The sequence below is a fragment of the Morchella sextelata genome, assembly GCF_020137385.1.
Source record: "Morchella sextelata strain SCLS chromosome Unknown scls_18, whole genome shotgun sequence".
NCBI classification, from domain to species: domain Eukaryota; kingdom Fungi; phylum Ascomycota; class Pezizomycetes; order Pezizales; family Morchellaceae; genus Morchella; species Morchella sextelata.
Genome location: NW_025408633.1, coordinates 1,131,766 through 1,252,414, shown reverse-complemented (window position 1 = coordinate 1,252,414; position 120,649 = coordinate 1,131,766). Strand labels below are relative to the sequence as shown.

The window sequence follows — 120,649 nt, the reverse complement described above, 5'->3', positions numbered from 1 at the left end:
TAAATTAGATTGAGGTGGACTGTAGAAACTGACGCCAAGACAGGACTGGGTTAATGCGCTAATAGTCATAATCTTGATTAAATCAGTTACGAAAAGTATTGCGAAAGGTTTTGGATCAGGTTTATGGAAACGAGCCCGTTAAATTATTAATACAGGTTTCCCTTCAAGGCTGATATATACTCTTACAAGCAGTACAGTGTTCCCGATCGAAATATCCTGCTGCTTTGTCCGCATGGGACGAGGCTATCATAGGGGCTGGAGCCTGAGTTAATTGCTATTATGTTTTCGGGGTTCAGACCGCCTAAGATGAAAAAATACAGCGGTTTTTGTTTGGCCTGTGGACTTAAAATGAGGTGCAGGAAGGAAGGGATGGTATAGGGTGTAGTCCACACCCAGCGTAGGCTCTATGAGGATATATCCAAGGAAAGAAGGCGGTGGTGGGTAATGGAGCTTTATATATGACTTGGATATGCCCAGCTACAAGTAGGGGGAGTAGATCCTTTAGTAAACCTGCAGCTATTCCAATATTCATTGCCTACACTGTGAATTAGTACGGCCGTATACGGCTGAAACTGCCTATTGAGTGCTGGGAATATATGAATATTAGGTTGAGCTATTCTGGACATGAAAGTGTAAAAGCTGAGTCTTTTTATATAAGCTGATTATGAAAGCTGATCCTGAGTTTAATTTTGTGTTAGTCAATCAGCATCAGCATACCAGAATATACTCTAGGTATCTACATGTACTGAGCGAGGGACGCATCGATCAGATCTCGTGATGGCGTAAAATCTGTGAATCACGAGACCCCCGGCATGCCCTAGCTAGTAATACCTACAGTGTCTGTACCTCCAACACTCACTCACTCAGGCACTCGGACACCTCATCAAACTGCCAACTCAGTCTGACAGCTCCACGGCACTAGCCAGGAAGCTGATCATGATACAGGGAGTACCTATTCCAGTCACTGAGTCCGTTCGGTGGCTACTAGTACTTTGTTAATATTCAGCAGCGAAATAACTGATCTGTTTAATTAGTAGCTTGAGTAATTATAACAAGTTTATCAATCAACATGTCGAGAATTCGAATGAAAACTTTTTCTTCGTCATAGCTCGAATCCAGACAAGCCAAAGTCATCGAGACAACTGGTTTTGTAATGCTCATCCCAGTTATCGCCGCAATTATCATCATCATTCTTCGACCACTAGTAACGAATCATCTCCACCATCCCATCGCATACTCACTATTTTCGTCTCCGAGATTGGCATGTTTGCTGGATCGGATATGCGCCGCTAGTAGAGTACTACTACTATGCGTCTCGCCGATAAACCAAGGCATGCCCCTCCATCGTCTTACACCCGGCGCCCCCACTAACACAGATCCAGCGCTCCCTCCCAGTCGACAAACTTGTACTTCTAATTTTGGGTTACGACGCATGCGCCGCGCCGGATGTGGCGCGGGGGTGAAAATGTGTCATGGACCTACATAACTGCGCTTGCTGCCTGCCTGTCGAGTAAGAGTACTTGCCGTCGGTTTAAAGTTTGGGACTAATTCCGTGGGTTAGGGGGGAGGACATCGCGCTAGTGGGAATCAGATCATTAGCCGAAGAGTTAGTTCACCTCATCTGTTTCTGTTCTGTGCTGTTCTGGACGTTTTCGGAATCGTTCTATGGTGGATGAGTTTTTTTGTTCTAGGGATCTCAGACTTTTTTTGGGGGCGAGCGTGGAAATCTACTCTGATGTCGCAAGTTCCTGAACACAGGGTTTTCAACACCTGGGAGAAAAAAAAACCTGTCGGTCCATGACACATTGGATTACCCCCTTAATTCCGCCACATTCCCCAATTACTTTACTCGGATACGTATTGATAGCTAGATATGCTGGCAATCCCGAGTTCTGGAATTAATGGCTGCTGATACAAGAAAAACTAAAACCGCGCAGCGAGTTAGTAGTCATGGAGGTGATACCTACCTCGCTGTCAGTTGTCATCATGGCCACCGGGAGCAGCAGGTTAGCCAAGCCAGACCAAGCCGGGATGAGGAAGGAAGTCAAAACAAGGTTTCGCCATCATGACTCCTCTCTCGACCAATTCGAGTTGTGCGCGGACCCAACAAACTCATTGCTCAGCCAGATTGGGGACCCGGGCAAGCGTCTGGCATCTGAAAGCAGATGTTCCTGTCCGTGGTGTGGTGGTGGTGGTGGTGGTGACGTGTGGCGCGAGCGTAATGTGGCAAATGAGAGGTGGACGCCCGGAAATGATCGTTGGACAGTTTCGGTTTTGGCTGATCGATGCGTTGTCCCATAGGGCCGTGAGGGAGGTCCTGGCTCTAGAGTACTAACTACGTGCTAGGTACATGATGTATGTAGGCTGTATGTTGTAGCTTTTTGCACTTTAGAGTGAGAGAGCTGTGAGTGAGTGAGTACGTGAGTGATAAGAATATCTCCTCGTGCTCACAGAACATCACTCGCCTCGCCTCGCCTCGGTACCGTGTCCACTTATTTAACATATCCAAAAGAAAAAAGATCCGGCTTCTAGAAGGATGCAAAAGAGGAACAGTAGGAGTAATGACATCCAGCACTGCCCTCTCCCCATGCTTTTATCTCAAGTTTTTCCGGCTTCCCTGGCATAAGCGAACGGCCCTCCTGACCAGTGACCACCCACCACCCACCACCCACCACCCTTCACAAGAGTCAGTTCTGAACGGGGCACGCGCACATACGTGACATGATGACTAATTATTTTATTTCATCCATCTCGATGTGTTGGCGCCACCATCCCTCCACCACTCACACCACTAGAATCGCGAGGCGGAGTAAAAAAAAAACTTGAATTGGGGGGAGGGGTCAAGACCCTTCTTTCTTGGGAGTCACCAATAGTCACCCGGGATAGTGGGTGGTAGATACCGGACAGCTACAAGCTGTAATCTCTCACTCGTGTAATTAACGGGTACGGGCGCGTATCTTCATGGTTACCGCTGCCTACCGTGCGTTCTCTGGCAACCCCCTCACCCCCCGTGTTTCGTTTCTAAGGTCCCGCTCTTGTACATCACTACTACCACCACCACCATCAACGATAAATGATCCCTGCACGATGCAAAATGGAGGTTTTAATATCTCACGCCTCAAAAGCACCTCTTTGCCCGCCCTCTCTTTTTCTTTCTCTCCAACCTCCTCAATTCCTCATCACACTTCTTTCTTCAATCAACCGGAGAAAATCTCAGAATAACTACTAGCAGATGCACTCATCCTCTTCACTAACTTCTTGCTCCTCCTCCTCCTCTCCCTACCACCACTACGACCACATCAGCCTTACGCCTTTTTCCACCTCTTTGCAATGCCATCGTCCCTCCTCCCATCCCCTCCCGCGTCCCCGACCCCGCAGTATCCACCACCTGGACAGCAGCAGCAGCAGCCGTCGCGCCGCAAGAGAGCAGCATTCAGTTCCGGTAGGGTTATCCCGTCGCTTCGCAGGCACGAAACAATGCTGTTTGGGGACCCGTTGAAGACTGTCCCATGCCAGAGCCAGGATAATTGTAGTTTTGAGAGCTTGAGTGGTAGTAGCACCAGTAGTGGGAGTGCCGATACCAGTCAAGACAGCATCAGAACTGAGGCATGTTGAAACAGGAGGAACAGTCCAGGCAGGTGGGGGGATGGGGGTTTCTCTGTGGTTTCATGGGGGCGCCTGGCGCTGGGTTTGGTCTTTGACTTTGGCTTTGGGGGAATGGACGGATGGATTGGGCATGGCAGGATATTGGAAAACATATTTGTGAACCGACTGGTCGGAGGGGGGCAAAAGAGCGTTCGCGATGCCTTCAACTTCTTTTATTTCTTTACCGTTGCGACCGTTGAATGTACCGATCATACAGTAACTACTTACCTATTCACGAATTGTTCTGTTACCACCATCAACTATCATCATCTACCAACTATCCATCCATCCATACGATATCCTCCTAGCTACGAGCAAGTCCCTCAACTCTCACGTCTACGACCTCACCAGCCTCGCCTCCCAGAGACAGGATTTTCCGGGCGGCGGCGTTGTGTGAGTGTGTGAGAATTATCTCCTCGGCCCGTCCGCCACACCAGTCGCGTTCTCCTGAGACTTTGGGTTCACGGTCGCGACGTGGCCAAAAAAGACGCGGAGTCACGCGGGGTGAAGGGAGAGGAGTCATCGTCGTCGCGTCGGCTTAAGTGGATTTTAAACCGTCCGTGCGTGGGGTGTGGTACGGTACGGGTGCTCTAGCCGAAGACGGTTAGCTGCCCCACTCCCACTGTCAGCAATTCAAAGAGCAGGATACGGGGGACGGGGGAGGGAGAGAGGCTTTATTTTATTGTTACTATTATTATTATTGTTTGGGTTAGGGATACGGGGGGATTGTTTTATTTCTTTTGGGCTTATTTGGATTAGTTTTGTTTCTTACGGGGTTTGCCGTGGTGGATGTTGTTGCGCTTTTACGTATTAATTTGGTTTTCTTCTTCTTTTGTAATCATTTGTTTTTAAATCTGTTTGGTTTATATAAGGGAATTTCTTTCTCACTTGTCTGGTGCTCTGGTGCTCGGTTTTGGTTGCGTAAGGTCTCTTTTTTAAATTTTCCTTCCGGGAGCTATTGTGTTTTTGGGGTTCCTTATTAATTCCTTTTTGCCGGTTGCGTGTACTATGTATTTCTACTACTACTATTATATTACTACTACCTACTACTACCACCTAGTACTATAGCTATCACACTTATACCTTTATCTTTACCCTTTATCTGGAAATCACCTTCGATATCAATCTCTTTCCTCTTCTAGAACCGTGCCACATTAACCCAAGACTGTGTCTCTAGTTACAGAATTGCCAACTAACACCCCACCGGTATCAGCCCACGACCCACTACCACGCACCGGTGGTAGCTTATAGAGCACGTAACTCGATCTGCGGGGTAGGAATATACTGCGGGCTCACGGAACACAATGAATCCTGAATCGAGATGGCTGTGGATCTCTTGGAAGGGGGGGGGGGGGGGGGGTCTTGTTTAATTACCAGGTGGATACTACGAGATGATGACCAGTCAGATATGTGGGCCCCCGCTACATACTCACTTGGTACACCCCCTAGAATAGCTAGGTTATACCTGAAACAAGTGTGTAATCGGCACACAGGGCGGGTTATTCCAGGGCTGTTGATGGGGCGGGTTTAAATAATGCCCGCTGGCTACGTAGCTAGGAGGCCGGCCGCATTTTCGATATGACATTGATCCGGACGGCGAATATATATGTGTATGGCCGAGAATCTCCTCGAATCAGATGCTGTTACATGTAGTTATTACCGGCCGGCCGGCCACAGGATGGCCTATGAGGGAGCTATTGTGTGGCCACGCCGGCAGTTTCACCCGCTGAAAAACATAATGGACAGCCTTGATCTTGATCGGACAAGGCCCGCATGCTGCCAAAGAGTCACCAGCCATGAATGTATGACGTGACACGGCCGGTGTCGGGTCACGGCGGAGGGCGCGTGTTTAGAACCCCCGGGCCCGGCCAGTGACCTTTATAAATTGCCATGGGGTACTTGTAGTACGTAGTACGTAGTGGCGGTGCCGTTTTGAATAGTGAGTATGGTGCGCCACAATAGCCCACTGTTTGGTGTGGGATTTACACCTGTGGTATGTTCTGCTTGGTGTAATTGCCTGTTTGGTTTGAGGGTTGTGACCTGGGGTCTCTTTTATGCATGAGATATCACTCGGAAGCCGTTAAGTGATTTGTGCCAAGGAGAAATGCGACAGCGACAACAACGAGGTTCTGTGATGTCCAGCTATTGAGGCGGCTGGAGAAAGGAAGAGAGACGTAGACGCTTACCCGGTAATGTGCATTTGAAGTATTGATATTGACGGGCGACGATAGATTATCATGTGTTGCATGGCCCACTTACTAACCATATCCAGGACCACAAACAGACCTTCCGCCGCTCGGGGGGAATATCTGGATATTCTGATAATAGGTTGACTAATCGTAGCTAGATGAAGTGTGTTGGAAATGATGGAGAGGGTATGGTGGTTTGTTGCGGAATTGGAGTCATTGATTATCACTCGATCTGGTGTTTCTTGGCGTTGAGATTGTGTTGGGTTCGAGTTGTGGATGGTTCTCTTGGTTACAATTGGATACATTCAGAGATACAATAGGAAGCATTGAGTTGGCGGGGTCGGAGGGCTCTCTCAGTCATTTTGTGACGATGTGAGTGATGACTCGAGGATGGTTTTGTATGTGTGAATTGGGGGTTGAATTCATGGCCTCTTTAAATCTCAAAAGATAGTCTCGAATTATATTTGATAAGACCAACTTAATCTCTAGCATCTTCCAGATTATTTTGATATCGTAAGGGGACGGTTGAATGTGATGGCGCTCGATTAATTGCAATTTCGAAAACATTACTTTTATTTAGGTTCCCTAAACCCGTTTGCTACGCGCGAGGGATATATACATGACTATTAACCCATAGGCAGCCCTGATCCTCAAATAGCTTAGAATAGATTTTTTCACTGTTCTTTGTTGTCTAGCAAGCCAATATCTCAGGTGCGGTTGAAGAGAACAGGTATGCATGTACAAGACCAGGCCGGCTAATAGGAAGACAATTGAATTGTGCTTATGGGTTTCTACCTAATCAACAAAAGAGCACGCCAGCAAATGTCAGGGGAACAGAGCTGGAAGGATCGGCGCAGCTGGACATAGAAAAGGTGAACGGTGAGCATTAGGGAGCAGGATGAGGACGACCAGTGTAAAAATCGGGTCTCGGAGGCCATACTGAGCCCTGGGATTGTCCTGGACTGGGAAGAGAACCGGCCCCAGTACTAACTATAGAGATGAATGGGGTCGAGAGTAGAGTAGCTACGTACTTGTAGTCAATAATCTAGATATTGGTTAGCATTAGTTAAGGAAAGGAGAGAGAGTTATAGTTATTACTACAAAAGAGAAAGATCATGTGGAGTAAAGTAGTTTTGCACTGGTATGCTGAACGTTTTCCCTATTTTTTCGGCGTTTCGACGGTGATAGGAGTTCGATCTAAACCTGCTTGAGCCCCAAGAATTTTTATTTCCACACCTATTAAAGCTTGATGTTCCGCTATCGTCGTCTCCTGCGAGCTAGTACGTATCTCGGCTAAAGACCGTTGCCACCGGCAATTACATATCCCTGTCATGAAAATAGTATATCGAGTGATTATTTGTGAAGGAAACTCAAGCCATTATGGCCGAGTGGTCTAAGGCGGCACATTTAAGTTTCTCATTTGAGAAAAAACCTGTGTTATCGAAAGATGCGTGCGTTCGAACCGCACTGATGGCAGATAATTATATCATTTTTTAAATTTTGTGATGCACTGCTCGTCAGATCCAAGTTTGCGAAAAAAAATCATTGCTGCTCAGTTGGTGGGGGAACTGGTGGGTGTATGAACAGTAGAGGGGTGTGAGGTGGCCAGTGGGGGAGATGCTGGGAATTGTTGGAATACTTGGCATTTGATAGGTTTGACTTTAATTGCAGGGATGCTTCTTTCCTAGTTCCAACCACTTCGTGATTCAAACAACATCGGTGTTTAGCACTACTACGCTACGAAGGAACTTGAAGGCACATCAGCATAGCGGAATACTATGAAGAATACTGTGTTAATAAGGACATACCAGCGTAATCATCTTTCCTTACCAAGCTTCATTCTTCGTGTGCGTATTCACCATCTCTTTCATTGAACCATCACTGACGTGACTGGAACATTGATAGTTTTCGCTACGATAATGTATAACTACTGCTTCATCAAGGGGATATGGAAGAGACAGTGGCAATTTCGTCACAGCGTGGGATGTGCTATTCTGGCCCATTATTAAAGGTCTATATTCCTTAATCGGTAGTGGATGGCTCCCATGGTGGGTGGATATGGAGGCTTTTGATAGCTAGGATAATTATAAGGCCGCCCCGGAAAGATCGGACGCCCATGAGTTTATGAGCGCAGTGTACTCAGGGGGTTAAGTCTGTTTCGCCTCGAGGACAAAGAGTCTAGCTCAATTATATCAATATAGAGACCAAATTCTAACTAAACTGGGGGGTCAGGGGCCCGGTACAGGTATCACATAAAGTCTTTAATAGTTTTGATTGAAGATATGAATTTCTTCATACCGTACGGCACAAGAAATTACTCGGTAAGTGGAATTCCAAAGAATATTTGAAGACTGGCATTACGCTCATTATTTTCATATACAATATTAACGTAAAACATTAAATTAGGAAACATGGATGAAGACATTTAACCCCATTGCCTCTTCCTGAGTCTTCCTTGTGTCGCGCCGACCTTGTTCTGCTCGAACTCCATCGCGTCTCTCTTGGCCAACATGGTGCCATCTGACTCCATGCAGTTGAAAAGCACGCAATCACCTAAATTGTGCGCCGCCATTCTACCCTCAAAGAATGCACCATGGAGATATCCTAATAGATTTAATCAGCATACCATTCGTTTCGTCAAATGGGAAAAGTAAAACCAGAACTCACCAAAGTACTTCCTGCTTGTGTGCTCTCCTGCAAAGAACAACCTCCTCTCTGTCTCCGCGTCTCCACCAACCGGGGCCCTCATATCATCCTGCTGCTTCACAGTAACACCCGCACCCCAATTGGTGAATGTGCCTCGAAACAGGGGATCGAGCGTCCACCTTGGGAAGGTAAAGTCAATTGGCTCTGGGACATTCTCGGCACCGTACATGTCCCGCAAGACAGCCACAAAGTCGGCTTGGACCTCTTCGTCCGTCTGCAGTTCCGCATGGTAGGCAGCGTCGGAGGTGAGGGTTGCAAAGATCGATTTGGATCCTTCGTAGAAACCGGGGGCATCAAGCGACTGCCAGACTGCGTAGTAACCACGCTCGTCGGCATCGGCATACAATGCAAACTCGGTGTCGTTCCAGAATTTAGTGGGGAACTTGGCGAAGATCTTCATGTAGGTTGCGAGATGGAAGTTGGCGATGGCATCCTGTTTCCAGTCAGGTAGCGCAGGTTCAAACACTACGTCGTCATGCTGAAGAACTCCCAATCTGATGATGTGTGTTAATTTTGGATCATTCTAGGGGATTCTTTATAGAGTTGACTTACGAGAAAGTGCAAAGCGCATACTCCGCGTTAACCGTTAATCCACTGGCCGTCTTTACCGTCACTCCGTCGCTTCTGTACTCGATGGTCTCCACAACCTCACCAAACAATACCTTATCCTGAAAATTAGGAATCTCATCACCATACTTGATGATCACCTGCTTGTAGCCACCCTGGTCAATCACCAAATGATTGTCGGAGTTACCAAACTCGATAAAAGTCTCATTATAAACCTCAATGGTACCGATAAAGCTGCTCTCCACAGGTGGCTCCGCTTGTTCCCAGTCGTGACTGAAGTACTCAGCGGCTCTCTCCTCAGGCGTCAATGGGTTCCACCCCGCAACCCTCAATCCCGCCTTCATGGACAAATCAGGGAGGCCCAACGCTTTACGTCTCCCAGCATCTGCGGAGGCTTTGATAAAGACCTCTTCCTCATACCTCGTGAGTGCCTGGGCAAGGCTGCCGGTCTCATCCTGCCAACCATCTTCGGTGAAGTAGTCAATGTTACTCCAGTTAGAGTATCGGTTGTTGATTCCGTACTTCTGAGCGAGTGTCCAGATGGGGTTCGTGCCCAGTCCTTCAACCCAGTTTGCGCCGAGCTCGATGTTAAGGTCACCAATCTTGCCCTGTTGCACACGGCCACCGAGTTCGTGACGAGCTTCAAGGACAAGAAAGTCGGTGATGTTGCGATCAATGGCTAGAGAGTGAGCCGCAGATACACCGGTCATTCCACCACCTAGAATTAGGACAGTGGTGTTGAGGACGCGCTCATCGCGGGGACGGAGGGCAAGAGTTGTGAGAGGGAGGAGTGATAGAGGGAGAAGGGAGAGGGGGAGGATAGAGCGGAAATGCATGATGGGTGATGAGGTGAGTGAGTCCGAGGCGTTGAGACTGACGCTGGGGAATGAAGTTCTCAGATGAGGAGGACTGTGGAGTATTATATAGAGGCTCAGAAGAACTACCAGTAGAGAGCAATTGAACCATTTAGGAATCGGATTGGACGATTGAATTGTTGCATAGTTCACCCCCAGGGTGCGCGAGATATCGTGCGAAAAGTTGCCATTGGTGCCACATAAGCGATGACAGAACTTCACTTCCTCAAAGAGTACTCTCCCGCCGCTCACTGTGCCGCTAGAGGAAATCTTCGGTATCCGCTGTGCCGTTGGGTTTCATGAGATTCGGGGCCTCACGATGAGGAATACAAGTTAGGTATGATACAACAGACAGTCTAAACTCCTTGCAGTTCAAGCATTGAATGACATAATGTTCTTAATCACTAGAATCAGGAACATAAAATCTTTTTAATTGGATTTACAATAGTCAAGACACATGTTGTGGTCTCAGTGTAACAGCGCGAGACTTGACAACGAATACCCAAGAAGTTTTGTTGTGCCTTAGAGACACCTCGGTGTCTATGGGATTTTCGGTGTTTAGCAAGGAATTAACGGCATAGGGTATGGATTGACGGCATAGGGCAGGGGGTTACCAAGAACCTCATGCATGATATGATGTGAACTGCCGAGTACTTGCTGCAGGAATAACTGGGGTAGAGTACCTTCGTACCTAAGCCTAGGCCCTTTCCAAAGACGAGAGAGGGATTTAGAGATACTTTAGTACCATTGTGCGTAGTATAACAATATTCGGCGCATGTTCTAAGAAGAGTAGGCTTAAGTGGTTTCATAACAACCTGAAGAATATCCCACTGAGCCGCTATTGTGATCGTTTTAAGAGAGAATACTTGTACAGCTTACCATTGCTTGGTAGTACTAAATCTCGATGCTGGGTACATGATTAGCGAAGATGCTTCCGGTGCTAAATCAGCCGAAATGCTCATGGAGTCACGTTGATAGTGACGTCCTGAATCAATTATTAGTAGCTGAATCCGAGACGCTCACAATGCAGAGTTGCGCGATTTCATGCCTGCATTACGGGGCCGGGAGTCCGACCACAAGAAGCTTAACACGATGAGTCTCCATGCACTCTCTACGTATGTAGTACATAGCACCTACACATCTACTCCACTCAAAGCTTTAAAGATTCAAATGGGATTATATTTTATTTTTCAAACCCAAAATTAATAAATGTGCCATTTGACGAGGAGAGATGGCGTGATCGAGGTTGCTGGTTGGAATACATACATACATAGAGTAAAGTATGTTGGGGGGTACTGTAGGTACCTGATACACTCTACTGATACACTCTACTCTAGAGTACTCACGACAGGCATGAAGTACCCGAATATGCAGCTGCAAGTTTTTGGTGTATTTTTGACTTCTACTCCAATGGAAATTGCAGATTAGGACGTGCATTTTCGGGTACTTATTACCTGCCGCGAGTAGTAGGGTAGTAGTACCAGGGGTGAGGCTCGGCAATCTGTGAACCGAATGCACCTGTTCACATAAAGTTAAGCTCACCCGGCCCAACTAGCTGGGCAGCGCATGTTATGCATGTGGGTACTCGACGCTAACCTGTGGTTACACAGATGGGCCATCCAGCCAGTCGGCTAACTTTTGTAGAGTGTTCAGCCCAGCTGCTGATCATCAAAGGAACAAAAGCCGGTCTCAGCCCCGATCGGTATGTATTAATTGTAGGAAATGCCTGATGAAGATCGCCTGTAAACCTGGTAAGAGTACCAAGACTCAAGAGTCTCTCGAGTAGAAGAATATATTTGCGTAGAGTTCCTAGAGTACAAGGTACTCTATTTAGAGTAAATGCACTCTACCGCCTGTTAAGATAATGTGCAATTATCATCCTCGTTTTTCTCCACTGGTAAGACACCAATTGATTCACGTACTGTACTCTACGTAGCCTCACCACATATGTTCTCTAGCTCGTGCCATGAAGTACAGCTGCTCCTAACTCCACCAGTTAGAGTGCATATTTATCGAGAGGGCCAACAAAAAAGCAGAACGATTATCACCTGGATCACCCCGGGCGGGTACCCAACCGATCCATAGCTTCAAGCGTCTGTTCCCCGATCGTCCTGAAAGTCAGCTTTCTTCTTTCGGTTTGCACTGGAACAAGTTAGCACCAGCCGAGAGATGCGATGCAGTGATTGGTCTTGGCACAAAAGAAGGCTCCGCGTTACTAATTCTTGGCGCAGACCACCAACATCCAATCGTTAACTAACTCGTACTAGACCACAAAGGGGTTGATTCGTTGTGCCTACCCCACTCAAAACAGGGCCTTTCTTGCAGGTACTAAAGAGTGCCTACTTTCGAGTAGGAGATATATATGTCATCAACAGATATATTACATCCCCCATCATCCCCTAGTACCAGCTGTAACTTCGACCTCTTGCGTGGCCAACACTGAGAAGAACCCTCGCGGCAGTCCATCTTGAAGAATGCAGATGGATTTTATCCATAGATTTATCAAACAAACCGTGAATAGGCAGGCTACTATCAAGGTTCCATGGCCACGTACCAGAAAATCCGTCAAAGGTATTCCGATAACCGTTTAGCTTGATAAGTGGGGTTGGAGATAGCCCAGTATCCTGACTGATAGCATTTGACATTGATATCGAGCGAGGAGATGGCGGATACATATACCGAGGCGAAATGAGTACAGAGAGCTCTGGAAGCGGAGAGAGGTAGGTTGTCAAGTGCAGTCAGATGAAGTATTAACAGCTGGCCACAAGGGATTTAGTGGGTCCAAGGAGTGATATATACGCTTGATTACCGGAACTAGAGGTTTGTCACGTTTCTTTAGTTATTCGGCTTCGCTTTATTGCCAGGAAGAAACCATATCTGACAGATACTTCAATTCCTTGAATATCTGAGCTTTTTGATTTATTAAACCGGTCGGAGTAATCATTTTATAGAAAGGATTGATGATTACATTTATCTGACAATATAAACAAAATTTATGATCGGCGGCATGGCATATTACGAAAGAAATCAAAACTGCAAGTGGCTTCTAACCATATGTCATTTTCCTCTCCCATCGAACACCTACAAAAGCTGCGATTATAACAACCGGCAATACGCTACCCAACTCGCCCAAGCCCGCCCATTCAGGCGAGATCCTAACAGCTACAAAACCTCCTCCAGCTGCGATCACTGCAAAGAAATTCCACAAAATTCCATAAGCAAAAGAAACCCAGATACATGTTCTCACTCGCCTACTCAGGTCCAAAAAACTGACGACACTGGTTAAGGATGTTGACAAGATGGCCACATCCGCAGCTGATATCGCAACCGAGGTCGAGTCAGACATAGACAGCCCAACGTCTGCTTGTTTTAGTGCTATAGCATCATTGGTCCCATCGCCAAGGAAAAGAACAATTGGGCGCTTTAGTACTGGTTCGTTTGTGTTGTCTTCTCGTGTTGGTTGTAGTTGAATTTGAAGCTTCTTGATTTCGGAGGATTTTTGTTCTGGAGAGCAGCCGGATCTGCAGTTTCCTTCTGGTATACCAAGGACCTTCGAGATCTTTGAGACAGCGTGTGTATGGTCCCCAGAGAAGATATAGGTTTCTATACATCTTCTATGAAGCTCTGCGATTACTTCTTGTGCTTCAGGGCGAATAGTATCTTCAAGCCCAAAGACAGCCTTGAGCTCCCCGTCGATGGAAAGCGCAAATACTGTCAACCCTTGCTGAACTACTTCTTTTACAATGTGATGCGCATCGCCATTATGAGAGCACCAAGAAGGCTGCCCGCCTCTTACGAGTTGGCCTTCGATTGTGGTTTCGAGTCCTTTCCCCACAACTGTCTCAACAGTGACATCCGGGTGCCCCAACGCTTTCGAAACACTTGTCGCTAATGCTTCGGAAACTGGATGCTTTTCTCCTTCGCACAGGGTCTTAACCAATGTCCGAATTTGATCTCCGACTTCAGCACTCCATCTAACTCCAGTGTACTCCTTCTCAAAAACAACTTTCAACTTTCCTGTTGTTAAGGTCCCCGTCTTGTCGAATACAACCTTGTTTGCCTTCAGCCCTCTTTCCACTGCGATGACATTTACAAATAAAAACCCGCACTTTCTCATTGCGACCCTACTGGCAAAAATCATGACCATGGGTACAGCAAGACCGATGGCACATGGACATGATACAGCCAGTGTTGCTACAGCAAAAGAAACCGCTTCCACCGCGCTATCAGACCACTCCTCGTTTCTGCCTAGCCTATTGACAAGAAGCCAGATAATGAACACCGCCAGAGAAACGAAAAGAACAGTCGGTGTCATGATGGCTGCAAATCTATCAGCCATCTCTTGCACTTTTGGCTTTTCCCCACCAGCTGATCGAACCATCCGTTTGATGACAGAAACTGTATTTTCGTGCATCAGTCTTGTAACTCGATATTTCAGTCTGCCGTTTACGACGTTGCTTCCGGCCATTACCAATCGACCGACCTGAACCTCTGCAGGAGCTGCTTCTCCTGTCAAGAGGCTTTCGTCTACTTCCGCCTCCCCCTCCACCACAACGCCATCAGTGGCAATAACACCGCCCTTGAAAACAACCAAGACATCCGCGTATTGAAGTAATTTCTCGTTAATCTCTCGAATGTTGTCGCCCTCCACCAAAAACACTCTCTTTGATCTCTCCCTTTGATGCTCGTCGCCAAGGGCCAAGACCCTATTCAACGCCCACATTCTCACCATCCCGGTGATCCACCTCCCTGCGAGAATCAATGCAACCAACAAACAACATGTCTCGAAGAATGGCTCCTTTCCAGTGGTTCCAAGTGTTCCGCTGATGGTATCAATCATGAAGATCGATACCGAAAACCCCCAGGCAGCGAGTGTAGCAACCAGGACGAGAACGTCCATATCGATTCTACTACCACCCGCTCCACCGTATATCATGGTTCGAAATGCGCTGATATATATCCGGTACGCTACTCCCATAACAACAGTTGCTAGAGGCAGTTGAATGGTATATTTAAGGGCCATTTCGATGTTTGGTAACGGTACCCAGGCCAGGATAAGGACGGGCACTGTCAACATTGCAGATACAAGTGTTATAATTCCCAAAAGCTTTAAATGCCTTCTTTCCGCTTCGGATGCGGCCGTATCTTCGTTTGGGATGTCGACTATGTTGGCATCAAATTTAACGTTGTTGTTGTTGATGTAGCACAACAAATCCCTAACCCCAACGATAGCTGGATCGTATCCAACCTCTAGTATAACCCGTCCGTTCTCGCGGCCGAGAATTCTCATTCTGCGGACCTCATCCATCTTCTCGATTCTCTCCGGCGATTCTTCATCGCATATTGTTATTCGGACCTTAGCTAGACCTGCATCCTCAATACATCCACTTCCCATGACTGCCACACGAAACCCTGTCTTCTTCCTCAATATTTCTACGATCTCATTCTCTCCTCTGAACTCGGGCCAGAAAGTCACCTCAGCCCTGTTGTTGAGAAAACTGACCTTGACACTAGCAGAAAGCACACAATTCATAGATTGTAGAACGTGAACAACTTTATCTGCGCATCCGGTACATGTCATTCCCGTTATAGTCAAAGAGAGAAACCACGGTATGAGGATACCAGACTTCCCAATGTTTACTATGTAATCCTCATCATCATCCTCGTCAACTTCTTCATCAATATCTGACGATGTAGAGCAGCAGTCGGGTCTCATGGCTTTGTGCCGACTATTACAGCATTGGCCAAGTGACGTTGATGAGGTTCTTGAGAGATTATGGTGAGACTTAGTGGACTGTAATCTTAATGAGGTGCAAGGACATTTCATTGTTGATGTTCCCGAGAGATTTGTTATCGTGAGACTATCCCATTCTGAACGATAGAGACATAAAGCACAAGTTGGAAGTTTTGCATGATTATGATGTAGATTGTGGCGGTCAGGATGGTTGTGGTGGGGTCGACGGCCGTTATGTCCATGATTGTGCTGATCATTGACCGAAACGGTTCTTTTTGTAGTTTCTGTTTCGGAGCAGTAACCTATTTCGGGGCTCGCATGAGAGTTCTTGTGGATATAAGCTGCATATTTCTCGAAACAGCTCTCTTTGAGACGATATATTTTTAGCTAACTAGAGAGTAGAAAGGGCACACATAAGAAGGATAGTGAGGGGGGTTAGTAATTACCATCACAAGAGCATATTCCTTCCTCTTCGGAACAACATCCATTACCCAGTTCACTTATCTCTTTCTCCAGCGAGGCCACCATTAACTGATTCGGAATATGGTGATTAATTTGGCCGAGATTTTTGTTCGAGAGTATCGTTTTGTCACAGCTTGGGCGCTGGGGATGAGCATTGGGCAGTAGTTGCAATGATGAATTATACCGGTCATGAGAAGGTGTTGGTGAGCGTTGGCTGAGATTTTGTTTATTTTGTTCGCAGGCAGGACCGGATTCGGGATCAGCCATTGAAAATAACTATTTCTTTGTGAACCACCGGAAAAGGATCTAAGCTGTGAGTTTGTCAGCCATGTTGTTACTGGGGGGAATAATGATCTGATAGTCACTTACAAATTCTGGTAGAGGGATTGAACCAGCTGGAATATTGAATTGATGCTAATCAGTGAAGTTACACAATGAAGCCTTAGTTGTCGAAACTAGATGTAGGAAGGGGGAGTATCGAAGCTAATATGCTGGTTTAGCCCACCGTACCGAGCAATATTCAATTATGGGCTGTATATGCAGACTTCTTCCTGAGTAAAAAGAGACCTAGGAGTATGAGCGCTTTACATCAAATCATCAAAGGTTCTAATTAACATTTGACCACTTACTGTAACCTGTAACTATCCGCGATTGCAGCATTCTGTAAGATCCTTTGCCGCCGCTAGTCAGGATCTTTCTTCCTAGATAGTTTAGCATCAGTCAGTTGCATATTTCAATGACTTTAAGAAATTCACATGCGAGTTGATATCTGTCTCGCTGGCGTCGTATTTTACCCTCGTACGATTGTTGGTCCAGGCGCCTGCCCTTGTCTTGAAATTATTACTGTGGACCAGCATGTACTGGTCTTGGAACGGGATTGAGCCGAACTGCGGTAGATAAGAGTGGTGGTGGGCTCAATTCTAGCCCTCTTTCAACCCCGTATTTCGGACCTTAGGAGTTGCAGATGAGTTAAAAGGAATATTCAATAATTACGAGGAAGAAGTATTCAACAGCTGATTTCTAACCTGACTACCCTCGCGCCAGCCTCTCCCCTCCTACTCTCCCTCTCCCTTATTCCAGCCTTTCTCCCAGCCTTTTCGAGGAAGAAAGGTATTGGGTGTAGCTAGCTGCATGCAACCGGATTCTCTCTTATTTTACTGAACGCAAGGGGTGGTGGCCGCATTCCGCAGAGAGGGATCGATCTAAGACAACGAGGAGATGAATCAGATGTAAACGTGCAAACATGGGCTCTATGCACAAACCTGCGGAACAGGGCCCGCGTAAAATATGAAATCTGCTGAGGGAGAATAAACAGGCGGCTAGGTACCTACCGAGCACATTGAATGGCCTTTTGGGTTCTGGTGTCACTCCGCGTCGGCCACGTACACAACAACAATTGATGAATGCCATTTGCCAGAGCTGAGCTTCGTTCAACTCGAGAGAAAGGAATAATAGTATACGAACGTATCTAGGTACACCTGCCGTTCTAGATTGAACAGCTGTACTTAATCAATTTCATCTGTTTGTTCTTCGGGTCTTCGCACGTACCTATGCGAGAACTTCATGTATCATCACGAGTCGGGGAAGCAACTTATGTTACCGCTGTACTATAACCCTACCCCAGATCATGTATCTATCCTCATCCAACATGGTTTCTGGGTTTCCTCTTTGCAACGTTTCCGTCTGATCTTAGTGATAACTATAAACGAGCGTCATATCTAATCCAAAGAAAGGTAGAACTTAATGCAGATAGCCAGAGTGATGTTAACAGGAATACTCTGGATAATGCTGTAATAAAGATTTATTCGAGTCTTCGGATGAATTGTCTATTCGAATATGTCGATCGATCCACCGCTAAGGGCTACATAGTAATTACGGAAAAGAGGATACATAGTATCGCATGTAAGTATCGCGTTGCATCTCGCGCTCGCTAAAAAGACACCTAACAGCATTTACTTCTACAATCTTAGCGAAATCTTGAATATAGTTCGATCTAGATCTGGATCTGCATAGCAGCGCCATCAGTAGCCGGACAAACAAATAAAAAAGTAGGTATATCATTGAAAACTGATTCTTGTTAAAACTCCTAGCAAACATTAATATGTTGACACAACGTAGCACCTCAATGTGTTGGCATTTTGGGCTGATTTGGAACCAAATAATCTACGTCGTGGGTTAACTTTGGACGTCCTAAATTATCGGTAGTGTGCAACAATCACAGATTTCGATCACTGCTCTACTACCGATACCCGCTTAATACACAAGAATTAAGTGTTCCTTTCACTTGTACAAGTTTAAATGAACGATACCTCCAAGTAAGCAAACATAACATAACGGAGGAGGGTACTGAGTAATTAACAAATTACTTATAATTATCTTCCCTACTTGCGGTGAAATTAAGTATTGTCCCAAATATTGCGCTGGCAACCATTTAACCCAGCCAAACTTGAGACCCTATAAAACCACAACCAATAGCTAAAACCAAGTGTATTAAAGTCATAGTCATTTCTATGCTCAAAACTAATTATCTCCTGCTTTAATTATCACGGTTATAGTGGTGGTTGTTAGGCCTAAGGAAATGGTGAGGTCGACGGTTTCTATCGCGAGAGTTAATTTCACCGCAAGTACATAGCTAGAGGTACTGTACCTACGGCTAGACGCGATGTCAAACGCTACCACCGTTTTACGGTCTGATTTTTCCATAGTCCAGAAGGAGAACGCGCCAATCTCGCTTGTATTGGAGCATATTCGTCACGTGAATAATTTCATATTGGTTTAACTTATCACTTGTGGAAACAAGCGCTTGATTAATTGATGCTCGATTAGGAGCGAGTGATAGAACATGAAACGGTGACCAGTGAACTTACATAACCCATGCTCGCCTACACCAAAGGTGTTAGTATACTACTCTAGCAAAACAATATTTCTTATTCTTATTACGTATAATTGACAATGTTGGTATCGGCGGAATAAATTTGTTCCGATTCCATCTTACGCCGCTTCAATCCGCATTAGTTGATTCTTTTGGTCGAAACATAGGGTTAGGGTTCTATTCAAACATTAAACGAGTGATATTTTGTGATGATGAGTGGGTTGTACAGGGGCCACCTAAGATGATAAGCGAGTAATCTATCGAGTCCACCCGGGTATATTCGGGCCTTTCCGCAAGAAATTTCATTTCTAAACTCGGAATGGAGTGTTTTAGCCACACCCGATTTTCAAATTTCGGGCTCAAATTTCTAGTTCTTAGCCCACCTGTGCTGCGCTGTACGGAAAGTGTTATCTCTCATTAAGTTGCATCTTGCACGCTAATGTTGAACAACTTTACAACTTTGCTTCGGTGCCGACAAGTATGTAGTGGCGAGTTTTCAAGACAATCGATGGGTATATGTATACCCAAAGTCAATCATTGTGGTAGATTACAAGTCTAATGCAAAGCCTTTGCAGAGAAACGTTACGTAGTAAGCGACTCTTAGACATCTCTTCGTCTTAGATAGTGACGATAGTTGACTTTATCTGTCTAGAAGCCTTTTTCCTCTAGTGAACCTAACCCTCACTCTCCGAGCCGTTTACCCCACAATTAGCCACCGGCTGTGACCCCCTCTTTCCCTTTTCTTGAGCCACCAAATCCTCCTCGTAGCTATAATTTTGTATATCAGATTGTGGGCATAGGTACAGGCAAAGGGATACCTAGACAGGCCGTCAAGCAAGGCGTCTTCCCCTTATCGGTAAATGTTTATGTGGCGCTAGATATTGTGGGGATGATTGTGCATGCTTGGTAACTAAGTTGTAGGGATCATGGCCGTCGTACTACTACTTGAGCCATTCCCGAACTTTATTTTGAAGAATGCATGAGCACATGAATTTAATCTACCCAGGAGACATCACGCGCTACACTAGCATCATCCCTGTCTACGATCGAAACCCAGCTGCCATGGCCAGTTTCATGGCATATGGCACGCGTAAATTACATAATATCGGGATTATCTGCCACTTTTCACTGATGCGATCTTTCAATTGTCTCGTAACCAGTCATCGCTGCAGGGGCTTGCGCACGCCTCACTTGCAAAAACCGACAAAGGCACATTCATGTAGTACCTTATCAGTTGATCACTATCTTGGTTGATGATCGTTCTAAGAGGAGTCTCTCTCCTATCCTCGTCCTAATGACACGCTTATGATACAACTCCTTGACTGTGGCAACGGGTAAAAAAATAAGCCTCCAATTACGATTTGCTGGCGGAGGAGGCTTATATAAGCATTTTGCGCCCAAAAAGGGTCACTTTAGCATTACCTTGGTGTAAGCCTCCAAATCGGGTAATGCTTGGCCCCAAATAAGGCATATATATGCCTTTACCTGCCCAAAAGCCTGATTTTAAGACAAATCTTAGGTTACATAATCATAATTAGAGGCAAAATAGGCATTATTTTGTGATATGTCTTAAACAGTACTTATTTGAGCTCAACGCTGATTGACTAGGAAGTATTATATGTAGGTAATCCTGATATAGGGTTTATCTACGAGAAATCCTAATTAGAAGGTAATCGCCAAGCTGGTAACTACAAAGCTGGGTAACTGTGGATGACTAAGCCGGTAGCTGAGCCGGATAACTCCCTAATCTACATATGGAGGCATTCGAATCCTGACTCATCTTTCCCCTAACGACGTACAATCTTCCACATATGATTTTGGTACGTTTCCTTCTACCTAGTATATCTACATACTAATCTTCATTTTAGCCCTTTAGCCTACGATACCCGTATTTTACTTTTTCCCTTAATTAACCCTGTCGCGTTGCATAGGGCTCGACGCTTTGCACTCAGCAGTGCAACTAGCCAGCGGTCAGGTCCTATCCCCCGCCAATAGGGGCGGGCATCATGGGGCTCTTCATGGGTTCCTGTCGTTCACGGTCGTTGGGGCCCTGAACGTTTCCCGACGTGTCAGGTTTGTGGTGTCAGCTTCGAGTCGATAGATAAGCGTTGTGAGCCTCTTACATGGGTACCGGGGTACTGGCTGCTTTCCTGGCGATTAGGAGGTCCCTCCTATCTATCAATCTCCTAATGTTAATGTTCACTAACCCCCAATACTGTGTCACTTCACCCCTTTTAGATCGTTGCCTAGTAATCGGACTTGCCCTCATACACTTCGTATGAGTACAGCGGCATCGTCGAGAGGTTAAATTTGCGCTGATGCAGTGGGCATCGCTTTCAGGTGAAACATGTTGAAGTTTAGTGCCTGCTCCATGATCCAGATTAGAATCTGTGTAGATAGCTGTAGTATATATTTTTGGGATATGGGGCTGTATTGCGGGATAATTAGGTATGTAATCTACGTACAATTAAACTCTAGATACCTATTAAGAGGTGCATATATATCTTGATATTCAAGCGCTCAGGTAAAAGTTATATTTTGACTGTACTACGCATCAAAACGGTGATATTACGTGAAATCGTATCGTGCGTATCAACAAGAAATAATATTTGAACCCTAACCCTACTATTAAGGCTCAAAAAATCGAAAAAAAGATATTTCAGCTTATAATTGGACGTGTACACTAGATTAGGGGTATCACGACAGAATATTGCTTTTTTAATCACATTTTATTGCTTTTTCCTAGACTATGGTCTTAACATCATGAATCGTAGGAAAATCAACACTTTTGAGATATCAGACATATCAGGGACATCAGAGGTAGTTATATCGTACATTTTAGTGGGTATTAGGGTGCGGATTCCGAGCTCAAACAGCACCACATGGGCCTTTTTTGCCTCGAGCTCTAATATTTCTTCCAGGCACAGGGGCAGTTGCATGGGTTGCGGCTTGAGCAACACCAGGCGAAATTGTCTTATTGGTGGTGGTGATAGGCATGGTAGTCGCAATACTAGGTGCGACTGCCCTAGGAGGTGTAATTGGTACAGCAGGCGGAATTGGTGCAGCACTCATAGCTGGTGCAGCACTCATAGCTGGTGCAGTAGGCAAATCTTGTGCAGGGGTAGGCACACGAGGAGTTTGCGCAATACCGGAAGTTGGTGCAATATTTGTAACAGAGCCATTTCAAGTATCTGGTATATGAGTACGTACAGGGCTCAGTTACATGCTGAGAGTGATTGTTAGAACCCAGTTGCACAGTGATATGCAAGTACTGGCAGTATCACGGCCCGACAGTCCCCACCTACCCTGCCGCTGAGAACGTTACAGGATCAAGTTATTCAGTGAAGGATCAGAATGGCTTCGGTTAGGTTGGATAAGTTAGGAAGGTGCTCGGAGGATACAGTAAGCGCTAAACGCTTCATGTTAGGGTGCTGGAAGAAGGATCGAGATCGTTTGTGGGATGTTATTATGTTCGCCTGTTAATTCCTCAGCTGCAGTTATGAGGGTTAGTCATCGGATTATTCTCTGGGGTTTATATTCAAACTTCGTTCTCACTATTTGTACTTTTCTTTCTTTCTTCTTTACGCAACGTCTTCATTATGTTTGTTAGTAAATTCTATTCTGTTTCGATTGGTACTCAGTCCGGTCCCCTGTCCTCATCCTAGAACGTATCCCGGATCCATCCTCGCCTCGGCACCTGCCTACATCTTTGTCATAAAACCCCGTCCCGTTAGATAGGTTCTGCTGATTTGCGCACCAAAATATGAGTGTGGTGCGCAATAGGAGTATGGAGTACATCAAAAAAGAAGTACTGTACAATTAGTAATAATGTAATACATGCTCTAGTATAATAATTGCTCTAGTATAATACGTGCTCTAGTGTAATACGTTCTGTAGTATAATATATATCCGAGTATAATACATACTCTAGTATAATACATATCCACCAATAATTATGCCGAGGTATTAATCGTTATTTAATAGAGAGGTATATATGAAATTAAATCTTGAATAACGCTTATTTTTATAAAATCTTATTTACCCGTAAGGCTAAGATAAAGTGTACTAATGTAAAAGAATACTTCGCGACTAAGGATTGTATAATCATTATTTTCAAAGATACTTTATATTGAAATAAAGGATCATACACCGCGTAAGCCTTTTGTGAACTAATACTTAATCGCTGGAGTTCGTCGTTGTAGACGGAGATTAGAATAAGCAATATACTACCAAAAACAGTAATATTTGCCTTATTTGAGTCTCCCCTAACGATTATTTTTTTACCGCTTCCTGCAGTCAAGTCTCTATGTGGCCCAATGCCAAGACACACGTGACAAGACCAACATATACACTTCTCGCTTGTACCTACAACTAGCGCTCTGCATACTCTCTCATAATAGACGGATACTAGGCTCGTCCCCAACCCGTCTACTTCCATGCTTCCAGGGACGTTGCTGCAAGTAACGGGCTGGGTACGAGACTAGACGGATACCACAATTCAGGTATGTGTACAGTGTACTTGTGTTTATTCCTGCTATATACAGCGATCGATGTGTTAGCTGCATGTATAGTTACCCTCGGTGTATACGTGTCCCGTTAGATTTTGCTGTTCGACTTTAGATATATCAAGCGAATCTAGTTCCAATATCAGATTAGGCTTTGTGGGGACCTGAAAGAAGAGTTGCATAAAATCCAGTGCTTATTGAGCAGATATAGTTCGCAGCGCTAGTATCGACTGAAAGAAAAGAACACTGACACAAAGTATGATTCAAGCGTACAGTAACATCACACAGATTTACCGTACATTGGTTGCAGACAAGACTCATGATATATCTTCTAGGGGCACCTCCTGAGCAAACTTTACGACCCAAAAAACATATAAAATCCCAGAAATGAACAAATGCAACGTTATGGCAAGCGATATTGACATAATAATTTCTCCTATCCCCTGAACACAACAATAGGATCATCGCCTGAATCTTGCTGAAGATATCTCTCTAGCATCACACTGGACTTTGGTGCTAGAGATTCTAACCATTTTAGCAGTCTATTTAAGAGCAAAAATGGAGATACAAACTTACTCGGAGGCTCGATAGGGCGTGCGGAGACTTCGTCTCCCTTTTGAGAAACGTCCTTGGTGGATTTGGAACCGGTGGATGCAACGAAGATAGGCTGGGGAGCTTTTGCGGGCGGCATGGATTTTTAAGGATAGTGTGCGGTGTTGGAATTTGTTGAATTTTCAATGTTTTGAGTGTATTCTTGACTGTGGGTTCTAATGAAAAATGGATACGCTCGTGGATTATTTATACCAACACTAGTAATATGATCCGTGATTTTATGACATCTAACACCCGGGACTAATCCGACCCGCGGCCGATAAGCACTACTATACTTCGTTCAAACTAGTAAAACAACTGATTCTCCTGCTGCATAGAATTCCCCACATATCTGAATCTCTCTTAATAAAAGCTAGGCTGCGATTCCGATACTGTCTGTACATACAGTCAGTTGGACATGTGCTCCGGCTGATGTTATTAGTTTTCATCAAGCCTGTTACAGCACGTACGTAGAAACACTTTGTGCCTTTAGAAAAACAGAGCTGTGCTGTAATATTTTTGAGGGAAACGATGAATCTTATTATATATTACGAACAGGGATCGTTGCCGGCCAGAGCAGAAGTTCTCGAGCCCCGGATCGCATTAAGTTCTCTCGGGGTCTTAACGTCGGTTAAGCTGGGTAAATGTTGTCGTGAATGCAAAAGAAAACTAAAACCAATTTATTACAAAACAGTGTAATACGCGAGCTCGTTTAAAAGATGTCGAGTCAGTATATGTATCCCTAATTGATCCGCCAGTACAGTATCCAACTATTACGTCGATAAGCTAAAGAATGCGTGCAAGATAAACGTTGAGGTTATGGCACCGCGCCGGCATGTCAAAAGTTCAATTGATCAGGCCTGCGTACTGCGTATTAATTCAAAGGTCGGAATTCTGTGTGGGGATTTGGTTGCAACCCTGTAATTAAAGAGCGAGTAGAGAGTATATAGAACCAGAAATATGGAATTTCCTAGATATAGAGGTCTCACGTTGTACTGGCGGATGCCATATAGATTAGATTAGAAAGACGACCATTGGACAAGCGGGGGCAGAAACATACATGTAGTCAAAAGGCGGGCGGGAAACAGGTGGCCAGAAGCGATGGATAATAGTTTAGATTTCGGCTACTTCTCATGTTCACTACTATCATCATAATTACATCGGTTCATCTCTATAATTTACAGATATTCACGTTTTCATCATTAGTTCGTTGAGAAGGATCGAGACATGAATACAAAGAGCAGCCAATAACGTGCATATGCCCAATAAGCCAATAAACTTAAAATCATTACGTGAATATAGTTATAACTACATGTAGATTAAGGGTGTGTTTTTGTGAAACTAAGACTTTGGGTGCTTTAGTGACGTAACCGTCGAGAAAAACCCCACCAAAGGTTTTGGGTAATTCTGCCTCCCTACTATCCCATGGTCCGTTAATGCTGACCCCCTATAATAGAGTAATTAAATTTGTATTGGATATAACAAGATCTGTTAGTAAAGCCACACAAAACTTGCTTTTTTCTGGGGGGTCAGCATTTCACTGACGGACGATCCAAGTCCAGCCTTTAAAACCCCTTAAATACCAACAACCAACACATGCACACCTAGATACTCTTAAAATTAATGGGAGATGCTTCAAAAGTACATAACTCTTTCAGCTCATAAAAAAAAACTCGTCTTTTGACCTTTTCAAAACTTTTCATTTTTTGACTTCTGGGACCCCCTAGCCGGAGGGCTGGGGACTCGTATGTTGGGGTTGGTCGCCGAAAGTCTCGCCTTGAATTCGTCTCATATAGCTAGTCTCAACGTATGAACGAGACTCATTGTGTCCTACAGGGAGTACCGGGTTGGATGTACGTGTGCGTGATGGACAACAAATCAATGATCCGTGGACAAGCATCATAAGGCATCACTCGATCCTATGAACAGTTATAGTTTGTGGCTATTGGCGGACCAGTCGCATAAAGTACGCCACCACAAAATATACATCTAGCGCCGTAATTTGGCTACCAGTTTAATGGAAATTTGTACAGATTGCAGTATGTACTTGTATACATGCATACAAACTCTTGGCACTGGTTGGGGCTAATTGCAAGGGTTTTTCGTGACGTTGTACTGTTGATGATCATAAGCTTTTGAGCGGAGGAAAAAATAAGTTCATTAATAATTTGAAACATAGAAAACAAGGTTATATGGTGCTTATCACAGAATCTTTGAATTGATTCGATCGTTGGTGGGGCCGGAGATGCATGACAAGTATACTTGTATACATATGTCTCCAAAGCTTACATGTGGCCACGATACCCCAGCTCGTAGCCCGTTCCTTCCGCTTAGGCCTTCCTAGCTGCAGTGTACTATATAACAAGGCCTAATGTTTCTAAGGCGCAACCGAACACAAGCCAGACAGTGTTTGCGGAAGATTTTCTATGCACGACCGCGGAAAATATGTCTAGAGTCTTATAAATAGCCATGAAAGGACTAGGGAGAGTCCCCAATCCCACTCTGGATTACATATAATTGACAATAGGAGACAAGTCCGTACGCGGTTCATGTATCCTATAACTACATGTAGCTGCCCCGCGGCCGGCCGGCCTCTTGGAGTGCCTTTTAATTCCAACCCATATATGACTCGTCAAACGCCCTCTCAAAAGTCGTTGTATAGGTACTAACATAATCCGTTTCAGCCACGGAGTCTTCGATCGATGATGAGTAATTATAAACTCATCGCTAGAATAATGCGTGCTGAAAGTTCAAAGGAGTGAGGGTACCAGCTCATGTACGGAGAGTAGTTACATAAGTATACGTATTTAACATATATAGATAACGCCATCATGGCTAGATCAGAGCCGGCTGAGCATGTACTTAGTATATTGATTTTTGTGGCCTAACGCTGTTTAAAAAACGTTCATCTAAACACTGGGATCACCAGCTGGCTGGTAGTGTTCTGAAGCAAACACAGATAGATTCGCCTTCACGAAAGGAGTGTAGAACCATAGACACATGTATCCATACATGTTAAAAACTTGTTAGCCGAAATTCGAAAATGAATCACGTGTCACATTTTGCTTCTTTCGCGGGGTCGACGTATTCTAGCTTCCAGCCGCAGACACCTGTAGGTAAGTAGATCAACAAACATGTATTTAATTCCTTACTCGCCTAAGATTGAGCAATTGAGAAGGTGTGACTGGATACCAAGTGCAGTAATATCTGGAAGCCATGCATGAAAATGATGCGCCTTGAAGATCTACCCTAGCTACCCAGGGTTATGCACACATATTGCACATAATGTGTAAGTGGACTTGTCCACTGTCCGAACATACAAATAGACCACTGGGTACACAAGACGTTGAAGTTGGCTTTTCAAGCCGGGATATTAGGGGGCATATATATTTCAAGACAAATAACCAAATACGGAAATTTCAACGTCTTGTGCGACCGGCCCCGTAGTTATATTCGAATTACTATATACGGTATATAGGTTATAACATCAATAAGTTCGTCCTGCAGCGCTGGGGCGCATTTCTATCGATCCAGTGTAGGAGCCAGAGAGTTTGCGATCGATGTAGACCTAGTACCTAGGCTATTCATGTACCGCTACACATAATCGAGAGTTTGCGGTCCTAGGTTCATCATTTCCAGGTACCGGTGAAAACTCTCGATTTGGAGACCTTAAATCTCCACCTAGGAAGGTAGAGCAGGATGATGAAAAAAACTTTTTAAAAACATTAGGATAAATTTCAGATTGTCATTAATAACTGCTTTCATTATGGGCTTAAAGTTAAGTATATTGAGGTGTGGATCCGGGGTCAACAAACATAAGGTCTCTCATCGGCCGTGGTTTAAATTATAAACGGTCTCTTCTGTTTTTGGACACAGCGCGCGACCTCAATTCAAACATCGGTCTGAATTGTAAACTCTCATGTTCAATTGATATGAGATCAAACGGGGAAGGGTCGGGAAAAGGTAAGGAAACTCCGGCCTGCCTGCCCGGAGTTTTCAGGAGTAGTTTTAGTTTCTTCTTGTCCTTACATTATTTGAATTTCATGAATTTGCGCATGTTGCCACCTTGACTGTACTGTACTTAGTCAATTGGGCGTAGCCAATATTATGGGTGTACAGCCGGCCTGGCAAGTATGTACGTTGAAAATGGTCTGAGAAGGCTTAAGGTAAGTAGGATATTTTCGACTGCAAGACTCAAAGATATGCCTAGAAATAGGTTCAATAACAACACCAAGGATCCCCCCTTTTACTGTATATAGAGTACGTACTTATGAAACCATGCAGGCCAAAGGATTATCGCCTGGTAGGCCGGGACCTGCTCAGAATCTGGTGCTCTACAGCCTTGGCAACTTTGGGCCGAAAATTACTGTTTGTGGGAGTTTCTTGTTGAAACCTCAACTGTATCATTACCCTATATAGCAAGGAAATCACCGAGTTTGTACAATATGCAGAGCACCAGATCCCGAGCATGTTTCGGCCCACCAGGCGATAAGCACATGAAAAGTTGCCTGTATTGTGCTTGTATTGTGTCACGCATTCATTTATCCCTGGTTTTATAGTCGTCCGCGATCCGGATGACAGCATGCATGCAACACCTATATAACTAGCTATGGCCACTTTGGTAGGTAGGCACAATATGATATACCCACCATAGCGGATCGATCGATCGCAGCAATAGCTAATCTCTCTATCACGTTGCATTAATTGGGTTTAAGTGCCTCGGATTGAATACCGTGAATACCACCCTATCATGTAGGTACAATACCGTGATTCTTAAGCGATGGTAATATATGGTACCTATATCTGGATCTACCCAGAGGGTAAATGTGCGAATTTGAGCTTATTGTATTTAAAACATCAGGCCGAATCAGAATTGGCACTCAAATTGCAAAACCTTTATGCATATGGGTGTCGTTCTAGGAAAACCGTCCGCACAGCCAAATCCTTATTCCGAAGAACCATACAACCGATAAGCTCCAAATTTACCTAAAGCTCAGAGAACCTTGGCGAGAGCCCAGAATTAATTTTTCGGTCATTGGTTCCATCAATTGGAGCCTGTAGAGTGCGGCAGCGAACTGATGAGGCCTTGTAGAGTTGCCACACAGGTACCTTTTGCTAGATCGACACCCATATAGTAATCGCGATATATGTACATACAATAAGAAGCGCGGAAAACATAATCCTTTCATGACCTATCACATATGCTAAAGACCGGCACAACTTTTAAAATTTAAGACTTGGTTTCATAAAGCCAGGTTTGAGCCGCTAGCTAGTGGTTCTAATTTCGGCTGACGGTTTAATGGATAGCTTAGAGAGACAAAGATGTGGGAAGCTTTGCCGAAGAACCTCATCAACTTGATCCTACGTTTTGTCAAGTGAACCGCTAGGCTTTTCTAGTCTTACTGGATATTACTGACCGGTAACACAGACGAAAGATACTTTCGAAAGAACTATGATCTTGTGGTATTGAATGATATATTGTACTTAATACCCATCTAGATATAAAACGTGCAAATCTTTTTGTCTGTTAAACCTTTCCCCGATGAACAGAGTTTTTGGATCCCGGAACCTTCTGTCTTTCCTGCAAACCGGTCGTCCTAGTGATTGAATTACTTGAGGAAAATTATTGTAGTCCATAAGGGGGATCGACTGATCTTTAATTGACACTAGCTGGTGCTTGTATAATAAATTCCTGCATAGCTGCGTCCCATATCTCATAGATCAGGCTTTCTGCCTCCGCTCTGGAGTATATTTGTGGTAGCGGTTAACTCTCCTGGCTCGGTTGTTGTGCCCGTCGTTGGTTGTAAAGGCTGCTAATCTTGATTTCATAATAGTTGTCACAAAGTCGGTCGAGTGATAGTTGGTGAACCTTAGGTGATCCAAGATCAGCCGCAGAGGCAACCGCTATTGGTAGTTATGGTGAGTACGAGCCGTCTCTCGACTCGTACTCGAGCTCCTGAGATATGAGTTATCTCGGACTTGTCAGGATGATAAGGAATCACAAAAGTTGAACTTCTCACAGGGACGAATGCATCTCATGAATTTCCCTCCATGCCAAGGCTACCACGCCAAGCCTGCCTTCGCCAACCCTAACGCGTTGGACCGGGAACCCTGTCAGACGCAGAAGCCGGTCGCCACTCCATCAACATCAACGAACCTCAACCCAGCGATAACGAACCTCAACTCAGCGACAACTAAATCATGATATATTCTTTATTTTACAATTAGATTTATAGGAAAGTATTTACAAGACTCCGCTCCCTTATTTAATAGTTTATCTAGATACTAATTGAGATATTGATAGGGCAATTGAGTGTGACCTGCTCCGCTACCTTCAATGGAATCGCTCCTGGAGATTTCGCTCGGCGCAGACGCATTTCTCGTCGCGGACACATTGGTAGATGATACAGTATCTGCCCGGTTGGATGAAGGTGCGGTTGGGCTCAGGTTAGGAAAGATTGGTGGGTAGAGTATGATGTTGGGGTTGCTTGCGGAAACTCTTGCATCAGGAGGCAGAGGAGGGAATGAAGGTGACGGAAGGTAAGGACTTTGATTCAGATGGACATTTGGTCTTTGGGATCCACTAAAGTATCTTGTAGGAGTTTGGTAGAAGGAGCTCGTTGCCAGACTACTTTGATATGCTTGAGGGACAGTGGGAGATATGATCGAAGGAGAATTGTACTGCATGTCTGCAGACCCGGTAGGAGTTCCGGGTTTTGATGAGATTGAGTTTGGCTTTCTTCTTTTGGCGGGTGGCTTGCTAATCTTCTGCTCCGCTTTGCGCTTGAGCTCTTGAGCTTCCTCCGCTGTCAATACTCTAGTTCTTGACAAAATCCGTTGATCCTGCGTACGCTTCTGCTTATTCGCATTCCTGAGTTGTGTGTTCACATCAATCAGAACTGACTTCGATGTATACTCCATCTCTGCAAATTTAGCAATCTTTCTAATGCGGTCCATAGTGGAATCTGATAGCTCATGTATCATCGGGTCATCTAATATGGATTTCAGTTGCGATTCCAAATCTTTTGGTTTCCGTGGAGTGATAGGAAGTGTTGGAGGTTTTGCGAGAGTGGTAGGAGATTCCGGGGGCGGTGTTTTTTCCTCAAAGTTTGGGAGTTTATTGAGTACTTTTGAAGGACAGAAGGGCACGATCCCGCACTCAACAAAGGAGTTCTTGATTGATCTTTGCACAAATGTTTTTGACCTCGCTGTCTGATAGAGCTGCAAAAACAAAGGTTTTCAGATACCTGTAATGCCCATTTGAACTCTATCATCAACCTCTTTCCCATAGTAGTGATTAAACGGTGAAAATAAGCCAACATCTAAAGGTTGTAAAAGATATGTTGAATGCGGTTGTAAACAGAGAGCGATTATTCTGTTCTTCAAACAGTACTCGATGAATTCCCACTGAACATGAGATTCGTGACCATCTAAAATTAAGAGCCGGTATTGTAATGGTGATGTAAGAATTTGGCGTGTAGGAATATCAAAACAACGCTCCAGCCAGACCCGACCCAACTCACTGTCCGTCCAACCCTTCGGAGAAGTCGCGAATAACCAGTCTTTAGGAACTTTATCACTGTCGGCATGCCAACCAACTTGATGATGTACCCCCTATATATAATAAGAGGAGGACACACAAATCCCGCAGCACTAACGCCTTCTAAAACTGTCACCAATTCCCGGTTTCCATCTTGAGTAACAAATCGATAGGACTTCTTCGAGGAATGAACGATAACTTTGGCAGACTGAGCATAACCAAGTAGGAAGCCTTTTTCGTCCATGTTGAATGTCCGGTCACTAGTAATATTATATTTTTCAACAACACTTTTCAAAAGCTCAAAGAATTCCCGAAGAATCTTTGGGTTGTTGTTCATCGCCCTTGACTGATCCAACTTACGGCTGTAAATCAAACTCAGGTCAGGATGCCTTCCAATAAACCGTTTGTACCAATTCTACCCCATTTTTGGTAACAAACTCGGGTCTACATCATCTCTTTTCCTTCTAATTAAATCCGCCATTGAGGCAAGCATATCCACCCTCAAAGGGTATCCCCAAGCATGATATTGAAGACACCATGTCACAAGTGTCTCCTCTTCCGTAGTAGTAAGAAGCTGCTGTGATGCATGAGCTCGCTTCTTTTCTGTTACTCTATTGAACCTCGTCCTAACAGCTTCCCGGCACACATTGTGCTCAGATGCGGCTTGTCTCAAGGAGGTTGATCGGCCTTCCCTATAGGAAGCAATAGCTTGTTGAATCAAAGATTCTGTATCATACGGGATAGGAATAGGATTTGGTTTATCGGTTCTAACAGAAGGCATTCTGAAAAAAATAAAGATCGGATAGTTGTAGCTGTCGCTAGGTATTGGTATAACTGACTCGCATCCGCTGCTCAGCTCTCAAGCTCCTACCTCACCCGCCTTCTCTTATATATTGATCACCTTTTCACAAATACTTTAAAGAATTTTCACAAGTTAAACACATTACAAAGCACGTTGCAAACTTTTTCTTTTCAATTTCTAACTATTGGTCGTGATGTTCTTCATAATAATTCTTCATTGCCGTTGTCCGTTGTCCGTCCCACGACGGTGGCGACCGGCTTCTGCGTCTGACAGGGTTCCCGGTCCAACGCGTTAAGCGCACCTAAACGACAGCCGAGCGCCGGCGGCCAAAATCCAAACACCCAAGTCTTTATAAACACTCTCCCTCCCCCTCTTCTTCCAAAAACATAAGGATCTCTCTGCCCCCTCTCGGGGTAGAGACGGTTGCCCTGGTCCGCCAGCTCGCTTCCGGCCCTCCCTGGAAAAGGGAGGGTACTACATCGGCTCCCTTGGCCCTCAACTTGAGGGGGGGTCGATGCCTGCCCCCATCCCTGATAAGGGGAGGGGTTTGTTGATAGATTTTTTTTGGGGGGCGTGTTCTTCCCGCCCTCTCTTCCCTTGATGGGAAGAGAGGGGAATAGGCTTTGATGGCCCCTCTCTTCCCCGACGGGGGAGGGGGGTGTAGATTTTTATATCCTCTCTTCCCTTGATGGGAAGAGAGGGTCGAACGATTTTTATGCCCCCTTCCTCCCTTGATGGGAGGAGGGGAGGTAGTTTTCTATGGCCCTCTCTTCCCTTAGTGGGAAGAGGGGAAGAGAGCATTGTCGGCCCCCCTCTTCCCTCGATGGGAAGAGAGGGGAAATAGTATTTTACGTCCCCTCTTTTCCCTTGATGGGAGGAGAGGGTAGACTTGTTTTTATAGCTCCCCTCTTCCCTTGATGGGAAGGGGGGGATCGTTTATTGTCGGCCCCTCTCTTCCCCCGGCGGGAAGCGAGGGGGAATAGTTTTTTATAACCTCCTCTTTTCTCTTGACGGGAAGAGAGGAGGTTATTCTTAATTCTTTTTAAATTCCTTTTTTTTTTTTTTTTTTTTTTTGCTTTTGGCCCTCTCTCCTTCAAAAGAAGGAGAGGGGGCTTTTTTGCGTCAAGTCGTTTTCCCTGCCCTCTCCTCTTCGTATGAAGAGGAGGGGGCTTTTTTGCGTTAGGTTGTCTCGCTCCGTTCTGTCCCTGTTAGGTCTTGGGTGCTACCGAGGGCCTGATAGGAGCAGATGGATCGGGTCGGCTTTGATGGGTGTGATCATGGATTATCACTCGGCTCGAAACGTGAGGACTGGGGACTCGAAAGGGTTTGGAGCGCTACGCAGTTCGTGAGTTTGGACCTACCCGTGAAGTAGTAGATCCGTTGCCGCGTTTGATTCGGATAGCTTCGAGGCGGGCTTGTAATGCGGTTGATCGTCCTGTGTTGGAGGTCTGACTTGTAGTAGGACTGAGACGTGACTGGGCCGCAAAAGTGGGTGACGCGGATGTCTTCTGCTGGACCCACAGGTGCGTACGAGTTATGGGCGCCGGTGCTGTCGGCGGTCTACCAAGAAGGTTTTCTGCAAACATTGGCTTGCATTTTCGGCGGGCGCCGTCTTAGCACGTCTTCAGATTGGGGTGGGTACATGTAGCTAGCATATATCCTTGAGTTTGGTTTAGTGCAAAGAACAAGTAACATTCGCTAAGCTATGTGTCTCTGACATGACTGGATGTTATTAAGCGGATTTAAGCGTAGCACGTTACACACAAATCTGGCCCGAGTGAGAATTTGTGATTCAATTACAGTGGGCTTTCCCTGGTGCACGCGGTCAGTACATCATAAACCAAGCACATTGGGAAATAAGCGCGAATATTCTAATTGACAAAAATTAAATAGATGGAAATGGGAGCGCAAGATCGCCCGCCAAGATGAGAATACCATACTGCTTCGATATTGAGTTGCCACAACCACAAGGTATTCTGAGCAGTTTAATTCCGGTCTTATCACATGGAAATGGGCTTGAATACAATTGCTTCTTGTGCCGCGTGAATAAAAAAAAAAAAAAAAAAAAAAAAGAGAAAATTAAAGGACGGACCGAGTGATATTGCATGATCCCAACCAGGCGTTAGCTTGATTTTTGCATGGCCTGGCGCGTGGCCCAAAGATACATGCTGAATCCCCTTCCGAGCTGGAAGTGAAATTCCATTATCGATATCTCAACTCAGGTGGAATAAACTAATGGAAATGCTTCTTAGGGACGACGAGGAAGATTACTGTTTAGAAAGAGAACATATATGCACGATGAAGGAAATAAGAATTAATGCGTATGTCGGACGTGACGACGGTATACCCGCCATACCCGGTCCTTTAAACCCGGGTACTGCTAAATGTGCTGGCGCTGGGACGGGTAGGTCGGGTGGCTAAGTGGAGTAGGTGGGGATGGGGGTATATATTCGTTTGGGTCGGATCGGGTGAGGCCTCGGTGTCAACCCGGGGACACTCACTGTAAGAGAATATGCGGGTTTTTGATCAGTTGGTCAATTTGCAGCCACGGACGAATAATGTAACCGGAGTTGGTATCGAATTCAGCTTTGCTACTTTGTATACGTGTTGATAGCTTTTGATCTTGCTACATGTTATCACGCATATGCCAGTAACGACATCAGTGAGGAGGAACGGCGCAATCCAAAAGTAATTATAAACAAAGATACAACCGAAAGTTGCACTTTTTAATTTGAAGTCATGTCATACCAGCACTACACGTAGCTAGCTAGAACGAATAAATGAAAATCGCGAATAACCCGCCAAAATTCCATGCGTAAAACGGACAAAAAAAAGCACAGAAATTATTTTAGTGAGAGCTCTCGACTGTCGTCGCAGCACCCTTCTCAGACTGCCCATCGTCATGGCCAGGTTTATTATTTTCAAGGTCGCCAACCTTTTCATCAAGTCTTGAGTTCACCTTTGCACTCTTCCATGCAGGGATACCCTTCCCGAAGAGATAGTCGATTTCCTCAAGAGTTTTTCCGGCGGTCTATTAAGTAGAAATTTCATGTTAGATCGGAGCTCGGGACAAATGAAGGATAACACTGAGTAACGAACCTCTGGGAACATGAAGAAACTGTGCGCGACACCGCAGAAGCAGAATACACCAAACATGATGTAAGTACGCCATTGGATGTTCTTAAACGCAGGTGGGACAAAGTATGCAAGCGCAAAGTTAAAAATCCAGTTGGCGGCAGTGGCGAGACCAACACCTTTGGCACGGTACTGAAGTGGGAAGATTTCAGAGATGAAGACCCACGCACACGGAGCCTGTTTTTCCGTATTAGCATGTTCGTTTCTAGTAACTTCATCCGTCTACAATTGCGTAGATACATACCCATGTCAATCCGTAGAATGCAACAAAAAGATAACTGCATGCGATAACACCTGTGGCATAGCTTCCTTCTACCTGCCATTTGATGTTGTAGTTATCGGCGACATTGGTGACCGAGTGACCTCCAGTCTTCATCAACCCAGCAACGGCGAAGTTGAGTGATCCCATTGCAATAGCACCGTAGATGAATAGTGGGCGACGACCAAGTCTATCGATGAAGAGGAGAGTGATGGCTGTTGTGACCAAGAAAATAACGTATTGGACAGATGACGAGACAAGGTTGATGTTACCAGTGAGACCCGCCATTTGGAAAACATATACGATGTAATACATCATGACGTTTCCTCCAAGAAGCTGTTGCCAGATCTGGGCGGCAAGCGCAGCACTAGAATCAAATAATCAGCTTTCGGTGCCAGTTTTCATATTGTAACCGAGATAAAACTTACGTAGTACGCCTCCACATGGTGGGTCCGAACAAACCCAGCCATGACATTGCTTTTCCTTGAGCAGCAATCTGTTGAGCTTCACGGACTTCTTCGTATTCAGCCTGAACGAGAGGATTGTTGATATCTCCGTTTCCATGAAGGAGCGCAAGAGTATCCAGAGCCTCTTCCCAGCGGTCCTTCGATGCATACCAACGTGGAGATTCCGGGAAAAAGAATAGTGCGCCGATAAGAATCAGGGCTGGAATTGCTTGAATACCCCAGGCTGTTCTGAATGCCGCAGGACCATCAATAAAGGTGCAACCGTATGAGATCAGGTACATAATTAAGATACCCCACTCGATTGCCCATTGTTGAATACCAACGACTCTACCACGAATGTTCTTGGGCGATAGCTCGGCAAGATAGACAGGAACCTGAGAAGACATAATACCAACTATATAAAGATTAACACATTAATCCTCGGAAGTGAGTGCGGGAGTATCGGGCACTAACCGGAAAGACCGTTGATCACACGTCCAGCGATCAAATGACCAACGTTTTGTGCGCTCAACGAAACGACAGACCCGACAATCCAGATTATTGCTGCAACAACGATGGCATATCGTCTCCCCATCATGTCGGAGAGATAACCAGCTCCCAAAGCACCAACAAAGGAACCGGCGGACATAGATGCAGTGATCTATCAGTATTTGTTAGCCAGCTAATCAATTAGTTAAGTGATTGGATTAGGCCTTACTCCTCCTTGAAGATTTGAATCTGGATGGTCAAAGTATTCCAGATACTGTTCTGCGCCAATCCATGCACTCATTGAACTAATATCAAAACCAAACAATGCACCGCCGATAGTGCCGAACGCGGCGAGCACTAGAGAACAAAAGCTGTCAGCATTCCGTTTTCCCTCTACTCACGATATAATATAGATGTGGCATAATACGAACCATAAATATTACTGATGCGATACATGATTGCGTATGTTTTTCTACCCTATGTTTTATACCAACGTATCCAAGGCTCAATATATATGAACCCGAATATCAGTTCTTTGCGGTCAAGAAAAGAAAAAGAGCTGGCTGACGAGAAGAATACGATCCGGGGGAGAACCAATGCCTTATAAAGATCACTGGGTACCGACTCGTGGAAGATCTCATGCCCCATTCAACTCTCGGGCAGCATCCGGGCCTCTTGGGACCTAGGTACACACATTGGTAGTTGACATTTGCCCAAAACCAGGGAAGTGTGAGAATGTTGAAACTCGTCTTTAGCCGAAAAACCTCAAGCTCAGGCTAAGTCCAGAAGCTTAGTATCCGCCACAACCGTTAAACGTTGGTCGCATGGATCGCACCTTAATCCCAGGGGTCTATGTGCCGAATTTACAAACACACACAGACAACAAACGTGGGGAATGCGGGTGCGGAACGCAATCTTTTTTGCAAGCGAGATGGGATCCTCCCTCCACATATTACTCCATACAGTATGTATGTAATTAATCGAGACCGATGGCTCCTCTTCGCCTTAAGCAAGCTCCTGAGGACGTCCATGGGCTGATTAGGCTATTCTCTGCGCCACCAAATTGACGCGGGGTCGCGATGATCGTTGCATCTTTTCGGTACATCAACACCGAATTGTCATGGATACTACGGAATAATTGCCTGATAACTGCTTGGATACTTGCTGAGCTCGGTGTTCTTGCAGCAGCAGAAGGCAGGATCTTGCCTTTGTGTGATGAGGGTTTTTCTCATAATAAAGAATGAGACGATCATAGTTTCATCAATTATTTTGACAGCTTATCTGTGTAGCTAGTAACACAAGGAGAGTGGACTTGTTCTATTGTTGAAAGCCTTCCGGTGGTGAGTCCGACCCGTAGGCTTGAAAATAGGGACTTTTTAAGAATGACGGAAAAACGAAAGTTGTGCCACCTCGCACTCAGATGCCTGGTCCTTCTTGCGTGTGGATTTGCTCCGTAGATTTCTCCGTTTGACCGGTATGTACGACCAATCGTACCTGTAAAACCCCTGCTAGGATGGTTTAGACAATCGCGATCATGCTTCATCTGTCGCTTAAGCCCCTTCCTATCCGACTTTATGGATTGAATAGAGGATCCAGTCTAGCCTGCCATACATGATTTCCTGTGAAAACTTCAGGATGGGAACATTATGCGCGACGTTCCATTATCATACGATAGATCTGTCCCTGATCTTTGATCGCGTGCGCAGGTAAATTTTTGATTGTAAGGTTAACCTTTCCCCAGAAGTTGCTAACCAAGAAGCCCCGTACTTGTCAGTTCTGCCCATGGGGAACCCCATAGTTCAAGGGTTAGACTAAATCTTTGTTAGAGGTTCCCCAGACAAGAGGCATGTGCCAGTGGTGGAGGCATTGTGGGGTAGGATTAACGCGCGCAGGGATTTCGCGGCTAATATCAAGTTTAGCATTTCTGGTTAGACCAGTTGCAATTAACAAACGAGTTTAGTTGTATATGTGACATCATTTATCGAGTCTCGGAGGTGCTGCATACTACTCAAGGACTTTATACCGAGTCCATGGCTTCTTAATCTTTGAAGGTCCCAAGACCCACAAGTGATAAAGCACAGCAGTAATTGTCGATGTCAGTCCTTAGAACCCTGTCGAGCTGTCCCATCGACCAGAAGTGCCAAAGAGAATCCCAACCAAGATGTTTGATGTTCTGCACAATTTCCAATTGCGTTGTGGGGAATGCTGACATTAGGTAAGTTTACGATTGCGTCTAGATGCTTGAATCGAAACTGTACCGGGTTGCTATCTGCATTCAAATTGGATTCTGTCAGCTGAGATGGTACAGCACCAAGCAACAACTTATTCCAGGTAGCCGGGAGCTAGCATACATGAGGTTGCCAATGGCTTCCCTGCATCTGGTATCGTAAAGGCCAAGATCTAAGCCATGTTAGCGTCGAATAAGAAAAAAATGAAAAGGGGTATGTAATCTTCAACAACGGCGCCGTACATTTGAATCCCCAAATATCGGGCGTATCCAGTTACTCGAAACAAAGCCATCTATAACGCCACCAACTGGGTAAATGGTTGAATGCGGGGAAAGCAAAAGTCTCAGTGAGATATCTCTTACCCAGCTGCAAGGTACGGTTCAATCGTGTCGGAGTTACAGTTGCCAGCGGCACTTCCTAGGGTGTCTGAATATATCGTAGACCATCGAGAGTACCCGGGGTAGTCGGTTTCTTAACTATATGTATTGGCTAAGAACAAAAGGTGGATTCTGGGGAGCGATGGAATCGAAAAAATACAGAAGGTTGCAATTGAGGTTGTGTTAATAGGGCTAGGTTTAAACATACCACGCTGTATCCTGCCACGCGTCCTCACACAATCTCACTCGACAGCCAAGACAAGGGCTGAGATTAAACAAAATTCCATATACATCGAGGAAATAGGCGCGCATCCACAACCAGGGGTGCTCCCGTAGGTTACCACTTTATTCTATCACAAAGACAAAGTTGCATATATTCTCCATACCTACATGTATATGTATGTTTAAGGAGGCTCGGGCTCATCGTTGAGGCCCGGGTCGGGGGCCTTTCTCAAGATCTCGTTGGTCCAGGCCTCCCGATCGGCTCTCAAGACTCAGGCAGGGCCGGCTCATTTCCGTCCTTAGGCCCTTGTCTCCTATAACCCATGCACGAGTAGAAAAGCACGAGTATAATCCAGGTAAAATCGTCATCCTAGATGGATATATATATAGTGATTCCTTGAGGTTTGATACAATTTTTGGAAGGGTTTGGGAATCATAATTCTTGCAATCCTACCTTTTCTCTATGGTCTTTGGTTGCCCCAGCTTTCGCAGAATGTTTTGCCATGATGGTACGAGGTCACTCATTCAAACACTCTCCTCATTCGGACGGAAGTATATTACCCGAATTGTGTCCGATTTCTGATTGAGATTTGGTAAAAAGGTTGCTTCGCAACGGACTTCACCTTGGTACATAGTGCCTTGTCTGGTTTCACGATATATTCGCCCACTTTCTGGATTCGGATCAGACAGGATAGGAATCCGGCAAGTAGAAGCCAGTTACAACGTAGGTTTTCTTGTCTTTATTTGACTGTCCGGATGAGAGCGGTGTCTGAGTAGGTTGTGGTGAAGGTGTCTAACCATACGAAAACCCCAACTGTTTGGTCCAATTGCCCAAGAAATCTAAACTATATAGTCTTCCGCATCGTCACCAGGAACGTTTTCTATTGGTTACTTACTATTTCTAATATTGATTGCATATCATTACAAAAGTAGACAAAGAACTACTCCCGAGATGGAAGGGAACTGGCATTAAAGGGCGTGTAGCTATTGCAATGGATAGATATAAAAGAACAAACACTGACAGCACTACAGCTATATTTTTATATATCAAGGTCGAATTTCCCTGATATCATTTTATCATGAAACACACGTACATACTAAAGCTACTCATTGAATGACTTAAAGTGCATACTAGAGCTAATAAATCACAGATTACCTATAAGGAGAGATGGAAATGAGGTTTAGTGCGTGCCTGTACGTTTGGATGACCCAATAATCCAGAATGACAGCAATAATCTAAGAAATTACTATCGCAGCACCGCCCGCACCTTCATTTCCTCACTACATTTGGGCGGCCGGAGGCCGCACTCCGTTGTATATTAGATAGCTATAGTAATTTTGAATAATTCCAAGTATTGCCGCAGCGACGTTCCAAGAGAAGATAAAATATATCGGAAAAGGCCTAAAATAACACACTTTCTGGTACACTTGATGTAGAGTAACACATAATGCAAAACGACACTTCTACGATCCAAAATGACACAGTTTAAAATGAAATAAAGTAGTGTTACTATACTAGTACTGTACTAATCCCACCCTATTTTTTCGTACTGTAGTAGCAACGTCGCTTAGAATATGTGTCACATAGAAGTGGTGATAGTTGTGACCCAAGCACGAATATTGTTCATGGGGTATCACTCGCTATGTGACCCGCCACGATAGCCTAGGTCCTAAACTTCTTAGCGCGGTGGCCATATATTGATAGGTACTTTACTGATAAAATAGCCCTCGTCATCGGAAAAGCGACCATGCCTGCCGTTCTCTCGTCGCGATCGAGTAGCTTTCGGTTCTTTAGAAATATTAGCTCCAGGTTTGACTGGGCTTGTGCCAGAGGATTCTGAAGTCGTTTTTTAGGCAGCTTCTAGACAAGCATAGATGTGATATTCAGAGATCCGGATTCATGCGCTATGCCTTTCTTGAAAACTTTGTGAACTTGGCTATATCGCATTAACTGTTTTCCTGAGAAAGGTCGATCGATGTACTACACACACGTCAGGATTGCGTTTAAGAACTAGTCCATCTGTCCGTGTCCGGTTTCAAGATGATGATTTCTAAACGTCCAGCTGCGAGGAGGAGTTAGTAATGCTAGAAAGGGAAAAGGAGAGGCCACAAACGGTGACTTGGGGGCGAAAATAGTTCACAGATCAGTGAAGTTCGCCCGAGGTAAAAGGCGTCTTATGAGGCAAGGCCAACTATCGTCAATACATGCGAAGGGACACAAATCGTAGGATAGGGAATAATGCACATATCTCGGCTTTGATGCCATCTTACTTGTCTGCTGAGCAGGAGTGTTCGGTCGTCGTTACCAGGCTGTCTAATTTTAGCACCTAAACCTAACCCTTGGTTTAACATGCACCTACATGTAGCTACATGTAACTTAGTACAATTTTCGTCTCATCCAACCGAACAGCCAAACGATATGAATTCATGCTTCGAGAGACTCACATGTGGGTTCTATATTAAAGTTAGAAAATCTTCTATGAATTTATAAAGTTATTTAGTATTTTCGGCACTTTCAAAGGTCAATACAGCTTCTAGGGCTTGAGATTCACATGATTATGAAGTAGGATATTTTCCATTTTCTGATTATATATAATCAATCACGTGGGAGCTAGATGTCGACCCAGGAACACTCTCCCCTTGGTGAAGTCATAAAACACTGCTAATTATAGAAATGTTTGTCATCTATATAATTGCTTTCACCTATCAAAGCTACTTTTAGATGCTGGATGCTTACCCGGGGCCCGTATAAGTATCTATCATCCCGAGACACTTTGTCCTTGTACGTATCTACGTTCAGTTACTTGGTTAAACGCATCGATCCGATCCGATCCCTTCCACTGCCCTCGAAGTTTTTTTGAAGTTTCACCGAGAGGTCTAGGGAGCCCGGGAGATCTTCTGAGTGGATATAAAGCATCCCGGCGAGCGGTACACACTCAGTTTTTCCATGCATATGGGCTTGAAAAGCCTGCGGATGTCGGGATAGGAATTGATTTAAGGGGATAAATGGAGGGCCGGGGTTGAAGAACTATTGAGGTTTGAAAGTTCCGCTCGAATTCGAATAAAACGCTGACTTCTCCGTGGATATTTGATGAAAGCTTGTTCAATACGCCTCCAAAAAGAGTTAAAATCTCGAGGCCTGTGTATTCTCCGAGTCGTTATTGCCGACTGGATTCACGAAGCGCTTTGAGAAACTGTATCCCTTTGCGATCGTTCGTTCCCGTAAAAATTGGGCATTAGGCTCACGACTAACGTTGCCCACGAGGCATTGACGCTCGAGGCCTAGAGAGAGTTCAAGGCATGGGGTTCGACGAAGCGAGCATGCTCAAGGCAAACCCTTTTACTCGCCTCGAGCTGCTCGAATTTTAGGTAATCATAGTATTAGTGGCATGTATCCAGTGGGATTGAGGTTTCCGAATCGATATTGATAGCAAAATTAGAAGTATTCCCGGATTATCCAGTGCAGTTCGTCAATATTCAACAGCAAAGTATAATCTAATATGTCTATGTATAGTAATTATCTGCCTCGAGGTGGTTCGAGAATCTCGAGGCATCATCTCTGCACGAGCAAGAAAAGTTATGAACTATATGTACGAGAGGCATTTGTCTCTGCTCGCCTCGAGTAGCCTCATGGACCACAATACCCACGGCGGCGCGGTAATATTTAGGAATCTAGCTACATACCTAGGCCTACGGAGTGTGGAGACACCAGAATAGGCAGAGGACGGGTCACAGAAGGTGACTTCACAGCAAAAAGAGGTTCACGGAATGAGGGTTAGGTTTACTACTGAGTAAAACGCAATCTGGTCTCCTGGTCGTGAAGACACACGAAGGGATATAGATCCTGAGAGCGGAATAGTTGGGACACCAATACACGATTTTAGGGAATCTTTTTTGTGGGCGTGCACCAAGCGCTTTTGTTCGAGACGTACACTGGATCTCAAGTCGATGTTTCTGGATATCTGGTCGGTATAATGTTTCCACGGTTATACGGAAAGAAGGGAATATTCATTGGAGAGAATGGAGGTGGCCACTTCGCCGCTTATGAAAATACTACTTCTCATTTCCTTCAAACAAACACGTTTGCTTTTTGAAATCCTTTGGTGGCGGTATATTATCTGGCTCTTAGTCGATTCGGAAAGACCAACATAATCCATATATTCCAGCGTATAAAGAACCTTAAATCCTCTACGAAGATTCCTTTCACCCCACTCTTCATCTCGAAATTCCCCTTCTCCATCACTCGTTTTTGTATCTCACAATAGTCTGGGAAAGGAAAAAAAAAAAAGAAAGTCAAGATGATTGCCAAAATTCTTCCTGTCCTCCTCGCCGCGGCTGGTATTAGTGCTGTCAATGGTCGTGCCATCGCTTCTCCCCAGGGAGTGACTGATTTACTCACTCCCTCCACTGCTGTTCCCGGAAACTGTGTGTTGTCTTCTCCTAACACTTATGGGCTCAGCATTGCTCCCGCAGATAGTATGCCCCCCCCCCCCCCCTTTCTCCCCAATACGAGCATGGTTTATTCAAAGAGGGTATGAAGATTATGCGCTAATATTTGTTTAATACTAGATGCTGCTATCAGAAGAAGGCAGGCTGTCACTCAAATTGCAGATGGTAAGTCCAACTCCACGAACTTTAGTAAAATCCACTGACATCGAGAAGGCCAGGTCCAGGCTCCTGGTGGCACCGGAGCAGCTGGATCATCTGCTGCCGGTTCCGCTGCTGGTACTGCTGCTGGAGCTGGCCCTGGTGCTGGCTCCGCCGCCGGTGCTGCTGGCTCTGCCGGGTCTCCTGGAGATGAAGTATCTGCAACTCCAGAAGAAGCTGCAAATGCTGGCGCTGCCGCCGCCGCTGCTGGTGCCGCAGGCGTTCCTCCTTCCGTAGTTGCAGAAAATACTGCTGCTAACGTTGCGAATGGCGTTGTACCACAAACTTCTGAGCAATTTGGAGCTGGCAGTGGTGCTGGTTCCGCTACTGGTGCTGCTGGTGAAGCTGGTCCTGGTGCTGGTCCTGGTGCTGGTCCTGGTGCTGGTCCTGGTGCTGGTACTGGTGCTGGCTCTGCCGGGTCTCCTGGAGACGAAGTATCTGCGACTCCAGAAGAAGCTGCAAATGCTGGTTCTGCCGCTGCCGCAGCTGGTGCCGCAGGCGTCCCTCCCTCTGTGGTTGCAGAAAATGCTGCTGCCAACGTTGCGAATGGCGTTGTCCCACAAACTCCTGAACAATATGTGGCTGGACCTGGAGCTGGAGCTGGCCCTGGCCCTGGAGCCGAAGCTGGAGCTGGAGCTGGTAATGGCGTTAGTTCCTCTGGAGTTGCTACTCAATTTGCTGATGGACAAATCCAAGTATCCGAAGCAGGACCTCCTCCCATCGGCCCCCCCACAAACCAGGTGACCCAGATCCAGGATGGCCAAATTCAGGCTCCAGGCATTGGACCTGAGGCATCTACTGGGGCCGCAGGCTCTTCCGCTGCTGGAGTAGCCCCTGGAGCAGCCCCTGGATCTGCTGGATCCCCTGGCGCTGAGGACTCTGGCACCGTCTCATCACCTACCCCCGAAGGTGCTTCCGCAACTCCTGGCGAGGCTGCAAATGCGGCAGGTTCTGCTGCTGAGGCTGGAGCCGCAGGTGTTCCTCCAGCCCAGGTAGGCCAAGAAGCTGCTGATTTGACTGCTAATGGGCAGGTCCCACAGACGCCAGGTTCATTTGGCGCCGGCGCCGTCGGTGACGCCGGTGCCGCTGGCTCAGGTGCTGGCTCAGGTGCTGGTGCCGGTGCTGCCGGTGCTGCTGGCTCTGATGCTGGTTCCGCCGCTGGTGCTACCGGTGCTGGAGGCTCCGATACTGGAGCTGGTGCCGGTGCTGGTGCTGCCGCTGGTGGTGCCGGCTCTGGTGCCGGTGCTGCTGGTGCCACCCCAGTAACCCAGATTGCCGACGGACAGATCCAAGCTCGCCAGAATGGAGATCTCTTGGGAGTCACCCTCAATAACGGTGTCCTTACTGATGCCAGTGGACGCACTGGTTATATCGCCGATAACCGCCAGCTTCAATTCGATAGCCCACCCCAGACAGGAGCCGTTATTACTGGTGGGTTCAATATTTGTGATGACAATACTCTTGGTTTAGGAGGAAACAATGTCTTCTATGCTTGCGGAAGCTCTGACTGTAAGTCGTGCTCTAATCCTCTGGTCCGCTGAGGGCATTGGCATAACGCTGACACAAATTGTATAATAGTCTCAAACCTCTATGACACAGAAATCTACCCAGACAACTGCAACCCCGTAAACCTATTGCTTAACTAGTAAGCGATCAAATAGGATAGTATTCGGTACTATAGGAGCGGAGGATGAATTATTAAAGCCGTTGGTTTAAAAAAAATTGGATATGCACCGAAGTGTGCTTATGATGAATTAAGCTGTTATGGGGAAACTGTGTAAATAAGTTAGAAATAAAATTTCCTTCTGTTATCAAGTTTCTCCACCCTCTGTTTTGCTAATCTTGTAGTTAGATACCGATTACCCAACGCTACTAATGTAGAGTCTTTCGTAGAGGTTTCAACATTTCATTTAGTTATGACTGCATGGAGACCGAGGAATGATGCCGAGACGTACTAAAGTAGACATTATAATATTATGCATGGACTGAGGACTATGATTGTTTGGAAAGATGTTAGTTTGGCTTGGCATAATGACGAACCTGTTTAGATAATTTGGTTTGAGTTAAATTGAAATTGACGAAAGGAAGAGGAAGTGGGGATAAGTACATGTCAGTATTTACCTACGTATTAGTATAACTAGGTAATTATTGGTGTATGTATGGGTATAACCCTCAGGTAACGTTATAGGAAAGCTGGTGTGTTTTTGTAACGGTGAAAAGATACATGTACTCTAAGCTTATGGATACGTAAATAGCACCGTACTACTATTTGCAGTTTGTATCGATGTAGATTTTTTTACCATGGTTTGTTTACCACTCATTTATTAAAAATTTGAGCGGAGACGTACTGTACTTTGCCGCCACTATATACACACAAACAAACAAATAAAAAAAGATAATGGGCCTGCTAAGGGTGAATACAGATATATGCGACCATTGATCCTCCAGGGATGGATGACCTGACCTAGTTAGTATACTCGAGCACTTCGATTTCCTGATAATACAATTGGCTTTTTGAAAAAAAAAAACGCCGTGTGTGTGTGAGACCACCTCTACCTCGTTATGATAATTAGCCAAGACGGTTCAACCAGTTCAAGCAGAGGGTGGGGAGATAGCTACCTTAAACATACACAGCTCTCTTCCACAGCCACCCCTCGAAATCATCATGGTCAGACCTAGCCCTATCCGACAGCTTCGACTCCCACTTCTTCGACACCCCTGCCAACCTGTGCGTCTCTGGCTTATCCACAAACGCCTGTCTCTCCTTCAGCCCCGGCGCGTCCTCACCCTCGCAGCATATCACCTCCTCAATATGCTTCCTCGCAAACACGCTCGCCCGCGCCATATCTCCGTTCGAAACACAGATCTGAAAGGCATCGTAGTATGCTCTTGCTACCCGCATGTCCTGTATTCCCTCGTCCTCTAGGTGCTCGATGATGGTCCTGCACGCGCCAAGAGCCCTGGGTGCGTTGAGTACTAGCAGCTCGCCGGTGCCAATGATGCGGTCGAGCTCCTCGATCTCGGCCCTGCGTTGGTCGCTCTCGCGGGAGTCCTCTTCGGGAAGGACGCAGATCATGCAGTGGCACTCGAAGCCAAACATCTTTAGGAGCTCATCCTGGCGGCTGGCTCTGTTTGCGTGTGATGATTGCGAGGACTGGTAGCATATAGTTATTTCCTCGCCTGGGTCGATATCTCTGATAGCATGGACAGACTCCGTCCTCGTATCGCTGTTCCACGAATGGTTCGCGTTAGGGGAGCAGCTGTGGTTGAGACGCGCACATGTGAGGAAGAGGCCAAGCTCCGGGGATTCCGGGCCGAAGGGGAGGGAGTTTGTTCTGACGATGCCGTAGAAGGGGGATGCCTGTCTGATGAAAGCGTTGTGGAGGCCGAGGAAGCCGCGTTGCTGGTCCTTGGGGAGCTTTTTGAGGATTGAGGTCACGTAGGCGACGATGTCGGTTAGGGAGGTCTGGGCGAAGTTTGAAATGCTGAAGAGGGGGGCTTCCGAGATGATGCGGGTGCCGCGAGGGATGTAGGTTCGTGCTACTAGGCCTTTGCCGCAGCCAGGGACGACCATAACATCGAAAAGCTCTTTTGCCATGTTTGTGTGTTGGGTTTTTTTTTTTTTCAGAGTATTGGTGTTGGGATTGATGTATTGTATGTGTTATAGAGCTGTATGGGAGCGGAATGGTAGCAGAAGAGCGTCCTGGAGTACAGAAAGAAGGAAGAAGGGGAAAGGAGGAGGAGGGAAGGGTCCAGCTCGGGGTACCTACGATATGTATTTAACGCCCCGGTGATCTTAGCTCATAGAGAGCACGCGCTCAAGCACAGACGCCCCGCATTCGAAACGATGAGGTGAAAAAAGCACCGTGTGTAAGCATACATCTGTTGTCATTAATTCATTGGAGGATCGTCGATTTTCTACTCTCTGCTGTTGATGTGCAGAATGCGGTGGCATCCGCTCTGTTGTCATTGGTCCCTTGATGGAATTTTCCCTTGCTTCAAGTCTCCCAAGTTGGTATTCACAGCGGCATTGCGCGGCTAAGAATAAATCCCCACTGCTAAGCGAGGGGATTCTAGAACATTTGAGAGATGGGTGTCTTTGTAGACATGAAGCATTGAGTACTCCAAGAGCACCCAGACAATACTCCTTTAACGGCAGACATTCAGCGTCGGTGTCGGAGAGAGAGAGACAAAAGGCATTATCCAATAATCAAAGTAATGACAGCACCTCCCCCTCTCCCCTCAATGATGATTACGACGATGATCCCAACGCCTCATCTCCGCCAATTGCTGGACTTCTGGCGCCAAAGGGCTGATCTCCGTGCCAGCATGCCAACTGTTCACGAGGTTAGCACGCCAAGGCCTGTATAGTAGGGCTAGGGTTTATGCACATACAGGGACTAGCCTGTAGTGCAATGGACGATTCGAGATCAATTTACAACGGCACAAGTCCAGGTAGGCGAATTTATAAATTAAGAGCTTCGGTCCCGGAGAATAATAATTAAGCATCAGCACGTATATTAACCGCACCACACATATTCCGGTAGAGTGGAGTAGATCACCTACCTGCTTGCATAATATGTGGATGTGTATGTTCGATAAATAACGCCATTTCAAAACAGATCGGTAGTGAATCTGTGGAGAACTTTCCACAGGCGCATATGTACCCCAAATAGCAGCCATTAATTCCTGAGATTTCTCCGATCAATAACCAGATCTTGCCAGGAATCCAAGATTCCGACCGGATCACACCCCTGCAAAAATGTAGGTATTCATACCAGGCAGTTCCTACCCTCAACCATAATTGGCTAGTGCAATTGTACCGGTTGTGATCCGAAAGAAGATACATGTAGGTATACCCGGCGACACCTCTGGTAGCTGGAGGAGCTGGAGGGAGGACCAGAGCTCAGCCATTCCCGCCAGGTAGAGACTACACAAGACGGAGGATGAAGGTCAGTACGTGTAAGTATCTCAAATGGACGGAGATAGGACTCAACGAGATCGAGATTGTATGTACTCCGGACCTCGAAACAAAACTTTACGTATGCCGGAGTACCTCAGCGGGGGAACCAGGTGGTGTTCCCAGCCCAGTACGGTAAAGAGGGTGCATATGGTTACAGGTACTTACTTGTAAGTAGGTGATGAATCGACTAATTGGATAATCCTCTGTATGTGGTTTACTCCACGTGGTGTGATCCTCCGTAGAGAAGATCTGGCTCGTGTCCGCAAACACCTGTCATCCAGCAGCGAGCTACTCATATATGCCCGCCAACAACGGGACAGCTAACCAACGGAACCCGCCGGGGACACCACCGAAACTTTATCCCATCGTCCGTCAGTGAAATGCTGACCTCCAGAAAAAAGCAAGTTTTTGTTGCTTTACTAACAGATCTTGTTATCTCTCTCATCAATAATAGATCTCCCATACAAATTTAATTCCTCGATTATAGGGTGGTCAGCATTGACAGACCATGGATAGCGGTGCTTAAACGGGCAGCACGGTAGATAAAGCAGGACCCGAGATCCGAGATCGATGTTCCCCGAACTGCCATTGCGCCCGCTAGATAGCTGGTCTAGGCTTCGTGTAAAGAGCTCCCTAAAATGCTGCCAACTTTAAGACAGCTGATCTTGCCAAAAGAAGAGCTATATATAATTGTGTATATCTACATGTACATGTAGTCTGTCTAAAATTGGCGAGTGAATTGGCAGAGGTTGGAGGCATTAGCATATGAACGGGTAGGTAGCCCCTTGAAATTGGCCTATTTATCATGATCTTCATTATGTGTTGACTGCGGCCATAAATGATCCATTCTTTGATCATTCGACGGCTCTATAGATCGAAGAATATATCTCGAAGATTCTCGAAGAACCTTTCCAATACGCTTAATTTCTCCCAATCCCTCAATGGCCCCGAACACATCGCTTTCTTCAGTTTGTACCTCATCCGCACATTTAGTTTCACTTATCCCATCATAGATAAAAGGTGGTCATATATAAATGTAGCCAAACTCCCGCAATGCGAAGTCTCCTCTACATACCACCTCACTATCTATTGTATGCTTGTAGTTCAAGACTTTTTTGTTAAGCGTTGTTACTTCCAAGCGGGAATTATAGAGCAGAGCAGGAGAATACCTTCACTATCCGCCCGCCTCTCTGGGTTGGTCCTTCAGCTGCTAATCTGGTGCTAGATGTACATGTCTCAAGTCTCTCTCTCTTCACAGATTCGACCGCCACTTACCCCGCCGTCCAGCCCTCCACAGTTTGAGAGTATTCATTACAGACAAAGGGGTACTTGCTGAAGGATGGCCAGAATGAACACTGCACTCGATGCCGTGATATAAGATAACCCACAAGTACCGTGTAGAGCTCACTCCTGCACATGGTACTGGCCCTGAGCTCTAGCTCGAGCCTTCATGTATCCTTGTATGCCAATCGTAGGTCTCAACTACATAGTTCAAATGCTCTGAGAACCGGCCTCCGAAGCCTCTGACCTCAAGTAGTTATACTTCTCTCACTCGCATTTCCATACCTTCAAACACCCACCTCAACCCGAGCATCAAATTCGTAAAGCCCGACTGGTCGTCCAATCTGGCCCAAAATCTGACTTATCCGATGGATGGCCTTTTGCGGTAATCTTAAGGAGATACCGCGGAAGGAGCCCAAAATAGCACCGACCCAAGGTTGCTCACTGATATAGAACCGGATTTTGCCAGCCCATATGTAAACCACTGCGGGAACTCTACTATAGAATCCATGGATAGTTCTGTAAGACGTCATTATCTATTTGTTTGTGTTTAGAAGAGGGTATTGGAGGTCCGGCCCTCGTGGTTCAGACTGCTGTGCTATGTAGCCGATACTATCCCTTTCGTTTAGTTCTTTTACTTTTAGATTAGTTTTGCTTCCTCCCCCAACGAGAACCGGTTCGTGCCATTGGAGACATTCGTTGTCATATGAAGCCACAGGCCATCCCTCAACCCAACGATGCTGTAGGTCATATCAGAGCCTATCACTCCTGCAAGCCCCCAGACTAATACCCCACCACACAGGAAGACTCGGGCATGGCGGGAACCAAGCCCTGTCTCTGGAAGTTCCGAAAGGGTCAGAGCTTGCAAGATAGCGCAGCGTTCCCAATGGGGCAACTGGTACAGCCAAATAGCCAAACCCGTCCCTGCACCGCACAAGTCCTTCGGGCAAGTCAGTTCTCCTTGCCGACTACGGCAACATTACAAACGTGAACTAGAAGCAACTACACAGTTAAAGTAAGTTGTCTCCATGGTGTAGACAATGCCCCGTGTTGTAACGACGTGGTAGATGTATACGTACACCACCTGCGGGTCACACTGACGCATCTGTTCGCTGCCGTGTAGTAGCCTTGCGGTTGAATCTCGATTGACGGAATGCTCAGGCCTCAAGGCTGTTCTCCCAGTCCTCTTCTTCAGCTCTTTCCTTGTTTCTTGCCCCTTGTTATCACCCAAAACCTCCGCCCACCGCCCCCCATCCCGCTGATTTTATAGTTCCTTGGCAACTTGGCAAAACCAGCGAGTGATACTCCGTGATTCCATGGCCTCTTTTTTTTTTTTTTTTTTTTTTTTTGTTTAATTCATTAATTGTGATTCCATGGCCTTGCGCTCCCAGCTGGTAGCTGCCCCGTCAGAAGCAGTGCGTAAGGTTATGCCCCCCTTTGGAACCCTCACGCCACCCCGCTAAAACCAAGCCAGAAATTAGGGCACACCAGCAGCAGATCAAGAAAAAAACACCCCCGAAGCCCACGAACAGTCCAAAAGTAACACCCGGAAAACCGCATCCAAGACGCCAAACAAAACCGTGCAAAGGGTAAACACGAATAATTGCGCGCCGGCCCAGAATCTTCACCTCTGCGCACTCCCATCATCATAAGTATCTCAGAGGCTCCACGCGCCGAAGAATCAACCTCGCACGCAACAGAACCAGATTCAGCAGCGGGCTAGGTTTGAGAGAGCGCTCTATAGGCTCTGAGTTGATATACGGCGGCGGTGGCCCCAAGGACATCGAGGTGGTGCATGATGGGAGCCGGGTACGTCCGCTGCTAGTGGCCTCTTGTTTGTCTTTGGGTACTGTACAGGAAGAGTGTCGCGTTGGACGGCGGGAGGTGGCAGTGGTGGTGGGGTGGGTAGGAGAGAGGGATTGAACGGTACATGTAGTTACACTAAAGGGATGTCAAACTGTTCCGAGTAGTGCCGCTGGGGGTTCTCATTGAAGGTTAGGGGTGAATAGTGGGGAGACAAATACGTGTGATGAGCGAGAAGCTAAGATACATGTAGTCCAAGCTGTGATCCCGGGGCCAGAGATCTGATTGATATCACACCAACCAACAAGGAGTCGAGGGCTCATCCAATAAGCTCCAGAAAAACGGCAATAAATTTACAAAAAGTCATGCTGAGGTGTATATTTTTCACGGGGCTCAATTCCGGTATATTACATGTATTTATACAACACAGCTACACTCCCGCCCCTGAGATTGAACCCATGACCTACTAAATGACCATGGGGACTCAACGTACCCACTCGGTGTTCCTCCATGACGAGCTGTCTACTCCTAGACCACACTCACCCGCACAGTTTTCAGCTGCCCGGAAGTAACACTTAAGGGGAGACGAAGGTAAAGCGAGCTAGAGGGTACACCTAACCCCGCTATGAAATCTATATCATAACCCTCACCAGCCCCTTGTAGTCAAAAGAAAGGCTAAGATGCTAGCTTGGACCAAGGTTTTTGTCAAATGCAGCTGATGTGACGGACCCCTCTATTCGTACCAAACACCTCTCTGCTGGTATCCGCATCCGGCCACGGCGGGGGCAACGGGGTGGAAAGTGAAGCTCGGCTGTCCCAGCGCTCGTCATTGACCGGTGGAGTGTTTTCGCTAGTATTGTGTGCGTTTTGCTGTTTTTGTTTGAAGATCTAAACTTCAGCTCCGCACACTCGCTCGCTCATACTCTGTGGGACGTATGAGCTCCGATATCTCTTACAGCCACCGAGAGATCAAATTGGACCAATAATGCTATTAATGTGTCTTGCCCATATGATGTGTAGGCTAGAAAGGCCGAAAGGTTATTAAACAACAAAAACCTTTACCTGAAAACGAGCTGTCCGTGTAGGCCCCAGAGCCCCTTCAAGTTAAAGCGAGCCCTATACAAAGAGTAGCTATCTCGCCAGCGGGGTTCTATGGCTAGTAATTCCCGGGCTCTCAAACTTGGACTTTCGGCGGAGACATGATGCCAGGGTTAGGGGAATGACAGCTAAACCCTAACCCTCGCCCGTCAGCTTTAAGGGTTCCAGAACCATACAAGTTTGCACTATTTTCAGCCCCATGTGAAACTATCGGATACAGGAAGAGTTAAAAGGTCATGCCAACCTGCAGGCGGAAATTGAAAGGTCACCGTGAAATTTACTAATTGTCGGGTTCGCAAGACGGAGCTGCAGCAAAATTACTGACGGACAAGGAAAATTGCTTGTTCAGTGTTAAGCTTCTTCCTACCGGTACCGAGTTGTTTCTCTGTGTTGGGATGTAGCTTCGGTAGTATGTAGCTTTGGACGTATCGGGGGCGGAGAATGCGTGCTTTCGTTACAAGTGGTTGTTTGCTGTAGGTAGATAGAAGCGTTACCGAATTCTATAAAGAGCAGAGCATCAAATTAAGACTCACAGTGAGGCCGAAGCTCCCTATGAAACTACAGGAGCACTTGGGCGGAGCAATTGGGCGGAGCAATTGGGCGAGCTCTATGGCCTGAACAGGGACGCAGATGCTGGTCTGAAAAGTACGGTTATGCAGGATCCTTGCGTCGATCGCCCCGGAGAGGTATGGTGCGGGTGTGATGACACCATCATGAGCTTAACTAAACCGCTTGGCCTCAACCCATGTCTTGGGGCGACAACATCTCCAGGGAAAGGTTCCGAGCGGGGGGGCCAAACCACAGATCAGATATATATTTTGGTTTCCCCATTACTTCTTACGCTATATATCACACGGTCTCGCACCAGCACCCGACCTACACTTACACCCAGCACAGTGGGAGTGTCACCTCACGCGTCTTCTTCACAGCTGGACGCGAGACATCCCCGCCTTTCTGCTGTCGGTGGCTCTAAGACTCCTCTGCGGCTAGGCAGATCCCCAGATGTAGATTACCGATGGGGCTGAGCCATGAGAGTCTTTATGGATCATGAGGGGCAGGAAACACATAATGCACGATGGCGGCGAAGGAGCACCATCGGAAGAAAATGACGAATCATATCAGCCGCGCTATGTAGCCTAACAGGCAAAAGTTCAATGTCTCAGTGCCATTACATGGGTATCTCTGCGCAACCTCGCCCCTACGTTTATCATGGAATCGCCGACTTGCCAATTGCTGCGCATGCGTGTGATGTGCGCATCCAGAGCACAGTGAGGATCTCGATTTCACTGATTGAACCGCTGGCCAATTGAATAGCCCACAGCCACGCCGGGTGGGTGAGGGGTAGGCCTCCATGGTGTGTTAAAGGCCGAGGGGTGCCCGAGTTCAACCCCCTACTGCCCGGTATGGTATAAAGATTAACCTACATATATCGTCGTCCTGAAATCCACACGAATCCCGCCGTACTATCTGCCTGAAACGAGAGGACCCTGTGTTCGTTGGCTGCTCATCTCCGAGACCTGTTTCAATCACCTGCGTTATTGACAACGTCGACCTGTGTGAAGAGAAGTAGCACTAGATTCTCCTGCCGAGTGCTGGAATGAGAGATGTGCTGACGATGGAAGGTTCTGCGTTGACGGCGTGGGGAAACGGATCATCGCAAGGGACGAGGCTTTGTCGCAAAGGTCTCAAACACCACGTCAAGTTTACAATTCAAAAGGTATGATCACAACCGGAGTGGGAATTTGCACAGTCACCTAACCTGCAATTATGCGGTCCAAAAGCAACATCTCCGTAGGCAAAGTGAAGAATGGATGTCCTCAGAGGTAGTCTCACTTGCAAAACGCAACTATGGCATCGTTCTAGCATGCTGACCTTCGGCGTAACCCGTAGATCTCAACTCGGTGGTACCACATCTCCTCCTTATATTCATCTTCCTCCCGCACGCCCGCAGCGTATGCAGCGGTCTCGACGACTGCACCATCTACGGCGGCTGGGAGAACTTTGCCAACAACCTCGGCACCGACCTTGCCCCTCTGCTCGCCCTCTTTGGGGAGCAAGTCACCAAGCAATTTATGAGCGAGTCCACGTCGGGGCTCGACAGTATCCTTTTTGGCCTCGCCCCCCTCGGCGTCATCACCGCCATCATCTCTGCGATCCGTGTCTCCGGCAGCCCGCGCCTCCGCGCGCTCGTAGGCAGGGCCAAGGAGAGCCGCGGCCAGGTCGAGGCGGACCTGATGAGCTCCACCAGCCCCGACGTATGCGAACTGTGGAACGGCGATGGGGTGGTCAGGGTCCTGGGGCGGCCGGTCCTCCTGCAGATCATCCGCGCGCGGGATGAGAACGGCGCCTACAGGCTATACACGTTCCAGGAGGCCTACGATAGGATCTTTGGTCCCGCCGACAATGGCGACTATCCCGTTCAAAGCCTGGGGCAGAACCCACCGAACCTCTCGTTGAATGTTAATATGGACCCGCTTCCTCGGTATGTGTCAATACTGCTGATATCGATCGGTGTCTTGCTACAAGGCGGCGTCCTGGTCTACGCCGCTGTATCCCAGTACCACCTCAAGCTGAGCAAGTACGACGGCGATGTGGTCATCGTATACGGCTTTCCGCTCCTTGCCACCGGAACTATATTCCTGGCGATCGGCATGTACTTCTGCGCCGAGGTTGTGCAGACCAGCACCAAAGAGCGGACCTGGAACTTCCGCAAGCCAGGCTTCCACTGCGAAGGCATCATCTGGCTGCAGCAGGGCGGTCAGACGGTGGGCGACCAGCGGTTCGAGTCCTTCGCGCGCCACATGGACAAAAAGCACGAGATCAGGACCTCCGTCAAGTGCGAAAAGCTCCGCACCACGCAGATCGTCCTGGTCAGTGTCGGCCTCACCCTTGTCGGCTTTGTCTCGCAGTTTGTGGCGCTGCGGGCAATGCATGCGACAGTGACCGTCGTGCAGCTGGGAGCGATACTCATCATGACGGCGATCAGGTCCTGCGCGCATATCCAGCGAAATGACAAGAACGATATCCTGGATCCGCTGCAGGTCGAGGGACATGAGCTGGAGTGGCTGGCGAAGGACCTTCACGGGTGCACTGCCTGGGAGGTGCAGCTGGGGTCGTTCTATGTTGGCGAGGCCAGGGATCGGAGGGTTCCTGACTCGCCCTCCCCGATGCCCGACTCAGTACAGATGGCCCCGATTGATGAGCTTGACCTAGGGCCGGTATTTACTAGCGAGGAAGTTTCGATCCCAGGCTCGCCCCCTTTGATCCCCCACTCACTCCCTTCGATCTCCGCCTTACTCCATGCGGTCCACAACCCCCCTTCGATCCTCGATTCACCCCCTGCCATATCCGACTTAATCTGGATAGACAAGAGCGAAGAGGATGGCTCATGGCCGGGCCTCATTGAGAAGGCGGGCGAGCAAACTCCCGCGGTCCTGGACTCCCCCGCTGTCACCTGCAACCCGCCTCCGATCCCCGACTCACACCATTCAATCCCCGAATCACCCTCTACGGGCGCACTCCCCCTGATTACCGACCCAGTACCCGCAGTCTCCGACTCTCTCTCAGCGATCCCCGCCTCACCCCCTGTAGTCGCCGTCCCGCCCCCCCTGGTTGTCAACTCGGCCTCTGCAGTTCTCAACTCGACCCGTCCAATCTCCATCTCATCCCCTCCGATCCCCGCCGCACCACCGCTGGGTCCGGTCGGAAGACAGAACCCAGGCGAGCCAGAGAACCTTGCGATCGAGGTGATGCAGACCCGCGCACGGCTAGCGGAGCTCTCGCAGGGCTGGGTTCTGCAGCTGCGCAAAACCGTCAAATCACTGCAGACGACGCTTGACAAGACCATGAACGAGATCTACACCAGTATCACGCTGAAGGAGGACTGGAAGAGCAAGGAGAGCTACTCCTGGTTTCTGCCAGTCTGGGCGGAGCAGAAAGGACCGCTGACTAACAGGAGTTCACGCGGGCCGACGATGTTTGTTGAGCTCACCATGACGCGGGGGCTGGATCAGAATGACCATTGGGGGCCATGGGTGTCCAACCCCTGCGAGCTCGAGGCCATCCTGTCACTGTGGGTGTCGTCGGCAAAGGAAAAGAGGATGCATTCGAATGGAAGTGTCTCTGGATCCGTCGGCCAGGCGAGTGAGTGTTTTTGGTATCTGGGCGTGGGGAGCGATAAGGCGAGCAGAGACTACAACCTTTGGATCCACCGTGAAACAGTTCCATGTAAGGATAAGTTGTCTGAGGGTCACATGTATTTCGGGAGCGTGGACTCCCTGCCGGCGGATAAGGACGCTCCCTGCCTTACCGTTAAGTCTTCCAATGCCCTCGAAATTCTCTGCGCGCAGCATATATACAGCGCCTTCATGTCCAAGCTTACCCCCGAGATTGTCAGCATTGGTGGCACTACCGAGCGCCGTAGGACGGAGATCACTACCTCCGAAGGGAATCTCCCAACGTGGATGCACTTTCGACTGAATAATACGAAGCTGGTTCGACTGGCGGGTATATTCTTCGAGGCTAGGTTGGGGACAATAGAGGAGGCTTACTTTTGCTTCTTTCCATTCCTAAGCAGGGAGGAGATCGTACCTCTAGCAAAGGAGGCCTTTCGGGAGGCCTCGCAGGCGGCAAAGAGGTGTCAGTCGAGTGGGGGCTGGGATCAGGCACTGTTGATTGATGAGTGGATGAGTGACAATAAGGAGGCGACCGGGTTTGACGAGCTGGGTTTGGCCATCTGGTATTCGGAGATAGATGAGAGGGTTTTGGTGCTTCTCGGTTTTATAAACAATTGCATTATCAGTCGCGAGTACGATCATCCAATCTGGAGGTCCCCAGGACCGTTCGCGAAGATTTTGCGGGGAGTGATGAGGATGAGTCGGGGACGAGACGCCACCTCTGTGCTATACTGGAATACAGTGGTGTTTTATGTGCTTCACCTGTGGCAAAAGTTTACATCTCAACGCGGATTACAATTTAGCAAGGCCAACAAGGTCGAGGTTATCATTAATAAATTAAACAAAAAAAAAAGAAAGGCCGAGGTTTTCAAGCTTGCGGTAGAGTTCCTCCATAGTTTACCTGTAAGCCAAGATCTTCCACAACAGATTCAGCTTCTACTCCTCATCAGGAACCTGGCGCTGAGGAACGACGAAATCACCATGGCAAATAATATTTCGCTTGTGGTTTGGAATGCTACACTTTCGGCGGGAGGAACCCGTGAGTTGGTCAGTGCAAACTACGGAGCCTCTCAGATACTACTATCAATGCGTCTTAGTAGCTCAGTCTTCCTGAACATGGAGGACTTGGAGAAATATCTCCCCAACATGGCTGGATTCGACAACGCCGGGGAAGGTGCCATCACACAGGTTGCCTTAAATACCTCATCGATTGAGGTCGATCTAAAGCTATTACGCCCATACCGAACTCTCTTGCAGGGGGCCGCCGAAGCTGGACGTCTCGATGCCGTCAAACGTATCCTTGAGTGCGAGCCAGAAGCCGTTAACGCCGCCCCCATATCCCCATACGGCCGCAGCGCGCTCCAAGCCGCCTCCGGTAATGGTCATCACGAGCTGGTAGAGTACCTCCTCACTTGTGCCTCTCCTCGGTCCGATGTAAACTGTCCCGCCGCGGTTCCATTTGGCTGCACGGCCCTTCAGGCGGCCTCCCAAGGGGGCCACGCAGACGTCGTCAAGCTTCTACTCGCGAATGGTGCGTCCGTAGACGTCGTTCCTGTCCCAAACCTCGACCACTGCGTCCAGTTCCGCCGTCGGCTCAACATGGATGTCTCGGTGGAGGTCACAGCCTACGGATACCAATACATCCCCGCACATAGAGTTCATCAGACCCGTGTTGGGGTAAGCGCATTGTGTGCTGCCGCCACCAACGGCCACGAGAAGGTTGTACAGACCCTCTTAAGAGCGAAAGCAGAGGTAAATATGATGAGCCACGGCACGGCCCTTCAGGCGGCGGCAGCGGCAGGACACCTACGTGTGGTGAAGAAGCTGCGAAGATGGGGGGCAAATCTTAACGTGGCTGCGGACGCTTGTGGGGGTGCTACAGCACTCCAGGCGGCGGTTGGAGAAGGTCATTTCTATGTGGCGCGGTATCTATTGGACTTCGGCGCCGACGTAGATGCGCCTCCTGCTGCTTACCACGGACGCAGCGCGCTGGCGGCGGCTGCGGGTCGGGGTGATACCTTTATGGTAGAGTATCTGATATATAAAGGCGCAGATGTGAACCAAGCCCCGGGTACATGCTTTGGTACGACGGCGCTCCAGGCCGCAGCACGCATTGGCAACCCTCAGATCGTCTCCATACTTTTAAAGTCAGGAGCAGACATCAATGGTCCTGCCGCCACCATAGGAGGAATTACTGCACTAGCAGCCGCAGCGGCGGCGGGACACTTGGATATCGTGAAACTGCTGTTGAACCACCCGGAGCCGGGTGACGCCAACGCAGCGGCGCCCTACGGAGGGCTTACAGCGCTTCAAGCGGCAGCAGAAGGTGGTCACGCTAAGATAGTCGAGTTGCTATTGCTGAAGGGGGCAGACGCAAATGATATGCCTGCGCCAGGTGGGGGGAAAACGGCGCTGGTAGCGGCTCTGGAGGGCGGCCATGTCGAGGTTGTGAATATGTTGATAGGGGCCGGGGCGAACGTGAATGAGGGGTTGGTCGATGATTTTGGGCACTCCGCAATCGAGGAGGCAGTCGGAGAAGGCATGCTGGATGTGGTTGAGGAATGGTTGGCTACATTTAAGCCTCTGAAGAGACGTGGAATCATACCGCTTGCGGTAGCAGTACAGAGTGGAAACTTGGATATGGTCGATATGCTGCTGAATGCGGAGGCAAACGCTACAATGGAGGAGGACGAAGAGAACCAGCTCATGCGGGAGGAGTACGGGCTAGACGAGGACCGAGTTGAGACGATGAATAGAATATTGGGAAAACCACAATATTCGGACACAATCGAAAAGTCGGCTTCAGAGCGCCTGCTCTTCGAAAGGAAAATTGCGACGCTATTAAAAATGAAGAACCTCTTGCAAAATATCAAGTTAGAGGCCCAGGAATTTCCCATACACTTGGCTGAAAGGCTGGGGTATGTAGATATTGCTAAGAGATTAAAGTCAGTGCCTGAAGAAGAGATGGCACGGAAACGGGGGTCGGAGATAGTAGAAAATGGCGACTCCGATGACGAGAGGAGTATGGTATACATTTGATTGGAATTAGTGCTCTGAAGGCTTTGTTTGGGAGGGTGGTCAGGTATGATGGAGATATGTCATACCATATTGACTGGCGAGAGAGGACAGATCTAACCAAATTAGTGAAACGTGGTCCCAATTTGGCCTTAGGCTCTCGATTCCTCAGAAATTTTGCAGAGGATTGGGTTTATTTCCTTCTAGCGTCTACTAGTGGTTTATCCGTTCTCGCCAGTTAATGTGGTGCCTCCTATAATTCTGATATCTGGTCTCTTTGGAATGGATATTTATAATACTCATGAAACTAGAAATTATATAATATATCTATTTTCGCCTAGCGCGGCTGTATTAAGTATTTGCTCGCTCCCCATCAGTAACCACCCCAATCAGGCGCGGAAACATCCCCAGAGATGTGTACCCCCCACGTGAAGTATTGGGAAATGGAGAGGGGGGGACTCGGGTTCGGGAACGGGGTAAGTTACAATTATGATAGAAGATTCTGATCGAGTAGGACGCGCCTGAAGTGTGTTTGTGTGGAGGGTACATGTAATGCTATATATAGTGAATGAAAAGGGGTCGAGTATCACGAAGGAAACTCCCGGCCACGGCCTTCTATAGCTACAATGCAATCCAGGCAACCTGTTCTCGAAGCGCAATTTCCGTGAGCTGTACCCACGATCCGACAGGGTCAGCACACATGTCTTTACGCTCCTGCACTGTGTAGGATATGCGGCATAGCGAGGAAGAGACAGGTGCAGATGCGCAAGGGGAGCGAGAAATAGTCTCTTCCTAACATTCTTAGTAATAAGCACAAGACGAAAAGTCTCGAGGCCTTGTCTCGAGATACGAGACGAAACAAACATAGCTAGAATAAGATAAAACAAGAAAGACAAAAGTCTACTCTCGAAACATGCGAGTGATCGTCTGTGACCCACATATCTTTAGTAGACTTCTACATAGTCTAGATCTGATAAGTACTCTGAGAGAAAAATCTTTTTGCTGAGTTCCGAGACCTCCTTCTGAAATTCACGAAACATTCTCAAGTATCGTCTTGTTTTTTTATTGTGCCCATCACTAAACTTGCTTTAGGAAGGCGAGGTACCCAAGGATCCATTTCAAGGCCAGGCCTCGATGCGCGCGTGCCGGGCAGGAGCCGGTAGGTTATAGGACCGAGCTAGGTCCTTGAGGGCATCATGATCAGGTATCCTTGTTTCGAGGTATCTCGAGGCCTCCAAGCATTGTAGTTTTTCTAGGGGTCGACTGCGTTACTGAGTTGAACTCCTACAAACAAATACCGTGTTCTAACCTACTAGTCAACGCTTCCCAGCCATCAACGATTTTAATTGGGATGACCCATTGATCAATGGGGCGGTATTGATGACTGGAACCCCAGTCACCAACGGGTCCTCTCTCATCTCATCACTCCTTTCCCACAGGTACACTATGTTTACCGAATCAATAGCATTATTTGAGTAGAGTCAAAACCCAGGAGTACAGTCCTTTCTGAATTGTTGGAGAAACGGTTCGATGCGAAGATGGAGGAAGCCAGTCAGCAGTTGATGCACTAATACGGCTTCTTATTGGCCATCCAATCCCGTCCGCCATTCAGCCAGAACCGCTAACGATCTAGAAATGACTGTAGGTTTAAAACTACTATGATAGTTTGAATTTATGTAGCAATCAAATGAAAATTACTCTAATGAGTCCTGGACTAAATGTATATTGGAAGTACATAGATGGTAGTGTACATGTGGGCTCCTGAAAGTCCTGAGAGCTGGACAAAGTTTTCCTACTCTTCCTTTTTGTTTCCCTTTCAAACGAGTCATTTGATGTCAATTATAACGAACATACTAGACTCCTCATAATCTTTCTTTTTTATAAGCGAAGTTCTAGTACATTCTAGTGCATTCTACCTCAGCGCCGAGCGGTTTCACTCTCTTAGGCCGTATCACCGCGTATAATATGTTACTTAATCTCTACTAAAATCATACTTCTTAGGTCTTCCACCATCGCGCTTCTTTCCTTTTGGTTCAGGGCCTTCATCCGGCTCCTTATGGCGACCTTCATTTTTTAGATTCTCACCCAGGATCTCACTAACATCCTCATCCAACAACCCCTCCTTGTATCCAATAAGACCCCTCAAGTCTCTTCTTAAAGTGGGTAACATCCCCTTTACATCTGTGTATTGATTGTGTTTGACTGCAGTATGCGTAGCACTTCATTCCAGACCGCCTTAGACTTTCCCCATGCAGCGGATAGCTAGCTGGGCTTTGAGGGCTCAAAAGGTTTCTCTAGGCGGGCAAAACCATTTCAGCATCGTATTTTTGAAGCTGGGCCATGATTAGATTTAGAAGATGTTTCATTATCTGGGTCTAAGTCTAAGTCAGAAAATTAAAGTGCCTGGCTCAGCCCACCGAGGTAACTTCTAGCCATAGGTACAGATACGTGCAGTTTTCTCCTGAATAATTGTATTTTTATTAGTATGTTGATAGGTAGCTAAATCTGTAGATTTTATGATTCTCATTGATGCCCATGCCCATGTTCGTGGACGAATTGGTTAATTGGAACGCGAAAGCTGGTGGAGAAGGGCGATAGGCGAGGCCGGAACGTTTAACACTTTGTATTTTTATTATCTGTAAATCAAGCATGATAGAGAGACAAATACTCGTTACTCGTTGACTCTAATTAATATAGGGTTACTTGAATGCAGATCAAAATTCAGGATTTCATGCATATATCTATGTTGATCCCTCCTAATATGCTCTCTTGGAAAAGAAGAAAGTTCAAAAAGATCACCAGAACTTAGTAAAATGTAGCTCCAATGACAAAGCCTAAAACATGAACATTGAAACCTAACACCCAGAATGTGAGCCAAACGATACGCCAAACCGCGTGGAAATGCCCTGAGTTATATACGATTAATGATGATGTAAAGACTGAAAGTACCATCCCACATCTCTTACCTTAGTTCAGGCGTAATCACACCGATATCTCTTCAAGTTTTCCCAAAATCTAGAGAACTAGTCAGACCCAAAACCAAATAATAGTACGGGAGTTACACATCGCTCAGCTTACCTTCTCGATATAACTTGCGCTCACACTGACAGTTTCCTCCCTCAAAGGATTTGCAATCTCCATTTTATGTTCATCCCCCATCAAGGTCATCGCATCATCATCGTCGTTCCCAGCGTCTAGACATGTCAAGCACGATATGACAACATCTGTATACTTGCTCCCGAGTATTCGCGGTACCCTCTCCTCAGCCATTTTCACCATTCTTGCTTTTATTTCATAAGGCCTGACCTGCTTTCCGTTCTCACTGGGCCTCAGCAAATAGTCTGATATTTCTGTCATCACAGGCTGATTGTCTTCGGTCCACACCACAAACGATTGCCATAATGCAATTTCAAGCAAACAAACACCAAGACTGTATACATCATGCTCCATTTTGTAAACCGTCTGGTGGAATTCCCCTTGGCGATCTGGGTGTCGGTATATATTTTCCTCCCAGGCTTTGTCTCCTAGGTAAGCTGTAAAGCCAACAGCAGGACGAGCTTTCTGAAAACCTATAAGGAAAGGAGAACCGAGAGAGTTCTTGCTGTCCGAGTTGAACATGAGTATCATCTCTGGGCGGAAGTTTTTGTGAACAAAATCAGCCGCATGGACATATAAAACAGTTCTGGCGAGTTTCTTCGCAAGTTCTATCCTTGCACCGATGGGATACAATGATACATTGTGATTTTCCATCAAAAGCAGAGATCGTAGAGACTCTGGGGCGTTGAGTCTTGGGGGTACATTGAATACCATTTCGATCTCACAGCTGACATCTGTCCTCGGCAATTCGACGATCCCAGAGCAGTTAAGAATACCAAAGTTACTCGGAGAAACCGATTTGAGAACTAAAGCTAGCTGTCGAAAATCTTGGACGCGATGCTGCCTTTCGGAAGGACTGCAAGGAATGGAATCGATTATAAATCGACTGCCTGGTATTTCTAGTATGCTGGCGCTTGTGTGTTTGATTTTCTGCCGATTCCTCCAGTAAAGATTGTCATCGTGTTCGAAGTTTATCTGAGCGCCCTTTATCCGCTTGGTATTATTCTTGGTAGAAATGGCCTCTCGTAAGCTCGTGACTACCGCGAAATATGGGGGTATGAATTGTGCTGATTGAAGTTTGATTCTCTGATCCAGCATCGTGTTCGAATTTAGAGTGAGCGTGTAGATCAAATCTCCAAGACTGTCATGCCGTCTCTGGAGTTCGTGGATAGCCTCGTTAAGTATTCTTTTGAAAAATACGAACTTCAGCTTGTATAAAATCTTCTCCTTCCTCGAGTATTCGTCGATTTTCAGCATGATATCTCGAAATTTACCGCACAAAAGGTTCGAAAGCTTTTTAAAACAATCTTTGAGGCTGTGTTCGAGACAGTCTTCGATAGATGCAAGATATTTAAGCTCCTCCTCAAGCCTGAGCCATTGACTTTGGACTACAGTAATAAGCTCATCTACTTCGGATCCATAGTTCTGGAAAGTTCTGAATTTGTCAACGAGGTCCTTTCCTAGCCTAACCCCCCACCTCAACCGTTAGTCTATTTCAAATCCGTAGCCGTAAGTGAAGCCGGTACGGGCTTACATGATTGACATTTCCACTAATGAGGGGATTGCCAGCGCAATACCCACTGCAAATTCCATCGTGAGCCAAAGATGCTTCCCGCGGTTCTCTGATGTGATCGCTAAACGAATTCGTCCGTGTTTCTGGGGAGGGGTTGTAAAATGGGAGGGGCAAGGGAATGTGGCTAGATACCTTGCAATAAGTGTCGTATGCGACACGGCGTGGGCACATCTCATTGATTCGGGCTGGTACTGAATTGACCGGGTTTACTATTGGTAGAGAAAGCGTTCTTGGACCGGGGATCGCCGAGTATTGCCAATTCAAAGTCGTTTAGCAACCGACCGTAAGAAAAGACGTTGTATTCAGCATTCCCAATGGTATTTATATACCTCTCTATCTCAATTATGTTACTATGATAGAGGCCAAATCCCCTTAGTCGGGGAACGCACAGTACAGTGCTCTTAGGACCTTCCATTTCTTAGAAGTCGACTTTTTTACCGCGGGTGATCAAGTACATACAACCTGACTCTAATCTGCAAAATTCAAAGAATTAGCTATAAGACCAAAGGAAGCATAATATAATGGAATTCAAACTGCACAGGATTTCACGAGCTCAAAGATACTTATTGAACTCATCTTGTCGCCGATACACCCCACGTAATCCGGCCGGAATTATCCCGACCCTATGCAAAAGACGTCGATACACCCCCATTAGGAACGTGATCATTAATATTGTGTTGTGACTTGTTATTGAAGCCTTTGAAGCAATAATACGAACTTATATGGGTTGATCATGATCTGACCTACTAAACCTTGTAATAGGTACCGAGCAGCTAGGATCAGACCAGATACATATTGTAGTAGAGCATGCGTGGTTGATGTGCCAAAAATCAAGGGTGTCTCATGTCGGTAGGCTTTTGGACCTCTAAAGTAATGTTTTTCAGGTGCCGGAGAAGAATAGCCTATCAATATTAATGAAGTGGTTTTAACTGTAGTATACTAGTCTAATATGTAAAGTACTGTAAACCCTCCATTTTTGCAGCTTATTGGTCGAGATCGAGGAACCCTAACTCACATGGCAACCAGCCCACTAGCTACCTGACTGCATTATAATTATGTAGAGCGCTGTGGGCCATGGGGATATGTTAGAAATATCAGAAAGACCACATTACTACAACCCATTCTATCTCTTTCTCTTCTTGAATTCTCCTTATTATTATTACTACCTTATATGTATAGACGTGAATGAACAGAAAGCAAAGACTACATGTATATATATGAGTGAAACGCGCTGCCAGCTAGGCCTATAGCCTACGATAAAATGCAATGCGTATGCACCTGGTCTGTTGAACGAACACATATCTCCCAGTAGGGCAGCGGGGTTGAGGGGCACGTACTTTCCGTAGTTTAATTATGGTCACATCCGCTTCATGTCACTACCTACATGTAGTGATCATACAATATATTGATCAATTCGAAAGCAACTTATAAATTAAATCGCGCATCATAGATCTAGCAATATTTCATGATAATGTGGTAGGTACCTCCTGAGGCTTAAGAAGTATTTATATCGGGACACACAATTGACTTTGATTGTGAGGCACAGAAACTTCGAAAAGCAAAATACGATGAATGTTCCCTTGGATCTGGGGATATACTTTTTGGAAAACACTATATTGACAAGAGAGAGGGAGAGAGTAGTCCTTTAACTTAAATTATATGTACATAGTGTTGAAAATATTCAATATTCAGTTGCGGCCGAAACAAGTGTTGCACCGTATAATTAATGAATTGAACAAAAAAAAAAAAAAGATAAGTGTTGCATCGTATCACTAGCGATCACTCGGCAGCTGTTCCCGTCACGAAATGTAGTTATAAATCCTGACATAGAGATTGTATCCTTAGATACATACCCATGGGCGGCGATCCGGGAAAACGTTGTTTAGGGATGTTAATATAAGCCAACTTTTCCCGGATCGCCGCCGTATGTACATGTAGGTACATGCGGCTACATGGGTACCACTAGAGTAGAGTACTTCCTGACTCCGAAGAATGCCGGCCGCTCTTCTGTCATGTTCAGTAGGTGAAATCCAGTCTAGGCTAGGTACATACATAAATGTATGTACCTAGCCGCAACAGAGCAGGAAATACAGGTGACAGATCACATGAATACCTAAGTCCATGTATATCCAGAAATTTACGCGTCAATGGCGAACATGGTCGATGTTGAATTGTTGGTCAATTATAGATCCTAAGGCAAAGAGGCCTGTGCGCTTTTGGTGCCCATTTACAATTAATAAAATTCACCATTGGCCCTTTGAAATGACGTTATTCTCGTACTCACAGCAGGTAACAAGTGCCCGAAAACGCCAGCCCTAATCTACAATTGCCATTGGAATAGAAGTCAAAAATACACCAAAACCTTGCAGCTGCATTTTTGGGTACTTCAGGCCTGTTGCGAGTAGATAGAGTACTCGTAAAGACTTGAATTTTGGACTGCTATTACATAAGATACCAGTCCACGATTTCGTATCGTATAAAAACAATGTCAAGATCTACCCGTTGTAATGGCGCGGTACCGGCCAATTAATGGCTGCCCATTGACACCTACATGTGCAATCAACAGGGATAACGATTAGTTTTGCCTATCATTTCCAGCCACCATCGGACATGAACTCCCATACCGCCAAAAGTCGAGAAATTGGCTGTGCATGCAAGATCAAAATTACTACTAATGGACACTTCTGAGGGTGATCAATAGCGTTCAACCAATTGTTAAAGAGATAATCCATGGCCGGAGATAGCCAATTTATCGAGTTTTGGCGGTATATTCTTACAGTGAATTATGATTTCGATTCCTGTACTCTGGGAAAGCTTCGTCCCGCCCGCATTATGTGGGCGCCGACTAATATATGTCTTATGAGATCATTGTGACCGCTGAGCTGATATAAAATTCTGATTTCAAACTGTTAATGACAACTATGTGCAAGCGCTGCAAAGGAAAGAGTAACTTTACCAAGGGATAGAAGAAATTAGTCAACAACAACCCTGGTTTGTGATATCGGCAGCTAGCGTGTCCTCAAACCAAGTCAGATCATTCTTGACTGAAAACCTTGTGCATGTGGATGAGATGCATATATCCACCTAAACGATCAAGGGTACGAGTATGTACTAGGATTGGAAGGATCTCACATTCGTTCCTTGAAACGTACACGGGGAGGAATCATAGGACCGAATAAGTTACCGGCCAATTCGGTTACTGCACGGCATCCCAACCCTTCACTAACATTACGTCATTGTCCTGAACTTCATCCGATTATAAGCGGAGAATTCCCTCGAGGAATTGCTTCAATTCTCCTGAGATAAAGCATTCTATACCCCTTTAACATACTCTCTATCAATATATTACTCCCACCATTTTTAGTTATCCCCAGAACTAGCCTGAACAGTTTCTCTAGAAATGGGAGCCTTCAATGACAAAAATGGCTCCGGCCATGAAAACCAAGTGGAAATCCTCGATATTAGAGTTAATAAGGCAGGCCTTGAGTCAACTCTAAAGGGTGATATTGTAGCTGGTCTAAAAAAGGAAGCGGGAGAAAAAACCCTTCCGACCCTGTTACTTTATGACGACCGTGGCCTGAAGCTCTTCGAAGAAATCACCTACCTCGACGAGTATTATTTGACCAACACAGAGATCGGAATACTCGAGAAATATGCAGAGAACATGGCAGAGAGGATTGAAGATGGTGGAGTTGTTATAGAACTGGGGAGTGGGTAGGATATTTATCCCTTTAGTCGTTTTAGACCGCTTTCGGATTTTTAGCTGACAGAACAATTAATATTGTTCTAGAAACCTCCGAAAAGTGAACATCCTTTTGCATGCCCTTGACCGTCTGGGTAAAAAAATCACATATTATGCACTTGATCTGGATCGTTCCGAATTGGTGCGGACTTTGCAGTTGATACCTGCCGGAACATTCAAAAATGTCCGCTGCGTCGGACTGCATGGAACATATGATGACGGGAAGGCCTGGTTGAAGTCATCTGCAACCGCAAACGACAAGAGTCGTTGCATATTGTGGCTCGGTTCTTCGGCCGGAAACTTTAATTTGAGGGGGGTTGCTGAGTTTCTGAAGGAATGGGCAGCTGATGCCTTGCGTGTTGGGAAGCCCGATTGTATGTTGGTTGGTCTTGATGGCTGCAAGGTTGCGGAGAAAGTCAAGTTAGCGTACAACGACCCCAAAGGGGTCTCGCGGGACTTCACTTTGAATGGCTTGTGGCACGCAAATAGTGTAATGGAGAAGGAGCATTTTGTTCGTGGGGAATGGGAATTCGTTGGGGAGTGGAATGCGGAAGAAGGAAGACATCAGGCGTATTATGAAGCTTTGAAAGATATTACCTTTGACGGTGCTCTCGAGGGTGTTACGGTAAAGAAAGGGGAGAAGATCAATGTCGAATACAGCTACAAATTTGATGAGAACGAATCGCACTTACTTTGGGAACATGCTGGGCTGGCTGATGGAGCACGGTGGTCTAACGACGCCGGGGACTATTGCAAGTACTCCCCAGTATTGTTGACCACAACCGAGTTTATACGACCTGATTTTACATTGAAATACGAGTGTCTAATTGTAAAGTTTAGATCTTCATATGCTTTACAAACCAAGATTCAATTTCCTGCTAGGACCACCCTCGCTATGTGCCCCGAGTCCAACGCCAACAGTGTCGGAATGGATGGAATTGTGGGCGGCGTGGGACACTGTGACTCTTGGTATGATTCCCAAGGACAAACTCCTCACTAAACCAATCGATCTTCGAAACCCATGCATTTTCTACATTGGACACATTCCAGCCTTTTTAGACATTCAGATTTCTCGCGCGTCGGATGGAAAGATGACTAGCCCGGGGCAGAAATATCAAGACATCTTTCAGCGCGGGATCGACCCCGACGTCGACGACCCCAACCAGTGCCATAAACACAGTGAAATACCGAATTCCTGGCCTGAATTAGATGAAATTCTAGATTACTCTCGCAGAGTTAGAGCGAGGATCCTGGCGCTATACGGCACAGGCGAGGTAGCCCGTGTGGACTCTTCTAAACTTCAACGCGCCCTTTGGTTGGCGTTTGAACATGAGGCTATGCATTTAGAAACACTGCTTTATATGCTTGTACAAAGCGAAGATACACTCCCACCGCCCGGTGTGGTTAAACCCGATTTTGTTTCTGGTAGAGAGTGGGAATTGAGAAGAGGAGCAAACACCAAAAACGCCGAGAAATGGACTGAAATCCCAAAGAAGATTATTAGTGTCGGTATTGACGACCATGAAACCCATACATCTAATGGGTCGGCTAGAAACGGGGACTGTGGTTACCAACAGCGATACTTCGGATGGGACAATGAGAAACCGATACGTCACGGCATTGAGGTGCCAGCATTCAAGGTTAGATCACATCCCATCACTAACGAGGAGTATGCCAAATATCTTCATTCACAATCCTCCAACAATATTCCTGCTTCTTGGACTTTCTCCGGTCCAAAGTTGAACGGAGCTATTTATCAAAATGGGAACGGTGCTGCTCATCAAAATGGGAACGGCACTACCTATCAAAACGGAAACGGCACGGACAGCTCACTAGAGCATTTCATCTCCTCCCTCTTTGTTAAAACTGTCTTCGGCCCCGTCTCGTTGAAGCTCGCCGGTGAGTGGCCGGTCATGGCATCCTATGACGAACTCCAGGGCTGCGCAAAATGGATGGGCGGAAGGATACCCACCGCAGATGAAGTGAGAGCCCTATACGAGTATGTTGAATCATTAGACGTTGCAGAGAAGACTCTGGGAAAGAGGATCGATGCTGTCAATGGGTAAGTATCAATCACTGCGCATGCTGCATCCTAGATAACCACAAGGAGTGGCCAAGAATGTATACTAATTCCATCCTCACCAGACATCTAATCAACAATGGCGTCCGCGAGTCACCACCAAGCCCATCCTCCATCTTCGCCGACATCCGGGGCAACAACGTCGGCCTCAAATTCTGGCACCCCACGTCGGTCATTCCCAGCGGGGGGACACCACTCGGGCGCGCCGCAACAGGCGGTGCCTGGGAATGGACCAGCACTATCCTAGAGCGCCACGAGGGCTTCAAGGAGGACGAGATGTATCCCGAGTACACCGGTAAGTACATATGGACTGAACAAAGTCTCATAACCCAAGATGAAGCTAAGAATCACTTGTGTAGCGGATTTCTTTGACGGGAAGCACAACGTCATGCTCGGCGGAAGTTGGGCCACCCACCCGAGGATTGCGGGGAGGAGGAGTTTGTAAGATCCCCCCAGTTCAGCTTCCTCTTTTAGTTGACTTGGGCTAATTATGGGTACGCGGCAGTGTCAATTGGTACCAGCGCAATTACAAGTATACTTGGGCCACGGCCAGGATTGTAGCCCTGGAATAAAGGATATGTAACAGCTGAATATATTAAAGAATCTAAAGTTTCACGGAGGAAGAATAACCCGGATCCGCTCGTGTGAAATATCACCTATCAATTTTGCTTCTTGGACAAATATGCGCCGGGGCCCGGGCCGGGGCATGAGTTGCGCTTTCCATTTCGTAATCGTATGTGTGAATGATATGGGACCGGTCATTAACGTTATAACATCATTAAAGTATACCAAACATGCCTCGACCGATCTTTTCGTGGCGGGGAAATCGAGAACTTCTTAATACATACATACCAGAAACTAAGCCTAAGACTAAGTTAGTGAGGCGAGTACTACATGTAGTATCTTCCTGACATTTTTGAACTGGGCCTTATTGCACACACCCAAAATCATGAGCTTGGCGTATTTTCGTACGGCATGCAATAGTGGAGGCAAGTGTCTCGAGGTGCATGCCTCTACCTCGTACATATGGTCCACCATGTCTTTACTTGCTCGTGTAAAGAGGGGTGATGCCTCGAGGTGCTCGAGCCGGGTCGAAGCAGATAATTACTATATTTAGATCTGTCAAAATTGCATTTTATTGTAATACTGGTAGTAGGGAGCACTTCCAATGTTCCTATCGGAAATATCAAACCTACTGGATACATGCCACTAATACTATGATTACATGTACCTAAACCTCGAGCAGTTCAAAGTGAGCAAGAAAAGAGGGAGTTTACTTCGAGCACGCTCGCCTCGTCGACCCCCACGCATTGAGCTCTCTCGAGGCCTCGGGCGTCAATGCCTCGCGGACCACACTAAGGTCCAGAGTACATACATACATGAAGTCTTGATAAACGGGGCCGATAAGAACCCCACCCCGCAAGGTGTTTGGCTGTGTGGCACGAGTGGAGGTGTGCTCGTTGGTGGAGGAGCTCCAAGCTTACCCTGTTCGAGATAAGCGGTGTCGATCATCCGCATCACCCCTGTCAGACTCCCGTCAATGGGGGCGTCTATCGATTGGCTGGCCAGTATCATACATATATGCACGTCGATATATCACTTTCGCATATCTGAGATGAACTATCGAGTACATACATGTAGTGAAGACATTCTATCCATGTATCTGTAATTCATGAATTGACTCTGTATTCACAAGTAGATAACAAGTACCCAAGTAAAAATAGCCCTCTCAAACTCAAACCGCCATGGAAGAAGCTCCGTACTGGTAAGATGACGACCACCCATTTCACCCAGATTCCACCTTAAGTCCTAACGACGGGCAGGGCAGGGCGGGCGGGCAAAACCAAAGCCGCCAAGACGCACAAAGACGTCAAAAACCAGCGGTATGCAAGCCGATATCCCATCCCACCCCACCCACCCATCCATACAGAGCTTGCTTCACCCCCACATATCCCAATTCATCTATCACAATCCTAATTCATCTATCACAATCCCAATTCATCCATCACAATTCCAATTAAACCCCCCCCATCCATCCAAACCGGTAGCCATGGCAGTCCTCCAAGACCTCCCCAACGAGATCATCTACCAGATCCTCTCCGCTCTCTACAGCTCCTACAACCCCAAGCTCGACCCCACCCCCCGCCTCAACACCTTCCTCGCCCTCGGCCGTGTCTCCCGCCGCCTCCGCAAGAACGCCGAGCGGTTCATCTACCGGACCGTCGACGTCGGCTACAGCCCGACCTCCACGTCCAAGCACAAAAGGCCCTGGCAGCTCCTCCGCACGCTCATTGCCCGCCCGTACCTCGCGGCGTACATCAGGAGCATCAGCATCAGATGGGGAACGGAGCACAAGCCGAAGGTCACATCGCACGAGAACGCCCTCTTTACCGCTGCCGCATCGAAGCTCGGCCTCGAGCTCGCGGTGAGATGGGAGGGCGACCAGGCCCTGCTCCTGTGCCACATGTTGAAAAACGTCGAGACACTCGCCATCAGCTACCCGCCCGACTTCGGGCCCAACCTCACCGATCCGTTCGGGCTCCTCCGGGAGTACGGCCCCTCCGTCCCCGCCCCCGGCGTACCACCCCTCTCCACAACCGGCATGCAGGGCATCCACACCCTCACCGTCCACTCCGAGTCCACCACCACCGCGCAGCACATCATCCCCATGCTCCTCCTCCCCAACCTCAGAACCCTCACGGCCCACCACGTCACCACCACCGCCGCCCTCCTCCCCGAGAACCCCGCGTGGCACGGCGCCTCCCGCGTCACGCACCTGCGCCTGCTCGCCTGCGAGCTCCACGGCTCCACACTGGCCATCATGTTCCGCGTCGCCAGCAAGCTCAAGCACCTCGAGTACGACGACGCCGGCGGCCGCTTCAACCCCGCGCACGCCTGCGACGAGGCGTTCGCGGCCGCGCTGCAGATCGTGCGCCCGACGCTGCAGCACCTCGCCGTCAACCTGGCGAAGGTGCAGGCACGCGACGGCACCCACGGCAAGGTCGGGTCGCTCAAGGCCTTCCCGCTGCTACGAGAGGTAGTCTGCAATTATGGGGCTATCTGGGGGATGACGTTCGCCACCTTTACGCCCGGGGTTGCGTGGCGGTTGGAGTTTGCGGCGGCGCTGCCGGCGGCGTTGGAAGCGCTGGAGGTATGGCTGCCGTGGGAGTTTACCATGAGCTGGTTGGGGGAGTTGCTGAAGGAGAAGGAGACACGGTTTAGGTTCTTGAAGATCATCAGGATGTATCCGATGGGCAAGTATGGGAGCAGGGGGAAGCGCTTCATCAAGAAGTTTAGGAGGAAGGCGGAGAGGGTGGGCGTCAAGGTTGGGGTGGCGAAGATGGTGGGTGATCGTATTGCCGGCTATGAGTTTTCTTGAGGAAACCGCCACTACATACATGTACTTTCTGCATGTTTCGTTGGCTGTAGATAAAAGATCGATCGTATTTGCGAAATAAAAAATCTGGCTATTTCATGGGGTAAAGTAAAGGTCAGGCAGGGTCCACAGCTGTGATAAAACTCAGGGACCCGGTGCGATGAAGGAAGGGGTGTTGCCCCACCCATCACCCATCATCCCACGCACGTGTCTCCCCGGTCCCGGCACTGGCTGGATTTAAGCCTTTGCCAAGCCTGTGCACCACACCACCCTCGAAAGTGCAGGCACAGAGCTCCGGCGGGTATGTATGTACGGTGAACATAAGGTGCGTACATGTAGGTAGTACGCGATAAACTTAAGAACTCTCGCCGAGTGTTACGGCAGCACAAGTATAGGTTCCACTGTGCTCCTACCCATCCTAGTACTAGTGTAGTCGACGAGTCGAGTCCACAGCTCGAGTCCACAGCTCGAGCTTTATCCTCGAGCAGGGTCGAGCAGGAGGAGTCACGAGTCGAGCTTTCCCGCGCAATTTATCAAAACTCTAATGACCCTGTAAATGAATCAGCAAAGTCGTCGGTAAAGGCATCATTGGTAAATGTGCACTGGCACGTGTATCGGGAAAGTCGTTTCTCGATTATATAGTAATTCTCGGTAGGTAAATGCATCAGTAAAGTCGTAGCTAGGGAAATTGGACGACTTTACCAACGACTTTACATACCTACTAATTTACATGCGACTTCGTGGCATTTAGGGTCGGGGGAATAAGCTTTGTTGGCTCTACCTGTGATCGCATTGATTTACAATATACTTCACAGATGCATTGAAACCGGCAACACAATCGATCATATTGATCAAGGGGAACACCCGAAGGCCGAGAGTTACAATCACAGAACTGCCTCTACATTCCAATTGAACAATACGCTTTCTAAATTTCAATTGTATTCCCCAAATGTTACAAGCCCATTAACATAGAGGAACATCTGGTGATGCTGTATACATATTTTGTTTCAAAGATCAAGTATCTTGAGATTCTAATAAAGGCTTCATCGGAAAAAAGAAATATTTTCCGGAGGAAATGGAAAAAGGGTCCGGAAATGGTAAAAGCCGTAGGGAAAAGGCATTACAAGCTGTAAAGTCGTAGGAAAAAGCATCCACAGATGCATTTACACAAGACATCGACTGTAAATGTGCTTTTTCGTGCCCTTTTGTGCCTTTTACCACTTTATTTATATGTGAAAAGGGATTATTGATGCGTTTACCGGGCTATTAGGGAAATCGACTCGAGCTGCTCGAGCTTTCTAATCATATAGGATTTGAGCACATATCGATAGATGAAAGGCTATTTGGCCCAATTGGAACCAAAAAATCTATTTTTCGCAAAGATTACTTTCAACATTTCCCCTTATCAGGAATTAGGCCGGCATTAAATATATTTATTGGAAAGCTCGAGTTTTGCCACGAGCAGAGGTAGTTTCACGAGTCGAGCGGAGCAATCCTGCTAAACGCACGAGTTGCTCGAGCCAATTAGTAAAAATCAACTCGATCGGACTCGTCGACCACACTAATTAAACCCATCCCCTCCGAACGAGCAGCTTGCTCGGCAGGAGCGCTGGTACGAGACTAAGACCCCCCCCCCTTCCAGGAAAAATTCCCATCTACTAAGTATCCCAATTTCTTTCGCAAAACGATTCCCAGCCGCATGTAGCATTGAGAATGGAGGTTGGTAGTAGGTTGAATTACTACATAATATTATGCTGGGAACTCGAATAGTTAGGAGGCCCAGAGAACCCCCATCAAGTTTCTGTCTTCAAAGTTAAGGTTTGAGGATCTATGCATGTACTACAATAATATTCTCTCTGTGTCTCCATTGACTCAATTTGGGTCATGAGACAAAGGTGGCTGTTCCCGTTTATACGCTGGTGTAGGAATACAGCGGCCCATGACTCCAAACTCGGTGTGGTAGCAACATATGAGACCTGCTCGTTCAATATTTTTTTTTTTTTTCGTGTCCTCTGACTACTTCCTTTTTTCCTTTCTTCCTCGTTCACCACCACCACTAACACCATCGTTTCTTTTTGTTTGCCCTTTTATGTCTCCGGCATCGGCTTTCTGGAATTTATCAATACACGAAATTAATGCTGAATTTATCTGCTGCACTACAACCGATGATTATTGCAGCAGTCAATTATGATTATTTTCTGCTCGTTGTTTACAGCAGTTACTAAATCCCATCCATCAACCTCCGCTCGAATTCATCGACTATAGTTGGCTATTAATTATTAATTGTATCTTTGAACGGGCATGATCCAAGTTACTACCAGGTTCGTCTTTCTTGTTTTACACTCGCACATCCAATCGTGTTCGAAAAACTTAATTGCCTGAAGACTAATCACTTGACTTCCGTAGCACGAGGAACTCGTTCATGCATTAGTAAACTTAGAGAGGATATCGTCATAGCCTCCGGGCTGCATACGATTAATGAATTAACAAAAGCAAAAAAACAAGGAACTCGTTCATAGTTTCTCACTCGATATCTAATATCAAGCAACAAATTCGACATCATTTATCGTGTGACAGGAGAGATCAGCCAAGAGCTGGTTCTACCGGCTATTTTCTGATTATCAACAGTTCCTACGAAAATGCTGGCGTGTCAATCACTGTGAGAGATGCTAGCTAGCCAGCTCGAACTCACCAATCAGCAGCCCAATTATTAAAGCGGCAATCCTCCTCCTCGATTATCAATTGCAACGATGTTAGCCATCTTTGGCATGATGCACCAACAACGAACACTGTGTCCTCGTTGGTCCAGTGCTAAAAATATCATTAGCCCCATGGCAACGTCGAGATCGAGTTTCAAACACAAACTAGATTCCATCCTCTATCTCTCAATTGTTTGCCGCTGCTGTTTTTGCTAATTGCCGTGGGTGGATAGGTGAATCTCGGGTTCTGTTTTGTCTATTCCAGCGGTGCATGTTGATGTTCAATTTATATCCACCCTTTTGGGCCTTGGTTTCTATTCGCCAATTGCAATTATATACGCCCATATCTCCAAGAGCGTCTGAGAAACGTTTCGTTTTGGAGATTTGTTTCTTCGCCAGTTGCAGAAACACACTCATAAGACCACTTCACACTAGACCATGCACAAAGGCTCCAGCACGGGCCCCAGACTGATACACGGCGATCAATCAATATCTAACACACAGATGCTGATCAATATCTCCGGCCGGTACCCTCCCAAAACATGGACCACAGTTCCGTATTAACAGTATCTACCTACCGCGCAGTCATCTCTTCGAATCCAAATCAGCCTCACACGTCTTTCAAAGTCCAACCGCCGGAATACAGATCTGCGCTCAGTTAATTTGGCGCTCGGTTAAGCACAGAGTCCGAGGAAGGGTTGATCGAGCAAGGCCACATATCTATGCTCCGAGATTTCCTCACTGGCCAGCTACGATGGTCAAAGTGTTACTAAGTGTAGGGCTGCATGATGGGTGCTCTACATGAAGCATGGAGTGGACAATATGCATGCCCATGAAGCGCGAAGCTGCGAGAACAGGACAGGCAGGCACAGGCATGCGTCGTTGACGTCTTGGCATCCACGCATCCGCATCCGAGAGCCTCAACCTTAAGAGGGGTTGCGGCGCACGGCCCACCCAACCCCCCATCGACCCCTACCTAGCGTTGCGCAGGGCCTGCGTCTTCCGCAGATCTTCTGGCTTCGACGGCCTTCTACCGCGGTTTCCCTCACCACCGCCGCCGCCTTAGACAGAGCGGGGAACGGTTGGCAGCATACGCAGTTTCACGGTTACAATTGATTGGTACACACCTTTTTTTTCCCTTCATGACAAGTTTTACGCTGAAAACTAGTGGGGAAGCAATCGGTGGCATCGTTTTATTGCATGATGTATATATTCTATGTTGCACATATATCTAAGCATATTAACATTTGACAAGCTTGAAAACCCACCAGTAGGTGGTTCGGATTGTTCGCACCCCTGAGATCATTATAGCTACGAATCAGAGCCCTATTTGCGGTCCCTCGCCGATCCGACGCGTCTTCCCAGAGGTTCTACCCCACGACTGACCACGTGTCCTGGGCCTCATCTGTTGGGAGGATCTACTCCTACCTACATTCTCCTGTCTCTCCAATATGGCTTGAGTTCCTCGTTTCATGCCCCTTCCTCATCATCTTCACCAACGTCACTGTCATCAAGTTCCATCAAGTTCCATCATCAAGTTCTATCATCACTTTTACAGCATCATCTTTCATCTTCTCCTTTTACCGCTATCTAATACCTCCATCATGCAACGCTCCCTCTTTAGAAAACCTGGCGACAGTGATGATGAGAGCAGTTCTGAGTCTGAGGATCTCAGTAGTTCGGCGTCCGCTGTTTCTGGAGATTCTGCTGGTCTTTCATCATCCCCCACAGCTCTTCCTGATAACCTGGGGCCGAATCCCTCCGTACCCACTGCAGCCGTTAACTCTTCCTCCTCTACTAGCCCAGTAACTATCTACTCGGCTGAATCTCCCCCCCATCCGCCAATCTCACCTTTCGCTGCCAATCATCAATACAGCATCGTATTCAATGCCTTGCTAGAAGCGTTCGTTTCATCACGGGTCTCTCATCCCGCTGCAGCAGAAGAATCGTTTCAGACGATTGCTCGACTATTATCTGACCATGGGATAGCTCCACCCAACAGCGAGAACTTTGCTCGTCCCGAATTGGCGAGTGTACGCCAGACCTATCTAGACGGCGTCGATGCTCTTTTGCAGCGGAGCGTACAGCAAAGTGCAGGTGGAGAAGTGGCAGGTCATGTTGTGGAGGATAGTCAGTTGTCAATGGTTCTCAGGGAGAATTCGGCTGCGGTCGTTCCCGGTCCGCCCATCCTCAAAAGGGTAATGACAGAAACCGTTCCTGCTGGTAGGAGCTTGGATGGACGAAAGGTCCTTCAACGGTGCTCTTCGTTGAGTATACTAGCAAATGCTGCAAAGGGTACAAAGTACCGGCCTAGTACTGCTCCAGCACTGGCTGAAAGCCCACCGTCGTTTTTCCCAGTGGACAAGGAGCCCAAACCAACACCAACCACGCCTAGCATCAATGTTATAATTAAACCATCACGGTATACGTCCGATTTCATCGAGCTAGGGTTTCTTGGGAAAGGCGGGTTCGGTTCCGTGTTCCACGTTCGCAATCGTCTCGATGGAGCTGAGTATGCTATCAAAAAGGTGGCACTTAAGCATGAAATGTTTAAAAAGGTCCAAGAGGATGGTATCGGAGCATTTGAGAGGGTCGTGAGGGAGGTTAACACAATGGCGACCCTTGAACATAATAATATCGTCAGGTATTATGCCAGCTGGATTGATGGGTTGATTGCTGAGCAGTTTGCCGCCGGGCCAGTGGCTACAGTCGATGTGAATGTTGGTGCTGCTACTCAAGTTGACGAAGTGAACGTCTCTAAGCATGATCCAACGAGTAACTATGATCCAACGAGTAACTATGACCCAACTAGTAACGACGGCCCAACGAGTAACGATGACCTTCCTAATGACGAGGACCTTCCTAATGACGAGGATCAGGCCGAGCTATCAGAGTTAAACATTATATTTGATATTGAGCCTGACGAAAGCAGGGTCAAAACTCTTGGTAGCTTAAATGAATCAAAATCTTTGAGCAAGGAGATCGAGGTGGGTAGCATGGGCCACATGGACGGCAATTCTGAGGAGAGCTCGGGCGAATCAGTAGAGTGTATTCCAAGGTCATTCTCCCCCAAGGCGCGGTTAGCACACGATTCTATATCTCGACGTTCCTCAAACCACCGCGGGAACAAACCTTCAGTCAACTTCAAACTAGCTTCCGAAGACGAGTCAGCGCACTTATACTCCGAATCTGACCTCGCGGAATCAGCGATCTTTTCAGCGGGTAACGGTGCCATGATAAAGTCAACCACAAAGGGGCGTGGGCAGGAGAACAGACGATCTGCATCTGTGGTCACCCTTCATATCCAGATGTCACTTCATAAGCTTGGACTGACCTCATACTTGTCCTCGGATTCCCCCCCACATGGTGGCCCGAAACATTGCTTCTGCCTTATCGCCTCATTAAGGTTGTTTTCCGGTCTTCTTGATGGCGTTGCTTACCTCCACGAGAAGAAAATCGCTCATAGAGATTTGAAACCGGGAAACATTTTCCTCGATACCTATGAGGGTCGGAGGTGTTGCAAATGCGATACCCACAACGCTATTGTCATTCCTCGCATCGGGGATTTCGGGCTCGTAAAAAATGTTACGGAAAGCACTGGGGCTACGACCCCGAGCGTTGCTGTGGGTACCGAGTTTTATAGGCCACAGGCAGGCGTTATGGACGATGACCTAATTGGAAGAGATTTATTTGCATTGGGCGTGATATTGGTCGAACTAATGCACAAGTTTGGCACAAGTGAGTCTTCTATTTCTCCTTGTCCACTTTCTGGGTCTGGTGTACTGACCTTGAATAGGAATGGAACGTGTGTTCACACTTACAGCATTGACAAGGGCCGGAAAGCTTCCAGCAGCCCTGGACGAACGCATTATTGATATCGTCCAAGGATGTTGTTCGCTCGGCCCTTATGTCAATAAGAGGTGGGATTTAGAGAGGGTCAAGCAAGCCATCATTACCATTGAGAATTCTGAGTCTCAAGAGTAGCGTTTTATTGTTTCGGGAGGTGACTATTTTTAAGGAGTTTGAACGTACGCTATTGATGCTATATAGTAACCCTGGATTTCTTTTCAGCTAGGATTTTCTTTTTTGTCATTTTTTTGCCTTAATCAGGATTGTACTCCACTCAACCGTGTGGGCTTAATTGTTTTTCTGGGGATGCCCTATGCTATTTCTGCTGTCATATGTTGTTGTACTTGCATTTATCTGGCGTTTTCATCTTTCATTTTTCATCTTTCATTTTTTTCTGTTTCATCCATGGGAAGTGGCATCATCTCCATATCGTAGGAGGGTAGGCGGACATAAATGAACGGTGGTTCATAAAAGTTGTTTTCATATAAATGTTGCGTTCCAGCCATGACCAGATTTCCTGGCTCATGGGTCGACTGGCTGACCTATTGTCAAACTGGGTTAATCTGCGATGTATTCAGGGTCTCTGACAATTAGTTAGTAGAACTAGCTAGAATATCAAGCATCTTGCTGTTCAAGGGGAGAATTGTACTCACCGATACCGCCGTGCTCCCGCTAGAGATTCTGGAGAGGATATAGTGCACCTTACCCCTTTCTGTCACTAAAGATTTCAATTGACATATCCATGCAGCTGGCCTCATACCCAGCTCAATCCCGTAGATAATTATCAGACGGAGAACTCCCCGGCGTGGCTATATAGACTGCCGTCCAAATTGTCTCGTGATGCGGAGGGTGAATATTGAAGTCTGCTCCATCCAGAGAAAGTACTGCTTTTACTGCACCGAGGAGCACAGGAAGGGACAGAGTGCTCTCATATAGAGCAATTATAACAGCACAGAGAACCACGTATATCCGTGTGCGATAGACAGCATTATCATAGTGTTGACAATTGTCAGATACTAACGGAGGCACGTATTTCGGATAGAGTGTGCTGAAACTCATACGATAGAGTGTGGGAGTTATAGTGTCTGTACGTCTGCTTCTACAGTGTGTACGGTGTTTCCCGTAACTCCATTTCGACCGGCAGCCAAACGGGCCCTAAATATCTGAAACCCTCATAGTCCTACTAATTAAAGCAACGAAAATATATAATCTAAACAGTACATCTCCTCATAGATTACACGAATACACCCAGGGATTAGAATGATTATATAAATACTTATTTCCGACCGCCGAGGCCCCTGTCCACGTCCGGGATAAGGTCAAGCATAGAGATAGCATGTATCATAATCAATCACTCGGCAGCTTACACCCTAGCTACTAGTACTATTAGGAAAACTCTGTGCATACCGATTGTGATTACTACTAAGCTACACAAGTCGAGACTTGTGTGAGATTACATTATTCACTAACTATTCGAAAAAAAAAAATAAAGGACCATCCCAAAGAGAAAAAAAAAGAGCGGGAAAAAAGCGAAAAAGGCCGGTAGTGAAGCACAGAATACGACTGGCTTGACTGGCTTACTAAGAACGCATCCTCCCTCGAACCCTAGTCCCCTCCACCACCCCCCCCACCCCCATCGTTCCCAGCGCCATGTCCCGTACCACCACCAAACCCAGCTTCACTTAACCCACCCTGCGATCACTCGTCAGCCAACACAACCATGCCACTCTTCACGCACTAACTTACATGACGGCCCTTTGGCTCGTCGGCCACGATCGGGACATATGTTCTCGCCGGCGCGCCCATGCCGTCGTCTGAGCTACTGTGACCCCTGCTCGCCTGTCTTCCGGTGGGTGTTGGTGGGAGGGCCCCGGGCTCTGCTTTCCGTTTGCGTCCGAAACACATTGTGGGTATGAGGGATGATGGTGTGAAGGAAGGTTGTGAAGTGTGTTTTTGAAGTGCCGGGCCAGCCCTTTTATAAGTACGGTGGGATCTGGGAGCTGGGTGGTGCCAGGGGGGCAGTAAATAGCTAGCCGGTTAAAAACTTGCTGGTACGTACGTAGTATATGTGCGTTAAAATCAAGGATTGTTGGAAAGCGATGGTGGGTGATTGGCTTTACGTAAGTCAGATAGCAAAGCAGACTTTGTGAGGTCTCACTTGTCAATATGATGCCTATAAGATAGACTGGTCTTTTCAGTGAGTGATTGTCTGTGTTATGTACTCGAGACGTGGAGGGTACTTTGGTCGTGATAGGGACTTGGTATTTACTTATTGTGGTGTTAGAGGCAAACGCTGAACCCTAGATTCCCGGTATACTAGCTAAAGCTAGGGAATTAATGGAGTTTCATAGTTGATTGGTTTGTAGATCCAATACCTACACAACTTCTCAATACCAGCCTTTGGAAAGCTTGAAATGCTGTCAGCCTATCATATTTTCACGTGACCAATAATCTTGGGCAAAGGAGACCTTAGTACACTAGCAAGCCACGTCGCAACTGAGTAAATATCAGTTTACTGGTGTCACTGTGCGGCGGTATGTCGGTATCAGGACAAGTATATCTAATAGGTCTGGACTGAAACTATACATTTTTCCAAAACCGCAAAAGCTCCGGCCCATGTCTCTCCATTGACCAATACATGTAGTGTGGGTTTCGTTTGATAGACAATTACCTGGGTTCTCAGCCAGATAGAGACATAACCAAGATCATTTACACTATTGTCATTTTCACAATTAATCATCAAAATCCCCGATACGTGAGCCCTATGAATAAGGTTTGAAAGACCTTCATAGTAAACCTATGGATCTCTATAAAAGATACAATACACAGGCTACAATGAATCTCTACACTTACCAATCTCCATGCGACGAAGGGGTCATGAATCTGCCAATCGGAACAACCCACCCCATCATGATCGTTTTAGTATACTTCCCACAGACTCAATAATCCATGAGCAGGCCTTCGAAAGCCACTCTTTATACATGTGCATCAAAGCCCTTTACGACCGGCGGTCCACTTCATGAAGTACAGGAGGTAGTGTTATTTGTCTAAAGTCACTTGGACTAGAGTCAGTTCGAGTTATTTGAGTTTAATATGACTGTTAAAAGACCCACCTACCAAGAGCTCAATGTGTGATTGATACCGGCGTTTGTGACCCATTTGACCCATCTGAACTCTCAGGACCTCCCTATCACTTAATCAATACTTGAAAGGCTGGAAAGGGTCAAGACAAAACACTTACCGCGCATCCGTGGTGCCTACAAATGCAATCCCCATGATGATGCGAATTATTTCCAATACGGGAGCCTAACGACTCTGAACTTTGGTTCTGATGCTGAACGTCCGATACACCATCAGTTGTCGGTGGTTGCTTCTTCTTTTCTGCATTCATTTCCTTTTTTCTTTCTTTCTCCCTCTTTTTTTCTGCCTTTTTCAGCTCCTTTGCTTCCTTCTTTTCGAATTTCAATTTTGCCTTCAATATCTTTTTCTCCAGTTTCATTGTAGCTCGATCAGTCGTAGTATCATTGGCGTCTCTATTGGCGTTCGTACTTTTGCACGTGTCTCGACTCGCTCCTGAATGCCTCGAACCGCCTATAGCTGATGCTATATCTCTGATGGATTCAAAGGGGCTGGGGAAGCACATTGCGCTTTTTCTGGCTGTATTCAACCAGATCCAATAGACAGAGGAAGAGAGTCGATACGGTAGACTCCGAGAGAATCTGAAGAATGATGGTTGAAGTCTTGATGTAGTTCTTGAGAGGATTGGATACCGCTAGCGTGAAATCGTACAAAGAATAAAAGAACAGAGCGTTATCTCGGCAGTGGTGAGCAATAGGAAAGGTGAGCAGGATGAAGCTGAGGTATAAGAAAGATCATAGTAGAGAGATATTCGATCTAAGTCCATGGCCAGATGTACAGATAACACGTACGTCCTAGCTAATACTCAGGTCAAGTAAGTTCAAGAAACGTATGAGGTTTACAATTTAGACAGACCTCAAATTGGGAACTTGAAGCTGTGTTTATTTCGGTAATAAAAATTTCTGTATTATGCACCCCAGTACTTCACGATCCCAGACGTACTGACTAATATTTTATACCTGAAGTGGCCAAATACCAGCATCACATTTGAAGCTCTTTTTTAAATCGAGACCCAGCTCCCCTTCTCACGCCCCTAAATACTATCCGCTTAGGCGTGCCTTCAAAAATGTATTGTGAAGGCCACCTTAAAGTGTCATTAGCAACAGCTATAGCGCTAGTATAATTGAGGTTTTCATTAAGAGTCAGCTCCTCGAGTGCCATTCCCGCAAAATTTCATGATCAATGGAATATATCAAGGAGAAAAATTCATATTATATTCTACTGGAATTCGAATGATTTGGCTTTTAGAAACTCTTGATTAATTATCATTCACTGCGATACAAATGGTAGAGCTAATTACCGGCCATGGTCGTCTACAAAAGGCTGATATCTGTTTTAGACTCTGTATTTCGTCTGAGCCTGTTCGCGGCCAAGGTCTATTTTATTTTTTCCCAGACACGATACCCCGTACTAGATATATTTCAACCTTGGCGCTGGTTACGATATTCGATATGCTAGGCCCTGGTCGAGATGGGTGGGTTCCATTTGACCCTAGCAAGTCTCCTGGACGAGACGTATATGGTTACATCGATCGAGATCTATCGCCTTCTCGGTAATCGCAGTTCTTTTTTTCAATGGCAAAGTAGTTATCAATTTGCACAACTATTGAACTTCTTAGGCTGATGCATTCATTATAGTACTTAGACCTAATTTGGGCTCACCTGGTGGAAGCAAGCCACACCAGCCCCAAAGTCACCGGCGGAAGCTTTGAAAATTTAAATGACTAATCTGATATCGGGTCGTTGCAGATCTTTAGCTAACTGTAGTATTAGTTTAACGAATACAGGTACATGCATGTAGTTTCGGAAAGGCATCACCCCAGTTCATCAAGTGGTAGGCCGGCTGACAGGGAGTTATCTTGTCATCACGGGCCTGGAAAAGCTTATTTCGATGTAGTACACATGACCGAAAGCTGAAGCCACAGGTGTACGTAAACCACAACTTCTCATTTATCCACGGAGACACACAATCTCGCCCGCAAGGGATATAGACGTTGGATATAAATATTGCTGAATGATGAAAATGGTGATCTAATCTTTGTGAAAATTTGTCTTTGTGATGACCTAGTGCAGTCCACGAGACGTCTCGAGCTGACCGACTCAGAGGCCCGGGCTATTGATCAAGATACATCTACATCGATAGACTCTAGGTTCCTGGAGGTATCGTCATATCCTATGGCCGAACTTATGTGTATGCCAAGCTGTAACGATCGACCCCGGATCATTCACATAACGTTCCCTGTCTATTTAAGAATCCACTTGATGTATGAATGGATCCCTTTGATTGCTTAAGCTGGTTAATCTCGGGCGGACTCAACCATAATCGTACCTCCAAGGCGAGAATGGAACACCCCCGGACGGACCTTTGGTCTTATTAGAGTGTATTTCTAATACCTTTTGGGTGAAGCATGATATACCTTGACCTTAAGCTTTTTGGACCTGAAGGAACAAACTAACGTCATGTAGTAAACCCAAACAAGTTTAAACAAGCGCTTGGGATGCGTGTTCATCTAATGATTATGGTTGAGTGCCCAAAGTCTACCCGACTCGTAAAAGAAACCACACCCAGATCTGCAGAAATAATTTCACGGGTAGCGGATGAGGGGTGTGTTGGTATTAAACTTCCAAACGAACGATAATGAAGAAGAGGTGTAGTGGGGGACCGAGAATTGCCATGTTTATGGTTTCAAAGGGCTTGAAACCGGTAATTGAGCTAAACCCTGAAGAACCAAGCTTTCAAACCCGGTCCTTATGTGCTGTGTGAGAAAGGCCCGTCTACTTGGGCGTATGTGTGTCCCTCATTTCGAATTCAGCTGATATCGTATAGTTTGACCCCAATTACCCCGATTTCGATCTTCGATAGCGCCATTCTTACCGCCGCACTTCACCACTGTCCCAATTGTAACAGCACACATAACTTTCAAGTGCAGAATACCATGGTCCATCAGGGCTGTATTTTGTCCCCAATCTGCAATATGTTTTATCCAGCTAAGGATTTATGATATTTTGATGGATTGGATCTAACCTTAGTTATATAGTTAAAGAGATAGGTAAGGGAGCCTGCAAATGTTAAATATAACCGGGGTTGGACGTCTCCATCCTTACCAGCTGCAGGATAACCTCCCGCCAGAGGACATCGTTCCGGGGAGCGCAAAACTTCGGTATATGGATATATACACCTCCCTTATAGTGCTTGAGATAGTGACGGGTCTTTCATTAAGCTTGACTTGCTTACTCTATCATAATAAATCGTCGGAAATCCTCTCCCTCAATTAATCTATCGGAATAGGATACACATAGATACTCGAGGTTCGGATCTCCAGCCATTAACTCGAGTTGAGGGAGGTAACAAGAGGGCAATTACATCTGAGAAGTGATCAGAGATGGCGGTATTCGGGATATATACCTATGTGATACCGTGCGCAAACTGGAGAGACAGAATCAAGTTCGTTATGCATCTCTAATCTCTATTTTTACAGAGCGCCCCAGGTGCGAGGCAAACCCGTGGCAATTCTACCTTTTGAGTTGAATGATTCCCTGGACTCCGACACTTGAGCCACGTAGAGAACACAAAACACATGCAGTGAGCCATGTGGATCAAACAATTCTGTTGTCACCCTTTTAAAGTAGACAACCAGAGCCACAGCACGAGGCGGCCCTCAATATATGCAATGCCAGCTCTTGTTAAACGGGTTCTGTATTAAACTTCTGTCGTTTGATTGAATGCCAGCGGAATAGCTACCATGTGATATGCGTCCTTATCGTTGTACAGTGATCCACAGGCGGTACTCGGTACTCTACTGCTGTCGTGTATGTACACAGTTCCACAGGTTCCACGGTTTTACGGTTTGAACCTGTCGTTCTCGATAGTACCTAGCTGACAAATGTCGGGTTCTTGCGTACTTTTGGCCGCATTGGCGAGGAATCAGTCCATCAATTATCGGTTATAAGCAGGGAAGGTTTGCTTCTATATCACTTTGGTTGGAACTTGAGGTTTTAAATCAGTGTGTTCAATTTTATACAGCATGGGCCCTTTGCCAGCAGATCTTATGGAGGAAAAAGAGAAAATTAGGAAAGAAACGCAGCATGAAGCCACCACCGTAGAAACGCGAACTTGGTTTGAATTGATGATGAGCTATCCCGATCAACACACCCGTCCCTGTGAAATTCCTCCTCCCACCTTGCCTTTAGTCAAGTACAGTCGGTACAAAGACATACAAAGCCAAGCATGATGGTGTTCTTTCCTCTTGTCACAGCCCCCCAAAGAATCCTCCCCATCATCTCTACCCGTGCGGCCGTCCCGTAGCTGTCCCTTAGATGGTCACCACTTGTCAGCATCGGTCTTACAGGAGCAGTAGGAGTACATTGAGGTGGGGCAGTGGAGGCAGCAAGGGCAGCATGGGCCGCGGGGGAGGGGGGCATACAGGAGGGGAAGAAGAAGCAAGAGAGCCAGGAGACGCAAGGGGGGGGGAGGGATAAAGTGTACCTATTCGATATTCCTCCAGAGGTGAGTCCCCTGAACCTCAATGTAGGAATTGTCCCCATCGTCGTAGATCCACTTTGGCTGGAAATCGCGGATATCCGGGAGTTCTTCGGTAGTAAGGCTCATGGAGTAGTAGCCATAGTGCCAGTCTGGGATCTCGGTTGTAGGGGCGAGGTAGTAGACGTAGTACTTCATTGTAAAGCGAGTAATTGAGGGTGATGCTTGTGCAAGATTTTGATGGCTGGAGGAGGATGAAGGGATGGATTAGGAGATGTAATAGAGGTAGTGGAGAGAATTTAAGGAAGATGTAGTTGGCTTGTGATGGCTAGTGCAACTTGACATAGTTCGGTTTCAGCCGCCCGCCTTCCGCCGCTTGTCATCCCATTCTATGGACTTCATGACACCAGCTCCGCATCATGTGCTCTCACTCGATATCGGAAGTAACCGTGAAGATTAATCTCTTAGAAGAATAAGCAGAAGTCGGGCCAAATAAATAAAAAGTTCAAGATCTGACTCCAAATAAATTCAGGAATCTTTTAGCACCTACTTAGATGACTAGGGAACCATTCAATCTTTAAGGCTGATAGTTGATCCGAGTGATAACCTGTGATCGGTAGAACACTACAAGGCTCTGGCATTAAGTGAGTGAACGGATTCTCACCTGTCAACACCCCATTTAGTTCGCTCACTTAATACCAGAGCCTTGTACATGTAGTTCATCAATTCAAATACTATCATTTCAGGGTCAAAATATATATTATATTGATTTTTATCAGCAGTGATTTTTAGCCCATCAGAATAAGTCAAAGTAAAATACACCTATTCGACGGCTTAGCTGTGTCCCTGTAAATAAGAAAATCCCCAGTCCACCATTAAACACCCAGTTTAACCATTGGCCTACATTAATATGTAGAGATGATGGTACGTTTACACCATCTCAACAAATATATGTATGTAAAGAATAATAATCTTATAAGCTACTATATACATCTAAGTAATTATAAGGGTCTCGATTCTTAGTTCCAATACGGTTATAGCTAGTGCTGTCACGATATCATGCCATTTTTTATATTTGTGCTTGAGCGCACCTATTTTTTGTATCAAACTTCAAACTGCTGTCCCACTTTCCGCTTCATGACGATCATCATTCAACCCTGGTATCATATTCTAGAGTACATGCATTAAATAAATAAATAAAACAGCTCAAGTGTAGTTGAACCTGGATACACCCCTCCCGCCATTTCTCCGACCCAAGCGGATAAAGAGTAATTTCTAGATCATTTCCTGTTTGGATCTCTTGTAAAGAGGGGAAGAGGTATTTCTGTCTTTGTCCTTACTTTACTGTACAGGGGTACAGGCTATTATTCTAAGAGTGAAGTAGTGATCGAATGCTGAAATTCGATGAGACACATATTATGAAGATCCCGATCGACATTAAATTTAATTAATCAAGTCGCCACATCTTGACACATACTAACGTGGAAATCAATACGTATGTACTATTCCCAGATCCTGCCTTCAATGCGAACATACGTCCTCGTACGTAGATGGCAGTGCAGAAATGACCGGTGCTTACTACAGCTAAAGTCAAGACCGTCGACGCGGCCACTGCCACTGTCAATGGACTTTTCCCATTACGTAAGTACGTACCATGGTCTACACTACATGTACATTCTCTTCCCTATCCTGGGAGACACTAGCGGACGATGGATACGGCTAACTCTAAACCCGAAGTCTAAACTAAACAGGTTGCATTCTTAGGTCACAGACGCGACTACATGTACCTACATACTACATGTAGACACAAGTCTCATCTCCATCTCCCTGATCAATCGACCTTTGGTTACATACATGTACTTATCATCTTGTCATGATTACTGATTCAAATCAAGAGACCACTTGCAAAGGATCTTACCTATATCAATACTGCTGGTTATTGGTTATGGACGATTTGGATTTGATTCGTCGAGTGATGGCTGGTGAGTGCGTCATTTCATCCAAGAGAGATCGAGAAATCTTGAACATTGAAAGGCTCGCATTCCTGATATTACTAGGCTTGTAGCTACCGTCAACCACACATCTCGATTACTGTTCCATGAGATGCGGATTCTGCTTCTTTATTTCTGTTCTATAAATCAAAATGTCGACCTCCCTAAAGTTAGTCTGAGTACATGCATGGGACCGAGAGACTCTGGTGGTAGAAAAATACGGGTTTTAACTAGATGCAGGTACACATTTTGCTATTTGTTAATACCCGAAATCCTTGCTTTCAGCGGGTAATATTATTCCAAAGCTGACAAGAAAGAATTGAGATATTCGCCATCCCCAAGGCCCAACCCCGTCCCCCCGTCCCCCCACACCCACACCCACATCAATTGAGCCGAAGATGAAGACGAGTAATAGAATCAAGCGGATTGTGCTTTGGAAACCTGGATTTATCTAGCTCTAGCCCGCCTCTGGTCCAGAATGCATCATCTTGGTACACTTGCCATGATCTACATAACCGAACTCAAAACCCGTTTTCATCTTTCAAGAATAGGCGAGAGAACAGGCCTGTCGTGTTAATTCTAGTTATCATAGGTATGCACCTAAACTTTCCTCGAAATAAAGTATCTTGGCAGTATGGACTTTATTTAGATTCAATGCTTGGTCCTTTTGGGAGAAATCGACTCTTTCTCAATTCATGGAGTGTGTATTTTTTGTTTACTATGTCGCTCAGATGTCCTTAATTTGAAAGTAACCTTCCTGACCTATGAGGCCATTGACGGAAAACCAGCTCATCATCAGGGAGGAAGACGGGATCAGTCACCGCCTCGCTTAACCTCCTACTTTAGAACCAAGGTCGATATTCATGAAGATTTTCTACAATCGATGTTATCTGCTAGCAAACTTCAGTGAAACTGAAGGTTCCTACAGAAAAAGATCTTATTCCAAGGGGGCGACATGACTAAACCATGCAAGTACTAGGGAGTCTACCGGAACCTCTCTCCGCATTCCCGCTGCTGCCTCCACAAAATACTACCCCACATATCGGTTCGACCCTGGCATGACTTATGCCTGGATACATGTATCTACTCTATCTAGGTAAAGTATCAGTCGGTCAGCTACATACATGTACATACATGTAACCCGCCAAGGACAGGCCGTTTTAATCCCTATTCGTTCGTTTACGTGGAGTGGATGGATTAGAGCTCAGAAAACCAGCTACTGACCGACTGACGTTGTACTCGGGTTGTGAGGTAGGAGTTGGGAATCGCGGGGCTACCTGTTTTTTGTGCTCAGGTTTGCACTCCTTTCCCACTCTTGATACCGTAAAAACATGTCTCACATATCAGGTTACCCCTTGAATGTATTCTGGATTTTTACCTTGTCATATCGCCGCAGGGGAATCGATCCACAATCATGAGCATCAACATCACATTTTTTTTCTGATAAACACAGACAAACGTCACAGCATATTATTCATTGGCGGAAATGAGGGCCGCTATTCCGTTTTTGAAGATAAGGCAACTAGAGGTATGCAATGTCAAGAGAAGGAAGTACGATTCCAGAGGGCACACTCAAATGTTACCAGGGTACGTTGACGTTGACATTCAAGCTAACAGCCATCAGATGGTCGTGTCGTACATTGAGTTACAGTAATAGAAAATCTAGAATGTCTCAGATATCATATATTCGGTGAGCGCTGAAATGCAGTATCGTCTTGAAAGGTGCATGTATATACGTAGATAAACCGGCTCTTTTTGTTCGGCCTTGCCGTTTGGATTGGAAGGTGAAAATCTCCCGTGTGTGCATGTTGTGGGATTGGATGAAAACCGAGGATAGGGTACTTTGTTGTCCCAAATTTAACACTTAACTTCGCACTGGTGTTGTGAGCTCATTTAGTTACATTAGCTCAGTGGTTTTTAGTATCCACATCCAATACATATCAGCTCACGTATATGTAATTACTTAGTGAGGCAAGGAGATTACAATGTACTTTGTACCTACGATGTGGATTTGTTGTGCCGTAGGACAGTGAACTGACATCGGCATCATGTGAAAAGATATGCTTGCCATAAATAAGGCTTTGGCCATCAAACCTACATCCAGCTAGTCTGAGCTCTTTACACATATCAGCTAATGTATTAACCCTGGTACACGTACTCGACTCTAGGAAGACCAGAGTGCAAAACAACGAAGCAACAAGGCATCTGACATGTCCCGGTGGTCATTTTAGACACATGATAAACCTCTTCCTTTTCCCTTTACTGGCTTAGACAATTATATTTCGTGAATTCAGTAGTCTCATGCTTTATACTTATTGGGTGTAAGAAACGCCTCTTACTTGCGGGAAGAGGCAGGGCATACTTACTAATGGCTTGGGTACGGAGCATATGCCATTTCTAGTAATTGGGCACCTTAAGCCTTGTTTATTCGTTTGGTGGTGGCTGACCGTAGTTAGGGTCTCTTCGACTACCTAGCGTTTCTCGTAATACCTCGAGCCCCTACACACCTCAGTACAGTACTTTGCATGCAGTGGGAGCTTTTACGGAGGAACGGGACATGTAGAGATGAAACTAGGAGTATGATGCTACCGCTTGGGACAGCAGATGCACGGTTCTAAGCGAGCTGGCAGGCAGCGTTAGTAGATAGCGCAATTTGTGGCTTGACCCTTCGATCTCACATCTTGTCGCCCTACTCTTCTTGTATTACTTGTACTCCTCCCGGATTCGTTGACGTGCATGAACAGCCGCAGCAGTAAAGAGGAGGGCAGGTATGGAATATGGATCTTAATATCGGCCAGTCTTCTTTCCATAGGTTTGGTTCCTAGTTCCGAGCCTCATTGATACATACTCTCCTCTGGCCGCTCTGATTTCGTATAAACACAGTGGGTTATATATATGATAGCTTTCCATATGACACATAATATGCAGCACTCACATCTATCAGGGCCTCGTTGCGTGGTTGATTGGGGAACGGTATTGTAATTTATCTACTAGCCTTTCACTATTCTTGACCATGAATGCATATGAGACCATTGCAACGCACTGCTCTACTACACCAACACTATCCGTCAGGAAACAAATCCCTGTCTGCATGCATGGCAAGCACAGTCCTAAGCTTACGGGTACCTGATCCTACTCTATCACAATCCAACCGTAAGCGAACCGAGATACAATCTGAAGGAACTACATTTCCGCAATTCTCAATCTACATACCTCGGTGTGGCCGCTCTCGCGCTTAGCTAGGAAACAGGGGGTACTTATGTAGGTAAATACTCTTGATCACCACGACCCCATCCCTGTCGCAAATCAAACTTTCAGTTCGCTTCAGTAGTCCACTATAAACAAATGAATTTGCATATAGAGACCCTATATTATCCAGCCAGGTATATACCACACGTGTAGTTCAAATATAGCTAGGGTAGAGAGAAAAAAATCTCTAGCTAGGGATCTGTATTCCTCAATAAGCAAAATTCCCGAGAATCCCATCTACTTCATGGTACCTCCGCATTTATTAGGGGTAAAGCCACAATCAATCCTATCAACCCTTGTGTCGTATCTCTCTCTTTTTTCTCGCTCTCGTACTCGCTTTTCTGTGCGCATTATCGTTTCCAAAGTTCTCGTACTCTATCTGCGCCAGTAGAGAATATAGAGTTTTTTCCTCTCTCTCTTACGCCCCTGAGACTTGCATGAGTCCCTGCCTGATACCCCGCTAGTAGTGGACGGAAGGGAGAGATGAAAATTTGTCCAATTGCAAAGTAGAGTACCCCTCTACCTGGCTCATAACACAATTGAGAACATACCCACGTAGTCACGGGGATCCGGATCAGTAGAGCTAGCTAGCTAGCTAGTAAAGAACTATCTAGAAGACCGCTGAATGTTCTAGACGGCCACTAACTACACCTGGGGCCGATTAGCATCAGCTTAGGGTTCATCCAACTGCCAGAGGCGGGGCATGGCAATTGCAAAAGAAGCTCCTAACTGACAGAGAATCCAAGGACCGGTAGGTGAGGTAGCACAATTCCAAGATCATAGCCCAATAGATTCCCGATCTCTGCTTAGCTCCACCAGGGGTGAACATCATGTCAGGGTTGAGGCCGGGGGGGGGGGGTGGGAAGAGACATTATTCCTTCTTTTCTTTCTTCCCTTATCGCGTCCGGCAGCGGCATCTGGGACAGATAAGATTGGGAGCATCATGATGGAGGGCTGGCCTGGGTTTCTAGAAAAGATGTACGGCCTAGAGCGGTGGGTAGAGTAGAGTATGATATGATGTATGCAGGGAAGCGAAGGCAGCGTAGAGACAGGTCATGTAGCCTCAGTAAAGTATGTGGAGTACTGTAGAGTCGTCAACATACATCATGTACTCTGGCAGGCCAGCTTTTCTTTCCCCTAAAACAGATATGTACCCAAGCTTCAGCGGCTACTACTAGCATGTAGCTAGAATAGAGAGGATGCTCATAATCATACTTTATGTGGGTTAGTGTTTTTTTCTTTACAAGTAGAGTAAGCTACAATATTGTAGTACTGGTAGCAGGTACCGGTATGTTGAGTCTCAATCTGACTATTTCAAATATAAGAATCCATACTCAGTCATAAGCAACTAAGTAAAGTAGAGTACAAATCTCCGCAAATAGGGGCCTTATGGTTCACGTGGCGCCTGCATAGAAGTCTGTTATGTTCCTGTCAGTCATTGGCACGTCGAGTATTTGGTTGGGTCTGAACGCGACGTACAAGACAGCAGAAAAACAAAGGAAAGAACCCAATCGGAATTCGGAAGCCATCGCACATAACCTAAGACACATGTCCCTTTTTGGCCAACTTATTACTTATTAGCACTGTCTCTTCACCGCGCTCTGTTTCAGCGCCCACTCTCACATCCTTTTCCCTTTCTCTATGCTTTAGCAGCCGGTAGGTAGGTAACGGAGCTTCGGAAAAACAACAAATCCGCTCGCGAATAGTAGCCGACCCAACCAACTGAAACCAAGCTTAAGCAACTGGCTAGGCAAGCGAAACAACCGTAGAAGATATTCTTGGCAGTACTACTGACTCTACGTGACTTCACCACGGGCATACGATTTCGATTCGTGACTTTGCCTTCCCCTCCCCCCTTCCTTCACTCCAGCTCTAACGCGGTGAAGATGGGATGCATATGTAGAAATATGTAGTGTAATATGTACTCAACAGTTTAGGTCTACCTCTGCATGCATCTCCTCCCAGCGCGCCCAACCCAAACCATGCAGTTCTATTATTACTGCAACCAGAGGGTTGGCTCAACCAGTAGTAAACCCCTACCCTACCCTACCAGCCTCACTTGTCCACCACACCCAAACACCCCAGAACCGGCCGGCCGGCGGAGACTCGGCCCCGTACCCCGTGAAATATATTAAGACGAAAACGATATTCCGGCCCCCACATTACCGAGAAAACTGCTGCGGTAAGAGAGGGGGGTGGGAAAAAACGACATGAGCTCCCTCCCGAGCCCTGGAATTGCCCCAGAATCCTTGTTCAAAGACTCTGTATGATGTATCTTGGATGGGGTTGGGTTGGGTGGATCATGGAGGGACGTGAGGGAAGGGACTAGAAGTCTGTACAAGAACGAAAACACGAACTAAAGTATTTTTGCTAAATTGAAAATGCTCCGGTCACGTTGCTGAGTGAATTCTGTCAACGCACAAGACACATAAAAAAAACAATCGAATAGCACCTCTAGTCTATAGTAATATTTGACACCTGCCTACCCGCCTTACTTGAATCTAGAGGCTTGAAAGGGAGGGGAGCTGGGGGGACAAGGCGCGAGATTAGATCCAAATTTCACACCACACGTACGTACTTAGGTACGGGACAGGCACAAATTGATCTTGTACTTATCATGCAAGGTATAACCTGACTGCAATAGTAAATATATGTATCTATATACATCTCCGCGACTTCATTTGAGGGTACAGTACCAGTGATAGTATAGGTAGAGCGAGAGAGAGAGAGAGAGAGATGTATACGTACGTGGATTATAGAACACGAAAGGAAACTACTCGTTTGTTTATTTTCATTTATATAGGTACTACAACTCATGTATAATATCCACAATATTCCTTCTGGCCGGATATCACGTATCATAAATGTAGGTACAGCTAGCTGCCTCCCAGCTTCACTGCGCCTCATGCCCAAATCAAAGATGCCGCATATGACGGAACGAGATCGCGAAAAAAGGCACTGTATTTTGTTAGCTGTAGAGTATCTGTAAATTGTTTCTAGGAAATAATTTTAAATAAGGGGCTCATGAATTTGAATCGCGGTATGGTTGATCAAACGGTGCCGACGCCGTCCATTGATGATCCGGTCCGAAAAAACAATAGCTACTTTCCCAAGCGTCCTTACTTGGAAATAAAGGTGGTTAGAATATATTCCCGTCTGGAGTCAGGGCAGAAGGGCCGCGCTCGTCCCGAGAGCACACCCCTCCACACCATCCAGCGTCTAGTGTGAATGCATGATATCTGTCACTCTGCTTGGTAAGGTTGGTAAGGTCACAACGAGCACCCCTTGAGGAAATCAAATAGGTCGATCGAGCGTTGGCCGTATCTCATCCCCTTCTAGACTCCAAAGTATGTGATCTTGTTGTGCTAGAATCAGGTTCAGATCCTCGCTCTTCTACCATATCGGGAAAGGAGAAGGCATCCTTCGATTATGCGGGGTGGTTGCTGGGGTGCATAATCTTCCCATCCCACTAGGAAGGTATTGAAAGGCTGGAGGAGTGTTTAGCTTTGGCTCACATGCTTGAATCTGGATCCCTGGGACTCGGGGTATGCTTTCAGGTACAAGATGCGGTATACGTATATTTTTGTAGTAAAATAGTATCCCCCGCCAGAACCTATGACGGGTCCAACACCCTTTTGTCCTTGCGAGAGGGGGTGATGGCAGGCATGAATTAAAATGATTAGATGGATAGTTAGCTGTCATTTGTAAACCCCCAAAACGCGTTTTCGTCCCGTGGTTATGTTAGAGAAAGAGTGGGGAAGAGTCAGTAGTAAAATGGACGTGAGAGATATAAGTGGAATTCACATATGAAGTCTGGTTTTCGGGTCTTCAGACCTCCTTTCTTAAACTCGTTCCATCTCTAACGCAGTAATTTTTTTTTCGTTTTCGTGTCTTGTCTTGAATATTTAGACGTGCACCTATAGCCCAGACCAACAATATACGGAATCGTGCAAGGTCTTATGACGAGGTTGAATCGTCTGCCAGGAAAGACCCTTTTAACGTTAATCCTGTTGCCAATCTCGTTTACAGCTGAGCTGCACTAGGCGAGCCTGTGTTTCGATATTGATTCTCGTATAAACCGTTCTACTCTACCTCACTATCCCTCCTCCTCCAATCATCGTATCAACAAGGCGTTTCACCATCTCCATAGTGTCTCCTCGGCACTGTCTCACTACTTCCATTTGCTTCTTCCGGGAATTCGGTACCGACCCGAGGCTTCTTTCTCGGAAGCCGAACTAGCTAGTGTGGGGAGGGCGTAACGGCTTTCGGCAGAGGACCACGTGAATCGTTACTGGAAACTCGTTAGCACGCAATTACAAAGGCTTTTTTTAAGGTGTCGATTAGGTTAGCTAGGTTAGTGTTTTGATATTTTCACAGTTATCGTTTGATTTGTATTTTGGTGATATGTCACGGTGCCCTTTCTCGGCGCAGCAAAAACTGTGGCGGGGTATGATTACATGTATCTATCCCTTTCGGACTGATGATTTTCTTTTGCGCCGATATGCGTGTATGCCCGACTGGCCGTTAAACCCTTGCCTGGTCATACTCCACGAAAGCTTTTTTTTCCCTTGCTTAGCTGCTTGGTTTACATCTGCTAGCGCCTTTCTATCATCGTGGGGTGTTGCGGTTCAGGTACAACGGAGACCTGTTTTTCCGTCCGTGTCTTTCATTTCATCGTCATGTTGTCAGCTGTCTTGTTTGTGGGGATCTAGCCGACACCACCGGCCGGGGTGTTTATTTGACCATGGATTGATGCTGACGAGTGGCCTAGGCAGGGTTGGGGAGCAGAGTAGACTAAAGTGACAAGCAATAGCACCACGCGGTGTACGCCACTGAAGCAATTGGTATGTGGTTTGGGGAAGGCATGATAGTGCTGATTGTATGTACTGACGGGGACGAGATGCACAGGTAGGGAAGGAGCACAGTTCTGGACTGGAGGGGCATCAATTAGTAAGTAGAGAGGTCTCCCTTGACTATGGAGAAGAGGGTAGGTCAATTGACATACGTGACATGACAGATAGACAGATAATTGGGTGTGGGATCTCTGTCTCTGGCCGTGCCCACTCACTCCTTTCATCTCTAAATAAGTGGGAGCGGAAGGGTCCTCGGTAGGACACCCGAATTCATAATCATAAAACTGTTTGAGTCGAATATCGATACTCTAGAACGTGCCCGTCTGGGGTACATACAGGGTTCGAATTTGACTTCTCTTTTTTTCGGTCAGTGAGGTGAAGTGAGGTCTAACGCTGAAGGGAGAGTAAAGAGCAAAAAGCAAGAGAGAGAAAAAAGCAAGACAGAGAGAAAAAAACAAAGGTTGGACAAACAAGACAGCCTTGCAGCAGCAAGTGAATTTGCTTCTTACGCGAGAAAGCTGCAAATTCGATAACGACCCCCCCGTGTTCTGTACCCCCGAACATTCTGTCGGGTCAGACAGAGAAGAAAAAGAAGGTGTGTTACTCTAGCTACATACCACTTTTCCTTTTCGTCCCTTTTCGAGTCCCGTTTTTTATTTTTTACTTTTCCTTTCTTTCTCTGTCACTATATACCTCTTCTATCTACACATGTAATCCTATGTCAGCCTTCAAATCCGTTTCCCCTTTCCTTTTCATCGGGATGAATTTTCTTTTTCATCTCCTCTGTTCATCCGTTCCTTCTCCCCCAAGTGCAGGCCAAGGCAAGGCAGGCAAGCTAGCATCGAACGGCTTTGCATCTCAGCAGAACCTCCCCTGCCACGATTCATGCACTCCCCCCTGCACGTGTGAATTCCTTACATGTGCATCCAGACACACCCGTTCCATCCTACTCCTCCTTCTTAGGGCTCCTTCTTAAGACCCCAGCTCGGCCGAACCCTAACCCAGTTATTATTTGGGAGGTGGAGGTGAGCATTAGCACTGACCTGCCTGGGTCTAGCGCTGCTGTCTCCACCCCCCAAGCCAGGCACACCCCTCCTAGGCAGAGCACTCTTGTTTGAACTCGCTCATTCATGTCGCCTGTCGGTCTGGGGGGGGGGTAGGGGTTGAAATTGATGGTGTCGACATTATTGTAGGATAGGGAGTGCACGCATACATAGATAGAGAGAGAGAGCGCCAACTGACTGATTATCCGTCCTAGCAGCAGCTTTTTTTTCTCTTCGCTGGACGCCTCTTCCTCTACTCTCACGGGTCTGCCACTGATTTTTTTTTGGTTACCGTTACCGACGTTACCGTTCACGAGGGTATTGAGTTTTTTTTAGATCGAGTGCTTGATTGCTCTTGGTTTGGGGTTAGCAGCAGCAGCAGCGCAACGAGTGATTATCGGAGCAGCAAGCAGTAGTAGCAGCAGTAGCAGTAACACCACTACGAGCGAAAGAACGACGAGCGAATTGCCGCCACCTTCATCTCTACTAAATCCCCATTCGTCCCCCCCCCCCCTTGCTACCGTCTCCGCTCTTTTCCCTGCCCCCCTCTCCCCACTCTTTAGAGGCTCTTTTTTGCTTGTTGCCCCAGGTTGTTGAAGAATAAACTCCTCCCGCCCATCCCATCATCTGGAGAAGCATCATCCAACATCTTTCTCCACTACCATCACCTCTCACATATTATTTTAACTTACCCAGGAGCAGTTCATCTAAAACTGCTACCACAGTGGTTCGTTGATTATCTATTACTATTGTCACGACTTCAGTACTCTGGCCATAGTCACCGCCATATTATTATTCTTCTTGAATATTACTTGATCTACCCTTCTCATTTCATCTGATATCTAATATCTGCCCGGAGACTAAAGTATTAATTGACCTACACTCACTCCTCCTCAATCTGTCTATCGCCATCAATCACAAATGATGCTCTCACAGGCACTGCATCAGTACGCACCTAGCCCACACTTCCAGTCGCTACCTTCGTCAAACGGGGACGCCATGATGAACGAGGGACCGGTGGGGATGTCCCATCAGTCTTCTGTATCTTCATCGGCATCATCTTCTCATAAATCATCTTCAAAACAGGCACGTTACTACAATCACCACCATAGTCATAACCATCCCTACGATGATGATGGTAGGATTAACAATGGGCAACAGATGAACCAGATAACGCCCGGCCCGATCCGGAGGAGGATTAGTAGGGCCTGCGACCAGTGTAACCAGCTCCGCACAAAGTGCGATGGGAAACTACCGTGTCAGCATTGTGTCGGTGGGTACCCCGGATCTCCCCGACTGTTGCGTACTTTTTCTTTTCGGTTGCGCTCTTTTCTTTCCTTTTTTCTTTTTCTTTTTTCTATATTTGCTTTTTGGTGGGAGTGGGGTGGTTGGTTTGGTTGACTGACGATGATTCAGATTTCACACTAAAGTGCGAGTATGCGCGCGAGCGCAAGAAGCGAGGTAAAGCTTCTCGAAAGGATATCCAGCAGCAACAGGCCGCCGCCGCTGCAGCAGCGCAACAGATGGACAATTCCTCGCCAACGGACATGCGTCGGGCGTCTTCCGACCTGCCGCCGCCGCCCCGGCCCGGTAGCAGCAATGTTCGCAAGCAATCGTCATCCGCGGCAAGCACTAGAACGTCGCTCGGTGATCTCCACGACATGTCGCAGCATCAAATGCACCACCACCACCTTCCCCAACAGCAACATCACCACCACCATCTTCCCACTCCTGAATCCCCATCACTGCAACTGTCGCACGATGGCGTTCCCTCGGGTATGCCCATGCATTTCGATCGTATGTCCCCATTCCAACATCAATCGCCGAACGGCGCCGGGGCGCCATCGCGAATGATGCCGGGGCAGTCGGCGCATGGGGGTATATCGCAGCCAGGGTCTGCCACCGTGAATGGATTTCCAGTAAATGAGTTTGTGCTGTCACCCCAGGGTCACCCGAGTCACGCGATGAATTTCCAACAGAGTGCTGCGTCCCCATTATCAGGGTTTTTGGGTGGGCACTCGCCTGAGGATGGGTCGCCGTCATGGCTCTCTATGCCCTCACCACCGACACAGTCATATTCAGCTGGTATAAGGTATCCGGTTTTGTTGCCGCTGCTACCACACATAACGCAGATTATCCCACCATTGCTTGCGTGTGACCTGTTGGATCTGTACTTTACGAATCCTACGACTGCGTTCTTCCAGCCAGCTTCCCCGTATGTTCTAACCCATATCTTCCGGAAGCGCTCGTTCCTCCACCCCCACAACCCACGACAGACCTCCCCCGCTCTTCTTTGCGCCATGCTCTGGGTCGCCGCACAGACATGCGATGCCCCTTTCCTCGCTGCCTCCCCTGCTGCACGAGGAAGAGTGTGCCAAAAACTTCTTGAGATATGCATTAGCCTTCTTCGACCGCTTGTACATGTCAACTTGACTCAGCCTGCACCCCATGGACACCATCCCTCTGGAGAATCTGAGAACGGCTCCGCAGGTGTTGGCCTTGGGGGTCTTGGGGGCGCACCCGGCGGTGGCCGGGAAGGTGTAGGTGCGGCTGGAACCCTGGATGATGTGCTCACATATGCGCATCTCGGTATTGTGATTTCTGCGAGTGAATTCAAGAGCGCATCACTACGGTGGTGGCACTCAGCGTGGACATTGGCGAGGGAATTGAAGCTGAACCGTGAACTCCCCGCCGAGAGCTTGGTTGACCAGATGGGTGAGGACGACATGGATGGGCATCACTCGCCCTCCGATACAGGCCCGGGAAGCGTCCACTCACACCACACGGTCAGCAATGGCCGCATGTCTGTCAGCGAGGAGGATAAGGAGGAGCGCAGGCGGACATGGTGGCTGCTCTATGTGGTAGATCGCCACCTTGCACTATGCTACAACCGCCCCATTTCGCTCTTGGATGTGGAGTGCGAGAATCTTTACCTGCCTATGGACGATATTGCTTGGCAGAATGGAGACTTTTATACCCACGATCCCCACAACATGTACGCGCAGCATCCGTCCTCTCCGTCACATAGCGGTCTAGCGCATCGCCGCCTCGGGCCGTCGAACTTTGAGGTCACGGGAACAGGCTTATTCGAGTTTTTTTTACCGCTTATGACGATTCTTGGGGAAATAGTGGACCTCCACCATGCCAGGAATCGTCCCAAGTTTGGTGTGAGGCAGGCTGGTGCTGAGGGTACCGGTTCCTTTGGCGGGGGCTACGATGAGCTGGTACAGCAGATCACCCAGCAGCTGGATACGTATTCGCGCAGCCTGCACGAGTTCGAATCGGCCAACACCAGTTCGGCGATCAAGGAACGGACTGAAGGCGGGGTTAGTGAGGAGGGGCCCAAAGAGGGAAATAAGCAGCTTTCGGAGGCCGATATCCAGCTAAAGATTGTTGTGTCATACGGAACTCACGTAATGCATGTACTCCACATCCTCCTCTCTGGCAAGTGGGATCCTATCAGTATGCTTGACGATGACGACCTCTGGATCTCTTCGCAATCCTTTATCAGCTCCACCGCACATGCTGTTTCGGCCGCTGAAGCTATCAGCAACATTCTCGAGTACGACCCGGACCTAAGCTTCATCCCGTACTTCTTTGGGATTTACCTGCTGCAGGGTAGCTTTTTGCTGCTCCTGATCGCCGATAAGCTGCAGGGCGAGGCGTCGGGCGCTGTCGTCACTGCTTGTGAAACCATCGTTAGGGCGCATGAAGTTTGTGTGGTAACACTAAATACAGAGTATCAGGTATGTATCCATTTCCTCACCTTTACATCCGAAAAGCTTGTTTTTCTAACATATCAAAACAGAGAAACTTCCGAAAAGTCATGCGAAGCGCATTAAGTCAGGTGCGCGGCCGAGGCGCGCCAGAAGATATGGAAGAGCAGAAGCAGAAGAGGCGGGAGGTGCTGCAGCTTTACAGATGGTGCGGAGATGGAACCGGACTCGCGCTTTGAAAGCAGAAATGGATTCTACGACCCTTCTCTTCATGGACGACTACTGCCACTGGACGAACAAGGACAAGAAAGAAGAGGAAAACGACAACGATATCAACTGAATGTGACTACTATCTGACATGTATAAAAGACGGACGAGTGGGTGTAACAAAATCAGAAGCAGCAGTACGAAACGAAAAAGGATACCCATGGTTTTTGTTTGGTTTTTATTAATGGCGCGAAATTTTTAAGGAGTGCAATGGGGCTGGGGGGTGCAAAAAGAGAGAAAGAAAAAAAAATATCGGTGTTGGTTGTTTAATTTGAGTATATGTGGTGGTTGGAGCTCGGGGGAACAGATCTGGACATCTTCCTTTGAATCTTTTTTTTTGATCTCTCGGTGTTTTGAATTCTTTCCTTTTATGTTTTGTCTTTTTATCTTTGCTTTTTATTTATTTTGTGGGCGTTAGAGTACTTAACCGCAGGCTGCGTGTTCAGGCTGGTGCTGAAATGGGTGGCTTTTGGGTTCGTTTATTTCATTTTTCATTTTTCTGCTTTGACGTTTACTGGCCGGAAACGTGGATTTAGCGGTTTCTGGTTTTCTCGATCTCACTGTCTTATTAGGAGCCTTATTTCTTTTCTTCATCGTCAGGTTTCAATTGATCCATACTTACATCTCCCTTTCTTACTCTTACCTTCTCTACAATTAAGCCCTCGAGCCTTTCTGGGAAAGGTTTCAATTAACTTCTCTCCCCCAAAAAAAACCTTTCTTGTTTATTTTTTCTGTTTTTATACAGGTGCAGCTTGGTTAGCTGCCCTTTTGATTAAAATATAATACAATAGTGCAGGAAACAAAAAAAAAAAAAACAGCCCAAAAGAACAACGAGTCCCAATATGCGTGTTTCATTAAATTGTTATCGCTGCCTCAGCTCTTATCTTTATCTTCCTCGCTACGTCACAACCAGACAGAGAAGCGAGCCAGCGAGCACCAGGGACAAATCGGGTGATCCCGTTGAAATATAGAGGGTGCTGCCCCGGTTTTTTTTTTCTTTTCTGTATACCGGAATATCTTTAGACCCCCCGGGGGGGGGAGAGGGTGTGCGATATGTTGACAGGCCAAACCCGTTTTCTTCGGAAACGAGTATTCACATGGGTGTCTTTCTTTTGCCTTCTCCGAAATCCGGACCAAACTAAGCAGCCACCCTCCCCCCCTCCCTTTTCTGCAGTAATCCCGCGTGTTTTTCTGTCTTATTTGAAATAGAGCACGTCTCTAGTCTCACTCGTCGCAATCGAGGCACCAATGTATGTCGGTGAAGATCGTCGTGCTTAAGAAAAAAACGATTTCTGCGTGTCACAAAGAAGCACTTAATCTCAAGGCTACAGGTCTAATATATCTCTTCTATGCACCATCGGAATCAGAATCGGGAAGAAGACCCTCCTTGACTTGAGGTACCGCAGGGGTTCGGTTTTTCCGATCTTTTTTGTTTCGCTGATCGAGTCCAAGTGTGGATATGTAGGTACATATTTACCTGGGATAAAGGCGAAGCGAAGAGGGAAGAATTAAATACGAAGAGGAAGAGAAGAAAGAAGTAATGGTACTGGGGATCGAATGGGAAACGCCCATCTTGCATCTTGGTATATTGCGACGAGGTACGTTCGAGGTACCAAGAGTCAGTCATTCCCTACCTACTCTATTTTATCACTCTATTACCTATTCTACTTACCCCGCGCCCCACATCATTCGGACCATCCTTCCCACCAAACCAGGACAAAAAACGTTTGGAGGTCGGTCAGGTCTTGCGGGGTGGGCGCGGCAGAAAATAGCTAACCGAGATATCATGCAGTGTGTCGTGCAGGGTCTCGGGTGAATTGTCGCCGAAAAGAAAAATACTCTCACTAGTCACCACGAACGAGAAAAAGCAAAGAAAGAAAGAAAAGTTCTGTCGCGCATGACTTGACTGTTCTGACCGGGAAGAAGGTTAGTGAGCTGTTGTCTAAGGCACACCTGGTAGAGTAAAGAGTGTTCCCAGGGCCCAGGGCGGACAAATTGCCCTTTTGAAAACGAAGAAGAAGAGCTGGGATATGCCTTTGGCTGGTTGTTGAGCCTTTCCTGGTGCTTGGGATTTGGTGATGATCCTCCATGCCAGGCTCGCGAAGCAGATTGTCTCTGGAATACCCATGGAGTTGATTATGCAGCAGCACCAGCCGAGACGACTCAGTGAGTTGTTAGCAAGCAAGCCGATAGGTCCTCGATACGAATAAACCGTGACCTGGGTGAAAGAAAAAAATTGAAGAAAAAATTGAAAAAAATAAGTAAGACTTCTAGAAAAAAAAACGGCAGAGCTTCCTCCTCCCGAAGTGAGACACTCCATCAACCTTCTATTCCTCCAGCGCATCGCATTATTGGATTGCAAAATGAAGATGTTCCTGCCGGTTAGTTAATCCCGGCCGCCGCCGCCGCCGTTGTTTCCTGGAGTACAGACAGGGGTTAGTTAGTTAGTGCCATACAACCAACACAGCTACTAAAGTCGTCCGAAAGAGGAACATCCTAATAATTGGATAACCCTAACCCATTAGTGACCTCTGCTTGTCTGTCACTCAGGGTCACTCAGGGTTTTCCAACCCCATTGTTACTGGACTGTTGTGGCCAACAATAAAAACTGCGGGGGTGAAAACAAGTGAGGATGGTTCAATAGAAGTCTGGGTAGGACTCTAGCTAGCTAATTAAATAGCTCCGGGCAGGTTGTGACACCGTGGTCTAGTTCTACATTATGACAGTCTGGCTCAACATGTGTCCGATAGACAGAGTTGAGGACATGCTGGTTCTAGTCATTCATTGAGCTGCTAGCCTCACAATGCGACCAATTAACTACAAGACAACCACATCATCACACACCATATTGCCTTACATTGAATAGAACGCTGAAGTTCAGCGTATGTGAGTTTTACAACCCGGAATTCAGTCATCTCTACATTCCCGTACTATATATCATATCTTCATATCCGGGCAAATCAATCATCAATCAATTCAATCTACCGATATCTAGGCTAGCCTACAAACCAACATCACAACATATCGCAGTATCAAAATAGGCCAACCGATCTTCAGACTATACAGAACAAACTCATATCCCCATATCAGGACTACCAATTAACAACATATCTAACCGGAGGGTAGTCTCGCTTCCAGACCGTTTTTGTTATCGCACTTCGTGGAAAGTGTGCAGAAAGTTCAAATCAAAACAGCTCTGGGCACGAGACTAACCGCAGGGTATCCATCAGCAATTAAGAAAGTTTAGTCTCGCCTGACCGGATGCACATGGGCGGTCTACCCTGGACCCAACGTTTACCGGGTTTTCAAGTGCCATGCTGTCACATGAAACCGGGGAACAGGGGGGGACTATTCGTTGGTACCTGCAGTGCAGCTGCGAATACAGTATAGATCGACACGACAGGCTAGAGGACCAGGGAGGGATGTTAAGCTTACTTGGTTAAATAGAAACAGCAGACCTTTGTATACAGCCGGTGGTGGAGTTTTATTGGAGCGGAATTCTAGAATTGCCTGTTTACCTGGAGTTAGTGTCCAATTGCAGAAAAGCATAACGGCTTTTTAGGGACGGCCGCTTGAACGAAGTGAGGACCGTGCACATACGCTTTCTACAACCCTAAACTCATTAGTTATCCCGCCTAAATACATATAGATGCGGCCAGTCTCGAATCGAACACTTGGACCGGCAATGAAGTTAGGAGCACTAGGCCGGTTAGAGACTGTATGTTTGAGGACTTCAATTGAGGGGAATAGATATCATGAACCAGCGGCATTAGCTTGAAGATACATGTACCTTGGTGCGAGAGAAGGTGGTAGTGGTGGAGGCCTTGTCGGTGCGGAAGATAAAAGTTACAGATAATGGTGAGAGTTGTGTAGGCTTGTAAAAATGACTAGGAGCAATTAACTTGAACTCACAGCTCACACATGCGTATGTAGACTAACAGTCCTTTTTACAGCGCCACTAATATATCTCCTGGGACTAAATATCGTTGATGACATGTTTATGGATGATCACCCTTTTATCCTAAATACCTAGGCGTATCTCCACATTTTAACAGAGCTCCAGGGGATAAGTGCTGGATGGTGAAGATTTAAGCTTAAAGCTTAAACCTTAAACCTTAAAGTGCTTCATCTAACCCTTTCTGCCCCTTGCGTGTACATTTAGCTAAACCTGTGCGTGCGTAGTAGGGCTTAGCCCCTCCGCCATCGACATTTTACCCCATCAACCACCACCAATATCTCCACCACTGTCGATCACCTTATCCATCATCCATCATCTGCCATAATCTTTTTTCACGGATATCTATCTCCTGGTCAATACCCTTTGGCTAAATCACCACGACCTCCAGCATTGGATGCACGTCCCTCCGTTCCACCACTACCACTGTTGTACCTTCTACCCACCGAACGGACACCCCATCGTATCTCTTAAGCTTCTCCTACCAGGAAACGTACCGCGCTACGCTAGTCCTCTAAACCAAAATTCTGCGACACGAGATCAAGGACGACGCTTACTACTTGCTGTATTGAATTAGAGTGCAAAATGGGATCCCAACAACAGGGTGCCAAATTTAGTACACGTCTTTTCCCAGAGGTAGTCATGGGAGATCACTCGGACATGCCCATATTCAGGTTTACTGAATACACTGGGTTCTTAACGCGCGCGACCTACTATCGCTGCACCTATGGGGCTCAAAGACAAGAACACCACCAAGCCCAGTACTATAGCTCGAGATCGACTCCTCAAAGAACCAACAGATAAGGGATCCCAATAAATTTTCCCGTGAGAACAAAATGCACACATATTGCTTTTGCAAGATTATAGGTTTGCTACTCGGCTCCCTGAGTGATACTTAAATATTGAGATTCTGTAACAAGGACTGACTTTACGATGAACTGGGACTGGTCTTGAGGGTGGCCACCATCGATAAGGACGAAGCAATACAACTCCAGACCCCAAATCAAGGCCATTAAGTAACAAGCACCAGCCAAGCAACCCAGGGAAGGTCCAGGATTCTTCACACAATCTTTACTACGCACTCAAAACTTATCACCGGCATGGATGCGTCAGATATAGCGGAGTTATGTCACCAAATTAAAGTCTCGATTTATAGACATTAACTCTCGTTGCAGTACTTTTATGGATGTTTACTCTGCTTTAGGGGGTACTACTAACATAGACAGGACAGTGTAATATGTTCATAGACGGAGCCGATTAAGAACTAATTCCAGAATGAATTGAGGTTGGGGGTATACTACCCAGGACGAGGAACCCCTCCAGCCCCATCTGTAGAGAAGTGTAATTAAATGGCGATCTCCAGCACGAGTGCGAGTGATCAAGCATAGTGATGGGTATGAGCCGAGCGGGCTCGAACAGATTGAGCTCTGTTACTGACGAGCCCGGGCCAGCTCGAGCCCATATCCAAAAAGCTCGAGCCTGGGAAATTATTACTAATGGCAGTAGAACATTATAGCTGGGTGACATGTATAAAAATATATCTCCATTGTTCATCCTAATAGATACATTTTTATATACCGACTTACTGTGAGGTCTATTTTTAGGTATAATCATAAGAGCTCGAGCCTTTACCTCCACAATCCGAGCCGGCTCGTGCCCATCACTAATCAAGCACGACGGATGACTAGCTTCACAAACGATCACTCGGGTACCCAGGATGCGACTGTCGAGTCGGACCTGCGTGCTGGGGAAGCAGCATGCTCGAAACACCCATACCACAGCATCCAACCGTGTGTCGAAGTGAGCGAAGCTCTGCTCCCCCTTGCGCACATATGCTTGTATGGGGCGGTAAATGTGTCAAAAGTAATTTTACCAACGGTAGTAAATTATTTTACCACCGGTGGTGAAAATAATATCAGTATTTGTACCCTATAATGCTAATTTTTATGATAAAAGCACAGACCTTTTGGCCAAAAGGGGCCATATAATGCCAATATATATGAAAATTGTCCATCGGTGGGGAGTTTCACCACCGGTGGGAAATTTTCATAAATTTTGGGATTAATGATTGAACATTTACTTATTTAGTATAGCGCAGCATAAAGACCGAAACTCAGTGTTTATACCGGTGGAAATGTACTGATGTAGGATAGCGTGCAGATACAATGACTGAAATTCAGTGCTTATACCACCGGTGGTAAATAATTTACTACCGTTGGTAAAATTACTTTTGACACATTTACTGCTCCATATGCTTGGGGCTCTGGGGTGCTCGCCAGCAGCAGATGTTGATGACTCGGTGGGCACTGGAGATTCTCCACACGGATTTATTCTACAAGCTATAACACTGGGGTGGGGGTCAAGGGTGGTTGATCTCTCGTATCTTGCCGGGCCCGGTTCAACAATCACTGTTCTCGGATGGGGTGGGGGCGGGGGGCGGGGGGGGTCAGAGAGTTGAGTATGTGGCGTCGGTGCTGCACGCCGTTTGATTTCTTTTATGTTACATCACGGCTGGAGGTTGGGTTATGTAGAGGGCCTGCTGTCGAGTAATGCCGCGGCAGCGAGGGGAAGGAGGGGTGTAAGGGAAGAGAGTTTCAAACACCTACACGATCAATAAGCACGCCGTCGGGGAAGGAGGGATGAAGGGAATGGGCTCGGCTCCTCCCAATCGCTACAAGATGATGGTGATCGTGCCCACCGGCCGAGAAACCCTCTCTTATCAAGTAGACAGCTGTCCAGCCGCTTATATACCACCCAAGCCCCATTGACAGCACCGTGGCGTGGTCGAGGGGTAATAGCCTCTGCTACGTTGCATGACACCGCCGGTTCAACCCGGGGTGGAAGCAGTGATGAGAATGCCCAACATGGTAGCGACGCTCTTGAGGGATGATACTCATCACATAAGTCTTTTGTCGCTCAGTGTGCTTCTTCATATTTTTTCCGCTACCTTACGGCACACTATCATCACTGTGGCTAGCAGCGGTGGTCTGCGTATGGAGTGCGAGTAAGTTTGGCGAGGGTGGATTGCGTGCCGCGGTGCGCCTGGGGGTGAAACCTGGGACGGCACTAGTGTGTAGAATCATGGTATATCACTCGCTCCGTTGCCAAGGAACTAGCGAACCCCGAGTGACGACAGGAGCATAGAGGGCCAGCCTCGACTACGATGAAGTAAATTAACCACCAATAAATAAATATTCTTTCACGCTATGTTCTTAAGAGGGTTACCACACGATACGTCTAAGTTCCACAATAAAGCAGAGATATATAAAAAAAAATAAAAAAAAAATAATAAAAATGATATCCCCGTACCGCCTTGCCCACCATACCATACCGCCTTACCCCGTGCCCGCCAGCCCAATTTACTCTGATCTCCCAATAGCTAGATAGATATGTAGATAAATACCCCCCCCCCCTCCCCCCCAAAAAAAAAAAAAAAAAAACACCCCGCCGAATAAGCTAGTATAAAAATATAAAACCACTCACAAACCACAGACCAAAAAACCAAAAACCAAAAACAGCAAAAAACAGCAAAAAAAAAAAAAAGAATAACTTTTAATATAGCACGCACATTAACCCGCATCATCAACAAAAAAGTGGGGGGGTGGATACATGTAATCTACTCAAAACTCATGCTCAAAAATCATCACACGTACCCGTACCGTACCCCCCCCCCCCTACAAACAACAAAAAGAAAAGGCGTATACAACGTACCGCGTCATAAAATACACCCATCGCCCGCCCGCCCGCGCCTCACCGCCGCCACCACCGTCTAAACGACGAAACAGAGAGAGAAAAGAGAAAGAGAAAGAGATAAAAAGAGCCCAAAAGAGAATAAGAAGAGAAGAGAAAAAATGATACGAAAAAAAAGCTAAGAATACACAGCAGAGGCGCAGCGCGAGTCATCTAATTACAGCCAGTACGTTGCACCGATCGATCGACAAAATCCCAGCAAGCCCCACAAGCAGACTCCCATCTACAACCGCCCAACCCAACCCCAGAAAAAGAAGAACCCGCGCAGACACCCCGCATTACCCCCCAACTCCCTAATCACGCCTCCCCCACCTTCACCTTCTTCACCCTCCCCACGCTCCCCGCCGCCGCCGCCGACGCCGCCACCGCCTTCTTCCTCTTCAGCCCCCTTCCCCCCGTCACCTCCGGCGTCGCCACCTCCACCGTCTTCCTCCTCCCCCGCTTCCCCTTCCCAAGCGCCGTCACGCCCAGCGTCGCAACCAGCTCGAACTCCACCTCAGCAGGCGTCAGCACGCCCTCAGACCCGGGCGCCGTCGTCCCCTCCGTCATATCCGCGACCTCCTCGAGCTCCGTCGCCGCCGCAACCTTCGCCGCCGCCTCGGCCTCCTGGATGCGGATCACCTCGCCAATCTGCGCCCACTCCTTCTCCATCTCCTCGCACACGCGGCGGCTCTCCTCGTCGTCGGCGTGGTACTCGATGCAGCTCTCGCACTTGACGTAGAAGGCCTGGCTGCTGGGCTCGAGCCCCAGGTTCTCGTACTCGAGCAGGCTCTCGCCCAGCAGGTCGACGCGGTCAAAGTCGATGCAGTCCTCGCAGTACGCGTTCGGGCACCAGCGGCAGCGGAAGAGCATGCCGCCGGCGTTGGTCGTCTTCTGCGCGCAGTCGGCGCACTGGTGCTGCGGGCAGTAGAACTGGCCCATCTTGCTCTTGCTCTTGAGCTGGAACTCGCGCGGGAGGCAGCCGTAGTGGTAGGTGCGCGGGCAGCCCGAGCAGAGGATCAGCTCGCCGCCGTCGTAGCAGATCTGGCAGTAGTCCTGGTGCTCCATCGCCTTGCGCTTGCGCTTGGGCGGCTCGGCGAAGCGCGGGTCCTTGCCGGCCATTGTGGCGACCGCCTCCCAGGCGTTGTTGCCGATCGTCTCCTTGAGCACCGGGTGCCCGTCCACCATCACCACGCGCTCCATGCCCAGGCGGCGCGACTCGCGCGTCCACTCGGCCGAGATCTCGTGGTTGCTGTCGCGCTGCGTGTTGCGCACGTGGTTCTTGCCCTCGAAGACACGCGTCTCGACCTTCTCCATCTCCGAGAGCCAGCGCTTCTCCTCGTCCTCGTTGTCGGCCGCCTCCTGCGCGGTCTCCTCGTGCTGCAGCTTCTGCGAGTACTCCGTGCACTTCTGGATCGTGGTCGCCCAGTCCCACTTCAGCATCTCCGTCGGGTCGATCTCCTCGCGCGCGATGGCCCGCGACCCCGAGCGCACAAGGCTCATGAGCTGCGAGGTGGTCAGGTTCGGCATGTTGTCCTCTGCGCTGGACGTAGCATTGACCGACGACGTCGATGTGTGGATGTCGCGCATCGACTCCGTGACCTTGGCGGACAGATACAGCTTCTTGCGGATGCGCCCCATCATCTGCTCCTCCACCGTGCCCTGCGTGATGAGCCGGTACACCGTGACCTCCTGCGTCTGCCCGATCCTGTGCGCACGCGCCTGTGCCTGCAGGTCGGCCTGCGGGTTCCAATCACTATCTAGCATAACCACGTTACTCGCGCTCGCCAAGTTGATACCCAGGCCGCCGGCGCGCGTCGAGATCAGCATCACCTTGTAGTCTGCGTGCGTCATGGTCAGTCACTCGTCCCGCACACCACGTGACCGGGGGAACACAAAACATACCAGGGTCGTTGTTGAACAGGCGGATCGCCAGATTCCGGCGGGCACGCGCGGTCATGCCGTCGAGGCGCCCGTACTTGAATTTGGTGCCGTCGCCGCCCTTGAGCTGCATCAGGTCCTCGCAGATGTCGAGCATCTTGGTGAAGCCGGAGAAGAGCAGGACCTTTTGGCCGCGCTTGAGGCACAGCTCGTCGATCAGCTTGTCGAGGAGGATGAACTTTGACGACGCCAGGATGACATGTGGGCCGTTTATGGGCGGGGACGGTTCAGCGTTGGGTAGGAGGTATGGATGAGAACAGCACTAAAATCATTATCAGCAAAAGAAAAAAAGAAAAAAAGTCATACCACCGTCGCCTACCTTCCGCAGCTGCATCAACAGATTCATCAGCTTCTGCCACTGCGTGCCCTGCTTCTCCTTAATCGCCTTCTCGACAATCATCCTCGTCTCGCCCCACTGCTCATCGCCCACGCCCAAGTTCTCCAGATCCTTATCTGCCACAATCCCCTTCCCATGGTCCTCGGCCTCCTTCTCCTCCTCGATCGCCTTCTCCTTCGCCTCCTTAAACACCTGCTCGAGCACGCCCTTGTCCAGCCTCGTCAGCAGCCGCTTGTACCAGAACCGCTGCATCGGCACCAGCGGCAGATACAGGATCACCTCCGTCTTCTTCGGCAGCCCCAGGTTCACGCCCTTACTCTCCTTCATCCTGCGCAGCATGATCAGCTCCAGCAGCCTCCTCGCGTTATCCATCACCTTCAGATCATTCTTCCCCGCCGTGAGGTCAAACGCGTCCGAGAACACTTTGCTCGTGTTGACGTTAAACACCTCCGGGAACAGCCAATGTATCAGCGCCCACAGCTCCGTGAGATTATTCTGCAGCGGCGTGCCCGTGAGGATCAGCCTATACTCGGCGCTTAGCCCCTGCAGCGCAGAGGCAACGTTGGTCTTCTCGTTCTTGATCTTGTGGCCCTCGTCGAGGACTACATAGCGCCAGACGAACGCGCGGCGGAACCACTGCTTCTCGCGCTCGAAAACCTCGTAGCTGGTGATGACCACGTCGTACCCGCGCTCGCTGTCGTCGTCGGCGTCGAGGCCAAAGGTCTCGCCCGTTTCCGCAACCTTCTTGAGGCGGTCGCGCTCCTCGGCGGGGCCGTGGAGGCGCAGCACGCGCAGGTGGGGGGTCCACTTTTTGCATTCGGAGACCCAGGAGGAGACGACGGAGAGGGGGCAGACGACGAGGAAGGGGCGCTGCTGGTCGGCGGGGCAGGGGTGGAAGGTCGTGAGGTAGGAGAAGAGGGAGAGGGTTTGGAGCGTTTTGCCAAGCCCCATTTCGTCACCGAGGATGCCGGAGGAGCCGTTATTGTAGAGCCAGACGAGGAAGGAGAGGCCGGAGAGCTGGTAGCCTTTCATGGTGGCGGTGACGCTGCGCGGGTTAGCATATCCGGTACATGCAATATAATTAGCAGAGTGGGAACTTACTTGGGAGGCTGCTTCTCGAGCAGCTTGTATGGGACAGCGGCGAGTTCAATTGGTACTGCTGTGGGCTCGGAACCCGCGGCCTTGACTTCGGCCCCAACTTCGGTGGTGACCTCGGATTTGTCCTCGACTTGGATTTCAGTTCTGAGTTCAGGCTTGGCCTCTGGTTCGACCTCAGCTCCGGCCGCGGGCTTATCTTCGCCTCTGACCTCGACCTCGACCTCAACCTTATCTGTAACCTCCGGCATGCCATTGGCACTCGGGACTTCCACCTTCTCGTTCCTAGCCGCATATTTCGCCCTCAGCTTCGCAATATAATTACTCTCCGGCAGCAGCGCCTCAAACAAATACCCATACTCGAGCAAAAAGCGCTCCCTCTTCCTCCCCGTCTCCTCCATCCCCCTGCGAATCTGGCCCCTAATGGTCCCCTTCTCCTCCTCCCCCCACCCCCCGTCGTCCTCCTCCTCCGCGCCTCCGCCCTCCTTCACAAAACACTTCACCCCCGCCTTGCTGCACCCCGAGCACCGCGGCTTCTTCCGATCACACCGCCGCCGGCTCGCGCGGCACGCCAGACACGCCTTCCCCGGCGGCAGCCGCTTCCCCTTCGCCACGCGCTGCACCGCGGGCCCTGCCGCCCGCGGCCGCTTCTTATGCCCCAGCGCCGCGTCCGTCGACACATAGTCCTTCAGGCCCTCCGGCTGTCCCAGAGCCGCGCGGGGCCTCAGCGAGCGCGTCCCGTTTGCGCCGCGCTCCGGCAGCGGCTCCGCGGGGGCCTCGGGCTCCGCGTCGTCCTCTTCGGGCTCGTCCTCCTCGTCGTCGGACGAGTACTCTGCGTCCTCGTCGCCCTCGGCGTCCTGGTCGGCGGCGTCGGCATTGTCGTCGTCGGAGTCGCCGGCGGTGTCGGCGTAGGAGGAGAGGCCGCTGCGGGGGCGGAGGGAGCGGTCTTTGCGTGGTGAGGCGGCGGCGGGTTTGGGGTTGGTGGACTTGGTGCGGGCGGCGGAGGAGGTGGCTTTGGGACGGGCCATTGTGGTGGTGGTTGGGGGCTTTTTCTTGTGGGTCGTGATGATGGGGGTGTCTTCGTCGTCGCTGAGGATTATGGGGTTTGTATTACTATTAGTTCCTGTGCTCCTGGTCTTGTTCTTGTTTTTGTGTTTCTTTGCTTGCGGGCGTTTGTCTGCGGCCGTGATGGAGAACGATGATGAACGCGGATGCCCGAATGATGATGATGGGAAACGGGCGCGATGTGATGATGACGATGGAAATGGAAAAGACGACGCGGGAGAGGACGGGGCCAGGTGAAAGAAGGGGTGGTGGTGAGGATGTCGCTGGGCACGTGTTGTGGCAGCAGCAGCAGCAGCAGAAGAAGAAGCCACAGACTCGGTCAACGGCGAGGTGTCTACAGCACGGGCACGGGCACTGGCACTGGCACTGGCACTAGCAGGGGGTGCGGGGACACGAACACGCGGAGGCACAAAAAAGGGAGACGGAGAAGAAGAAGAAGATGCAGGGAGGGGACGGAAAGAGGAAGAAGAAGAAGAAGGAGAAGAAGAAGAAGGGAAGGAGGAAGAAGGAAGAAGAGGAGGAGGAGGAGAATAGGAATAGTGAACGGAAGAAGAGGAAGAAGAAGAAGAAGAAGAAGAAGCAGCAGCAGCAGCAGCAGCAGCAGAAGAGGAAGAAGAAGAAGGCTTTGTCATCGTGGTCAGGGGGGAGGGAGGCGTCGCGCTAGGCCAGGATAGGTGAGGCGTGGGGACAATCGTCCTCTTTTTACTGCTGCTGGTTCTGCGAGTAGTGCCAGTGCCAGTGCCAGTGCCAGTGCCAGTGCCGGTGCCAGTGCCAGTGCCAGTGCTGCGAGTGCTGCGGGTGCTCGGCGCCGCCGGGGGGGGCGAGTCTGGGATCACAATCGGGGCCATTTGCGGGCGATGGAAAGGCATATTTTCTTCTCTCTCGTTCGTTTCGTCCCTGGCAAAGAAAGAAAAGAAAAGAAAACAGATACTAATTGAAACTGCACTGCACTGGTTGTGGTGAGAAATGGCAAACACAAAGAAACTTTCACTCCATGGGGGTGCGCGTGCACTGCAATCGATGAATTTAATTCTGGGGACGGATGAACCTGGACTGGAACTATGGACATGGGGGAGAAGATCTGGCTCTACTAGCAAGGTAAGGTAAGGTAAGGTAAGGTTTGTTTGTTTGTTCTAGGTACCTACGCCTCGCTGCGAAATTCTTGTGCCTGCCTGCCTGCCTGCTAGGTAGCTGCAAACTGCCCTTGTCATTCCTTCTTCCTTCTTCTTCTTCTTCTTCTTCTTCTTCTCCCACCCCCACCCCCACCCCCCGCTCATTCTCCTCCTCGGCCCAGGTAGGTGCTTTTCCACGGCTAGCTACATGTACATACATCCACAACCTCTGCTTGCCTGGTTGGCTGCAGGCATACCTACAGCGATAGGAATGATCTATGGAAAAAAAAAAACAGTTATATGGTGCACAGATATTTTTCGCCATACAATTTCACCCCCCCCCTGTTTTTCCATAGATCATTCCGGTCGCTGTAAGTACTTCCCTCACTCGCCCCCCTCCCTTCCCCCTTGATCTCGCCTACCTCGCCTATTGATATCGATGATCATATACAGCACACCACCCCCCTCCCCCCTCTCCATGCGGTGCAAATAAGCATACCCAGATTAGAGTTTGTTATTGCTCACTCAGTCGGGCTGGGGCCACGAGCCATAGGTTCGACTCACGGATGGGTTGTTGTTTTCGGCCCAGCAATTTGCACTTCTTTTTTGTTTTTTTTTTCCAGCACCACAAATCCCCAACCTCCCCCCCCCCCCCTCTTCCCGTGTGTGTGTGTGGTGTGTGTTGCTGTGTTGGTTGTTGGGAGTGGACGCATCTCACTCACATTTTGATTTTGCTGTGCTTCGGGCCGGCCCGTGAACCTGCAGCGCCGAGGAATTTCACCTATTAGAGAGACTTGGAAAACCAAGCACTGGAATCCAGGGCGTTTGTTTGGCAAAGGTGTTTTTGTCGTTTCGACAGGATATCAAGAAATAAGATAAGCGCGTACTAGTGGATGGACGTTAGAGTGATGTGATCGATAGTCAGAGACAGTGACAGAGAGCCTCCCTTATCGATACACCGTTTCACAGACATGGTAGAGCGTAAACAAAGTTCCCGTGAAACACAACACAGACCCTGTCCACCCCGCCCGTGTCTCACACACTCAGTCCACGGAGCAACAACCCCAACCCTTCAACCCCAACCCTTCAACCCCAGCCCCAACCCCAGCCAAAACCAACCCGAAACCCTCAAACGACAAACGCACTCAAACCTAAACCTAATAACCCAACTGATGACGTCATCGATTACTAATATCCCTGTCATCACCCGCCGTCCTTCCGCACCTCGATATATCACAGCGACATACATAAAGCTCGACAAGAGCTCGTTCTGCAATCCTAACAACCCCCCCACACCCCCCAAAACCACAATGCTCTCACGATCCACACTCATAACAGCCCTCCTCACACTCGCCCTCATCGCGTCCAGCTTCACGTTCTACACGCACCTACGACGCGATGGCCAACCCCCCTCTGCCCTCCCTGGAGAGCACAACAACAATAACAACAACAAAACAAAAGTCCCCCTTGAAATCCACATCATGAGCAAGTGCCCCGACGCGCGTGACTGCGTCGAGCTCCTGGTTGCACCAGCACTGAAAAACGTATCCGACATCGTCGACTTCCGCATGAGCTTCATTGGGCGGTACGTATCCTCCATGTCCGGCTCACTCATAGCAAGGGATTGGAGACGCTGTGGCAGATAGAGTAGTTGATCCAGAAGCTGGCTCCTCCAGCTCCTGTATTGACCGCTATACCTCCCAGAGCGCCCTCACCCCCCTCCCCTCCCGCGGGGGGGCGGGGGCTTGAGACAGAGCGGGCCATCCCCATTCCCGACTAACACAATCCCCGTGACGTCCAGACGTCTCCAAGACGGTACAACAGCGTGTATGCACGGCCCTTCCGAGTGCCTCGGAAACAGCATCCACCTTTGTGCTGCACGCCTCTACCCCGACACCTACCTCCCCTTCTCTCTCTGCCTGCTGCACGACTATGCGCGCCTCCCCGATCAGGACTTTATCGAGTCCTGCGCGTCAAAGCACGACGTTTCGTTCGAGAAGGTCAACGAGTGCATTTCGTCACTCGATCCGGATGGTGGTATGGCCTTGCTCGCGGGCAGTGTTGATCGCAGCCGGAGAGCGGGGGTGACGACGAGCTGCACGGTGAGGGTGGAAGAGAAGGTGTGGTGTGTAAGGGATGGTGGGAAGTGGAGGGACTGCGATGGCGGGAGTGGGGTGGACGATTTGGTGCGTGAGGTGGAGGAGCGGTACCGTAAGGGTAGTGCTGTGGTGGTGGAGAGCATGGAGGAGGAGGAGGAGTATGAGGCGGAGAAGCCAGGGATGGTGCGACAGGAGAGGAAGAGTTTGAGGCAGATGATTGATGAGAGGATCATCTGGAGAGGCTAGGCAGGTATGTAGTCTGCGACTTTGACGTCGCTCGTTTTTACCTAGTAGCAATTAGTATTAGCAGCAGTAGTATCAATGATCATTATGACGTGGAAAAAAAAACTTTGATTAGTAGTTCCGCAGATGCAGATTAGCGAGGGCTTGGCTTACATGTAGCCAAATATGGGGTTTTCAAAAAGAAAAAAAGACCGGCATCATCTGCTTGTGCCAAGCTTCAATATCCTTAAACCCTTGACCGCTCTACTAGAAGAAGCGACTTGCGGCAAATGGAGACGTGACACACTCATGCAGGAGGCCGCCCCCCACAGTCCTGGAGAACCATCTCCCAAAAACCACCGGTAGCGGCCCTCTCTCCTTTCGCATGGATCGACAGTCGCCGGCCATGGTGGGGTGGGGCGTTTCCAGGCTGTTTCTGAGCGAGTTCTTTCTATCCGAGGTCTGGATCGGTATCGAGAAGATTTTTCTGGCTCTTTTGCTCTGTTACTCGGTGAGAGGAATGATGATTGAGATTAAACGGGCCGCAGCAGCTTAATTTATACATGTAGGTCTCGAAGTTAACACATATGCTTCATAGATTACTGTCTGTGGGGGGGGGGGGGGGGGGGGGCGGGTGTGATCAGAGAAGAGATATGCTGCTGCTGAGTGAAGGTCTTAATTGGGTTGAACTCACTATCGTCCGTCTTTTAAGCCACGACTTGATGTTTTCTCTGCCTGGCGTCGTGATGGACTAATTGCTGAATACATGATTGAATATCAAAGCACAGATAGTATAACTCAGGGCCTGGGATTGAGCTGGTTCCATAGTTTTAGGCCTATCCCCTCAGCGGTCAAGCTCAATTAGCATCTGTCAGGTTAAAAACATATGGAAACTGTGATACTAAGAGCCATAGGAATGAATAAATCCACACATTTCTTCACATCTGATAAGATATTGATAATGTATTAGTGTGAGGATATCTCTGATTTCAGAAGTATCTTTGATCACGGCACAGGTACATTCTCGGCACAGGTACACACGGTCTATACCTCCCGCCGTATAACACTGCCGAGGTAGAAAGATACATAGGGAATGATGGGTACTACCCCGTGGTGAGGACGACTAACTATAATCCACTTAGTATCGATCTAGCATGTGCGAATTTTTGATAGTACATGATGAGACGCAGAAGGCACTGTGAGGAGTAGAGCATGTAGTAAGAAGATTTAAACTCTCGGTAGAAGCAGAAGAAGGAGACTCGAATCCTGGCTGGAAGTAGACTGGACACCCAAGAGATGGCTACTTGAGCGGGCTTATGTTATGTGTGCATATGGTGC

General features: G+C 47.5%; 25 protein-coding genes across 25 annotated transcripts; 11 read left to right on the top strand and 14 right to left on the bottom strand.

The window, feature by feature from the left end:
* Positions 1-3,330: 3,330 nt before the first annotated feature.
* Positions 3,331-3,615, top strand: H6S33_004839 (uncharacterized protein; the record flags this gene model as incomplete). The annotated part of the gene is made up of 1 exon (XM_044836203.1): positions 3,331-3,615. One exon carries the CDS (start codon positions 3,331-3,333, stop codon positions 3,613-3,615), a length of 285 nt encoding a protein of 94 aa, XP_044690812.1.
* Positions 3,616-8,259: 4,644 nt separating this feature from the next.
* On the bottom strand, positions 8,260-9,943 carry H6S33_004838 (uncharacterized protein; the record flags this gene model as incomplete). The annotated part of the gene is made up of 3 exons (XM_044836202.1): positions 8,260-8,438; positions 8,502-9,034; positions 9,093-9,943. 3 exons carry the CDS (start codon positions 9,941-9,943, stop codon positions 8,260-8,262), a joined length of 1,563 nt encoding a protein of 520 aa, XP_044690811.1.
* A 3,064-nt stretch (positions 9,944-13,007) lies between these two features.
* On the bottom strand, positions 13,008-15,677 carry H6S33_004837 (uncharacterized protein; the record flags this gene model as incomplete). The annotated part of the gene is made up of 3 exons (XM_044836201.1): positions 13,008-13,150; positions 13,217-15,520; positions 15,584-15,677. 3 exons carry the CDS (start codon positions 15,675-15,677, stop codon positions 13,008-13,010), a joined length of 2,541 nt encoding a protein of 846 aa, XP_044690810.1.
* A 6,220-nt stretch (positions 15,678-21,897) lies between these two features.
* Positions 21,898-22,119, bottom strand: H6S33_004836 (uncharacterized protein; the record flags this gene model as incomplete). The annotated part of the gene is made up of 1 exon (XM_044836200.1): positions 21,898-22,119. One exon carries the CDS (start codon positions 22,117-22,119, stop codon positions 21,898-21,900), a length of 222 nt encoding a protein of 73 aa, XP_044690809.1.
* A 1,851-nt stretch (positions 22,120-23,970) lies between these two features.
* H6S33_004835 (uncharacterized protein) lies at positions 23,971-24,225 on the bottom strand (the record flags this gene model as incomplete). The annotated part of the gene is made up of 2 exons (XM_044836198.1): positions 23,971-24,050; positions 24,111-24,225. 2 exons carry the CDS (start codon positions 24,223-24,225, stop codon positions 23,971-23,973), a joined length of 195 nt encoding a protein of 64 aa, XP_044690808.1.
* Positions 24,226-30,410: 6,185 nt separating this feature from the next.
* On the bottom strand, positions 30,411-31,082 carry H6S33_004834 (uncharacterized protein; the record flags this gene model as incomplete). Its single annotated transcript, XM_044836197.1, has 1 exon — positions 30,411-31,082. The coding sequence occupies one exon, from the start codon at positions 31,080-31,082 to the stop codon at positions 30,411-30,413; it is 672 nt and encodes a 223-aa protein (XP_044690807.1).
* Positions 31,083-35,315: 4,233 nt separating this feature from the next.
* Positions 35,316-37,252, bottom strand: H6S33_004833 (uncharacterized protein; the record flags this gene model as incomplete). Its single annotated transcript, XM_044836196.1, has 7 exons — positions 35,316-35,498; positions 35,567-35,779; positions 35,847-36,228; positions 36,290-36,722; positions 36,782-36,968; positions 37,026-37,153; positions 37,228-37,252. The coding sequence occupies 7 exons, from the start codon at positions 37,250-37,252 to the stop codon at positions 35,316-35,318; spliced, it is 1,551 nt and encodes a 516-aa protein (XP_044690806.1).
* A 6,669-nt stretch (positions 37,253-43,921) lies between these two features.
* On the top strand, positions 43,922-45,916 carry H6S33_004832 (uncharacterized protein; the record flags this gene model as incomplete). The annotated part of the gene is made up of 4 exons (XM_044836195.1): positions 43,922-44,099; positions 44,193-44,237; positions 44,286-45,779; positions 45,849-45,916. 4 exons carry the CDS (start codon positions 43,922-43,924, stop codon positions 45,914-45,916), a joined length of 1,785 nt encoding a protein of 594 aa, XP_044690805.1.
* Positions 45,917-46,890: 974 nt separating this feature from the next.
* H6S33_004831 (uncharacterized protein) lies at positions 46,891-47,868 on the bottom strand (the record flags this gene model as incomplete). The annotated part of the gene is made up of 1 exon (XM_044836194.1): positions 46,891-47,868. The coding sequence occupies one exon, from the start codon at positions 47,866-47,868 to the stop codon at positions 46,891-46,893; it is 978 nt and encodes a 325-aa protein (XP_044690804.1).
* A 2,815-nt stretch (positions 47,869-50,683) lies between these two features.
* On the top strand, positions 50,684-52,582 carry H6S33_004830 (uncharacterized protein; the record flags this gene model as incomplete). The annotated part of the gene is made up of 9 exons (XM_044836193.1): positions 50,684-50,704; positions 50,771-50,899; positions 51,164-51,256; positions 51,317-51,412; positions 51,906-51,933; positions 51,989-52,103; positions 52,176-52,323; positions 52,485-52,508; positions 52,571-52,582. 9 exons carry the CDS (start codon positions 50,684-50,686, stop codon positions 52,580-52,582), a joined length of 666 nt encoding a protein of 221 aa, XP_044690803.1.
* A 1,908-nt stretch (positions 52,583-54,490) lies between these two features.
* Positions 54,491-60,629, top strand: H6S33_004829 (uncharacterized protein; the record flags this gene model as incomplete). Its single annotated transcript, XM_044836192.1, has 3 exons — positions 54,491-54,546; positions 54,978-55,132; positions 55,306-60,629. The coding sequence occupies 3 exons, from the start codon at positions 54,491-54,493 to the stop codon at positions 60,627-60,629; spliced, it is 5,535 nt and encodes a 1,844-aa protein (XP_044690802.1).
* A 2,958-nt stretch (positions 60,630-63,587) lies between these two features.
* H6S33_004828 (uncharacterized protein) lies at positions 63,588-65,294 on the bottom strand (the record flags this gene model as incomplete). Its single annotated transcript, XM_044836191.1, has 3 exons — positions 63,588-63,620; positions 63,684-65,166; positions 65,236-65,294. 3 exons carry the CDS (start codon positions 65,292-65,294, stop codon positions 63,588-63,590), a joined length of 1,575 nt encoding a protein of 524 aa, XP_044690801.1.
* Positions 65,295-68,674: 3,380 nt separating this feature from the next.
* H6S33_004827 (uncharacterized protein) lies at positions 68,675-70,016 on the top strand (the record flags this gene model as incomplete). The annotated part of the gene is made up of 2 exons (XM_044836190.1): positions 68,675-68,988; positions 69,065-70,016. 2 exons carry the CDS (start codon positions 68,675-68,677, stop codon positions 70,014-70,016), a joined length of 1,266 nt encoding a protein of 421 aa, XP_044690800.1.
* A 91-nt stretch (positions 70,017-70,107) lies between these two features.
* On the top strand, positions 70,108-71,668 carry H6S33_004826 (uncharacterized protein; the record flags this gene model as incomplete). The annotated part of the gene is made up of 4 exons (XM_044836189.1): positions 70,108-71,078; positions 71,162-71,391; positions 71,456-71,537; positions 71,602-71,668. 4 exons carry the CDS (start codon positions 70,108-70,110, stop codon positions 71,666-71,668), a joined length of 1,350 nt encoding a protein of 449 aa, XP_044690799.1.
* A 1,478-nt stretch (positions 71,669-73,146) lies between these two features.
* Positions 73,147-74,475, top strand: H6S33_004825 (uncharacterized protein; the record flags this gene model as incomplete). Its single annotated transcript, XM_044836186.1, has 1 exon — positions 73,147-74,475. One exon carries the CDS (start codon positions 73,147-73,149, stop codon positions 74,473-74,475), a length of 1,329 nt encoding a protein of 442 aa, XP_044690798.1.
* Positions 74,476-78,775: 4,300 nt separating this feature from the next.
* H6S33_004824 (uncharacterized protein) lies at positions 78,776-81,155 on the top strand (the record flags this gene model as incomplete). Its single annotated transcript, XM_044836185.1, has 4 exons — positions 78,776-78,976; positions 79,048-79,090; positions 79,161-80,909; positions 80,968-81,155. The coding sequence occupies 4 exons, from the start codon at positions 78,776-78,778 to the stop codon at positions 81,153-81,155; spliced, it is 2,181 nt and encodes a 726-aa protein (XP_044690797.1).
* Positions 81,156-82,625: 1,470 nt separating this feature from the next.
* Positions 82,626-82,925, bottom strand: H6S33_004823 (uncharacterized protein; the record flags this gene model as incomplete). The annotated part of the gene is made up of 2 exons (XM_044836184.1): positions 82,626-82,712; positions 82,767-82,925. The coding sequence occupies 2 exons, from the start codon at positions 82,923-82,925 to the stop codon at positions 82,626-82,628; spliced, it is 246 nt and encodes an 81-aa protein (XP_044690796.1).
* Positions 82,926-83,336: 411 nt separating this feature from the next.
* H6S33_004822 (uncharacterized protein) lies at positions 83,337-83,932 on the bottom strand (the record flags this gene model as incomplete). The annotated part of the gene is made up of 5 exons (XM_044836183.1): positions 83,337-83,346; positions 83,396-83,428; positions 83,489-83,516; positions 83,607-83,734; positions 83,874-83,932. 5 exons carry the CDS (start codon positions 83,930-83,932, stop codon positions 83,337-83,339), a joined length of 258 nt encoding a protein of 85 aa, XP_044690795.1.
* A 141-nt stretch (positions 83,933-84,073) lies between these two features.
* On the bottom strand, positions 84,074-85,140 carry H6S33_004821 (uncharacterized protein; the record flags this gene model as incomplete). Its single annotated transcript, XM_044836182.1, has 9 exons — positions 84,074-84,076; positions 84,138-84,207; positions 84,262-84,277; positions 84,342-84,501; positions 84,570-84,611; positions 84,662-84,792; positions 84,950-84,956; positions 85,014-85,033; positions 85,101-85,140. 9 exons carry the CDS (start codon positions 85,138-85,140, stop codon positions 84,074-84,076), a joined length of 489 nt encoding a protein of 162 aa, XP_044690794.1.
* Positions 85,141-88,643: 3,503 nt separating this feature from the next.
* On the bottom strand, positions 88,644-88,835 carry H6S33_004820 (uncharacterized protein; the record flags this gene model as incomplete). Its single annotated transcript, XM_044836181.1, has 1 exon — positions 88,644-88,835. One exon carries the CDS (start codon positions 88,833-88,835, stop codon positions 88,644-88,646), a length of 192 nt encoding a protein of 63 aa, XP_044690793.1.
* A 1,326-nt stretch (positions 88,836-90,161) lies between these two features.
* On the top strand, positions 90,162-92,272 carry H6S33_004819 (uncharacterized protein; the record flags this gene model as incomplete). Its single annotated transcript, XM_044836180.1, has 12 exons — positions 90,162-90,179; positions 90,233-90,282; positions 90,533-90,619; positions 90,695-90,868; positions 90,946-90,980; positions 91,044-91,220; positions 91,360-91,481; positions 91,557-91,600; positions 91,884-91,922; positions 91,976-91,989; positions 92,082-92,156; positions 92,253-92,272. The coding sequence occupies 12 exons, from the start codon at positions 90,162-90,164 to the stop codon at positions 92,270-92,272; spliced, it is 855 nt and encodes a 284-aa protein (XP_044690792.1).
* Positions 92,273-100,694: 8,422 nt separating this feature from the next.
* H6S33_004818 (uncharacterized protein) lies at positions 100,695-103,728 on the top strand (the record flags this gene model as incomplete). Its single annotated transcript, XM_044836179.1, has 3 exons — positions 100,695-101,031; positions 101,190-103,519; positions 103,582-103,728. The coding sequence occupies 3 exons, from the start codon at positions 100,695-100,697 to the stop codon at positions 103,726-103,728; spliced, it is 2,814 nt and encodes a 937-aa protein (XP_044690791.1).
* An 8,030-nt stretch (positions 103,729-111,758) lies between these two features.
* H6S33_004817 (uncharacterized protein) lies at positions 111,759-115,214 on the bottom strand (the record flags this gene model as incomplete). Its single annotated transcript, XM_044836178.1, has 4 exons — positions 111,759-113,281; positions 113,346-113,643; positions 113,701-114,763; positions 114,820-115,214. The coding sequence occupies 4 exons, from the start codon at positions 115,212-115,214 to the stop codon at positions 111,759-111,761; spliced, it is 3,279 nt and encodes a 1,092-aa protein (XP_044690790.1).
* An 86-nt stretch (positions 115,215-115,300) lies between these two features.
* On the bottom strand, positions 115,301-115,841 carry H6S33_004816 (uncharacterized protein; the record flags this gene model as incomplete). The annotated part of the gene is made up of 2 exons (XM_044836177.1): positions 115,301-115,310; positions 115,363-115,841. The coding sequence occupies 2 exons, from the start codon at positions 115,839-115,841 to the stop codon at positions 115,301-115,303; spliced, it is 489 nt and encodes a 162-aa protein (XP_044690789.1).
* Positions 115,842-118,300: 2,459 nt separating this feature from the next.
* H6S33_004815 (uncharacterized protein) lies at positions 118,301-119,335 on the top strand (the record flags this gene model as incomplete). Its single annotated transcript, XM_044836175.1, has 2 exons — positions 118,301-118,575; positions 118,792-119,335. The coding sequence occupies 2 exons, from the start codon at positions 118,301-118,303 to the stop codon at positions 119,333-119,335; spliced, it is 819 nt and encodes a 272-aa protein (XP_044690788.1).
* Between the last annotated feature and the right edge of the window lie 1,314 nt (positions 119,336-120,649).